General features: G+C 44.3%; 14 protein-coding genes across 23 annotated transcripts; all 14 read right to left on the bottom strand.

Moving 5' to 3' along the window:
• Positions 1-20,747: 20,747 nt before the first annotated feature.
• LOC130536499 (uncharacterized oxidoreductase YjmC-like) lies at positions 20,748-26,899 on the bottom strand. Its single transcript, XM_057052490.1, has 11 exons — positions 26,558-26,899; positions 23,945-24,093; positions 23,673-23,861; positions 23,508-23,569; positions 23,356-23,409; positions 23,174-23,272; positions 22,300-22,435; positions 22,101-22,219; positions 21,673-21,768; positions 21,495-21,605; positions 20,748-21,402 (listed from the first exon to the last, which is right to left on the bottom strand). The coding sequence occupies exons 1-11, from the start codon at positions 26,563-26,565 to the stop codon at positions 21,337-21,339; spliced, it is 1,089 nt and encodes a 362-aa protein (XP_056908470.1). The 5' UTR covers positions 26,566-26,899; the 3' UTR covers positions 20,748-21,336.
• A 2,584-nt stretch (positions 26,900-29,483) lies between these two features.
• LOC130536365 (interferon-induced transmembrane protein 5-like) lies at positions 29,484-31,405 on the bottom strand. The gene is made up of 2 exons (XM_057052251.1): positions 31,020-31,405; positions 29,484-30,465 (listed from the first exon to the last, which is right to left on the bottom strand). The coding sequence occupies exons 1-2, from the start codon at positions 31,224-31,226 to the stop codon at positions 30,232-30,234; spliced, it is 441 nt and encodes a 146-aa protein (XP_056908231.1). The 5' UTR covers positions 31,227-31,405; the 3' UTR covers positions 29,484-30,231.
• A 4,684-nt stretch (positions 31,406-36,089) lies between these two features.
• Positions 36,090-36,820, bottom strand: LOC130536765 (dispanin subfamily A member 2b-like). The gene is made up of 2 exons (XM_057052923.1): positions 36,502-36,820; positions 36,090-36,393 (listed from the first exon to the last, which is right to left on the bottom strand). Exons 1-2 carry the CDS (start codon positions 36,715-36,717, stop codon positions 36,217-36,219), a joined length of 393 nt encoding a protein of 130 aa, XP_056908903.1. The 5' UTR covers positions 36,718-36,820; the 3' UTR covers positions 36,090-36,216.
• A 561-nt stretch (positions 36,821-37,381) lies between these two features.
• Positions 37,382-39,348, bottom strand: LOC130536760 (catalase-like). The gene is made up of 4 exons (XM_057052917.1): positions 39,038-39,348; positions 38,809-38,916; positions 38,425-38,508; positions 37,382-38,174 (listed from the first exon to the last, which is right to left on the bottom strand). Exons 1-4 carry the CDS (start codon positions 39,335-39,337, stop codon positions 38,109-38,111), a joined length of 558 nt encoding a protein of 185 aa, XP_056908897.1. The 5' UTR covers positions 39,338-39,348; the 3' UTR covers positions 37,382-38,108.
• A 628-nt stretch (positions 39,349-39,976) lies between these two features.
• Positions 39,977-42,260, bottom strand: LOC130536759 (eukaryotic translation initiation factor 4 gamma 3-like). 2 transcript variants are annotated; one of them, XM_057052915.1, is made up of 8 exons: positions 41,963-42,260; positions 41,750-41,881; positions 41,317-41,525; positions 41,104-41,208; positions 40,738-41,020; positions 40,576-40,650; positions 40,239-40,376; positions 39,977-40,153 (listed from the first exon to the last, which is right to left on the bottom strand). In XM_057052915.1, the coding sequence occupies exons 3-8, from the start codon at positions 41,443-41,445 to the stop codon at positions 40,017-40,019; spliced, it is 867 nt and encodes a 288-aa protein (XP_056908895.1). In that variant the 5' UTR covers positions 41,446-41,525; positions 41,750-41,881; positions 41,963-42,260; the 3' UTR covers positions 39,977-40,016. The 2 variants fall into 2 exon arrangements, with proteins under 2 accessions (XP_056908895.1, XP_056908896.1); XM_057052916.1 differs by lacking the exon at positions 40,576-40,650.
• A 1,893-nt stretch (positions 42,261-44,153) lies between these two features.
• LOC130536764 (dispanin subfamily A member 2b-like) lies at positions 44,154-45,092 on the bottom strand. The gene is made up of 2 exons (XM_057052922.1): positions 44,741-45,092; positions 44,154-44,632 (listed from the first exon to the last, which is right to left on the bottom strand). Exons 1-2 carry the CDS (start codon positions 44,954-44,956, stop codon positions 44,447-44,449), a joined length of 402 nt encoding a protein of 133 aa, XP_056908902.1. The 5' UTR covers positions 44,957-45,092; the 3' UTR covers positions 44,154-44,446.
• Positions 45,093-45,588: 496 nt separating this feature from the next.
• On the bottom strand, positions 45,589-53,398 carry LOC130536566 (uncharacterized). The gene is made up of 8 exons (XM_057052606.1): positions 53,389-53,398; positions 49,937-50,058; positions 49,679-49,805; positions 48,737-48,955; positions 47,067-47,197; positions 46,837-46,944; positions 46,514-46,597; positions 45,589-46,380 (listed from the first exon to the last, which is right to left on the bottom strand). The coding sequence occupies exons 1-8, from the start codon at positions 53,396-53,398 to the stop codon at positions 46,315-46,317; spliced, it is 867 nt and encodes a 288-aa protein (XP_056908586.1). The 3' UTR covers positions 45,589-46,314.
• Positions 48,302-67,536, bottom strand: LOC130536763 (dispanin subfamily A member 2b-like). 2 transcript variants are annotated; one of them, XM_057052920.1, is made up of 3 exons: positions 67,182-67,536; positions 66,840-67,073; positions 48,302-48,546 (listed from the first exon to the last, which is right to left on the bottom strand). In XM_057052920.1, exons 1-2 carry the CDS (start codon positions 67,395-67,397, stop codon positions 66,888-66,890), a joined length of 402 nt encoding a protein of 133 aa, XP_056908900.1. In that variant the 5' UTR covers positions 67,398-67,536; the 3' UTR covers positions 48,302-48,546; positions 66,840-66,887. The 2 variants fall into 2 exon arrangements, with proteins under 2 accessions (XP_056908900.1, XP_056908899.1); XM_057052919.1 differs by lacking the exon at positions 48,302-48,546 and having other exon boundaries at positions 66,596-67,073.
• On the bottom strand, positions 57,818-58,599 carry LOC130536762 (dispanin subfamily A member 2b-like). The gene is made up of 2 exons (XM_057052918.1): positions 58,247-58,599; positions 57,818-58,133 (listed from the first exon to the last, which is right to left on the bottom strand). The coding sequence occupies exons 1-2, from the start codon at positions 58,460-58,462 to the stop codon at positions 57,939-57,941; spliced, it is 411 nt and encodes a 136-aa protein (XP_056908898.1). The 5' UTR covers positions 58,463-58,599; the 3' UTR covers positions 57,818-57,938.
• LOC130536766 (eukaryotic translation initiation factor 4 gamma 3-like) lies at positions 60,481-62,033 on the bottom strand. Its single transcript, XM_057052924.1, has 6 exons — positions 61,913-62,033; positions 61,547-61,829; positions 61,284-61,459; positions 61,103-61,187; positions 60,766-60,903; positions 60,481-60,634 (listed from the first exon to the last, which is right to left on the bottom strand). The coding sequence occupies exons 4-6, from the start codon at positions 61,134-61,136 to the stop codon at positions 60,486-60,488; spliced, it is 321 nt and encodes a 106-aa protein (XP_056908904.1). The 5' UTR covers positions 61,137-61,187; positions 61,284-61,459; positions 61,547-61,829; positions 61,913-62,033; the 3' UTR covers positions 60,481-60,485.
• Positions 67,537-68,030: 494 nt separating the features above from the next.
• Positions 68,031-73,307, bottom strand: cat (catalase). Its single transcript, XM_057052905.1, has 13 exons — positions 73,141-73,307; positions 71,904-72,075; positions 71,461-71,571; positions 71,201-71,331; positions 71,005-71,109; positions 70,635-70,760; positions 70,365-70,556; positions 70,016-70,168; positions 69,782-69,920; positions 69,555-69,685; positions 69,326-69,433; positions 68,950-69,033; positions 68,031-68,823 (listed from the first exon to the last, which is right to left on the bottom strand). The coding sequence occupies exons 1-13, from the start codon at positions 73,204-73,206 to the stop codon at positions 68,758-68,760; spliced, it is 1,584 nt and encodes a 527-aa protein (XP_056908885.1). The 5' UTR covers positions 73,207-73,307; the 3' UTR covers positions 68,031-68,757.
• Positions 73,308-74,209: 902 nt separating this feature from the next.
• syt12 (synaptotagmin XII) lies at positions 74,210-85,788 on the bottom strand. Of its 2 annotated transcripts, none has more exons than XM_057052907.1 (8): positions 85,402-85,788; positions 79,988-80,096; positions 79,209-79,402; positions 78,725-79,129; positions 76,582-76,797; positions 76,197-76,317; positions 75,897-76,030; positions 74,210-75,781 (listed from the first exon to the last, which is right to left on the bottom strand). In XM_057052907.1, the coding sequence occupies exons 2-8, from the start codon at positions 80,031-80,033 to the stop codon at positions 75,608-75,610; spliced, it is 1,290 nt and encodes a 429-aa protein (XP_056908887.1). In that variant the 5' UTR covers positions 80,034-80,096; positions 85,402-85,788; the 3' UTR covers positions 74,210-75,607. The 2 variants fall into 2 exon arrangements, with proteins under 2 accessions (XP_056908887.1, XP_056908886.1); XM_057052906.1 differs by having other exon boundaries at positions 79,988-80,048.
• Positions 85,789-87,009: 1,221 nt separating this feature from the next.
• peak1 (pseudopodium-enriched atypical kinase 1) lies at positions 87,010-118,664 on the bottom strand. Of its 2 annotated transcripts, none has more exons than XM_057052903.1 (5): positions 118,454-118,664; positions 97,645-101,105; positions 93,637-93,884; positions 91,150-91,940; positions 87,010-90,618 (listed from the first exon to the last, which is right to left on the bottom strand). In XM_057052903.1, the coding sequence occupies exons 2-5, from the start codon at positions 100,977-100,979 to the stop codon at positions 89,302-89,304; spliced, it is 5,691 nt and encodes a 1,896-aa protein (XP_056908883.1). In that variant the 5' UTR covers positions 100,980-101,105; positions 118,454-118,664; the 3' UTR covers positions 87,010-89,301. The 2 variants fall into 2 exon arrangements, with proteins under 2 accessions (XP_056908883.1, XP_056908884.1); XM_057052904.1 differs by lacking the exon at positions 118,454-118,664 and adding an exon at positions 108,549-108,635.
• A 3,329-nt stretch (positions 118,665-121,993) lies between these two features.
• hmg20a (high mobility group 20A) lies at positions 121,994-128,318 on the bottom strand. 6 transcript variants are annotated; one of them, XM_057052912.1, is made up of 10 exons: positions 128,181-128,317; positions 126,428-126,529; positions 126,123-126,332; positions 125,714-125,770; positions 125,183-125,315; positions 124,893-124,930; positions 124,171-124,246; positions 123,723-123,938; positions 122,464-122,596; positions 121,994-122,390 (listed from the first exon to the last, which is right to left on the bottom strand). In XM_057052912.1, exons 2-10 carry the CDS (start codon positions 126,491-126,493, stop codon positions 122,387-122,389), a joined length of 933 nt encoding a protein of 310 aa, XP_056908892.1. In that variant the 5' UTR covers positions 126,494-126,529; positions 128,181-128,317; the 3' UTR covers positions 121,994-122,386. The 6 variants fall into 6 exon arrangements, with proteins under 6 accessions (XP_056908892.1, XP_056908889.1, XP_056908893.1 ...); XM_057052909.1 differs by lacking the exon at positions 125,714-125,770 and having other exon boundaries at positions 125,955-126,332; positions 128,181-128,318; XM_057052913.1 differs by lacking the exon at positions 125,714-125,770 and having other exon boundaries at positions 128,181-128,315.
• Between the last annotated feature and the right edge of the window lie 10,069 nt (positions 128,319-138,387).

The following is a 138,387-nucleotide window of genomic DNA, read 5'->3' as shown; positions in this document are numbered from 1 at the left end:
GACACACGTACACATCCATCACACACCTGCGTGCGCTCACCGTCTGACTTTCTCTGCCCAAATTTCACACATCCCCTGCGGGCCTATACACTGCCCAGTCTGTTCCTTTGGGCGTGGGCTGCTGGGCACTCGGTTAATGTGTACTCAGGTTTGATGCTTCAGGGCTCTAAAAACAGACGGTAGACGCACACTTGGGATACACAATGGCAAAAAATATATACCTTCATGCCCCCTTTAACAGTTCCATCTACCTTATCTCACATGATTGACAGTAATGTCCTTAAAAATGGAACCTAAACTGTCCTTAAACAGTTAAGAGGACAGTGTTAATCTAGACTGGATGTAAATATCACCAACCAGTGTGAGGGCAAACAAACAGAGTCCTGTTGTATCCACACAGCTGGGGAACTGGGAAGTAAAGGAATGAGCTGGATGATCTATAACATTTGATCTCACACACACACACACACACACACACACCTCAACGCACCCACACATACACACTGACCACCTCAGCTGTTGACACTCCTGAGCAAACATCTGAAGAAAGGCGGCCGTGAAAATTAACACTGAAACGTCGCGTTGCAAACAACACGTCGCTCACTGGACGCTGACCGCGACACAGGTGACACAACATGCAACGTCTGACGCACAACGGAGCATGTAATGTCTGTCAAATCTATAAATGTGCGAACATTAATCTTAAGAAAATACAATTGCATACGTTCAAGAGTAGGTGTCCATAATGAGAATAAAACCCACATGAGGTTCTATTCAAAGATTTAAAGTGTTTACAAGCTCCACATCCATCTTATAGTATTTACCCGCCTGCCGACTCTTTACATCGTACTCACCAACCCAGTCGCTCCTTTTGACCTGCCCTCTGACCTTTCCCCTGGGTATTACCTGCCATAAATGCCCAACATTTAAACAAGGCATTCTTACTCAGGGTGAGGCAACAAACTATATTAGGAGGCAACAGCTCCCTCAGGGAGGGCTGGAGCCCTTCTCTATTTTATAGAGCACACATTTAAAATTGTGGGCAACCTGTGTGTGTGTGTGTGTGTGTGTATGTGTGTGTGTTGCGTGTGTGTGTGTGTGTGTGTGTGTGTGTGTGTGTCTATAATTAGGGACTGGAAGTAATGAGTGAAGACCAGTGCTGTGGCTGTGGCAGCTGGCTCCACAACTAGCTAACCATCAACTAGTTATGAGATCCCAGAGACTGACTGAATCAGGAAGACTGACAGGCGGACTCCTCAAACAATAAAATACAGATGGATTTGTTCTGGTTTATAATGATAATGCAATGAATGCAGAATAAAGATAAGGAAGAAAAAGAATAACCAAGAGAAAATATAAAAAGTTATAACGTTGTTGTGTGTTAGAAAGCACAAAGTGAAAAACTTTGATCAGCCTATTATCTCCTTTATTAAACACTAATTTTACATATACAGTATATGTTAGGGAAAATCTTTTAAACTCTGTATGGCCGAAACAGCAGTTTCACAGACAGACCTTTTATTTTAGATAGAAAAATGAAACTGTCAGCAGTTTAAAATTTGAAGCCAGGGGAGATGTTTAATCATTAGAACACAGCACGGCTCTGGAGGAAAAAGTCTCTCAGCAGGGGACAGTTGGAGCAGGAGTCGCAGGAAGACCCACAGTCTTGGATTTGCCCTTTTCAGGACTTACATATATATCCAAAGAACCCATCTTCATTGTGTTCTGTACCAACAGAACTCTACACTGATGCTAGGATTTGATGTACAGGAGCAGTATCTGTAGCACCAAACCCAGCAAGAACTCACCTCTCTTAGAGTCACAGCTACAACAAAGCTGAGACTTTTAACTTCCACACATTACTGGACTAATTTCTGTAAGGAAAAACCCATCAGCATGTCTAAAAACCTGAAGCAGCTGGACGAATGAGAGAAATTCATTTTGTCTTTTGTTGAGTGATTTTGTTCAGATTTGTTTTTGCTAAGCTGTGCTTGGCTCATCTTTCTCGCGGGATACAGGGACTCAACACGTATCGGGATCTTTCCTCTATCCAGTAGCAGGTGGCAGGCGTATATGAACAGATTTGAGGAGGATGCCTTGACATGTCAGTAACCTTAGACAGCAAATCCACGTGCAGACAGGGATACTCTTTCAAGCTATGTGTTGACCCTGGAGAAAAAAAAATCAGAGCTTTTGTGTTTTAAACGGTTGGGTTTGTTGTTTTTCCATCAGCGACCCAACCTGACGCCCAACAGATGCGTTGGCATTGTCTGACAGGCATATCGTTGCACTTAAAAGGCTCCAAGATGAAGCGTATTCTTTTGTCAATGAGCAATCTTTTGTTTGACAGTACTGATCTCCAAATACTGTTCTTGAAGGTGTGAACCCATATGTCCCCTTTATACTGATTGTTGTTATTTGTTTAAATTGATTCCATAGAGAAAATATAATGCAAAATATCTCTGTTAGTGTAAGTAACTGTGAGCAATGCCATTTTTGTTTAAATTTTGGATAGATCCAGAACAAAGGAGGAATGCAACACAAAAGATGAGGTGTAGAGGTCAAATCAGTGTTTGGACGTTGGCATGGATGTAAAAAAGCTGGATTTAATGTTGACATAAAACCCTGGAGTGTGACGGAAAAGACGCCCTCCCCCACAAAAGCAAAGACATAATTATCCCGCTGAAACAGTCGGCACAGGTGCCCTTAGTGGGGTTGAGTTGGCTGCCACACCCACTGAGCTCTGCAAGACAAAGACCATTAAGAGACACAGCCAACCCCGCAATCACAGGAGGTGGTGCCGTCACAGTGGTGTACATTCTGACCCAGAGCTGTCTCATTAATCGCTTCAAAACAGAGGAGTTTCACACAGAAGTCTGTCTCAGGGGTCATGAACAACTCCGGTTAGGAGGTGGCCATCTCACTCTCTGCTTACACAGTCAAAAAAATCTGGCAGTCAGTTGATTCAGGGCTGTAATGACCACAATGAGAAAACACAGTTAACACAGAACGATGGGGAGAATCAAGGTTCATAGAATAAGTTTAAAAAAAAAATGAAAGAGGTGAAACTAGAGCTGAGCCTTTGAAGAGCTTGGAAAACTGAGCACAATCTATCATCATTTAATTAAAAACATATGTGCGTGTCGGGGAGCAGGAAAAAAGATTTTAAAGTGAAAACGTGAGTCACATCTGCGCAAACAATAGCCCACTGCTTTATTCCTCCAGACAATCCTTCCAACCCCCACTGACTTCCTTGTTGCTTTCTTTCTTTCTTTCTTTGTGTGTGTGCATGTGTGTGCGTGTGCACATGTGTGTGTCAATATACGCGCTTACTCTCCCTCCACAGCAGTCATTGGTTAGCCAGATTTGTTGGAGGGGGGAAAAAAAACAGCCAAGGCGAAGCCGGCAGATAGTGCTGACTCTGCACTAAGCCCATTGTTCTTGTCATCTCGTAACCCTACACCTCCCTGCCTCCAGCCAGGCACGCCATTGGCCAGCCACAAGTGCTGGAGCCAGGGGGACTGCGGTGTTAAACAGCACCAAAAATCTTATCTCTGCCTCCATTAGACCCACAATGAGAGAATTCAGCAGCCAGAATCACAATGGCCACAGGCCCATTCTCCTGGTCATATCTCTGCTCCATCTCCACAAGTTTAAATGAGGTGTTTAGGTAGCAATCAGGGCATTTTATATAAATAGTCCTACCTTTTATTTGGTCTGTGTGGCTTTTTTGGAAAATGCACACTTTGTGCCCTGGGCTTCCTGAAACTATAGGTGTGGCATCTCTGTGGGTTTGAGTCCTGCGAGACCTTGGAACTGGTGAAACATAAAGGTTGGAAAAATCAGTTCTTTCATGCTGAAGTGCATAAAACAAAGACATATAGAATTGTACGATTGTAAATGTTTTTTTTAGGAACAAATAAAAATGTGAGGGCAAAGTTCTGGACCAAAAAGAGACTCCTGACTGGTGCGTTGTGTTAGAGCCCTCTAAAACACAGCACATATTGTCACGTAGCTCAGGAGAAATGATATGGGCCAACAGCTTCCTTGGGGAGACGTACTAGGTAACAAATCAACGCTCGATAGGGGAGGAAAGCGAGAGTTGCAGCAGTGCTAGTAATAAGATCCTCGGTTAACTGGGCCATTTAGATCCACAGGGTGATAAAGAGTCTAGAGAGGCCAGAATTTAGAAGGGAGAATTTAGGCATGATTTGTTTTGTTTTTCACATGATTTGAACACTGTGGTATATAGTCCCAATAGTCCCAAGTTCTGCAAACTAAAGTCTTAGAAATTAATAAATTGTAGGTTTGCATGTCAACTAATGAAATCAAACCTGCAATACTATTTGGATATCCCTCCTAATAACTGCACCGATTAACTGATTGTAACTGAGCGTAACAGGGTGAGAATGGCTCACCAGTATGACTGCTGTGGCATTTGAAGCATCTGCACAGGTAAAACATAACACCAGGAAACTTATATTTCTTGTAAATGCTGTGCGTTCAGTTCTCTCAGCCAGTTAATGCATCGGAACCCGTGGGAAGGGTAATGGTTGAAGATGTAGAAATGTACCCCCCCGAAGGCTGTACGAGCCTACACACAAGTTCACACGGATATTTCCACCCTGTCGACATTCTCAACGTCAACATTCGCATGCAGGATAACAACAACAGTTTGCATCCAAGCTCTCATAGCTGGAGCATTGTTTGCCTGTGACGCCCAACAATTAGTCGCTTTTCCCATGTGAGACAATTGATTCCCCTGAGCCTACGTTTATTAGATTCCGCCCTGGTTGTATGAATATGTAGGAGGGCTGAGTCAGGAGGCACAATGCTCTCCCCCTGTCCAACACTGCTCATCAAGCCTATTCATAAATCCAAAATTCTGCCCACGGCCACTCAGTGAGACAACGAGGGTCTTTCAGCGGTACGGCGGCTCAGACTCTGTCTCAACAGCATAAATTTGACGTGATTTGCGTGTACACCTCTCATGGGAGTTACGTTAAAAATGTGATTCCTCTCCAAAAGCATCTAAACCAAATCTGGAAAGTTCATAGCTGCTCGATTTCTTTTTTTTTGTACCATTAATTCCTGACCGTGTTCTTTGATTTTGGATGTGACTTCCATGATCTGTGATGGTTTAGAGGTGGAAAACATACTTGGGCTGACCTTTAACTGATGTTACACAAAGAACAAGAGTAATAATGTCTGACTGACCAACTGCATGAATGTTTAAGTAGTTCTCTCCCCTCTCCCCCCCTCCCTTTTTAGGGTGTACAATCAGCTGTCTGGCCCCTCATTTTATTCCTGTGTTCCTTCAAAGAGTCAAAGTGGGGCCCCTCTGTGGTATTAAATATCTTTATTAAACTACTGCTTTGGGGGGCTCCCCCCTTTGCCCCCCTGCTTCCTCCTTTTCTTCTCCGTACACCCCAACTATCCCCACAAACTTGGCCGCATTGGCTTTTCATCAAAGGATCCTGCAATGCGGCTTCTGCCGGCTACCTGCTGCGCTGCAAGATCCTACACAAAAGCCCCTGCTGGTCCCCGCTGCGTTAAACCAGGCAAGCTCCACCACACTCGGCTGGGCCACATCTGACGGGGGGGGGCTTTGCCCAGGCAGAGTCTACAGGATCTGAAGACAGTAGGGATAAGGGGAATAGGTTTTTCGGGCCAGCTGTGTCATGGTTTAGTGGCTGCTATCAATAGTGCACACAAATGTATACACACACTTTACTTTAACAGATGCTTGCTACAAATTTGCAATCTTGCAAAATGGACCCTCCCCCTCTTTCCACAGCATGAACAAACTCTGGGGTGTTCCTAATTTGAATTATAAAACATTTAACCACATTTCAGGAAATTATAAAGCTGGTATGAATATCAGAATGAACATACAGGAGCCCTTATCCCTTAATACAGAGACCAAAAGATGTGAAATAAATACCCCAAGGTGCACAGAACTGGAAAGAAAAACAAAAATATTCAGGTCAAATTGTCTCATGAATCAATATCGTTGTGTATATTTCACACCAATTACAATACCTGGCTCCCTGTCAAAGGAGCCAGGTATTATCTAATTTACACTTCTCTGCTCTGTTTTTATCTGGGGTGGTGCCGTTAGAGAACAGCCTGCAGAGCAATAAAGAAAAAAACATTCGTTATGTGTTTGCTATCGCTTTAATAATATCAATAAAACAATCCGGTTTCTGCCACCTTATCGTCATTGGAAGCCACCACTCCAGCAGCCACCATAACAACCACTCCATCTTTCTTGCTTCATCCTTCTTTCTCTACAATCCTGCTTCAGGACAAGACCAGCAAAATCGGGCTTTTGTTGGATGACTGGCTGTGTAGGCATTGCAGCCCTGCCCTTTGACCCCGATGACATCATACGACCAACTCTTGTACGTCTTTGCTGAACCGAGGGGGTCAAGATTATTCAGTGGGCTTTCAAGCGGGCAAAGAGTAAGTGTCGAGGAGCGAGAGGCTTCCACAATCATGTGTGTTTGCTCTCAGAGGCTCTGCTCTCTGTCTGTACTGTATGTGTAGCCGCAGTGGCCGACCAATTCTGAGAGCAAATGTATTGAAAAGACAGGAACGTGTGTGTGTGTTTGTGTGTGTGCATGCACACACGTTTTCGTCTTTGAGTCCGACGACCATAAAATCAGTTATTTGTCACGTTCATTCAATCATCCAGTAGAGTTTTGGAGGTGGATTTAGGGGGTAGATAGATAATAATGGTTAACTGGTGACTTATTGAAGTAGCAAAAATGACACAGACGACATATATAAAAAAATGACAAGAGTGAAAAGTGATTGACTCAGTTTATATCACTGTCATGCACTATGTTTCAGTGTTAAACTGTTGTCTTTTACATCCTGTTTTTAAGTCTAAAACAAGAAATTGTCAATATACTGTATGTACTAAATGTCTAACCCATTCATACCAAACTAATGGCAGATCAGTCACTATTTTTGAAACCTTGCAAATATTGGCTGCAAAGCACAGAACATTTTAATAAAATGAATGTTTTGTTAAATAGTTTCTGCTGAAAAGGACCGAAGTTAAGCCTTATCACTAAAATACAACACCAATTGTTTTTACACATGAATAATCGCCGATAAAGCAAGACTATTTGGGATGCAGCTGGATTAAGAGGGCATGAAAAAACAGGTACGGGTATTAGTTGGTGGAACCGAAGAGTTATTATTTGCACGTCGGCATGTTTGGACACAAAAGTCTGATAAGTGATATAACTTCTGAGAGATCACAGTGAATCCCAGTGAAGCTCAGCTCCTGTCTCTTTCTGTTTGTGTTGCATAAGTGAAAACATATATCCTGGACACAAGAGTCCTGACCCAGAAACAGAACCCTCTGTTGTTGGTAGTTATTGTTGTCAACCATGAGATTAGAGTTAAAACACATGACATTTTGCTGTTTGTGTTGGCCTGTCTCTGACGTAATGCTGGATTACTGTTTCAACATTGTTGCTTCATGCTTTTTGTGACGAGCCTTGTTACACCTCTATTCAGCTTCACGGGAGGACCAAGGGTGTAGAATATCATAATATATGTCACCAAATACCAGAGAAATACTGATGTTTACGCAACCTGTCTTTAACTCTGTCCAGTTTTTCCAGTTTATTTTGCATCTGTAACTCCATCTTCTGTGGACATCTTCTTCAGCACACGCTCTCCTAATCCGGTGATCCAGCGGCATATAAGACACAAGGTTGTTTTCACACCACTTCTGTCACTGATTTACCCAATATCATTTCTAAAACAGTTTGTTTACCTTTCATGTTTTTTAAAACAATGAATAATTTGCCAGAAAAAAGTAAGTACTGTCTGGTTGCCTGTCTGGATTTGAATGTAAAACTGTCATTATGGCACTGTAATCACAACCATTTTTGCCTTTATGAGCTCACTATATATATATGCACTTTTTGTGTGTCTGTGTGTCTGTGTGTACACCATTTCTAGAAGCTCTATTTCTGGCCAGAGGCACGAGTAACACCAAGTGACTACTCCTGGCCTCTTGAGTTAGCAGGCCAAAGGTCAGAATTGATTGAATGAAGGGCAAGGAGAGAAAAAGGGGGAAGGTGGTTAGTGGTGGGGGTGGCAGGGGGGTGCGGGATACTGGTGTGAGTGGAGGATTCCAGAGGGGGGTAGAAGAAGATCAAACAAGGAGGGAAAATTTGGCGGGAAAGGGGAGCCGTGGAGTCCCCTCTGGAAAACATACGAGTCAGAGTCTGCCTCAATCAACCAACCACTCTGAATCACACTCACATAAACACCGTTGCAGTAAATCCTTAAACACTTACACACATACAGACACACACACACATTGAAATATACACACCATCCAATTGCCCAGCCTCCCCCCCCACTCCAAATACACACAGACAGAGTTTCAGATGATGTCACCTATCTTCCCCTCTGTGGCATTGCTATACAGCCATGACTCAACGTGTGCATGCGTGTGTGTCAGTAAAGTTGATGAGGTCAAGGTCCATATTTTCAGCCTGATGTCACTTATCATTGACTAATCCTCCATGAACCGTTTGAACAAATAGAACAGCAAAGGGCGGGAAGAGGGAGTCAACGGGAGGTAAAAGACACAGAAAATGGTGTGCATGCATGCGTGTGTGTGTGTGTTTGTGTGTGTGTGCATAAAGCAGAAACTTTGTTCACCGGCCTTCACACTTTTGCTATGTGCACATTACCTCACGTTTTAAGTCTTTAATTAGACACACACACCCAGCACTTACCAAACTACAGAAACACAAACACTCCTTCTGTCTGTCCGAGTAACTCAGAACAACTTTCTCCTCGGCGTGCACGCTCCTCAAATCTGTAAATACTTGTTCATAGGGTCCGCTCACACTCTAAAGTGAGCAGTGTATAAATATGTCACATTCACCTTCACTTCAGTGAAACTATTACAACACAGGGACCAAATTAAACATCCTCTGGACGCCGTCCCAGGGAAATGAACTCATAACCAATAACGTGGCCAAGTAGACACGGAAGCCTACATAGAGCAGCCCATTCAATAACAAGGGGGCAGGGTGGCGCTGGGCACGCACGGACATGCCAGGGGCCCATGCGGCCTGCCAGTCAGTGCAGGTGCACTGAGGAGCCTGATGCGGATGTGAAAAAGAAAGGTTGCATACTTTACACATGAAGAGCACATGTGGTGCACGCTGCTGTGTGCTCTGCAGTCAGGAAGCCATGTAAACAACACAGCCTGTGGTTCAATGTAAGTGAATGTGTGTTTGCACGCGTGCTTTCAGGGTGAGCAATAGGTGAAAGTGAGAGCTGAGGCTGGGTGACATACATTCAAATTCGAGTTTGCTTCTCTAAAGAAAGAAATAACATGGTAGGTAATAGACTACATGGACATTCAGTTAAAAAAACAGACAAAATATAACTAACAGATTTATCGCTGTTGCTCTGGGTCCCCCTAAGTGAGTGCTACAAGGCAATGGCATGTTTTTCCTGTAGCGTAGAACACACACACACAAGCGCACACACACACAGACGTTTAGTGGTTGAAACTTTTTAACGTCACAAAAATTTGAGTATTACAAGTCAAAGGCTACAGATTTAATACAAACATGCAATTCACGTCACGGAAAATGCAAAGGTCCAAAGCTCGTACTAATTCACCATATTGCACGTTCGAGTGTTGCAAATTTGGATTGAATACAAGCTTTAGTCTGTAATTAAGACTGCATTGTGACAGATGTTTAATGTCCCCTGTACAGAACATCACTGCTCCCCAGACATGCTGTGGTTTGAAGACGAGGGCTTTTTACATCCCACACAGACACTATATCATATTAATGAGAGGAGGCATACATTCTCAAAAGTGTTTGATCATAAGGAAACCCAGACTGTGTACATTTTCCGTTTGCTGTTGCTTTGCTCTCTGTTGCATGTGGCCTTGCTTAATCAAACTATATTTAAAAGAGTTGACAAAAAAAAATGTGTTCCTTTATTTTGCCGTCACTAGTTTGTCTCAGTTGTTATCTTGCTCTGGTGGGTGTAGATGATCAGGAATTAAAAATCTTAAGACAAAAATACATTTTTAAAATTTGTGTTTCTAGAACACTGCTGATAATGCATGTAAAATGCCTACAGGTGTATACACTGAGCTTTACATGCAGACAAATCTATGCATTTTACTGTAAAATCACAAAATTGCTGGCAAATCTTCAAGTACAAGTCTAAGCCAAGGCACCAATAAGTTCAGCATGTGGGTTTAAATGAAATCTTTTGTAAAAAAAACCCCAAAACATTGCATTGTTTAAGAAGTTTGAAATAATCTTTGTCGCAAAGATATGACTCATTCTTATACCGACATTTTTGCCGTGAACCTCAGCACCTGCTGGATAAGAGTCTTGGGGGATTGCCTTCGAAGTTACTTTGCAGAGGAAGCGAAAGTAGTGAGTGGAATAAAAATGCTTAATACATGAGAATCTTTCAAGTGGCAACAGTTCTGTTAAATACACCACCCAAGATTTTTTTTCTTTCTATTTTATTTTTGTGAGAAAATCATGTGTATTTTCATCCTTTCCGAGCTGAAATCTTTCACACAGTTTCAAAAAGTGTTTAGATTTTTAAGAAGTCGGGTCAAACATCTATATTACTGCTTTGCCTTTTCCACCAGTATTTCCAGTAAATTGACATGTTTCAAATGTTTGTCCAAGGCTGAAATGCTGCTCATATCTCATAGATGAGTTATCAATTTTGGCCCCAGGTTGAATCTGCACCTGTTCCCTCAACCAGCCTCTGCAGTCCTTAAGCATATTTATCATTCTCTTCAGTAAAGGTGGCCTCAGGCACACTTTCACTCGGTTTTTACTCACTCTTCATTTTGTGACTTTCCCAGATAGATAGATAGATAGAGTCTCAGAGAAAAAAATGTGTAAGAGAAAAAAACTTTAAAATGACATGATGTCATGTAATACAGAATGTCTGCTTGCATCTGTGTGAGAGAAAGAGACGTTAACTTAAATTTATTTTATATGAACGTGTCACGAGGCCTCATATGCCTCTACTGCCCCCTGCTGGTGGCCGAATAATGCAGAACATTCATCGCGCGTGCAGTGATTCCACTTTCCACTGACGCCTGATGTTTAACTTTTTCCAGTTCCATTTCACGCAGCTAATATATAATTTTGTTCGGTCTGCCTCATAATCCCAGCCTGTTGATTTTTAAAGTTAAATTTGTACTTTAAATATGGGTGAAATTAAAGGAACCACTAACCTGAGCAGTATTGACGTCCTAAAAAAGCACTCACACCATGTCACAGAGACTGACCTTTTACTGACACACACACACACACACACACACACACACACACACACACACACGCACACACACACACACACACACACACACAAAGAGCCATTTCTCTCCAGCAGGGTGTGGCTCAGATCTAAACAGTAGGGGAGTTGTGTATGTTGTGTATACATAGAAAACGGCATACATCACTGCTGTGTTCACCACAAATAATAAAACATACAATGTAAAACTATAAAATTATGTCTTATTACATTTAAAGTTTAATTTTGAAAATGTATTCATCATTTTGTGTTGATAAAGACTTCATATCACGGTAAATCCTGACTAGGGCGACAGTGACCCCTGCTGGTGAAAGAATTTATAAAATGTATATTAAACGTGAAATAGCAATTAAAACAATACACTAGAATGTAAATATGCATGCTTCAAAATAGGCAGATTTTATTTTAGAACAACGCACCTTATCCACTGAAGTCAGTATAAAATCAGTACATCGTGCATCAATGCATCCATACTGTATATAATTCATTGTTTTAAAGATTTGCAGTTGCAGTTTTTAAAAAACTTCCCCAAACTTTCTGCCCATCTTATGTGTCTTAAAGAAAAGAGTTTGACACAGTCAAGTCAGCAAGGAACCAGATTATGATTCCGGATCATTTGATGGATTATAGCTTTAACTGTTGTAAGTGGATCATCTGAGATCAGTAACAGATTACTGTAAAAACGCTTGAAAACTTGAAAAGTGCAGAAAGTTTATTTGCTCTCAGGCTGAAGCCCAGTTTCGATCTCAGGCTGTGCCAGGAGAAAACACGCACCTTGTATAATCTCATGAGCACACATCTGTGGGGTTTTCTTGCAGCTCCAGACAGGGCGATAGCCTGTATTTGGCAACAACACAAAGTGACACCAGCGTCACTTTACACTGAGAATAAACAGCAGTCAACAGGCAAGAGCCGACACTTGAACACAGAGGGGAAATACATTAATAAGAGGCATTAAAGTAAACAAGCAAGTGCCACCTCGCTGTCCTACTGAAGGGTCTCATTATTAGAAAATCACAGGACAGACGATAAACAAGAGACATATTGAACATCCCCCTGATCCATATGGATTCATGCAGTGAGTCAAGTTGTGCTTTCTATGATAAAAGTAAACCGAATGAAAACATACATAACTAAACATTAGCCTCTGATTCTTTGTTCTTTTGCAAGGATGACTTCCCAAGAATAACAATAAACTGTTCAATATGTTCCCTCGGCAGTGCAGAATAAATGATGGCTTTGCAGTCTGTCCATCAAGACCTTTAACACAATGCACTCATTAAAATGTACAATACAAATATCAGCAAAGCTTTCCAAAGCCACTCAATGCTGTGTCACTCATCTGTCATCCATTGTTGTCTCCTTAATCCCACCATTGACAGGGAGGTTCATTTCCACCATCGGGGGAAGCAGAATTAATCAGTGGGGCTAAATTAGCCCAGGGCAATTAAAACACCCAGCCAACGGTTAATTAATTGACCTTGGTGGTCATTAGGCAATTCATGGAATCAATCAAGGATCAATGGTCACCAGCAATCTTTAATGCTCCGGACAGATGGGCTGTGACCACTTAGATGAAACCATAGCTGATAACAGCGGCGATGAAGTGATGAAGCTTTATTTACCAGACAGATGGTATACAGATATGTATAGTCCACAAACATCCCCCCATATACCCCCCAAAATTCAGGGTTTTATTTTTTAACCCCAAGGATCAAGGCAAGTACGCCCCTGTTCGCTTTCACCTCTTCTTTTTCCAGGCAAATTAAGTGGGAACAAGACTGTTGAACTAAAGTAGATTGTCTCCTTTGTTTTTGTTTTTAAACTGATGCCGTTTAAAATGATGCTTACTTTTCTAATCAACTACTGACATTTTTTATTTACCCTCTTACAAGTGTTAAGAATCTTTAAATGATGAGAATACAATAGCGATGTAGGACTTTCCTCATATTTACCACTGAATTTCACATTATAGACCTTATCACATATAAATGTGATATAACAATGTTACAGGCTACCAACAATTGAATGCAATACTACTACTACTACTTCTACTACTACTACTAACAACATCATCATCATCATCATCATCATCATCATCATCATCATCATCATCATCATCATCATCATCATCATCATCATCATCAACAACAACAACACAACAACAACAACAATAATAATAATAATGGTTTGTGACCCCTGAAGGCCCAGACTAAGGGACAAAGGAACTCTGCTAATGTTGGAGCTCCTCCCCCACTGCGACTTCTGTGCATTTAAAATCCCCAGACTCCACCCCACCCCCTCACACCAACCTCCCCAAACACACGAAACACCCCCACCCCTGATCTCTGTCCATCCTGGGCTGATTATAGTCAGTCTATTGGTCTCCAGCATCAACGTGCGCCTACAAGGATGTTGAAGCAGCAGAATGCTCAGAACACTCAGACTTGTTACAGAACCAAATACATGCATACAAATATATACATATGTTGCATTTTCTTTGTAATATTCGGGTTCAGTTTTGTAGAAATTCTCTTTGATTTTTCTACGCTTCTACAACAACAATCTACAGGAATCCTTTGTGCACAAAGACTCTTTAATGAAGTTTATTTAATTACTTTAGATTCAAGCACATGTAAGAAAGAAAGTGATAGTGACGCAGCCAACAAAACAACAAGCATGGCATGCAGTAGTGGAATCCCATAAATGGATTAAAAGATGGAAACCATGTTTCGGATCTGATTAATATAATTAACGGTTTACTCCCAGATATCGGATATTTTTGGACACGTAAACGAGCCCAGTGACAAAGACGAGAGGAGGTGCTGACCTGAGAACTGTAGGTCAGTGAGGACGACACAGAACAGAGAACAAGGATGTTGGCATGATCCTGGACGACTAACACTGGAAGGACTAGTTGACTAGTTTACAGAATATTTGGTCCAGTTTTAGGTAAATGTTAAGGTTCAGTCTTTTTATAGCATTAATAGATTGTAAATATTGTGTCTTGGGTGCCACGTTGAGGTTGCCTGTCAGTGGCAGCATGTGTTTAAATGCATCATTGGGGCGTGATGTCATCGCTGGTGCAACCCCCCCCCCAGCCAACTCTTGTAAACACACATTCACCCTCCTCTTCCTGCGGCAGCACCGGCCAGCTGTCTCTCCTCCTGGTCTCAGCTGATGGACTACGACGGGACCGGGGAGGGGCTGGAGGGGCGGGTGGGTCGACAGCTGAGCAGATGCAAAAGCCCCTCCTGGGTTTGCTGAGGACAGACCCTTTCCCAGCCACCCCGCAGCCGTGCAGCTGCCCAGGCACCAGCTGTCCCCGGCGCTCGTAGCGAAGGGCCCCGGACACTTCCTCACTGCGCCGGGTGGTGGAGAACCCCTCGGAGCTGCTGCTGTATAGCCTCACTGTACAAGTCCAGATGACATTCTGTGAACACCCACCAACCCCTGTCGGTACCCCAGACAAAACATGCCTGGAAATGCACTCTTCCCCTTTTGACCTTTGACCCCCGCCTCTCAACACAATGAGCCCAATGATTACACAGCACAAATACAATGGCGGTAACACATTTACATTTATATGGGGACAAATTACTGTACAGATCCACATTAAAGGCTTCTGGATTCTTCAGGCGGGAGTGTTCAGCGTCTCCAAGGCCCTGGATGTGCAGCCTGCACGGGCATCCCATAATGACTCTCACTGAAACCCTGCAACATGCAGCTGCCGCTGACAGACGGACCTACAGGACGTACATACGGCCGCCTTTGATGATGATCTATATACAGCATGGAGAGAACGTGCGCGCCTGATGTGTTATTGCTTGTTTGTTTGTTTTTCAATCACGTGACGGACAAATTCAAGTGAAAATCAATCTGACAATCTGAAGTACATTTCACAATGATGATAAATTCCTTTTAGTTTATAACGTTCAATAAATCTGATCGAAAAGCTCTGCATACATAAAAATAACCCATACAAAATAAGCACAAGGGTTAAAAAACACTACTGTGCAACACATTTTCTCAATCTGGATTTTATGTGCGTAACCTTCCACCATCGCGACCGACTGGACCAACTGAAAACTCCTGTCTGCAAAGGTTGATTCAACCTTTTTAGACCTTAAGTCACCAAATCTGCAAAAAAGACCCATAATCATCAATTCTGTAGTTGTAGACATCCGTTAGAACGCAAAGGCAACAAAAGGCAATGTATTATTAATGTTATAATTGTGTGTGCGGTGCGTGTGCGTGCGTGTGCGTATGTGTGTGTGTGTGTGTGTGTGTGTGTGTGTGGTGTGTGTGTGTGTAAGAGAGAGAAAGAGAGAGAGAGATCATGAAGGGGAGGGAGGTTGGGGCCCCAGATGGATAATGGATGGGAATTTATGCCACTAATGGGACTCTGAGGGTCAGAGCTGTTGACATGTCCGTCCGTCCAGCTGACACCAAATCAAATCACTCCGTAGTTTCACGAGTAATGAAACTTTAAATAAATCACGTCTATTTACATGTAATAAAATTGAACATGCAAACAAGACTGTAATTGCATTTGAGCGGAAGCATCTGAGGCTCTGCAATCAGATCCACAATAAGGTACTTAAACATTCTTGTAGCTTTATTTATTACATAAACAGAAACAGAATCATTAGAACTATCTTAAAGCCCAGCAATGTTCCAGAAAACACGTGCATACCTTCTGCTGTTTTAGCCTCTAAATACAGTAATAATCAAAAGACCAGAGCTGGGGGGTGGGTCAGGTTTGGCCCGTATTAGATCAGTTTCCCCTGGCCAGGAATCATCTCAGCTGTACCCATCCATCACAGGGGCCCCAGGTCCTGGCCCGGGAGCCCTGAAGCAGACCCAGTGAGCCACCAAAGAGAAAGGTGAGCCGGTGTCCCCTCCTCCCTCCATCACCTGTCACCTGTTACTGTCGTCACCACACAACAGCAGCTTTCTGACTCCTGAACCGGGCGCGGCAGCTGGAGCGACTGTATTTGTTCTGTGTGTGTGTGTGTGTGTGTGTGGTGTGTGTGTGTGTGTGTGTGTGTGTGTGTGTGTGTGTGTGTGTTGGGGGTTGCCTCTGGAAGTGTGTTTAGGGTTACTAGCTGGATACTAATCCTCTCTGCTTCAGTGGAAGCCTCCAGTCGCCCAGAGGGGAGAAATAAACCAGACCATAATGTCACGCGCAGCAGCTGCATCTGCAGAGGAGACATGTGTGTCTGCATCAAAGCACGGGTGGAACATGGCCGTCAGCGAGCAGGAAGGGGCGGCCGTGCGCGTCTTTGTTCGCCGTAGTGATCAAAGGATCTCCGTGCTTTGAAGTGATTGGATTGTTCTATTTCCGTCTCTTCTTGTCCTGGAACTTTTCGTGTACTTTCATTTATCGTAGTTAATGTCAGATATCTGCAGATTGCTTTGTTGTCTGCTTAAGAAGAACCAAACTTCAGGTTGATTCTGGGCAGGAATGAAGATACGCCATCATTGGGTTCATTGTTTACATTAAAGGTTATTACCATGTTATTACCCCCCTCATAATCATCCATTATTGACTATGACTGAAGACTACACAGAGCAGTGACAGGATGATTAGTTCTTTTCTTCCTGCTTTATGCGCATGTTATAACAACTCATTTGCTGAGTGATTACCATGAAAGACTTCAGATTATGAGTCTTTGTTACCTTGTGTTATAGATGCCACGTGTTAACGGGACAATCAGAATCCTGCCAGGAGGATTTCCTGGTGGGAATTCCCACTGCAGGGTGACGCGTCTCTTTGAGGATCACTCTGCAGAAGGATGAGGTGGAAGGAGTCGGCGCCAGCAGGCGTCAGGATCGTCACGCCGCTCAGGAGCCGACTGGTCGCAGGAAGTGTGGTGTCGTGAGAGGAGAGTGACCCGACGCGCGGGTGGCGCCGCACAGGTTGAGCTTGTTCAGACCCAGCTGGTTCTGATGCTTCTCAACATTTGTGGCCTTTTTCCTCCCTCGTGTTCATCTTGACGCCTGCAGGAACATCAGAGGAGCTTTCACGGCTCACTTTGACCGTTGGAGGACATCTGAACATCACAGTTCTTAAAGAAAATAAATCTTCTCGAGCAGCTTTCTGAAGTTTGTAGGGAAGCGGTGAAATGTGCACGTGTAACAGCTGTTAATAAAACCTGCGTACAACCCTATTTTTTTTAACAGATGTGCTAATTCAAGCACAACCTGAACGAGCAACAGTTTTGCCACCTTTGCTCTACACAATATTCTGTTTCTGTTCTCATAAATACAAAGAAGATGATTCTTTTATTACATAGTTGTTTTTTCAGACTGTTCCTTTAGCTTTACTACAATTTGAGTCATTTGCCATCTACTGACCATTCCTAAATGGTTTCTATTGTATCCCCATCAATAAAGAAACACAACAAAAGGCCCGATCCTGCAGCTTTTTATTCCCCCATTCATCATCCTCCAAAAACAAACAGGAGGGGACAGTGACAGGAAATGAAGAGAGAGTGGTGGAAATGAAGTGGACCTGGGATTGCAGAGAAAACACGGAGCCAGCTGTTAAAGTGAGATTAGGACCTCACAGACGGACAAAAGACTTCCATCACCTCAACTGGCTGTTGCCGCGCTGGTGTAAGAGTCAAGGGCCCGGGGGGGAGAGGGGGGGATCCATGTCAACCTGAGGTGTTGGGAGAGCCGTCGTTTTTGTTCAGTCTTTGATGCTTTCATTTGGTGCAACGGGACACCCGAATTGGGCCGCGGAGACGACCCCATGATAGTTTTAACTGGCAGAAAAGCAGTTATAACTGTGTCTGTTTTACTGGCAAGGTCCATTTCAAGGTCACCTGTGAGTTTCCTAAGGATATATAAACAAGGATTAATTTTCATTATCAAGTATATTTTGCCATTGATGCAAAAGAGCAAATGCTGTTATATTGAGTGGGCGGGGCTTAAGCAGTAACACTATAATAGAATATGTTGTGTGCGACCATTTCAGTCTTCGTGACATTTTGATGTTTTGCCAGCATAAGTGAATAAAGGAGGGAGCCAGATGGAGGGACGTTTGCATTCCCAAGCAGTTGGAGAGAACGAGACGGCAGATGCTGCGCTTTTATGTTTACGTGTTCGCTCAGTGGGTTTGGAGGTATGGTGGCCCGGGCAGGACAAAGGGCCAAGGCCATATCTTGGCTTTGCAGGGGCAACAGCTGGGAGAAACAAACCAGGAAGTCGCTCCACTTCATTAAAGGCCCAGCAGGAGCTCAGTGGAGAGCTTCACGCTCTCCTCCTACTCCCTCCATCACGCCACTCCTCCCTCCTGTCTGTCATCAGGCAGGCTTGTTAGCATCTTCAGCCGGAAACAGAAGCTAAACCAGTAAAGTAATGATTCTGACTAATAGGAGGATTTATTCTGGTTTTATTCTGGATTATTACTGTCAATTTAACGTTTCCAAGAAGATCTTGTCGTGATCCTTACTGAAAGATGCTTTTTTGACTGTTTTTGTCTGATTCCTGAGTCCCTGGGATGAGCTCTGTTACTTTAATCTTGTTGATCTCCTGTGCGCGAGGGTTTTTGCACTCACCGACCAGCTAATCTCTCTCAGAGTGGCTCCCTGCAGCTTTGCAGCCAAAACAACTGATCACTTTTTCAGCCACTATAAAAAGGGGGGAAATAGACACCCCCGTCTTTGTGAACGATGTTGGACTTCAGTCCCGGTTTAAGATGTTTTTCCCCATTTATCTGAATCGTTCCCTGGATGGACGTCCAGCGTACAATTTAGCGTATAAGAAAAAGCCACACTTGTCAGAGAGAGGCCCGTAGCGTCTGAGCCCAAAACAAACAGTGGCGCAGGAGGACACACAGGCCGTGGCCTTTTGACATCCCTCGCCTCATCAGAGATGCTCACTCACTTCATGATTTGCTCGTTCAGTGAGTGACGGACAGTTTTCCCCTCAGCAGCACAAAAGAAAACACCTGTTTGAGTCTGCCTAATCCCGGCCTGCGGCTCAGCTCTTGGGACTCTTTTGGGCCCCTTCTAATCTGCACAAGGGCACCAGGCCAAGGCCGGGACAGATTAGACCCTAAGAAACCATCCAAGCACACACACACATCTCTAAATTTGCCTATAACAAGTGTTTGAAACGGCCCCTTAATCCTTGGGACTCTTTCCCCCTCAGTCCTAACCTAATCTCCATGCAGCCCCCTCATCCCCGTCTCTAGATCGAAATGCTCTCCCTACGTCTCCCTTTCCCTCCCCCAGTGGGGCTGAAAGCCCATTGATTTGTTGATTTCTGTTCTTTTGTTTGCAGGCGACCGAGTGTTAATGGAACATCCAGGGTCCAGGGTCCAGTGCCAGGACTTTTGGCATGGGAGATTAAGGTCCTGCTCAGGGCATCTGTCTCTGCCCTGTCTCCCCTCTGCATTGTGACACTAACAGGGGCCCGTTTTTTTCCTTAATTACACTTTAGTATTAAATTAGTGCTTTTGCTGGAGAAGAAGCTAAATTTTCTTTTTTGTCAATAACGGTAATGACCAAAAAGAAGAAACACAAAATAAAAAAATACTCTAGAAATACAGCACATAAATATGTTGGATGCAATATTTGTTATTCGCATATGCATAGATTCAGATGTTCATGCATTTTTCAAATATAAGAAATGAATAATAATCTTTTTTTTAAATATAAATTTAGATATTTGCAAGCTTATGCACTAAAAACTGGGCATATGTCCAGAAATCTATCTAATTTATAAATTAAGACCAACATAATAGATATAAATTACTCTTAAATGACAATTGCTTTATTCCAATCCATTTATTTCACACCTATGATCGTCACATCCACAGCCCGTTTCCATGACAATTATAACATGAAACAGAACGCACGCAGTTAGCCAGTCTTTGTCTCCACCTAGTGGTAGCATATTGATGTGCAACCACAGTGCACTCATAAACCAAACGTAGAAAAAGAAAATTATTTAATTAAATTTGATTTAATAAATGAGTGTGTTACTGCAAAAAAGAAAAAAATAATATTCTAAACGTGAAATGTTGAATCTTTGCGTCACTGTGTTTGCAAATATCACCGACATAATCTTTAAATTGGTTTTACTTTCTTGTTTCACTTTACTCCAATATTATCATATTATTATATCATTATTTTGCTCCTATTTTGTGTCCTTGTCCTTTACATTTAATTTTGCTTTTTAATTTAAGGATACATTTGTTTTTATTGTATCAGACGTTGGTAGAATGAAATCTGCTGCCATCTAGTGGTTAAAAGATTAAGTACCAATTTTGGTACATCCAAATAAAGAGGAAAAGCTGGATAGGATAGGATAGGATAAAAACATAATAGGCATCCTCAAAATAGTCTATGATACAAATATAAACACCAGAAAGATACTTTGTGTTCATATGGCTTTTATTGACTGAGGCAAATAGTGATCTTTTGCCATGGCTTTAAAACTGTGTGAACATTCAAGACCATTTAAGAAATGTGAATTAAAAAAAAAAAAACCATTGTACTATATGGTTACAGTACAGGTACATATATACATTGAGATTGTTGGTAAAATTATAATGGCCCAGGTTCCTTTGACTGAACCATCAAGTACAAAGTTCAGGCATGATTGTCAACAGCATAACTCCACCTCTTGATGTTCCAACATCCCAGCTAACTGCTTTGGACAAAAAAACATAGATATTTGGATTCATCTGTCACACAAACACATGAAAATCATTGTGACACAAGACAACATGTGCAATTTCACAGTCATGATGAGAAACTTAGTTCAACAGGTCCAGCCACAATAGAAAATCTGTACAGTTGTCACGTTTTTTCTGTTTTCTTTTTAATGAAAACTTCCAGTAATGTTGAATATGAATATAAGAATGTTAACAGGCATTATGAGTTACAGAAGTTGCATTTCCAATGTGCAACATGAACTTCAACATGAGCCGACATGCCGCGTTCACAGCCTAGAATTGACCTTTTATTCGGAGACGACTTTGTCACATGGCAGAAGTGGACTCACGCCGATTCTCTTTGCACAGTCGTTCTGCAAAAAACAACATAAAACACAGTAAGTCTCATTCCTGACCAGGGTAATCCTGATCCGACCCCACGTCTCTGCTGTCGTGCAGCTCTCACCATGTAGTTGACGACGTTGATGTGATAGGGAATCCCTCCCATCTCGTCACACTTCTTCATGTTGGTCCTCTCTGGATCTCCCGCGGCCAGAACAGGGAAGTCAGGATCCGCCTGACAAACCGCAGCATGTCAGGATTTCATTTGCATGTTTTATTTGCTAGCCAACATGAAGACTCACAGGCTCCATCCCCCTCTGGATGGACATCAGGTCAGACATCCTCTCATTGAACCCGTGAGCAAAGTTGTCCGGGTTGATGGCCACAAAACATTGACCCTGAAAGCACAAACAAGCCGATGACGATGTAAGTGACCCAGTAAAGAGACCTGACACAGTCAGGGATGTTGGCATGCGTTGATTGTGCTGATCTTTAAGATAAGAAAGGTAAGAGTCTATTTCAACATGCAAAAGTTGTGTCTAGGCTCATTTTACCGACCGTATTACTGATCAACCAAACCAAACACGTCTACTGTGTTTTTTCTTAAACCGCTGGGTTAACTTGTCAACATACTTTCACCTGCTACTTTAGTCGCAACATATTGACAAAGAAACCTATAAAGGCAGGATACCACTGAAGTATTTCTGCTACAAACACAGAAATCACGTACCAGGTTAGCTACACGATCCGTTACTTTCCAGGTTCGGATGTTGTTGCTGTACTGGGCGCCGGCCAAGATGCCACAAAACACCTCCACCATCATTCCCAGGCCGTAACCTTTGTACCCTCCTGAGATCAGAAGCAGTCAACGTGTAAAAGAAGAGCTGTGTCACGAAGAGCCAATTGATCCTACAAAAAGAGACTCGGACCCGTGGCCTCGCTGCCTCCGATGGGCACCAGTCCTCCTCCGTTCAGAACCTTCTTGGGGTCTGTGCTCAGCTTCCCATGAGTGTCGCAGCCCCAGCCTTCAGGGATGGAATCTCCACGTCTGTCATGGAGCTCCACCTGTGATAGGAGATAGATATGAGGCACCTTTCCAGATTTACCACCTTCAAACCTGTGACACACTCGGCAGGAAAAACAGAATAGTAACAAACATCGGGGACGTGTTTGCAGGGTGACGTTGAGACTCATCTCAGGACGCTGTCCTCTGTGCTTTGTAAGCATTAAATTCCCAGTTGTTTGTATTGTGGTTGCCCGGTTGCTTTAGTCTGTAGGGGAACACGCTGTCCAGCTGCAATGCTTTTAATTGCCATCAGAGATTAATCCAGCACTGAGGTGTCGCAGAACTCGAACATCCCAGAACAGAACAGGATGTATGAGGCGAACAATGTGCGCAGACACGTCCCAGCGGGGGACATTTCAGAAACACAACATTCTTTCTAAATCTGACCACCTGCTTCCTCCTCTGCAAATAGTTCCCACTTACGGGTAACTGAAATCCAAAAGAGTTTGTGGTGCAACATTAACATGTAATTATTAAAAAACAAGTCTATGCAGCAGTTTTTAAAGACATTTTTGGACTTGCATGAGGAGCTGTCACTAAAAAAAATCCTCTGAAACTACCGACCGAGCACTTTCTGACCCCTTGCAAATGTCAAAGGTTCCCTCATGATCATGCAAGTCGGCCAACAGGAGTTAATGATACCAAGAGCTAATCTGTGAGAGGGGCCCATAACATGGGCGATTGATCGGAGTCAGGCCCGTTCTTATTCCCTCTACGATGGACCAATAAATGCTCACCTTTCCGAGGGCGACCGCCGACGTGGCCATGTCCAGGACGAAGCTGTCGCCGTCTTTGCCGGGAGCCGCCACGCTGATGGGGTTGGTGCCCAACGTGCACTGAAAAGAGCAGGTTCACAACGTTGAAGCGTGAGAGAGATCAGTCCGGACGCAGCACAACCATGCAGGCCGGCAAGATTTACCTGTTTACCACGGGTGGGAACCACCAGTGGGGAGGTGTTGGTGAAGGACATGCCCTGGGGGGGGGCAGGTTATGGCACATGTGATGAGACACAGCTGATCCACCATCGTTACACATTTCAGGACTGGAATAGTAAAAGATCAGCACTCTTACAATCATGTTTTCCTTCAGAGCCAACATTGCATAGTGTCCAGCGATCCCATAATGGTTGGAACCTAAACGGGACAGTTGGGAGACGGTGAGGTTTTCAGTCATGGATTTTGCGTCAGCGTTCGCTGCGATCGTTCGGTGATTTCACCGATGAGTTGAAAAACACACCGCGAGCGACCACCCAGCCGATGCCGGCCTCTTTGGCCTTCTTGATGGCCAGGTCCATGCAGAAGTTGCCAACAACAGGCCCCAGCAGGTTCTTCCCGTCCACCAGCGCCGTGGCTGCACTCTCCTTCTCCACCACCGGCTCACCGTCCTTGGCGCAGATTCCGGACTCAATGTCCTTCACGTACATGTCTGCCAGAGAGACGGATCAAAGTAGAGCGACTCCGCGGTCCTCTTTCAAACGCGCCCTCCCCCATAACGCTGCGTCCACTCACCCATCCTGTTGAGCCCATGGCTGTAGTGCCCCCTGTGGTCTCCCTCCACCAGCACCTCGGCCAGGCTGCGGGCGTGATGCGGCTTCGTGCCCACTGCTACCATACAGCGCTCCACAAAGCTCTGCACCTCCGCCTTCGTGATCAGACATCTGCACAGGAGGAAGGAGGACAGTTTAGGACATTACAGGACAGGAAACGGACCAACAACACAGACAGTTTGGCTGATTATTGTCTATTTCGGCTACAAATAAAGCCAAAGAAGCCCAAAACAACCTCTCCTACAGCTCAGGCGTACTTGCGTGTATGGTATTGCATAGCTTCATGCACGGCAGTGTGCTGACACGTGGTGCTTGAGGGAGAGCAGAGCTCCAAGATAAGGAGGAAGTTCATCGTCGCCGCAGTGACGACATAACCAGGAAAAACTTTTAGGCCACGGCGCTAAACTACGAGGGGGCGTTGAGTTAAACGGAGAAGAAGCAGTCCGCGAACGCATGTTTCTGTGGCGCTGTGTGAATATGGGCTGCAGGACATCACAAACTAGGGGGGAAAATGCCCACAATGAGGCAATTGTGTCAGTTTCTGTCACACTTTGAGTCACATGCATGTGAGAACTTCACAGCACGTTTAGGCTTCAAGTTCCTCTCCAGCAAACAAGGGATTACCCAAAGATAACAGGCGTCACAAGCTCGGCTAAATGAACCACACATGGCGCCTGCACAGGAGAACTTGCGCTGGCGAAGTCAGGAACAGCGGACGAAACTTTATTTACTTGCTGAATTAGCCGGAAAATGAAACGAAACTCAACTCTCCTCTTGACTAACTTGTTTTTCTTCCTACTGTTCTTATTGTTGCCGCCGCCCCTCTCTGTTTCCACTGTCCACAGTTAAATGGAGTCTTTTGGAATGTGCTATAATTTGAAGCAGGCATGCGTTGGGGCCGAGCTGCCCCTGCTCCCTGATTGGCCGACTCCTTGTTTTCTGTACAAACAACTTTGCTCAAAAAGCTGAAAAAAAGGTCATAAAATATCAGTCCCGTGGGCGATGTGGATGCTAGCCAGACAAGGATCCAATAACTGCTTACGGTTCCCACTTTCTGACTGATTTGAACCATTTACGCGACCTTTCCTGCAAAAACTGGGACGAAAACTTTTTTTGTGAAGCTGTTTCTGATGAAGAAACCCGTAAAGTTGCGCAACCCCACACTCCCACTGCGCCCCCATCACTAACAGAAAACAGCCACCTCCTCTTTCGCTGTATAATTTGTGGAAGGAACTTCCTTTGCAGCCTCCACCAGAGCGTGCAAAACTAAACTGTTCATCCAAACATTTGTCCTTTAAACACTTATCAGTCATGAGAAATGGAACAGTCACATTTCTCCCAGGGGTCAGTAACCTCTGGGAGAAAATGACTGTCCCAACAATCAGTTTCACATATCGGTGCTGGAGGGAATGAGATAGAGGCCGATTTAGATTCCTTCGCCCAAAAATCCAACCTCAGCCATGTTCTTATCTTCACAGTCTTTAAACAAACTCATTTCTATGTACATTTAGCAGTGAGAAACCCTGCACTTAAACCAATATGGGGCCACCTCTGACACAGCCGGTGGTCTCAGGTTGGGGGGAAGGTTGCCGAAAAACCCAGGAGTGCATTTAGGATATCGGGAGGAGCCAAGCTGGAACTTATGTAACATGTTATGCAAGAAACCTGAAGACAACCACATGTTCCACTCGTAGTTTGGGGGTTTGATGTCAATCAGATGTGGAGGGTCTGTGAATAAAACACAAAGGAATGCTTTGAGGCAACAACGCGATGGAAACCTGACGACACTTGGGAATCTGGCCCTGTGTAAATGCTCTTTCTCTGAGAGGCCCGAACGTCACTTTTAGGGTCAGATTCTGCATACGAGACACACGTGTGAGATAGATCAGCAGAACATGAAGGAAAATGTCTTGTTGCACCTGACTAATGACCAGAGGTTTGCATCTGGAGCACAAACAGACCTCTTGAATCCCTCCATATAGACACCCCACCCCACCCCACACACTCACATACACACACATACACACTTCTGAGGATTACAGTCAGGGTTATCTCCCCACTATACTTTCACATATGCATCTTTAATACTGGAACAGTTCCAGCAGCAGGCCAGCAAGGTACTCCAGGGTCTAAACTCCAGGCAGTGTAGGTGCGTAATTGTGGGACAAAGTTCAACGATACCAGCCTAAAATCTGCCTGCAGATAGAAAGCTGAACCCTGGACTGACGCAGAAATGTGCAGGTTCGCCCTTTTCCTTTTGTTTTATCTCCTCAACTGTCAAAGTGCCTAAACAGCAAAAACACAGTCGATCCGTTCAGTTTTTGATAGTGCAACTTGGGTATTCAACACCTCAAAGGGAAACGGATCGCTTCCCTGTTGTAGTTAACGCTGCTGCGCAAATACAACTACACACAGACACACACCCTTTTGCATTAAATGCGGGAAGTTCCATGCTGAAAATATATTTCTGCATTGTGCGACTCAAGAGTTTTCGCGGAAGGTCTAGTTCAAGTTCCTCTCTGCTGCTCCATCATCTTCCTCAGTCCGAGCCGACCCGGGCCTTCTGCAGTCCTACCTGCTCATGGTGGTTGTCTTTTCTTGGGCTGCTGCGGCTCGATGTCGGTTCGTTGATCTCGGCCTCGGTGCTGGTGATGCGCTGGCGAGGAAGGAGGACTCGGCGACCGGCGAAGTTGCTCTTCAAGCCCGCGGACGGTTGCACGTCAACGCCCAGTATTATCGAATCTCTCAGGTGGTGTCGGGTGTCTGCTGTGGGCGGGTCAGAGGAGAGGCTGCAGGGCAGGATCGAAGCCCGCCGAGGTCGCTGAGATCCGGGACAAACGCGGCTGTTTACTGTCAGAGGTGCGCTACCTTCATGGGTCACATGCTGCCCCGGCGGGTATCGACCTCTAATCAGGGCGTGTGACCTCTGCACTGCGCACCAATGTCCAGATCTGATTTAATACTTCTTCCCTTGTATTCACAACAGTAAAAAACAGAAAATAAACTGTCGGCTTAAAGGTGGAGTCAGTTACAAGAGAGAACCTTTTAAAAAAGGATTGTTGCTCCCTCTTGTGGTCCAAATCTGTCCCATTCGAAGATCTATATGGGAGTTTCCTGTCTGACAGAAAGACCCACCAGTCATATGAAGAGCTCGGAGCGGATTTCCGCCATATTTGTGGTTGACATTTTTCAGCTCTCCTGACTACAAAACTAGTCACAGTATCAGTCCTTCACTCAGTGCAAACACTAGAATACTATATTGTCTATGTTCGATGTAAATCAGATTTCCTGCAATAATTGAAGGGCAAGGGTGAGACACTTTGGCCTAGTTTACCTAAAGGATCCATCGAAAAGGGTCACAAATCAGCTTGTACTTTAACCTGTTTCATCAGTGGCATGTTCATAGATAAGAAAACGATAGTGTGGAAACAAGTTAATCACCAGGAAGACCAATCAAACAGCATTCAAGTCTTTCAGAGAACACTGTGACTAAAGTTTTTCAAAAGCAGCACATAGAAGTGGGAACGTGTCAGCAAACCCAGAGAGGCAGCGTTATAGCCAACCCACGTGGGTTAGAGCTAAATTAAATCAAATTATACATTAAAGTGTTTCTGTTCCTCTGCCTGCATGTCTACAGTTCCATGTGTGCTTGTTTCTACCTCATTATAGACGTAAAGTCTATTTTTAAAGGATCAGAAAGGCTGCATATAAGCCATGATGCCACCCACAATATTTAATGTGGTCGAGTGAAGCCTGTGACAGATGTTTGTTTACATCAGCGGTGCCTTTTTTTTTGTGTTTAAATGAAGAACCGTGACTATGCAGGGATCCATCCCAGTGTGGTTGAAGATGTTGGACTTTAAAACTCAACAGACCTAAAATGCCCAAAAGAGCTCCCCCCAAAAAACACAGCACACGAGAGCCAAACTCAGGTGGGCACAGACACAGCAGAGACACATCCACCTGGCACCAGCAGCAGTGCTTGGACTTAAATACAGGTCAATCAGATGATCAGACACAGGTGTGCAGACAGGTGTGACACCAGCACAGGGGCCAGAGAGGACGAGACACGAGCAGGAAACAAGACTGAAGTCGTTTCAAAGCCAAAAAGTTACGACATTGTGAAAGAGAACAAATATTAAACACACTAACACAATGAACAACATGGAGTTCTCCTGACATGTTCTGAGGACACGTTCTGCAGCCTGTAGTTAGCGACAAAGTTGCTTCGGCTTCTGTTTTAGGCAGTTAAAAGAAGTTTTACGCATAAATTCCTTTGAGCTGAACTAACATGCCAGATGTTTCCAAACAGCATTAATCCAGCCAGCGTTTTAATCACACCAGAAAAGCATAAACCCACATTTATCATCTTAAAGATAAACCTCGCTTGCACCCGGGGGCTGGTTCACTGGCCTCAATGTTACATGCAGAGTTTATAAGACCACAGTTTCTCATTAAGTTGTCTTTTTTGGACATATTACTACTGTTAATGTGTGTTAGTGACTTTTATTCATGTATCCTGCAGGGACAGTAAAATGTGTCCCGATTTATTAGAGCTGTCTTCTAAAAATCACCCTTGAATGGGATCATTTCGCAATTGTAGGTTATTTTGGATTGTTATTTTGGATTATTTTAGGATATTTTTGAAAACATCAAAATAGTTCTGAGCTTCTGCTGAAGTTCCCCCAATAATGGTGATATTGTGAGTCAGACAGACGGACATTCTTGACACTGATTCACAGTAGCACAATTGTCCATGTGTGTGTCCCCGCCCCCTTGATGTGTGGGGGTTTAACTGCAATGGACAGAAAAAGTCAAACAAAAAGTCAACCGTTTCTCTCTGTTCCTACCCTGTCATTTCACGCATCTCAAACATCTGTAAACATTTCTGCAGCCGCACGCAGGGAAAAAAAATAGAAAGTTGGAAGCTTTAGGTTGTAATTTGGGGCGTTTCTAAATAAAGCTGGGAGATGGAGCCGGGCTGCCCTGGAAGCCCAGAGGGTGGGAGGTCCAGAGGTTTGCAGCGTCCACATCTTCAAAAGCAGGACAGGAGACGGGAGGACAGACTGATCCTCGGAAGGCTGCAGCACCTTTTCATTAGCCTCTGGACTGGAAGGACGTGCACATCAGCGGTGCCTTCAAAGTCTTTATCCCAGAGAACACAGGACGTCAGAACACCATGGACACATTTGACATGATGTCATCTGATTCTTCAGAATGGGACCAGATTGACTGGAATCCTGTCTCATTCCTCCTCAGGCAGGTGGTTTGTGTGGAAGGCCTCACAGCTGAGGGAACATCTGAGCAGTTCAAGGCACATGTTCTGTTTATACTTGCAGGCCCACCGCTGGAGATAAAAAAAGGGCCTCGTCCTTTCATTTAGACCCTCCCAGTCCAACCACATTGGCCAAATTATTAGTTTAAAACCCAGAGCAGGTGCAGAACCTCTTAATCCGCATGAGTTTGAGAAGTATTCAAAATAAGAACCTTTCAAAGCAGAACTGATTTATAATTTTACTGAGCTCAGTCAGCAACAGATAATGTAAAGTCCAACTACTTAACATGGAAAACACTAAAATACAATAATAATACATGTTTGGAAGAATTAAATGAGTCAAACAAATAAAGAAGGAAAAACAACTCAGTATTAATGAGTGGTGAATGTCCCGCGACAGAGAACATGTTTCAATGCAACACCAAAATAACCCAAAGGGATTGAATGCCTCCTGGGAAGCCTGGGAAACTGGCCCGTGACCTTCCCTGTCACAGGAGCATGTGAATAAAGATGCAACACATGTGCGCATGTTCAGAGTCCTTCCATCTGAATACGGATCTCAATCTGAATATGTTGACCATGTGATCAGACCGGCTCAGCAGTCGACTGCTCTCTTTTCCCACATTCCTTAAAGTATAAATACAACAATAAATAACAAGAAAGGTTTGACTCCCCACCCATCTGATGTTTCTGGTTTGTTTCTTCGTTCCCATTAAGGGTTTGGTCTTCTCAAAGGCAGCATGTGTGAGCGGAGCTGTTGCACCTCAGTAATCTTACAAAAGCTCATCAATAACCTCCCTTTTTGATGCCTCTATTTGATATAACTCACAAATTAAGGTTTGTTGTCATAATCAAGAACTGAAAATAATTAAAGAATTCTCTCTTTTAGCTGATGTGTCACCTTCGCTAATGCCTTCACCGAGTGTCGACGGCTCTCCGGAACCCTTATTGGATTTTGGTTTGACAATTCCTGTCTACCAGCTGAACAGTTTCATAAAGTTTTGGAAGCCGTCCTCGCCGAAGAAGTCAAAGGAGCCTGGGGACGAGCCCTGGGAGGTTCCCAGGTGGATGAGGAGCAGCACCAGCAGGACCACGAAGAGCAGCGGGATCAGCAGGTTCCAGCCGGCCGCCAGGATGTTGTACCACTTGGCCTTGTCTGAACACTCCTGGGCGAGCTGCAGGTTTCCCTGCGTCTTCTGATCCCTGGCCTGCACAGATGCAATCAAGCACAGCAGTTGGTGGGATACGCACCTTTCAGGGCTTCGCGGTAACCTGTAGGTTATTCTCTTTCCAAACACTAAAGAAGAAAAATCCCTACAGCTACTTACAGCTTGTGTCCACCTTTTTTTTTTTTTTAAAGGACACGCCTGAGTCTTTCCTGAGTACTCTCTAATTTCCCATGAGCCCAAAAATAAGATGCCAATTACCCTTTTTTCTTTCCTCTAAGAAAAGCAGCCTGTCTATAATTTTGGACCCGTATTGGACCCGTGACTCTCTGCTGCGCCCACTTGTGCAGTGGACCTGAGTAAAAGGTCATCCACGCCCCGCTATGACGACCTTCAGAATCTTTTCTTGTTTTTTGAGGTCACACGGATGGATGACTGCCTCTATACTCAGGCTCGGTCTGTAATATTTCCAGAAAGCTTGAAATTAGAGATAACAGATACGCTCCTTACCACCACCTACAGCTGAAATGAAAAGAGTTTTCACAACTGATCAGGAAATCTCGTAAAGAAGGACAATATGATATGAAGTCTCTCACCTTGATGGAGTAGACCAGAGCCATGAATCCCAGGCAGCAGAAGTTCACGTACAGCGTGTTGCACAGCGACCACACCAGATAGTCCCGTGGAGGGTTCTGATCGACGTGGCCCATGTTGACCATGGTGGACCCGCCTGGTTTACGGGCAGACTTACAGTTAGTCAGCGGGGTGCAGTCGGAGGGGAAGTGGTACGAGTAGTTGTCCATGTTTTGACCCTGACTCGACGAGCCGCCCAGGTTTCCGTGCGCTGTTTCTGTTCGGAAGGTGGCTCCCAGAAGCCTGAGAGGCTTATAAAGGCCGGTGAAATGGGAGGTGAGAGGCAGAGGACCGATGGGCAGGAGCTTTCACGCTATAGCAAGTCTGTCATTATGCGGTCAGGCCCGAAATAGAGATAGGCAGCGAAGGAACGCTGTTTGAGGAGGAAAGACGCCATAAGTCTCCATATCTTCAGCTCTAATGGTGGAGTTTAGTAGCAGAAGAAGAAGAAGAAGACATCATCAAATGTAATGACTTTCAACAAAGTCACATTCCACTGGAGTGTCTCGGAACAATTCCCCCCATTGGCACCTGTTTCCTCTCTCTGGTTTAGATTTATGAAAGAGTCTCATCCCAATTAACAGTAAATCTAAACAACTCAAAAGTCATGGAGTCTGAACACCTTCCTCCTGGTTGTCATGTAAAACTCAGTTACATAAAGTGTCCACAGTTCCAGCTGCAATATAGCTTTGTTTGCCAGATTGGAGAAACTCTGGTAACTCTGCACAGCTTAGCTTTAAACCAGTTCAAGCCTCAGTTCAGTTAGTTCCTCCTGCTCCTGTCATGGCCTTTCCACCAAATGATGCTGAGGTATATGGGTTCCTAACCTAGTCCCTAACCTTGCGCCACAGGCCTCTACCCATACTTGGGCCTTCATTTGGGTCTGAAATTCAGTTAGCATCTTTCCTTTTCAAAAACCTCTACATCACTGTTACTTAGATGTTAGCTAGCCACAATGCTGCTGTCACCCTTACCTGACGCATCCACGCATCCTTAAGTCTCTTGACTCAAATTACAAAGTAATTAGCTACCTGCTGCCACCTACTGATGAGGTGAAGTATTACACAGCGACTCGTCAGCACAGACACTCGACAACGGCACATTAATTAAACTCAATTGAATTTTTAAAAAATATATTTTTAGCCCAATTACATGAAATTAAAGGAAATCGAAGGCACACCAGACAATAACTACACACTGTCTGCCGCGGCACAGTGATTGAAAAGATTGCCTTATGGAGATGTTTGACAGGCTTTTAGACACTTTGCTGCTTCTCTGGACCCAGCATCCCACATCCTGCTCTTTCATTTTATATGAACCACACACACACACACACACACACACACACACACACACACACACACACACACACACACACACACACAAATAAGAGTTGAAACCCTGGATTTGTCCACTTAAGTGAGATGTGAGGAGATGAATCCACCTGCAAAGTTGTAAGAAAAGAGTAAAAGATTTTTTTTTTTAAATACCTGAGTGACATTATCCTCATCTGAACTGTTGTAACGGGCCACATCGGGATACACCTTGAACTTTGACTCCACGCACTGAGGCTGGATCTCTGGGGCGCTGAAGCTGTTGGGATAGTAGTTTGGAGCTCCACCTAGAGGACAGAAGAAGAAAACAGCATCCTACATCGTTGCACACACACACTCACACACTTGTAATTGTATGGATTACAATACACAAACACTATTTTTACGTTTATATTTCTAATTTTATGTATGATCAATGCCACATTGTGGCACGAGTGAAGAAATTGAACACCCCCCCCCCCTTCCATCGCATTATATCAAGTTTGAGTGTAATGTTTTAGTATCACTAAAAGAACAAATATAATAAATACGCTCAAAATACCAGAATCTATTTTACTTTAAATCACACTTTATTTTATCATTAACCACTATAGATGAATAATACTTGTTAGAGATAGTGTTCTTGAGGTAGTTTTAGTATAAATGTTTATAACTGTCTTGAACATTCAACCTCAATAAACCAAAACTCCTTTAGAGAGTAAAACATGATGATCACATCAGGATAAATGGTGCCTAAAACATAAATGATATTCAAGGACTTGTATTTGGAAATAAACTGGATTTTATTCAAAGACAGATGATATTACTGTTAATGAAATAATGCAGATTTTTAAAGAAAAAAAATTTTTTTTTTTTGCTCCCCAAGTTCACTTTATCCGTCTGTTCGCCTCTTGGAGCCAGGTGAAGAAGTTGCAGACGGATACTACAGCTCTGCCTGCCAGTGAAAAACGTAATTATGGACAGACATGCATTCAACACAACCAACCAGAAACAACATGTGTCTGTCCAGTCTTATGTTGCCACGCTGAATGTAATGGCCAAGAAATGTGACTTTGGTGCGCTACATGATGAACTGGTTAGGGATCGTCGGGTCTGCTGCATCCACAATGACGCGGTCCGCGCCCAGCTCTTAAAACAGAAAATGCTGACACCGGACGCGGCCATTGAAATCTGCATGCTGCATGAACGGTCGGAGAGGGCCAACAGAGAAATAAAGAAGGAAGCTGTGGTGTGTGTGGTCCACTTCAACCAGTGTACAACCTGCGGTGGTCAACATGCACCCGAGCGCAGCAAATGTCCTGCTTTTAACAAGCGCTGTAACATCTGCAGAAAACCCAACCACTTTTCGAGATGCTGCAGATCAGGAAAACCACCAAGCACCATCAGACCAGCACAGCCCCTGTCCCCCACTGCACGTAAGGACATGTTTTACTGCAAAAGCATAGACCAACCACAAGATGTGCGTGACCGAGATGAAAGGTTTGCTAAGCTATCTGCATGCAACACGGGCAGGCAGCTACGCGTAAAGATTGACACTGGGGCCAAATGTAACGAAATATCCAGGGCGCTCCTGCAGCACACTGACCCCTCTGCCGGAAATGTCAAGCCCTTGCTGGGTCTCAAAGACAGTGTCAGACTGGGTTTTGTGACTTTTGGTCCGGAAGTGCATGCCCTCACACAGCAGGAATCACCTGAGCTATTGGAATAGAAAGACCTGTTCAACAATGACACCATTGGCAAACTGCCTGTTGTGTACCACATGCGCCTTGATCACTCCGTGCCCCCCACCATATGTGCCCCGAGGTGGGTGCCACTGGCCATCAGGGACAAAATCGTGGCAGAACTGCAGAGAATGACTAACATGGGGGTCATCACACCAATCCAGGAACCCAATGAATGGGTTTCAGCAATGGTGGCCGCGAAGAAAAAAGACTATGCATTGACCCTGTCAACCTTAACAAGGCCCTCCTCAGGCCCCGTCACCCCCTGAAGACTGTGGAGGAGGTGATCGCTGACATGCCAGATGCCAAAATGTTCAGCATTCTGGATGCAAAGTGTGGCTTCTGGCAGGTGCCACTCAGCAAGGAATCCTCAAGACTCACCACCTTCATGACCCCAGTGGGCCGCTACGCCTTCCTATGCATGCCCTATGGCATCACCACAGGCAGTGAGGTCTTCCAGTGTCAGGATTTCTGGGTTGTGTCGGTCGTTGTGCTGCAGGGGGTGGTGTGGGGCACAATTGGTGGCAGCTGGCACTGATGGCAGGTGCACCTGTAGGGAATTTACATCGGGCTGCCTATTTAAGCAGGTTGCGCCTGCCTGTCAGTGTCTGTTTGTGTTGTCTGTTAGTCTTGTCAGTGTGTCTGTTGGTCTCGAGGCTGTCTGTTGGTCTTCCTCGTTGTGTGCTGGTGTTCTGTGTTTCCTGGAGGGCCGCTCCAGCTTCGTGTCTCCTGAAGGGCCGCCCCTGTTCCCGGCGCCCTGGAGGGCCGCCCCTGTTCCCGGCGCCCTGGAGGGCCGCCCCATTTCCCTGCGCCCTGGAGGGCCGCCCCTGTTCCCTGCGCCCTCTGCAGTCCTGGAGGGCTGCCTTCGTGTCCCTCGTGTGCTCCGCAGCCCTGGAGGGCTGCCTTCATGTTCCTCGTGTACTCCGTGTTCCTTGTGTTCTTTGTGTGCTCCCTCCCCCTGTAAATAAAGCTTGTTTGACCATTTTACCACTGTGTCCTGGCCTGCGGTCGGGTCCCAGTCAACCTGTTCGTGACATCCAGAGGTGCATGGAGCAGCTGTTTGAGGCACAGCCATGTGCGATCGTGATTGACGCCATCCTCGTGTGGGGCCGCTCTGGGGAGGAACGTGATCTGCGCCTCTGCCAGGTCTTGGACAGGGTCCGTGCTGTGAACCTGAGACTGAACCCCAAAAATGCAGGTTCAGGGTCACGGAGGTCCCCTACGTCGGCCACCTACTCACCGACCAGGGTGTTAAGCCAGATCCCTCTAAGACAGCTGCTGTTCGCCTGTCCCAAAACACGGCCTCCAGAGGTTCCTGGGCATGACCAACTACCTGGCCAAGTTTCTACCAGGCTACAGTGAGATCACGGCTCCTCTGCGTGAACTGTTGTGGCAGGATGTGTACTGGTGCTGGCTGGAGCCCCACACAGCGGCATTCACTAAACTGAAGGACATCATTGCCAGCCCCCCTGTGCTGAGATACATTGATGTTCACCAACCAGTTGTACTGTCAGCTGATGCCTCGCAGCATGGACAGGGCACTGTCTGCCTCCAAAACGAAACGCCGGTGGCTTTTGCTTCCAGGGTCCTCACAGAGACTGAATCACGCGATGCTCAAATTGAGGAGCTCTTGGCTCTCGTCTATGCCTGCACAAAATTCCATCACTACATTTATGGCCGGGCCGTGACTGTTGAAACTGACCACCAACCTCTCATCACCATACTGAGAAAGCCACTGCACACTGCCTCTGCACGCATACAACGGATGATGCTTCGCCTCCAGCGGTACAACCTCAATGTTATCTACAAGAGGGGCAGAGAGCCCTATGTCGCTGACGCTCTATCCCGTGCACACCTGCCCTCCACTGACCAGTCTGCGGAGTTGGAGGACACCATGTTGCTACACATAAGCGTCTTCAACGGACTAAATGAGAACGAATGTTCATACTTTCAGAGTTTACTGACAAATAGTCCAAGCTGAGTTGAGTTCATCTGCATTTTTATTGGGAAGTTGAGAATGATTTAAAAAAAACCCCACATTTCTGGCTAAACACTGTTTTTTTTTTTCTTTCACATCATTCATGTGCCAATGAGGCCCAAATTCTTCAACCGTAATAATGGTTATGATGCTTGTTTATCTCCACAGCTACAACAATGACTGTGATTAAGACAATGAGGAAAAACACAGCAAGCAGCACAGTGGACACGATGTTGAGGCAGCGGGCGGTGGAGCCATAGTGCTGAGCCCCGTTCATATCCCCCATCATCTTTCTGTCTCTGGCCTGGAATGGAAAAATGGTGAAATCCTCAAGCTAAACCTTCTTTTTAAATCCCAAAAAAGGTGTGACCTGATAATCTGGTGATTCATGACAAAATCCTCAGAAACTCACCTTGACAGAGAAGATGAGAGCTGCCAGTCCCAGGCAAAAGATGTTGGAGTAAGAAAAGCAGATGATGGACCAGATGAAATGGTCCTTGGGTGGCTCGGCGGGGATGTCCACTACTGTGGATGGATATGGAGCTCCAGGAGGCCCTCTGGGGAAGCCTTCGCTGGGCACAAGCATCAAATTTGTTTCCATGGGCTGCATGGCTGGATTCATCGTCATCGGCTCAGAGGTTTTCAGAACGATGCTTTAGAACTCAGATGCAGCAAAGAAGTGTTGAGTTCCAGATACCAGTTCGGATTTACAGAAAAAAAAGGTGTGTGTGTGAGTGTGTGTGTGTGTAGGAGGGGGAAGGGGGAGGGTACAATTGTCAACCAACGACCCAGAAATGAAACAAATAGAAATTTCTGAGAATCACTCCCACAAAGATGAGTGTGTGTGTGTGGGGTGGATGGTGGGAGGAGGGATCTGGATGGTAGGTTTCACTTTGCACAGTAAGCATTAAGGTGTTTACACTTTGGACCCGTTCCACTCAGTTTATAAACTAAACCTGCAGCTAAAATGCAAACAGTCTTGAATCATCCAGCATCTCCAGTTTGGCTGAAGAGAAAGTTCAACAACATTCACGACCATCAATAGGAATAAAATATGAAGGACTCTGAATGGACTGCACTGAAAAATGAACGATCAATATGGAACAATAGTCAGAGCAGACGTCTGCTCAGTAACCCAGTCAAGTGGATTTTGAATAGACTCAGAACATCGTCAGGATGTTTCAAAGGCTACAGTAACAGCAGCTGGTCCCACCGGTGGTTCAAAGGAGAACATGACAGGTCTCAGGTCTGTTCAGGATAATTACAATTATTATCGACACCAAACCAAAAACTTGGGTGTGAGGGTTCAATTTTATTATCAACAACCTGTTAGTAGCTTTTCAAGGTTTGGAAATGACGTTAGCACTTCATTTTTGGAAGCAGATGGTGATTTTGTGGTTTTAAATTGCAGTGAATCTTACAGGAAGTGCTCAGAAATCACTTTCTAGACGTCTGATTCAAAACCATTGAGTTAAAAACAGATTCTGTGCAGATCTACATCTGATCAGCTCCTCAACAACACAAGCACTTATTACAACTTTATTAATGTTACATTTAGATGCACATGAAATGCAGAATAAGTCAAATAACTGCCCCAAGCCAGTGTGGTCAGTCCTTATTAATACAGTTCTACTTAATTTATAAACACAAAGCAAGGAGGGATTCTTGTTTCTTTTGGAAATCAGTTCACAGCTCCTGAAATTCCAATTTTATCGACAAATAAATGAGACTGAAGTGGTTTCTGAAGGCACCGAGGAGTTCTCTGATGTAAACTTCTTGAACAGGCGCAGAGATGCTGGCAAAAACTCACAATCTTCCAAAGCAGGAGAAGAAATTCTGAAAAGTGGCCTTAGAGATGTGTTAATCTCTACATAAATTATTTACAATCATCACTCATGAACGGATTAGGTTTGTTCAGTGAGCAGTAACAGGCTTCCTGTTACTGTTAGTAGCAGTTGGGAATAAGTGCATTTGCGGTTGTTCACTTGCAAGGACGCCATCGGTGGAATTTTAAATCCATCACATCTTGGAGGATGCAGCCACGGCAAATGCTCCTGGACGGGTGTACACGCGCACGTGTGCATTCTGCAAAGGACAAAATTGTGCAGAGGAAGACGAAATGGCTCAGTACGCCATTCATTGTTACCATCACAAACACAACAAGAAAACCCTGAAACACAGAAAGGGCAACAAAGTGCATGACCAGTCTTATGTTGCCACGCTGAATGTAATGGCCAAGAAATGTGACTTTGGTGCGCTACATGATGAACTGGTTAGGGATCGTCGGGTCTGCTGCATCCACGATGACGCGGTGGAACCAGCAAGTGTGTCTGACCTTCTCCGCCTCCTCGTTGTACTTGTCGAGAAGTTTCTGGACCCTGCTGGCGTAGTCTGGATGGATTGCCTTCAAGTTCTCAACCTGCACAAACCAGACAACATTGAAAAATACCTAGAACAAAGAATAAGCATCTAATAATGTCAAGTTAGATTATAATTACTCCAAACACAAATTTACAGTTAGTGCATTGAAAGTGAAAGAAAGAAAAACAAAATTGCAGTTGCAAGGGCACTCTCAAAACCTCAAACCCACAGGAAATAAGCTTGTTTGGGTTTCTTCTAATTTATAAGCATTTGGTTAAAGTGACCACAATAAATTGCACGTGCAGACCGCTGGGAAAATAGCCTGAATCCCTGGGGTACTGATAGTGTTTGGACTCACCATGCGTTGCTGGATGAAGAGCTGAGCCCCCTTCAAGGATCCTGCAAAGTTCTCATAGAGTCGCTGGCGCTCCTCATCATTGAGCACCTCAGTGTAGAAGGTGCGAACCTGAAATTAAGTACACAAATAAGAGTTGAAACCCTGGATTTGTCCACTTAAGTGAGATGTGAGGAGATGAATCCACCTGCAAAATTGTAAGAAAAGGGTAAAAGATTTTTTTAAAAAATACCTGAGTGACATTGTCCTCATCTGAACTGTTGTAACGGGCCACATCGGGATACACCTTGAACTTTGACTCCACGCACTGAGGCTGGATCTCTGGGGCGCTGAAGCTGTTGGGATAGTAGTTTGGAGCTCCACCTAGAGGACAGAAGAAGAAATTATATAATTCTCCAAGGCACACCAGACAATAACTACACACTGTCTGCCGCGGCACAGTGGTTGAAAAAGATTGCCTTATGGAGACGTTTGACAGGCTTTTAGACACTTTGCTGCTTCTCTGGATTCTTCTTGTCTCAGTAAACAGCATCCCACATCCTGCTCTTTCATTTTATATGGATCACACACACACACACACACACACACACACACACACACACACACAACACACACACACACACACACACACCACACACACACACACACACACACACACACACACATTCACACACACATACACATACAAACACTTGTAATTGTATGGATTACAATAAACAAACCCTATTTTTACATGTTTTGAGTTTACATTTCTAATATTATGTATGATCAATGCCACATTGTGGCACAAGTGAAGAAATTGAACCCCCCCCCCATCCCATTATATCAAGTTTGAGTGTAATGTTTTAGTATCACTAAAAGAACTAATATAATAAATACGCTCAAAATATCAGAATCTATTTTACTTTATATAGCACTTTATTTTCTCATTAACCACTATAGACAATTAATACTTGAGATAGTGTTCTTTAGGTAGTTTTAGTATAAATGTTTATAACTGTCTTGAACATTCAACCTCAATAAACCAAAACTCCTTTAGAGAGTAAAACATGATGATCACATCAGGATAAATGGTGCCTAAACATAAATGATATTCAAGGACTTGTATTTGGAAATAAATTGGATTTTATTCAAAGACAGATGATATTACTGTTAATGAAATAATGCAGATTTTAAAAAAATAATGTTTTTTTTTGCTCCCCAAGTTCACTTTATCCGTCCTCTTGGAACCAGGTGAAGAAGTTGCAGACGGATACTACAGAGACTGTGGACGACTTCCATTTAAAGAAGGTCTCGTCCTGGATGACTTCTTCATCCAACAGCACGTCAAAAAACATCCGCAGCAGACCTACACGGACACACACCAGCAAAAATCACAGGAATAAGTCAATAGAAACACACCGCTGGCTCAGGTGGATAGATGGGACACTCACCATCAGGTTGGTCTATGTGGACCACCAGCTGCTGCAGAATGTTCAGGGCCACCAGCTGCTTCTCGTCCTCCTTGATGTACTTCTTTAAGAGCCTCACTCTCTGGAGCAGCTCGTAGGTTCTCAGTGTAGGAACCCCACCTGACAACACAAACACTGTCTTCACTGTAAAGAAACTGAACACATCTAATCATGGACCATAAAGTGTCCCAGGCTGGTGTTGTAGATGTGCTCATATAATGTAAAACAGACATCTATGTGGAGTAAAACTAATGAATCATGTATTTGGACAGAAAGAGGCTTAAATCTCTGCCTCTATATGACATTATAGAACACTTACAGTCAACAATGACTGACTCCAAATAAGAGGGCTCTGATAAATATCCTGCCTGCTTTGGGGGGGTCTTGTGTTCAACTGCAAAGAGCAACAAGTAGTGAAAAACCCCATCCAGATGTCTGCTTTAAAAATGCACCTAATCTTTTGGCTTTTTCAGTTATTTACCTGGAATTTTGCTGACACCACGACATGAGCTGCTGCCCAAATGGCACCACTGCTTCCTTTCTCCATCACAGTCGCGGCTGGAGTCCTGGTTGACCTTCCCAGGAACCTCTTTCACATGAAAGGATTGACCGCGATCTGCCGACCTGCCACCACCTCTCCAGTGCATGGTGGTTTGCCAGTTTTTGAACTGGAGCTGCTCCCTCTCTTCAGCCTCCTTCACCTCTTGGTGAAGCTGCTGAATGGTTTTCGGTTCCTCAACTTTCCTGCAGGGCACCCAATTGTTCTGAAGGCCACACAGGAGATGTGATGAGAATTCAACCCTGACTTGCAGACTATATTCATGATTTAGCCATCAAAGAGTCTCACCTTTCTTAGGGCCACAACGTCCTGCAACATGAATTTTATTCTTGAGGACATCTTCTTCTCCTTCAGTAGGAGGCATATGTGGCCATAGTAGCTATTAAGTTTTGGCTAAAAGGAAGAAAATAAGAGTCCCACTCATTCAGTTTATGTGTGGACAGTGTGTGTGTGTGTGTGTGTGTGTGTGTGTGTGTGTGTGTTGCACACAGCTCTCCTTACCCTCTCAGCTTCAGTGTCCAGGCCGTTCCCCACTATGGACAGTAACTTGCACATACACTCCAGAGAGTCCTCGCACTCATCCTGGAGGAGTTTATCTACGCAGGTGTGTATGATGGGCTCCCAGATCATCTTCAGCTGAAAAAGCTCACCGATGAACCTGACGGTTCCCACCAAACACACGCGGGCCTTGTGTCTGGTTTGCTCAGATCCTTTTAGGGCAGATTTGCATGTATTTAAGTTAGGTGAAACACTGTAAAGCTTACATTTAAGTTTGAGTTCAAAATCTAACTATTCAACCGTTCTTGCCAGTGGAGCAAGCACAATTTTGTAGGGAAAAAAAAAGTTCTCACGAAAGGTGCATTTATGAAGCTGAGCTGCAGTCCAATAATTGCGCTTGCATATTTGGTTCCGCTGCAGGCGTGCCGGTACTCACCTCTTCAACAACAGACACATCATTTTCCTTTTGTCTCAGGAGTCCACGGTTCTGGAACTCCATCTGACATCTCGTGAGCAGAAGTTTATGGAAGAGGACGAATCCATCGCTGCTTGAGGACGAGACCCTCAGCTGATGTGGGAAAGGTTTGGCATATCAGTAACAATAATCTGGTCCAAATTCAACCAATTGTACAAAGAAAGCAGAGTTTACCCCCTTCAGGTGGTGGCACATTTGAGCATAAGTGGAGCTGTAGCTCTGCTCAAACAAAGCTTTGTCCACAAGGAGCTCAACGACCGTGTTCAGCGTCTCCTCATCGTTGATGTTGAGCTCATCCACCTGTCTCATGAGGCTTTCAAAGTTCTCAGGGGTGAGCTTGTTGAGGATGCCCCGAAAAGTTTTGATGACCTTCTCAGTGGCCCCTGCTGTCCGTCCATCTCCCTCGCCACCATGCTGGGAGCTGCTGATGGAGGGATCCTGTCCTACCCGGTAGATGTTAGTGCTCATAGTTGGAGTCTAAAACCACAAGAAAAAACCAAAAAACAAACATTTGTTATAATTTAGAATGACAAGTAAATTTATGCTGTCACATCCGAATACGCCATTTTCTTTGAAGTGTTAAATGTTTTCGACTGAGGGAAAATTTCATCCTAAAGTTTCTATAATGGCCTGTTTTTTTTTGGGTGATTTGAATTAATTGAAGAATATGGGGGTGGCGGTAGCTGTTGGGGACCGGGCTGAGGAGCGAAGGGTTCTTAGTTCAGGCCCCAGTGCAGACAAAGCAAGGGAGATAGTAGGAGAAGGTGTCAGAAGCACCGCCTAGTCAGAGCACTGCCGAGGGACCCTTGAGCAAGGTACCAAACCCACAATAGCTCACATAGGGCCCTGTGATGAACTCAACCAGGGGTATACCCTGCCTTTGCCTACATGTGCGCCCTCCCCATGACCCTGAAACGTATAAAGTGGTCATGAAGATATTAGAATATGAAAACATTTGGTAAAAATGCTAAAGAAAAGAAAAAAGTTCATAGTTTCAAGATGACTAAACGTGCAGCCTTGTAAAAGCTCAGTGGAAGTTATATTAAAACTATCAGAAAGGGGAGAGTTCACTCACTTGCAGTACAGTCAGTATTCGGACCGGAGTTTTGTTGGTTGTTCCTTAAATGTTACGATTAGCATTAACTGTTAATATTTTAGCAGGTGCTTATTGTTGGTTTAAGCTTTCCAAACCTTCAGTGGGATTTAATAATGTAGAAATTTGGTCCTTTATGTTACCTTTAATTCAATTTTTAAAAAAAACTGTTTTTCATGTTGAGACTTTGATCCTTTGACCTTTGATGCGCTCTGTGACTCCGCCTCTCCAAGCAGATCCCCGCCCTCTGTCTTTGTGCGCATGCTTTGGTTCTGACAGTCAATCCTCCATCTACTTTGTTCTTTAGAAGTGATCTCGCTCTCATCAGTTTTATTCCATTAATTAAACCAAAGTCATTTCTACTTTGTCCATAAAGAATTCCACAGGTCTAAAACCAACTCATCTCTGTTAACTTTGAATTGCAGCAGGTGTGAAGCATGTGGCAAACTTGGCAAACACACATGTTTCAAGCTGCTAACATTGGTGTGAATTTGTTTGAAGGTGATTGTAAAATACAATGTAACTTTAAGTGCACTCAGGGTGACATGAGTATAGATTTCTGGGCTTGTCAGTGGTTGACCGGACTGTGACGGCCCCTGAGCTGTGGGGTTGTCTTGCTGTGTGCTGTCTGTGGTTCACAGGTTTCCAGCAGGGTGGAGCTAACCTAACTGGATCACCAGGCCAGCGATCTGCAAGTTATAAAGCTCCACCTGATCCAGCATTTGGTGGGCTTTTTCTCCTACCTCCACCTGATGTCTCCAGCTGCTTTGCCTCTTGGTGAATTATTGGATTTCACACCTACAGCATACTTCACCCCTTCACTCACTTCATCCAGGCACTTGCTCACACCCCTGATTTTCACCCTCACCTGCCGTATTCCTTTGTTGGGTGTTTTCTTTTTGGTTTAAGAAATAAAGGGTTAAACTGGTCAGTGTGTCTTCCTCTTTCTTTGGACCTCACGAGTGGGCCATAACAGCGGCAAAAACTACAGCTTGGACAGCTACATTTCCACTATTTTCGGTATCTTTAATTAAAATTCAATGAGTTTTATCTGTTTTTTTAATTATCTAGTATTTCTATGAAATAATGCCAGTTTTTACTGATTTATTTTAATCTTTTTTTCAAAGGGGAAACATGTGTATCTCTTAGTGTGTTGAGATTGAAGTTGAGGTATTGATCACAATAGGGCAAAGTCTAAGTTCTCTTTTCCAATAAGCGTTCCAGTGTTGTGCAGTCCAAAATTGCCCTGGAAAAAAGGGAATGATGCAACTCTTTGAGGTTCGAGTTGGACCGGTTTATTGAGCAACTCCTCAAATTCCAAGTCCTCTCTGAAGCGGGTACACTTGCCATGTTGCAACACATAAGGTGTGTCTTCAACAGTCTAATCGAGAACGAATGTTCATACTTTCAGAGTTTACTCACAAACAGTCCCAGCTGAGTTGAGTTCATCTGTATTTTTATTAGGAAGTTGAGAATGATTTTTTTTTTTTTTTTTTTTTAAACTTTTCTGGATAAACACTTTTTTTCCTTTCACATCATTCATGTGCCAATGAGGCCCAAATTCTTCAACCATAATAATAGTTATTCTGTCTTGCGAATGTTTGTATCTGGTTCATCCGCACAAATACTGTGATTAAGACAATGAGGAAAAACACAGAAAACAGCACAGTGGACAAGATGTTGAGGCAGCGGGCGGTGGAGGCATAGTGCTGAGCCCCGTTCATATCCCCCATCATCTTTCTGTCTCTGGCCTGCAATGGAAAAATGGTGAAATCCTCAAGCTAAACCTTCTTTTTAAATCCCAAAAAAGGTGTGACCTGATAATCTGGTGATTCATGACAAAATCCTCAGAAACTCACCTTGACAGAGTAGATGAGAGCTGCCAGTCCCAGGCAAAAGATGTTGGAGTGAGAAAAGCAGATGATGGACCAGATGAAATGGTCCTTGGGCGGCTCGGCGGGGATGTTCACTACCGTGGATGGATATGGAGCTCCGGGAGGCCCTCTGGGGAAGTCTTCGCTGGGTCCAAGCATCGAAATTTTTTCCACGGGCTGCATGGCTGGATTCATCGTCATCGGCTCAGAGGTTTTCAGAAAGATGCTTTAGAACTCAGATGCAGCAAAGAAGTGCTGAGTTCCAGATACCAGTGCAGATTTATGGGAGGCAGAGAGAGGCCAACTGTGAACCAACGACCCAGAAGTGAAATAAAAAGAAATCCTTGAGAATCACTCCCACAAAGATGAGTGTGTGTGTGTGTGGGGTGGATGGTGGGAGGGGGATCTGGACGGTAGGTTTCACTTTACACAGTAAGCATGAATGTGTTTACACTTTGGACCCGTTCCACTCAGTTTATAAACTAAACCTGCAGCTAAAATGCAAACAGTCTTGAATCATCCAGCATCTCCAGTTTGGAAAGTTTGGCTGAAGAGAAAGTTCAACAACATTCACGACCATCAATAGGAATAAAATATGAAGGACTCTGAATGGACTGCACTGAAAAATGAACGATCAATATGGAACAATAGTCAGAGCAGACGTCTGCTCAGTAACCCAGTCAAGTGGATTTTGAATAGACTCAGAACATCGTCAGGATGTTTCAAAGGCTACAGTAACAGCAGCTGGTCCCACCGGTGGTTCAAAGGAGAACATGACAGGTCTCAGGTCTGTTCAGGATAATTACAATTATTATCGACACCAAACCAAAATCTTGGGTGTGAGGGTTCAATTTTATTATCAACAACCTGTTAGTAGCTTTTCAAGGTTTGGAAATGACGTTAGCACTTCATTTTTGTAAGCAGATGGTGATTTTGTGGTTTAAAATTGCAGCGAATCTTACAAGAAGTGCTCAGAAATCACTTTCTAGACGTCTGATTCAAAACCATTGAGTTAAAAACAGATTCTGTGCAGATCTACATCTGATCAGCTCCTCAACAACACAAGCACTTATTACAACTTTATTAATGTTACATTTAGATGCACATGAAATGCAGAATAAGTCAAATAACTGCCCCAAGCCAGTGTGGTCAGTCCTTAATAATACAGTTCTACTTAATTTATAAACACAAAGCAAGGAGGGATTCTTGTTTCTTGTGGAAATCAGTTCACAGCTCCTGAAATTCCAATTTTATAGACAAATAAATGAGACTGAAGTGGTTTCTGAAGGCACCGAGGAGTTCTCTGATGTAAACTTCTTGAACAGATGCAGAGATGCTAGCAAAAACTCACAATCTTCCAAAGCAGGAGAAGAAATTCTGAAAGTGGCCTTAGAGATGTGTTCATCTCTACATAAAATATTTACAATCATCACTCATGAAAGGATTAGGTTTGTTCAGTGAGCAGTAACAGGCTTCCTGTTACTGTTATTAGCAGTTGGGAATAAGTGCATTTGCGGTTGTTCACTTGCAAGGACGCCATCGGTGGAATTTTAAATCCATCACATCTTGGAGGATGCAGCCACGGCAGATGCTCCTGGACTGGTGTACACGCGCACGTGTGCATTCTGCCAAGGACAAAATTTCGCAGAGGAAGACGAAATGGCTCAGTACGCCATTCATTGTTACCATCACAAACACAACAAGAAAACCCTGAAACACAGAAAGGGCAACAAAGTGCATGAAAGGTGTGTGTCTGACCTTCTCCGCCTCCTCGTTGTACTTGTCGAGAAGTTTCTGGACCCTGCTGGCGTAGTCTGGATGGATTGCCTTCAAGTTCTCAACCTGCACAAACCAGACAACAATGAAAAATACCTAGAACATAGACTGAGCATCTAATAATGTCAAGTTAGATTATAATTACTCCAAACACAAATTTACAGTTAGTGCATTGAAAGTGAAAGAAAGAAAAATAAAATTGCAGTTGCAAGGGCACTCTCAAAACCTCAAACCCACAGGAAATAAGCTTGTTAGGGTTTCTTCTAATTTATAAGCAGTTGGTTAAAGTTAGTGTGTGGACTCACCATGCGTTTCTGGATGAAGAGCTGAGCCCCCTTCAAGGATCCTGCAAAGTTCTCACAGAGTCGCTGGTGCTCCTCATCATTGAGCACCTGAGTGTAGAAGGTGCGAACCTGAAATTAAGGACACAAATAAGAGTTGAAACCCTGGATTTGTCCACTTAAGTGAGATGTGAGGAGATGAATCCACCTGCAAAGTTGTAAGAAAAGAGTAAAAGATTTTTTTTTTTAAATACCTGAGTGACATTATCCTCATCTGAACTTTTGTAACGGGCCACATCGGGATACACCTTGAACTTTGACTCCACGCACTGAGGCTGGATCTCTGGGGCGCTGAAGCTGTTGGGATAGTAGTTTGGAGCTCCACCTAGAGGACAGAAGAAGAAATTATATAATTCTCCAAGGCACACCAGACAATATCTACACACTGTCTGTCGCGGCACAGTGGTTGAAAAAGATTGCCTTATGGAGACGTTTGACAGGCTTTTAGACATTTTGCTGCTTCTCTGGACTCTTCTTGTCTCAGTAAACAGCATCCCATGTTGGGGTTTCTGGGATTGTGTCGCACTTTGTCCTGCAGGGGGTGGTGTTGAGCACAATTGGGTGCAGCTGGCGCTGCAGGCAGTCGCACCTGTGGGCAGTTTGCATCTCGTTGCCTATTTAAGCAGGTTGTGCCTGGCTGCCAGTGCCAGGGCGTCTGTTCGTGCGGGGAGTGGGTTTGTTTGTCTAGTGTGGGTGTTTGCTCGGGTTCCTTGGTGTTGGTCGGGTGTCTGTTCGTGGTGAAGCTGTTTGGTCGCTTCCCCTGTCGTGTGTTGGTGCTCTGCGTCTCCTGGAGGACCGCTCCTGTTCCTGTTCCTGGTCTCCTGGCGGACCGCTCCTGCTCCCCTTGCAGCCTAGGAGGACTGCCTCTGCCTTCAGGGTCTCGGGGCACGTTCGTGTGGTGAGCGTGTCGCGCCGGACTCCCGAGTTCTCGCCGGTCCTGGGGGACTGCTGCGGGTTGAGGACTCACCGGTGTTCCGAGTTCCCAGCAGTCCAGGAGGACTGTTTCCTGTCGTCAGTGTGTGCTCCCCTTCCCTGTAAATAAAACCGTTTTGACCACTCCACCATGGTGTCCTGGCCTGCGTTCGGGTCCTGGACTACCACGTATCGTAACATCCCACATCCTGCTCTTTCATTTTATATGAAACACACACACACACACACACACTTGCAGAGAAAGAGAAATGAGCAATGACTGCTGTCTGTTTAGAATTGACTTAAACTAGCCAGTTCTGATATTAAACTGGGATTAACTTTAAATGTGCATGGTGTAATATATAATATTATATATATAATTTTTATCTTATAGTGTGTTGAGATTGAAGTTGAAGTATTGATCACAATAGGGCAAAGTCTAAGTTCTCTTTTCCAATAAGCGTTCCAGTGTTGTGCAGTCCAAAATTGCCCTGGAAAAAAGGGAATGATGCAACTCTTTGAGGTTCGAGTTGGACCGGTTTATTGAGCAACTCCTCAAATTCCAAGTCCTCTCTGAAGCGGGTACACTTGCCATGTTGCAACACATAAAGGTGTCTTCAACAGTCTAATCGAGAATGAATGTTCATACTTTCAGAGTTTACTCACAAACAGTCCTAGCTGAGTTGAGTTCATCTGTATTTTTATTAGGAAGTTGAGAATGATTTTTTTTTTAAAAAAAAAACCCACTTTTCTGGATAAACACTTTTTTTTTTTCAGCGGGCGGTGGAGGCATAGTGCTGAGCCCCGTTCATATCCCCCATCATCTTTCTGTCTCTGGCCTGGAAGGGAAAAATGGTGAAATCCTCAAGCTAAACCTTCTTTTTAAATCCCAAGAAAGGTGTGACCTGATAATCTGCAATGGTGATTCACGACAAAATCCTCAGAAACTCACCTTGACAGAGTAGATGAGAGCTGCCAGTCCCAGGCAAAAGATGTTGGGGTAAGCAAAGCAGATGATGGACCAGATGAAATGGTCCTTGGGCGGCTCGGCGGGGATCATCACTCCCGTGTATGGATATGGAGCTCCGGGAGGCCCTCCGGGAAAGTCTTCGCTGGGCCCAAGCATCGAAATTTTTTCCACGGGCTGCATGGCTGGATTTATCTTCATCGGCTCAGAGGTTTTCAGAAAGATGCTTTAGAACTCAGATGCAGCAAAGAAGTGCTGAGTTCCAGATACCAGTGCAGATTTATGGGAGGCGGAGAGAGGCCAACTGTGAACCAACAACACAGAAGTGAAACAAAAATAAATTCCTGAGAATCACTCCCACAGAGATGAGTGTGTGGGGTGGATGGTGGGAGGAGGGATCTGGACGGTAGATTTCAGCTGGTCCCACCGGTGGTTCAAAGGAGAACATGACAGGTCTCAGGTCTGTTCAGGATAATTACAATTATTATCGACACCAAACCAAAAACTTGGGTGTGAGGGTTCAATTTTATTATCAACAACCTGTTAGTAGCTTTTCAAGGTTTGGAAATGACGTTACCACTTCATTTTTGGAAGCAGATGGTGATTTTTGGTTTAAAATTGCAGTGAATCTTACAGGAAGTGCTCAGAAATCACTTCCCAGACGTCTGATTCAAAACCATTGAGTTAAAAACAGATTCTGTGCAGATCTACATCTGATCAGCTCCTCAACAACACAATCACTTATTATAACTTTATTAATGTTACATTTAGATGCACATGAAATGCAGAATAAGTCAAATAACTGCCCCAAGTAAGCCCCAAATAAGCTTGTTTGGGTTTCTTCTAATTTATAAGCATTTGGTTAAAGTGACCACAATAAATTGCACGTGCAGACCGCTGGGAAAATAGCCTGAATCCCAGGGGTACTGATAGTGTTTGGACTCACCATGCGTTTCTGGATGAAGAGCTGAGCCCCCTTCAAGGATCCCGCAAAGTTCTCACAGAGTCGCTGGCGCTCCTCATCATTGAGCACCTCAGTGTAGAAGGTGCGAACCTGAAATTTAGTACACAAATAAGAGTTGAAACCCTGGATTTGTCCACTTAAGTGAGATGTGAGGAGATGAATCCACCTGCAAAGTTGTAAGAAAAGGGTAAAAGATTTTTTTTTTTAAATAACTGAGTGACATTGTCCTCATCTGAACTGTTGTAACGGGCCACATCGGGATACACCTTGAACTTTGACTCCACGCACTGAGGCTGGATCTCTGGGGCGCTGAAGCTGTTGGGATAGTAGTTTGGAGCTCTACCTAGAGGACAGAAGAAGAAAACAGCATCCCACATCCTGCACACACACACACACACACACACACACACACACTTGTAATTGTGTGGATTACAATACACAAACCCTATTTTTACATGTTTTGAGTTTACATTTCTAATATTATGTATGATCAATGCCACATTGTGGCACAAGTGAAGAAATTGAACCCCCCCCATCCCATTATTTCAAGTTTGAGTGTAATGTTTTAGTATCACTAGAAGAACTAATATAATAAATACGCTCAAAATAGCAGAATCTATTTTACTTTATATCGCACTTTATTTTATCATTAACCACTATAGACAATTAATACTTGAGATAGTGTTCTTTAGGTAGTTTTAGTGTAAATGTTTATAACTGTCTTGAACATTCAACCTCAATAAACCAAAACTCCTTTAGAGAGTAAAACATGATGATCACATCAGGATAAATGGTGCCTAAAACATAAATGAGGGACCCTTGAGCAAGGTACCAAACCCACAATAGCTCACATAGGGCCCTGTGATGAACTCAACCAGGGGTATACCCTGCCTTTGCCTACATGTGCGCCTTCCCCATGACCCCAAAAAGGATAAAGCGGTCATGAAGATATTAGAATATGAAAACATTTGGTAAAAATGCTAAAGAAAGAAAAAAATTCATAGTTTCAAGATGACTAAACGTGCAGCCTTGTAAAAGCTCAGTGGAAGTTATCTTAAAACTATCAGAAAGGGGAGAGTTCACTCACTTGAGAGATTTGCTGACCTTGCTGCCAGATTTCAGAAGTTCCAAAGGGTAAAGGATGGCAAAAATGGGAATGTGAGGCCTTCAGGTCAGCTAAGAAAGGTCAGCTAAGAAAATCTTTTTCTGGTTTCTTCTCAATATTTTATCTAGACAGATTAAAATGACAGGTTTATCACAAGGAGGTGCTGGACTAATATACACAGCTCTGGGCAGGCTTTGTGTTCCCAGGGGCAAAGGTCAAGTGAAAAGAACACCTTTTCTCATTTCACACAGCTACTGCACAGTTTTTATTATTTAACTATTTATATATAACATTTTACTTGCACTTGTGTTTTTATTTATCTTTTATTTACTAGTATTTATTACTAACATTAGCACTGTGATATTGTTGCTGCTCTAAGAGATTCAGCCAAATGAAATTTTGTTGTATTTTTCTATGATGACAATATTTCCTCTCAAACATTACTATTATCATCATCACAATAAAATAGAAAATTCATTATGATAATAACAATATTTTAATGTTGATTATTATTACCATCACTGTTGTGAATGATACATCCTCTTTGTATATTCCAAATCCTGTTCTATTTGATTTTATCTTATTTTTCTCTGCATGCTCTTGCTGCTGTTGTTGCACTGTAAATTTCCCCGTGTGGGACAATAAAGGATCTGAATGAATGAATGAATTAATTAATGTAATTGATATTGATAACCATGACAAAAATCCAACATAATCTAATACTGTATAAGGTATTTTGTGAACGCACGCACACACACACGCACGCACAGACAATATCTACACACTGTCTGCCGCGGCACAGTGCTTGAAAAAGATTGCCTTATGGAGATGTTTGACAGGCTTTTAGACATTTTGCTGCTTCTCTGGACTCTTCTGTTCTGGACCGCTCCTGTTCCTAAGCTTCTGGTTTCCCTGGAAGACCGCTCCTGTTCCTGTTCCCCTGGAGGGCCGCTCCTGCTCCCCTTGCAGCCTAGGAGGACTAACGCTAGGCCAATACTAACAATTCATTGACCGCTCCCTTTGATGTAATCAAGAATAATAGAAGTTTAATCATGGTGCCATCTTCTTTAGATGTTCCCGGATCTGTCCAAGCGTTCTCTGTGAATTACCTGCTGGGGTACATTGATTCCAGTGATACCAGAGTTAGGGTTAATGTGTTAGGGTGTTAGTATGTTAGGGTTAACATGTGATGTTCACTCTGCAACTTCAAAGGGACCAGTCCACCTGTGCTCTGACCACTTTCACTTGATGACTCTCAGAAGAACCCACTCAGCTGTGTGTGGAATTCCTGGATCCTCACTGACTGTTGTTACAGAGGTTGCCTGTTGGGAGAAAACTGAGAGAGTCGTTTTTAGTTGAACAAAATAATATTTATATTTCATAAAAGTGCTGGGCTGGCCTATGGATTGTAAATCTTTATTCTTAAAATGAGTTCCATTATCATATCTAATTCGTTTGGGGAAACCATGTGTCGGATTAATCAAAAATTTAATAACACTTTTTGCATCTTCTGCTTTTACGGGAACCGCCTCTGGGCAGCCAGTGTATGCATCCACTGCCACCAAGAGGTATCGGAACCCATTGACTCGGTCTATCATGTCAGTGAAATATAATAATTTCTTGCCCTGCCATGGGGGCAACTGGAAACTTTCCCTCATGTGGTCGAATTGTTGATTTTACATTAAAGTGTGTGCATATTGAACATTCTCTGATATAATTTTCTACAATGGCTGACAAAAATGGATGCCACCAATGTGTTAGATACCGCATCATTTGTGGTTTCCCGCAGTGTGTCAGGCCGTGGGCCTCTTCCAGAACGGCATCTAACAGACCGGGCGGGAGAACAGGTCTTCCGTCTGGGCCCCGCCAAATTCCTTCAACTTTCACAGCCCCCCTTTTCCTTTCAAACTGTTTTTTCATGTGGAGAAGCTTCTTCTTGATCACAACTAAGTCTTTCCCTGTCGTATCTTGGAAGCATTTCATGGACTGTTTTCTCTGCCAACAACAAATTGTAACTTGGTTTATAACCTGCAGCCTTCTTTGCTGCCTGATCTGCAGCCTCATTACCTCTTCCCTCCAGAAAGTTCTCTTTACTATGACCTTTGCATTTTACGACTGCGACCTCCGCTGGTTCCATGAGTGCCTGTGTCAGTTGCCTCTTCTCTGCCTCATGTTTTATAGGAGATCCTGATGCTGTATTAAAACCTGCCCGCAACCATTGACAACGTTCTAACTGGATAGCTCCCACTACATATGCTGAATCTGTATAGATGGTCACTCTCTTTCCCTTTGATATTTCTAATGCTCTAATAACTGCCTTCAATTCTGCAAGTTGTGCTGACTCTTTACCTGTTAGGTTTCCTGTTTCCACTTCTTCAAAATCTTCTTCCGATTTTCTAACTATTGCATAGGCAGCTTTCAGCCCCTCTTGTGGGTGTCTGAAACAACAGCCGTCTGTGAATAGTATTTCATCTGGATCCTTTAACGGCTCCGCCTTGAGGTCTACGCTGATTTTTTCATCTTTCTTCACTTTCTCCTCACATCTGTGTGGTTCGCCCTCTCCCATACCATCTGCCATACTTATCCCTTCATGAGTGTATGTTATGTGTGGTGCCGTTAAAATCTTGTCCATCCTGGTCTGTCTAAGTGAGGTCATGGTGAATGCTGCTGAGCTGACCAGTGATACCACACTATGTGTTGTAAGAACTGTCAGAGCGTAACCCATCACTAAATGTGCTGTTTTTTGCAAAAGTTTTGCTACCCCTGCTATATACCTTACACATGGTGGCTGCCTGTTTTCAATGGGGTCCAGCATTATACTTGCATACATTAATACTTTCCTTTCACCCCCTTTTTTCTGAAAGAGAACACCATTTACTGTATGTTCTCCTTCAGAAACATCCAAAAAGAAAGTATCTTTATATTCCAGAACTGCCAAAACATGCAGATGTTGTGAGTGCCTGTTTAAGAGCAATTAACGCTTTTTCTCCCTCAGTTGTCCATGTTAGCCGGGCTGCCAAATCACGCATTCCCTGTTCATTCACCATTGCACGTAAGGGCGTAGTCTTTTCTGAATATGCAGGAATAAAATGTCTACTATAGCTCGCAAGACCCAGAAATGACAACATTTCCTTTACAGTCTCTCATACCACTCATTCTGTTCAGCAAAGTCGACCTGGGCAGCCACACCTTCAGGCCCAACACACAAACAAGGTGATGTAATCATCCAGAAATCCCTGTAACTTTTCTCTAAACACATCCTGATACACCTCATTATTCCCACGTAAAATAGAGTGACATGATAGGGATCAACTGGCGGGGCAAAAGGACTTAGCATCGACAGCCAGGGCCTCCAGCTCTGAAACAATGCCACAACCCCGACACCAGGTGAAGTCTCAGGCTCAAGTTCTCCCCAATAAATATCCACCCACACCTCCTGTTCTGGAGAGGGTGTCAGACTCATCAGCATTTGTCCCTTCACACCTTGGTGTGAAATACAGCAGTTCAATTTCAGTCCATTAGGAAATTGCACCACAAGACCTTTATCTCCACACAGAATAGCTGCTCCTGTCCTCACCAGGAGATCTCGTCCCAACAGGTTGATAGGGCAATGTGGTGAAATGACAAAGGGGTGCAACACAGTCTGTCCAGCAAAACGAGTCACTAATGGCACAGAAAACGGCAGTCTCTCCGGGCTTCCTGAGAACCCCACAAGCTCGACGGTGTCAGATGAGATCGGCTCCAGTGATAAATTCCATGAGATGGTGGAACACTGCCTGGTACCTCCGGGTAGTTGTGATATGGACAGTCCCTTTGCCAATGACCATACCCTTTGCAGGCGTGACACTGATCTCGGCCTAAGTACCCGCCTATCAAGCCGTATCCCTGCCCGCCGCGTCTCCCACACATGCCTCCCCTTGGACTGACCCAATACGGGTTTATCGGAGCAAAATTTTGCTGCGGACCTAACTGATCTGGCTGCACCTGCCGAGGAAACCGCTGAACCATCTGTTTCTATTCCTTTCGTTTATCATTAAGCTTTTTCAGTGCCTCATCTAACTGTATTTTTAGGAGCTGTTCCTGGGCTGTCATCACCCCCTCTTTCTTTCCCTGTTGTTTAACTTTAAATGTGTTGATGTGGTAAGAGAGATGTCTCTCCCAGACATCCGCCGTACTGCCTGGAAGGTCAGGATTTCCTTCCATGGCTTCTTTCACTAATTGTGGAAGTCCTAAAATTATTGCCTGATGGAACAAAGTGGTGTGTAGATTATCTGAGCCAGGATGGCACCCTGTGGCACACATCCATTCCTCTTTACACCTCGTAAGGAACCCATGTGCCGACTCACTTTACTTCCACTTAAATCTTAAGTTCTGCATTGCTCCTGGAGATATTGGAAATATCTGTCTCATAGCTTCACCAACCCTGGTTGCACAAGGCCCAAAACGTGCAGCATTAGGTCTATCTTTAATACCTGCTGCTACCTCGACCTTATCCAAATCCCAGAGAGACACTTGTCTCCCTAAAATTCCTCTAAAGTCTCCCATCGCCAACTGCATGCTCTGTGTTAAACTAAAAAGGCTGGACATCCACTTGCCGCCTCCCTCTGCGGGTGGGGGCATCTTATTCACTAAACAATTAATGTCTGTGATAGCAAACGGAACATATACTGGTTCCTGTCCTCCTCTTTTCTGTATCAGAGGGCCCGTAGTTGCGGCAGTCCTGAAACGGCCCCTTACTCCTTGTGTGTATTCCTGTTTGACCCGCCTCCTCATTGTTTATGGCCCTTGTCAACGGTTCACCTCTATACTCACACTCACTCTCTTCCCTTGATTCTGATTCATAATTTTCCATACTTGAACCTGGATCTTTTTCATATAATTCGGTCTGAGATTCAACAGGCTCCTGAAGCTCCAATTCCCCAATAAATGTAGCCGGAAGTTTAAGGGTGTCTGTCTTACTCTCGCTCTCCTCTTTATCACTGCCATAAATCAGTCTTGCCTTCTCCTCCCTGTGTTCTGCCCTGGCAAATCCTCCTGAGGGATCAGCTCTTTTCACTTGTTTTGTTTGATTGCTAAGTGTTTTAAAGACGATTTTTGACTGTCCTGTTTTTTAAATGTAGTCTGTTGGGAGATTTTAGGGTAAACCACCTGGGATTCTTCTCTAAATTCAATTTTTCCTAAGTTATCTTCAACCTCTTCCTGTCCCTGTTTGATCATTCTAACCTGTCTCCAAAGTTCCCACACTGTCCCACGTAACTCCTGCAGTTCTTCATCTCTGTCCACATCTAACTGACCACTATTAATAGTCAAAACTGGCAATTGATATGGGGGTGGGGAAGTGATAGTAGGTAATGATGGATAAAGAGTGGTGTTAAATGTCAGTGTCTGGTTTGGATTTCTAATGGAGGCTTCTCTTCATTGGGCACTTCATTGGAGGATTGCCTTCATTGGGCATTGGGTAACCCCCTAGATCTGCAATTGTGCACTGCTGCACATGTCATAGCCACAACATGTATCCTTCGACGCTTCCCTGTTTTTTTCAATAGTACTTCTGGCCTCTAACCGTCTATTTTCCGGACTCGAACTGTAATTCCTGCAGTTGTTTCAATATTTTCTATATTTGTATCTGGAATTTATAACTAGGACACTTCAATTGACAGTGACGACAATTTGGAAATTGCCAATGTGCAGAACTTTTGATTAAACAGGTGTCTGCTTAAATTTTATTAGGGATCCCTTTGTCGTCAGTTGTCCTCCAAAGTGACCGTTGTTGAATTCTTTGCCTCAGATGACTTTTCTGTCTTCATCACATCGGGGTCACCAAATTGTTGGATTGCAATACCTCTCGTGTGTCACTGCCAATCCGCGTCTTCTTTAAATGAAGACTTCAAGTAAACAAATGCCAATTTCAAAATGTATTTAGCAAATAGAATCAATTCAAGATACAAATATACAGAGCTCTGGGCCAGTTCATAACCCTAGCAACAACAGAGTTAATTGTCAGGGCATGAAGTCTGACAACCTAGCTATCCCTTGACCCAGTCTTTTATAGAAAAACATATGTAAATTACTGATGCTAATTCAGTCCAATCCAGTCCTTCTTCTTGGATGACCTAATCTTCTTCTTCCAGCCTCCTTTGGTGTTGGTGCGGTCCTTCTTCTCCATTATCGTCCCCAGATAGCCAGATCAGAGATCTTATTTCTGCCGAGGAACTTATCAACACCAGTAAACTATGCTGTCACATTTTACGATGGGGGTCTACCACTTTCCGTCTGACTGTCTCCTCCTGGCCCCAACCGTCCAAACAACATTCATGTCAAGGAAGGGTCAACTGACTTGCTTATGTTTATTCCTACTAAAGATTATATACTATCCCTAACTTCTAAACTAACTGTAACAGAAAACAAAAACATATAGTATAACACATGCTAACAAGATAAAAGATGCTGACAAGATATAATAATTCTTTTCAAGGGTCTCAAGGGTCTCATATGAAACACACACACACACACACTTGCAGAGAAAGAGAAATGAGCAATGACTGCTGTCTGTTTAGAATTTACTTAAACTAGCCAGTTCTGATATTAAACAGGGATTAACTTTAAATGTGCATGGTGTAATATATAATATTTTATATATATATATATATATTATATATATATATAATATATATATATATATATATATATATATATTTTATCTTATAGTGTGTTGAGATTGAAGTTGAGGTATTGATCACAATAGGGCAAAGTCTAAGTTCTCTTTTCCAATAAGCGTTCCAGTGTTGTGCAATCCAAAATTGCCCAGGAAAAAAGGGAATGATGCAACTCTTTGAGGTTCGAGATGGACCGGTTTATTGAGCAACTCCTCAAATTCCAAGTCCTCTCTGAAGCGGGTACACTTGCCATGTTGCAACACATAAAGGTGTCTTCAACAGTCTAATCTAGAATGAATGTTCATACTTTCAGAGTTTACTGACAAATAGTCCAAGCTGAGTTGAGTTCATCTTCATTTTTATTAGGAAGTTGAGAATGATTTATAAAAAAACCCACACATTTCTGGCTAAACACTTTTTTTTTCTTTCACATCATTCATGTGCCAATGAGGCCCAAATTCTTCAACCATAATAATAGTTATTCTGTCTTGTGAAGGTGTGCATCTGCTTTATCTGCACAACTACAACAATGACTGTGATTAAGCCAATGACGAAAAACACAGAAAACAGCACAGCGGACAAGATGTTGAGGGAGCGGGCGGTGGAGGCATAGTGCTGAGCCCCGTTCATATCCCCCATCATCTTTCTGTCTCTGGCCTGGAATGGAAAAATGGTGAAATCCTCAAGCTAAACCTTCTTTTTAAATCCCAAAAAAGGTGTGACCTGATAATCTGCAATGGTGATTCACGACAAAATCCTCAGAAACTCACCTTGACAGAGTAGATGAGAGCTGCCAGTCCCAGGCAAAAGATGTTGGAGTAAGCAAAGCAGATGATGGACCAGATGAAATGGTCCTTGGGCGGCTCGGCGGGGATGTTCACTACTGTCGATGGATATGGAGCTCCGGGAGGCCCTCCGGGGAAGTCGTCACTGGGCCCAAGCATCGAAATTTTTTCCATGGGCTGCATGGCTGGATTCATTGTCATCGGCTCAGAGGTTTTCAGAAAGATGCTTTAGAACTCAGATGCAGCAAAGAAGTGCTGAGTTCCAGATACCAGTGCAGATTTATGGGAGGCGGAGAGAAGCCAACTGTGAACCAACGACCCAGAAATGAAACAAATAGAAATTTCTGAGAATCACTCCCACAAAGATGAGTGTGTGTGTGTTTGGGGTGGATGGTGGGAGGAGAGATCTGGACGGTAGGTTTCACTTTACACAGTAAGCATTAAGGTGTTTACACTTTGGACCCGTTCCACTCAGTTTATAAACTAAACCTGCAGCTAAAATGCAAACAGTCTTGAATCATCCAGCATCTTCAGTTTGGAAAGTTTGGCTGAAGAGAAAGTTCAACAACATTTACGACCATCAATAGGAATAAAATATGAAGGACTCTGAATGGACTGCACTGAAAAATGAACGATCAATATGGAACAATAGTCAGAGCAGACGTCTGCTCAGTAACCCAGTCAAGTGGATTTTGAATAGACTCAGAACATCGTCAGGATGTTTCAAAGGCTACAGTAACAGCAGCTGGTCCCACCGGTGGTTCAAAGGAGAACATGACAGGTCTCAGGTCTGTTAAGGATAATTACAATTATTATCGACACCAAACCAAAAACTTGGGTGTGAGGGTTCAATTTTATTATCAACAACCTGTTAGTAGCTTTTCAAGGTTTGGAAATGACGTTAGCACTTCATTTTTGGAAGCAGATGGTGATTTTTGGTTTAAAATTGCAGCGAATCTTACAGGAAGTGCTCAGAAATCACTTTCTCGACGTCTGATTCAAAACCATTGAGTTAAAAACAGATTCTGTGCAGATCTACATCTGATCAGCTCCTCAACAACACAAGCACTTATTACAACTTTATTAATGTTACATTTAGATGCACATGAAATGCAGAATAAGTCAAATAACTGCCCCAAGCCAGTGTGGTCAGTCCTTAATAATACAGTTCTACTTAATTTATAAACACAAAGCAAGGAGGGATTCTTTTTTCTTTTGGAAATCAGTTCACAGCTCCTGAAATTCCAATTTTATAGACAAATAAATGAGACTGAAGTGGTTTCTGAAGGCACCGAGGAGTTCTCTGATATAAACTTCTTGAACAGGCGCAGAGATGCTGGCAAAAACTCACAATCTTCCAAAGCAGAAGAAGAAATTCTGAAAGTGGCCTTAGAGATGTGTTCATCTCTACATAAATTATTTACAATCATTACTCATGAAAGGATTAGGTTTTTTTTTTTTTTAAATACCTGAGTGACATTATCCTCATCTGAACTGTTGTAACGGGCCACATCGGGATACACCTTGAACTTTGACTCCACGCACTGAGGCTGGATCTCTGGGGCGCTGAAGCTGTTGGGATAGTAGTTTGGAGCTCCACCTAGAGGACAGAAGAAGAAAACAGCATCCCACATCCTGCACACACACACACACACACACACACACACACACACACACCACACACACACACACACACACTTGTAATTGTGTGGATTACAATACACAAACCCTATTTTTACATGTTTTGAGTTTACATTTCTAATATTATGTATGATCAATGCCACATTGTGGCACAAGTGAAGAAATTGAACCCCCCTCCCACTCCCCCCCATCCCATTATTTCAAGTTTGAGTGTAATGTTTTAGTATCACTAGAAGAACTAATATAATAAATACGCTCAAAATAGCAGAATCTATTTTACTTTATATCGCACTTTATTTTATCATTAACCACTATAGACAATTAATACTTGAGATAGTGTTCTTTAGGTAGTTTTAGTATAAATGTTTATAACTGTCTTGAACATTCAACCTCAATAAACCAAAACTCCTTTAGAGAGTAAAACATGATGATCACATCAGGATAAATGGTGCCTAAAACATAAATGATATTCAAGGACTTGTATTTGGAAATAAATTGGATTTTATTCAAAGACAGATGATATTACTGTTAATGAAATAATGCAGATTTTTAAAAAAAAATAAAAAAATTTTGCTCCCCAAGTTCACTTTATCCGTCTGTTCGCCTCTTGGAGCCAGGTGAAGAAGTTGCAGACGGATACTACAGAGACTGTGGACGACTTCCATTTAAAGAAGGTCTCGTCCTGGATGACTTCTTCATCCAACAGCACGTCAAAAAACATCCGCAGCAGACCTACACGGACACACACCAGCAAAAATCACAGGAATAAGTCAATAGAAACACACCACTGGCTTCTGAATTTAGAGTTCAAAGTTAAAATGAACAAAGCCGTGACCGTCGAGGTGGATAGATGGGACACTCACCATCAGGTTGGTCTATGTGGACCACCAGCTGCTGCAGAATGTTCAGGGCCACCAGCTGCTTCTCGTCCTCCTTGATGTACTTCTTTAAGAGGCTCACTCTCTGGAGCAGCTCGTAGGTTCTCAGTGTAGGAACCCCACCTGACAACACAAACACTGTCTTCACTGTAAAGAAACTGAACACATCTAATCATGGACCATAAAGTGTCCCAGGCTGGTGTTGTGGATGTGCTCACATAATGTAAAACAGACATCTATGTGGAGTAAAACTAATGAATCATGTTTTTGGAAAGAAACAGGCTTAAATTTCTGCCTCTATTTGACATTATAGAACACTTACAATCAACAATGACTGACTGGCAGACTGCTCGCATCAAGGCCCTCACAAACCCGTCTGATGACCTCTGTCTGTTGTTGAGGGTGTTCTGGGAGGGGGGAGAGGAACCTTTGTTAGTTTCATGCCTACAGTCACAATCTCTGTAGAAATATCCAGTTTAAAGGTCATTCTCATCCGGAGTTACCTAGATCCACTCTTCTATTTTATCATTATTGCAGTTCCTCTGCAGGAGTCTTTTTAGTGCTTGGTACACTTGTTCTTCATTGCAGTCCTGCACTTGTGCCTCCTCCTTTGCGATCGACTCCAAATAAGAGGGCTCTGATAAATATCCTGCCTGCTTTGGGGGGGTCTTGTGTTCAACTGCAAAGAGCAACATGTAGTGAAAAACCCCATCCAGATGTCTGCTTTAAAAATGCACCTAATCTTTTGGCTTTTTCAGTTATTTACCTGGAATTTTGCTGACACCACGACATGAGCTGCTGCCCAAATGGCACCGCTGCTTCCTTTCTCCATCACAGTCGCGGCTGGAGTCCTGGTTGACCTTCCCAGGAACCTCTTTCACATGAAAGGATTGGCCGCGATCTGCCGACCTGCCACCACCTCTCCAGTGCATGGTGGTTTGCCAGTTTTTGTACTGGAGCTGCTCCCTCTCTTCAGCCTCCTTCACCTCTTGGTGAAGCTGCTGAATGGTTTTCGGTCCCTCAACTTTCCTGCAGGTCACCCAATTGTTCTGAAGGCCACACAGGAGATGTGATGAGAATTCAACCCTGACTTGCAGACTATATTCATGATTTAACCATCAAGGAGTCTCACCTTTCTTAGGGCCACAACGTCCTGCAACATGAATTTTATTCTTGAGGACATCTTCTTCTCCTTCAGTAGGAGGCATATGTGGCCATAGTAGCTATTAAGTTTTGGCTAAAAGGAAGAAAATAAGAGTCCCACTCATTCAGTTTATGTGTTGACAGTGTGTGTGTGTGTGTGTGTGTGTGTGTGTGTGTGTGTGTGTGTGTGTGTGTGTTGCACACAGCTCTCCTTACCCTCTCAGCTTCAGTGTCCAGGCCGTTCCCCACTATGGACAGTAACTTGAACATACACTCCAGAGAGTCCTCGCACTCATCCTGGAGGAGTTTATCTACGCAGGTGTGTATGATGGGCTCCCAGATCATCTTCAGCTGAAAAAGCTCACCGATGAACCTGACGGTTCCCACCAAACGCACGCGGGCCTTGTGTCTGGTTTGCTCAGATCCTTTGAGGGCAGATTTGCATGTATTTAAGTTAGGTGAAACACTGTAAAGCTTACATTTAAGTTTGAGTTCAAAATCTAACTATTCTACCGTTCTTGCCAGTGGAGCAAGCACATTTTGTAGGGAAAAAAAAAGTTCTCACGAAAGGTGCATTTATGAAGCTGAGCTGCAGTCCAATAATTGCACTTGCATATTTGGTTCCGCTGCAGGCGTGCCGGTACTCACCTCTTCAACAACAGACACATCATTTTCCTTTTGTCTCAGGAGTCCACGGTTCTGGAACTCCATCTGACATCTCGTGAGCAGAAGTTTATGGAGGACGAATCCATCGCTGCTTGAGGACGAGACCCTCAGCTGATGTGGGAAAGGTTTGGCATATCAGTAACAATAATCTGGTCCAAATTCAACCAATTGTACAAAGAAAGCAGAGTTTACCCCCTTCAGGTGGTGGCACATTTGAGCATAAGTGGAGCTGTAGCTCTGCTCAAACAAAGCTTTGTCCACAAGGAGCTCAACGACCGTGTTCAGCGTCTCCTCATCGTTGATGTTGAGCTCATCCACCTGTCTCGTGAGGCTTTCAAAGTTCTCAGGGGTGAGCTTGTTGAGGATGCCACGAAAAGTTTTGATGACCTTCTCAGTGGCCCCTGCTGTCCGTCCATCTCCCTCGCCACCATGCTGGGAGCTGCTGATGGAGGGATCCTGTCCTACCCGGTAGATGTTAGTGCTCATAGTTGGAGTCTGAAACCACAAGAAAAAACAAAAAAACAAACATTTGCTATAATTTAGAATGACAAGTAAATTTATGCTGTCACATACAAATACGCCATTTTCTTTGAAGCGTTAAATGGTTTTGACTGAGGGAAAATTTCACCCTAAAGTTTCATAATGGCCTGGATTTTTTTTGGTGATTTGAATTAATTGAAGAATATGGGGGTGGCGGTAGCTGTTTGGGACCGGGCTGAGGAGCGAAGGGTTCTTAGTTCAGGCCCCAGTGCAGACAAAGCAAGGGAGATAGTAGAAGCATGTGGCAAACGTGGCAAACACTCATGTTTCAAGCTGCTAACATTGGTGTGAATTTGTTTGAAGGTGATTGTAAAATACAATGTAACTTTAAGTGCACTCAGGGTGACATGAGTATAGATTTCTGGGCTTGTCAGTGGTTGACCGGACTGTGACGGCCCCTGAGCTGTGGGGTTGTCTTGCTGTGTGCTGTCTGTGGTTCACAGGTTTCCAGCAGGGTGGAGCTAACCTAACTGGATCACCAGGCCAGCGATCTGCAGGTTATAAAGCTCCACCTGATCCAGCATTTGGTGGGCTTTTTCTCCTACCTCCACCTGATGTCTCCAGCTGCTTTGCCTCTTGGTGAATTATTGGATTTCACACCTACAGCATACTTCACCCCTTCACTCACTTCATCCAGGCACTTGCTCACACCCCTGATTTTCACCCTCACCTGCCGTATTCCTTTGTTGGGTGTTTTCTTTTTGGTTTAAGAAATAAAGGGTTAAACTAGACAGTGTGTCTTCCTCTTTCTTTGGACCTCACGAGTGGGCCATAACAGCGGCAAAAACTACAGCTTGGACAGCTACATTTCCACTATTTTCGGTATCTTTAATTAAAATTCAATGAGTTTTATCTGTTTTTTTAATTATCTAGTATTTCTATGAAATAATGCCAGTTTTTACTGATTTATTTTAATCTTTTTTTCAAAGGGGAAACATGTGTATGTACAGTATATACGTGTAAACATGTGTCAGGGTGTTAACCTATTTAAAAATCACCCATTTCTGCCCAACACTGACTCCGGTGGCTGTAAATTTATTATATTTTTTTTAGTCATCCGGGAAAAGCTCATATTAAATTTCAGCACCTATAACCATTCCTAAGCGCAATCTTGGGCTGAAAGGTGCCCAAGAGGCTTGCAGGCCAGAGCAGGAAAATGCTGTAGATGCTCATCGCGATGGACTGCCAAACCATGTGCAGAGCACCAGTCGTGTCCATCTGTCACAGGTCACGTGTAAAGGTCAAAATTTCCCTTTTCTCACCTTGTGCAGCTTCTGTGCTGTGCAGCCTCCCGTTTCCATATATGTTGTTGAAAACCCCTTTACAAGATAAACTGAGTTGCAATTCACGACACATTTTGGAAAGCCAGTTAGCTTTGCCAGGGTTACACAGTGACGGAACTCATGAAATGCTATCTCTGTTGAACACAGAACCCTACCTGATCTTCAAAGCTAAAATTACAAACCTTAAAAAAAAACAAAAATTCTATTATTATTCCAGGAGGGCCCTCACCTGGATTGAGCACCCCCGATTTGAGGCCCATGCACGCTAAAACGGGCCTCTGTATCGCCCTTTAAAAAGCTGCCTGATTCAAATACAGAAAATGGTGTAAAAATACATATATTTTATTTTGCAGTAAAAACTACAGCCTGGATAGCTACATTTCCACAATCTATTTTCATTGAGACCTCCTCAAACAGCATCCTGACGTTACTCAACTGTAAATGTACTAAGGGAGAAGTCAAGCACAAAGAGGGCTGTGCAGCCATAGGTCAGTCTACAAAATATCCCGTTTTGCTTCATTTGTCCCCCAGATGCTTTTGAGATGAAACTTCAAATTCTATAACTTGTTAGTGCCTGAGAGATTTGCTGACCTTGTTGCCAGATTTCAGCACCCTCAGAAGTTCCAAAGGGTAAAGGATGGCAAAAATGGGGATGTGAGGCCTTCAGGTCAGCTAAGAAAATCTTTTTCTGGTTTCTTCTCAATATATTTTATCTAGACAGATTAAAATGACAGATTTATCACAAGGGGGTGCTGGACTAATATACACAGCTCTGGGCAGGCTTTGTGTTCCCAGGGGCAAAGGTCAAGTGAAAAGAACACCTTTTCTCATTTCACACAGCTACTGCACAGTTTTTATTATTTAACTATTTATATATAACATTTTACTTGCACTTGTGAGGGGGTTACCCTTTTATTTACTAGTATTTATTACTAATATTAGCACTGATATTGTTGCTGCTCTAAGAGATTCGGCCAAATGAAATTTTGTTGTATTTTTCTATGATGACAATATTTCCTCTCAAACATTACTATTATCATCATCACAATAAAATAGAAAATTTGTGATGATAACAACAATATTTTATTGTTGATTATTATTATCATCACTGTTGTGATTGTAATTGATATTGATAACCATGACAAAAATCCAACATAATCTAATATAAGGGATTATGTGAACGCACACGCACACAAACACAAAAACACACACACTTGTATATATATACACACACACATGCACGCACACACAGACAATATCTACACACTGTCTGCCGCGGCACAGTGGTTGAAAAAGATTGCCTTATGGAGATGTTTGACAGGTTTTTAGACACTTTGCTGCTTCTCTGGACTCTTCTTGTCTCAGTAAACAGCATCCCATGTTGGGGTTTCAGGGATTGTGTCGCTCTTTGTCCTACAGGGGGTGGTGTTCAGGTTCCTTGGTGTTGGTCGGGTGTCTGTTCGTGGTGAAGCTGTTTGGTCGCTTCCCCTGTCGTGTGTTGGTGCTCTGCGTCTCCTGGAGGACCGCTCCTGTTCCTGTTCCTGGTCTCCTGGAGGGCCGCGCCTGTTCCTGTGTTCCCGTTGCCCTGGAGGGCCGCTCCTACTCCCTTTGCAGCCTAGGAGGACTGCCTCTGCCTTCAGTGTCTCAGGGCACGTTCGTGTGGTGAGCGTGTCGCGCCAGGAGCCTCGTCAGTCCTGGAAGACTGCTGCGGATTGAGGACTCACCGGTGTTCCGAGTTCCCAGCAGTCCAGGAGGACTGTTTCCTGTCGTCAGTGTGTGCTCCCCTTCCCTGTAAATAAAACCGTTTTGACCACTCCACCATGGTGTCCTGGCCTGCGTTCGGGTCCTGGACTACCACGTATTGTAACATCCCACATCCTGCTCTTTCATTTCATATGAAACACACACACACACACACACTTGCAGAGAAAGAGAAATGAGCAATGACTGCTGTCTGTTTAGAATTGACTTAAACTAGCCAGTTCTGATATTAAACTGGGATTAACTTTAAATGTGCATGGTGTAATATATATTTTTATATATTTTTATATATATCTTAGTGTGTTGAGATTGAAGTCGATGTATTGATCACAATAGGGCAAAGTCTAAGTTCTCTTTTCCAATAAGTGTTCCAGTGTTGCGCAGTCCAAAATTGCCCGGGAAAAAAGGGAATGATGCAACTCTTTGAGGTTTGAGTTGGACCGGTTTATTGAGCAACTCCTCAAATTCCAAGTCCTCTCTGAAGCGGGTACACTTGCCATGTTGCAACACATAAAGGTGTCTTCAACAGTCTAATCGAGAACGAATGTTCATACTTTCAGAGTTTACTGACAAACAGTCCCAGCCGAGTTGAGTTCATCTGCATTTTTATTAGGACGTTGAGAATGATTTTTTTTTTTTTTTTTAAAAACACTTTTCTGGATAAACACTTTTTTTCCTTTCACATCATTCATGCGCCAATGAGGCCCAAATTCTTCAACCATAATAATAGTTATTCTGTCTTGTGAATGTTTGTATCTGGTTCATCCGCACAAATACTGTGATTAAGACAATGAGGAAAAACACAGCAAGCAGCACAGTGGACAAGATGTTGAGGCAGCGGGCGGTGGAGGCATAGTGCTGAGCCCCGTTCATATCCCCCATCATCTTTCTGTCTCTGGCCTGCAATGGAAAAATGGTGAAATCCTCAAGCTAAACCTTCTTTTTAAATCCCAAAAAAGGTGTGACCTGATAATCTGGTGATTCATGACAAAATCCTCAGAAACTCACCTTGACAGAGTAGATGAGAGCTGCCAGTCCCAGGCAAAAGATGTTGGAGTAAGCAAAGCAGATGATGGACCAGATGAAATGGTCCTTGGGCGGCTCGGCGGGGATGTTCACTACCGTGTACGGATATGGAGCTCCGGGAGGCCCTCCGGGGAAGTCTTCGCTGGGTCCAAGCATCGAAAATTTTTCCATGGGCTGCATGGCTGGATTCATCGTCATCGGCTCAGAGGTTTTCAGAAAGATGCTTTAGAACTCAGATGCAGCAAAGAAGTGCTGAGTTCCAGATACCAGTGCAGATTTATGGGAGGCAGAGAGAGGCCAACTGTGAACCAACGACCCAGAAGTGAAACAAAAAGAAATTCTTGAGACTCACTCCCACAAAGGTGAGTGTGTGTGTGTGTGGGGTGGATGGTGGGAGGAGGGATCTGGACGGTAGGTTTCACTTTACACAGAAAGCATGAATGTGTTTACACTTTGGACCCGTTCCACCCAGTTTATAAACTAAACCTGCAGCTAAAATGCAAACAGTCTTGAATCATCCAGCATCTCCAGTTTGGAAAGTTTGGCTGAAGAGAAAGTTCAACAACATTCACGACCATCAATAGGAATAAAATATGAAGGACTCTGAATGGACTGCACTGAAAAATGAACGATCAATATGGAACAATAGTCAGAGCAGACGTCTGCTCAGTAACCCAATCAAGTGGATTTTGAATAGACTCAGAACATCGTCAGGATGTTTCAAAGGCTACAGTAACAGCAGCTGGTCCCACCGGTGGTTCAAAGGAGAACATGACAGGTCTCAGGTCTGTTCAGGATAATTACAATTATTATCGACACCAAACCAAAAACTTGGGTGTGAGGGTTCAATTTTATTATCAACAACCTGTTAGTAGCTTTTCAAGGTTTGGAAATGACGTTAGCACTTCATTTTTGGAAGCAGATGGTGATTTTGTGGTTTTAAATTGCAGTGAATCTTACAGGAAGTGCTCAGAAATCACTTTCTCGACGTCTGATTCAAAACCATTGAGTTAAAAACAGATTCTGTGCAGATCTACATCTGATCAGCTCCTCAACAACACAAGCACTTATTACAATTTTATTAATGTTACATTTAGATGCACATGAAATGCAGAATAAGTCAAATGACTGCCCCAAGCCAGTGTGGTCAGTCCTTATTAATACAGTTCTACTTAATTTATAAACACAAAGCAAGGAGGGATTCTTGTTTCTTGTGGAAATCAGTTCACAGCTCCTGAAATTCCAATTTTATAGACAAATAAATGAGACTGAAGTGGTTTCTGAAGGCACCGAGGAGTTCTCTGATATAAACTTCTTGAACAGGCGCAGAGATGCTGGCAAAAACTCACAATCTTCCAAAGCAGGAGAAGAAATTCTGAAAAGTGGCCTTAGAGATGTGTTCATCTCTACATAAATTATTTACAATCATCACTCATGAACGGATTAGGTTTGTTCAGTGAGCAGTAACAGGCTTCCTGTTACTGTTAGTAGCAGTTGGGAATAAGTGCATTTGCAGTTGTTCACTTGCAAGGACGCCATCGGTGGGATTTTAAATCCATCACATCTTGGAGGATGCAGCCACGGCAGATGCTCCTGGACGGGTGTACACGCGCACGTGTGCATTCTGCCAAGGACAAAATTGTGCAGAGGAAGACGAAATGGCTCAGTACGCCATTCATTGTTACCAACAAAAAGACCTTGATACAAGGGCAGAAAGGGCAACAAAGTGCATGAAAGGTGTGTGTCTGACCTTCTCCGCCTCCTCGTTGTACTTGTCGAGAAATATCTGGACCCTGCTGGCGTAGTCTGGATGGATTGCCTTCAAGTTCTCAACCTGCACAAACCAGAAAACAATGAAAAAAAATAGAACATAGACTGAGCATCTAATAATGTCAAGTTAGATTATAATTACTCCAACACAAATTTACAGTTAGTGCATTGAAAGAAAGAAAAACAAAATTGCAGTTGCAAGGGCACTCTCAAAACCTCAAACCCACAGGAAATAAGCTTGTTTGGGTTTCTTCTAATTTATAAGCATTTGGTTAAAGTGACCACAATAAATTGCACGTGCAGACCGCTGGGAAAATAGCCTGAATCCCAGGGGTACTGATAGTGTTTGGACTCACCATGCGTTTCTGGATGAAGAGCTGAGCCCCCTTCAAGGATCCTGCAAAGTTCTCACAGAGTCGCTGGCGCTCCTCATCATTGAGCACCTCAGTGTAGAAGGTGCGAACCTGAAATTAAGTACACAAATAAGAGTTGAAACCCTGGATTTGTCCACTTAAGTGAGATGTGAGGAGATGAATCCACCTGCAAAGTTGTAAGAAAAGGGTAAAGGATTTTTTTTTTAAATACCTGAGTGACATTATCCTCATCTGAACTGTTGTAACGGGCCACATCGGGATACACCTTGAACTTTGACTCCACGCACTGAGGCTGGATCTCTGGGGCGCTGAAGCTGTTGGGATAGTAGTTTGGAGCTCCACCTAGAGGACAGAAGAAGATAACGCATGTGAGCTGGAACATGCTTTAGCGTAGCTTTGTGTTAAATTATTCCCCAAAAAATCAAAGGTGGCACACACCCTGGTTGTCAGACATGCACATCGGACCATCGCGCTGGTAGTTGGCCACACGGGCTCTGTAGGGGCAGTTGACTGGGATCTGCAGATAGTTGGCCCCCAGTCGGTGTCGATGCGTGTCCGGATAAGAGAAGAGGCGGCCCTAAAGAAAAAGGCTCAACGTTTACACACTACCGCACCAGACAGAGGCACCAAGGCGCCGTGAGAGCGGAGGACTGCAACGGGTTTCCGGATCACCTGCAGCATCTTGTCAGGGCTTGGCTCAATGCCTGGGGGCATGTTGCTGGGGTCATGGGCCATCTGCTCCACTTGTGCAAAGTAGTTGACTGGGTTCCTGTTGAGGACCATTTTACCCACTGGGATCAGAGGGTATTCTTTATGCGACCAAACCTAAAAGACAAAACTTGTAAACACCCACTGGGAAACTACAAACCATCAAGGTTACGCTAAGATAAAAAGAGAGCATCATGAAAGATTTATGTGTGGGGAAGAGAAAGTTATGTGCGGTTTTTAGGCTTTAATAATCACGACACTAAATTAGTTCTTCGTTTCTAAATGACGGCTACATTCGCCAGGGAGGAGATACCTTGGTAAGATCAAAGGGGTTGAAGTGGAATTTCTCCGCCTGTTCAAAAGTCATGACCTGGATGTAGAAGGTCCAGGATGGGTAGTTACCATTGGCAATGGCATTAAAGAGGTCTCCAATGGCATAGTCCGGGTTGGCGGAGGCCAGACGCCCTGCCTCCTCCACGGACAGATTCTTGATTCCTTGATCAGTCTATAAGGCACACAAAAACGTGTTCTAAGAAGAGAATCTACACATTTAAAGAAACCCTGATCGAGACGTCAGACAGACCTTGAAGTGGAACTTGCAGTAGACACATTCCCCTTTGGCATTGACCAGTTTGAAGGTGTGGGAGCCGTAGCCATTCATGTGGCGGTAGCCATCAGGCAATCCTCGATCGCTGAACATGAAAGACACCTGCAAACAGGCAGACGATATTTGTGACACACTTCACAGTCATAGTCACCACTATTTTAAAGAAGCCTGTGTGCCTTTGCATAGGGACACAATTACATTTATGTAAATGTCAGCAGCTTATATGAAGTCATTGACATTTATTACATAAGCTAACGATCGTTTTCATTAAAATCAACATGTCTCGCCTGCGCGCACTTGGCTTATATGCGCGTTCAGCAGCGGGTTCGGGGTGGGCAGCAGATACCTGATGCAGACTCTCCGGCCTCAGGCTCCAGAAGTCCCACATCATGTCAGGGTCTTTCATGTGGGTTTGGGGGTTTCGCTTCTGCGTGTGGATGAAGGACGGGAACTGCACAGTGCATAGGAGCCACACGTGACATGTTTGACATGACCCGTGTGATTATGGCACAAACTGTAACGTTTTTACGCCTCACACTCACCAACAGGGCGTCCCTGATGAAGAAAATGGGGGTGTTGTTGCCAGTCAGGTCCCAGTTGCCCTCTTCAGTGTAAAACTTGACTGCAAAGCCTCGTGGATCTCGCACGGTGTCAGCTGACCCCGATTCGCCACCTGAAAGGAAACATATTCTCCACTATCGCTTGATATTCTTCCAGTGTAAAAAAACCAAACAAGATCTCACCAAAATTTAAGTACTGGAGGTCAGATTCACCCTTTACGCACAGGTGTGGTGCTACTCACCCACGGTGGAGAAGCGGACAGCGATGGGCGTTGTCTTGCCGACATGTTCAAACAATTTGGCCTTGCAATAGTGGGTGATGTCATGAGTCACCTCAAAGTAGCCAAACGCTCCTGGATTATGTAGGAAACAATAAAATAACAGTTTGCTTCACAACATTCAAAACCATGGTGGTCCAGCTAGTTAAATGTTATACAAACGTTATCTGCCCATCGTGTGGCCAAAGTCTGCCCTACAAGATAAACTTATCAGGATAAACATTTGACTGGGATTAATCCTAAATAACAAAGTCTGCAAAATACTACTTTTCAGACGTGTTGCTGTTGGTGCAACATGGAAACAGTGAGACATTATTAGAACCTCAGTCTTGCGCAGGAACTGAAAATGTATTTGATAATTAAAATAACTTCTAAAGAGAAGGTTGAGGCGACTCCTCAACACTCACCTGCCCCTTTGGCGTGCACGACTCTCTCTGGGATTCGCTCACGATCAAAGTGGGCCATCTCGTCTGTGAAGACCACATCTTGGACCAGCAGGGGACCCTTGGGTCCTGCTGTCTGCAGATTCAGTTTGTCCCCAATGGGATGGCCACCCCCCGTGGTCAGGATGTCAGGCCGCTGTTGCAAAACAAAATGCAGACAAGATTTAGGGAGGATTATGCGTCTTAACCAACAAGAATACAATCATTACTTCATAAACCGCGCCCTTGACTAATTTGTTAATTCATTGTTGAACAAGGTTTATTCTGTATTATCTAGAACCCCTGTTATGTAACTCAATTCTCTTAAGTGCATCAATGGCAAGAGAGTCAAAGCCAAACCTGTGCATGTACCAACAATCTAAATCTTTGGTTCCGGTGATATGGATTAATTTCTAATGACTGTTATTTAAATTCTAATGTTGAGAAACTGGTCGTTACATAACTTAATGCTTTACAGATCGGTAAAGACAGACAATATCTGAACATTTAGAAATACCAGAGGATCTAGGCAGACGCTTGTGTGCAATGATGTTTGAAGTGCCAGGACCCAAATATGTGGAAAAATATAAACCTGACTCCACCATATGTGTTGAAACTAACGTGGAGAGCTCAAATGGTCTCTATTGTCCTCTTCACTCCTATGGTCACAACCGTGTTTATTATTCAGGGATGGATTCATGGTCTCATAACTAGTGTAAAAAGGTTTGGAGAAGCCTGAAACCTTCACACAAATAAGGGGAAACTGCCACAAAGGGACAGAGGTCGTGAATTTAAGAGGTTAACTATGCGCTGCGTGTTTGTTATATAATTCGGGGTTGAAGTTCACTAAGTATCTGCACAATGAACCAGTTCCTAATCAAACCGTTTGCATATGCATTGAGATCTTTTCATATTCAAGTCAGGAAACATTGAACATGAAACCAGCACAGGGGTTTGTTTTATGTCTTTTTGCAATCAAACTTAGCAGGTTTGCTACCAACCAGAAAATCGACATTACAACATTATAAGATACAGCAAGCAGGCAACAGTGTTTGGCTGCAAGGGGGGGTTCATGTAAATGATTGTTGGCTACGGCTCGGAAGAAAATTCCGACATTATGGGTGAAAATTTGCGATTTTGAACCTTTCATGACCCCTCACCCAAATATTCCAAGCGAGACAGCGCAGCGCAGCAACAACTCTGAACGTAGATATCCACCCACCTGATAGCCACGACTCTCCTTCCACAGCTTCATCTGATCGGTCGCTTTGTCTCTTTTGTCAGCCATGTCGACGGCTCGGGGAGGCGATGCTTCACAAAGTTGTGGAGAAATGCGTTATTTCTGCAGCCTGGAGTCTTATATTTCTTCCTGGACCTCAGCCGATAGGCCCCGCCTCCTTCGCGCTCCTCTTCTCTGATTGGCTGGTAGGCGGGAATTGACCCATTTTCTCGTCTGGTTGAACGGCGGAAGTGGAGGCGGAATAAAAACATCTACCTGGTGTTTTTACGTAAATTAGTAGGTTAAATAAATTTGACTCTTCCTACTTTCAGGTTTGCAAACAAAACAATGACTTGCGAAGTTTTTTGGTATAACAAATGACTGCCATTAAAGGGCCAGTATATAGCATTCAGCGACATCTAGCGGCGGGGATAGAGATTGCAAGATTTCATAGCTTCCTTTTTTTCTTTACCCTTATCCTGCCCACCCAGCAGTGAGGCACACCCCACTGGCATATCATATTTTTTGCGTCAGACAGATTTTGCCTTGTCAGGATGAGTCTGTTGAAGTCAACATGTATCATGATGAGTATTAAAAATGTATTTTATGTATGAGTGTTGGACCTGACTGCCGGGAAAAAACAGTAACTAGCAAAGTATCACAGCAAAACAACACACATAAAAAGAGAACAAAAAGAAAAAGAAACTAGCAAAAACCCCCCAAATAATAACCACTTCACCCCCCACCATACCAATCCAGGAACAGAATCGCCAATTTGTACCCTTTAAATGCAGGACAGAAGAGAAGAATGTCGTGCACAGAAATTAAAATATGTACATGACAGCTGCATAGTTTAAAATAAAAGGCATTTACTCACAGAAAGCTTTCAGTCGTTGCATCTCCTAAGGTCCCAGGTGTCTGGACAGCACTTTAGTGCACCTTCCATATTAACCTACAATAGCTCAATGACTTTAGGATGTAGTGTTCAATCCTGTTAGTGTCCAGTACCTCACTGGAACAGCTCAATAACGTCTAAAAAACCAAAGAAAACTGCAAGAAATGACCAGCGTGGTGCAGCTGAGTTGCTTTTATTTTAAACAGCATCCACACATTACAACTTATTTGTGAGGCACATTCACATCAGTGCTAAATAACGTCATGCATGGTCGAATGGCGGCTACAGCTTCGATAAAATGCCAGTGCTGATTGGAAATGAAAATATTGCTTCATTATTTGGCACAGGAGGTAATATTGTAGATTAACCACAGATGAATTACACGTTTGATTATAAATCTCATGATGCGTTCGAAGTTTTCATGAGCGTTTACCTCACAAGAGACTTCACACTCGGAAAACACATCATAACAATAACTGGTTTTAAAGTGATTTTTCGGATCAGGAAAACTATTGGTGTTGTACAAACAAAAGCGTACGTTGTAAAAGTGTAATAACACGGATAATAAAATCCTATTTGCACCCGGAATTGAAACGAAAAGGTGCTGATGAACAGGAGTAATACCAAAAGTTACACGATCGATTGATCACATGTTACATTCATGGTAAAAATAGAACAATAATGACATTTATGCTAACTACAATTGGTTTTGCCACCCTGTAACAACTGCTACAAATTACGTTTATTTCACCTGGATAAGAGTACCTGGATGTGTTTTTTTTTGTTTTGTTTCTCCAAAAGCACATTAAATTCAAAGAAAAACTAGTATTTTCCCGCCTTATCGTTACACACAAGCAAATCCAAGAGAGCGAATTCAAGTTAGCTTTAAGAGAGCTACAAAATGGATGGAGTGCGCAAGATCCACGAGTGGCACGAACGACAAAAGAGTTTTGTCCTGAAGGTGGAGAATATCATCCATTCAATCAGTCGGTCTCCATGCAGGGGGGGGTTAGAAGGGGTCAAGAATGAGCTGCTTTTGTTAGTTAAGTCTCACCTAAAATGCAAACTACAACTTTGCAAAGGTGTCTCTCTTCCTGTCGCCATTTCAGATTTGAGTTAAAGTTAAAAATTGTTGTCTTAAAACGCTTTAGGTTACTTTGGGCGACTAATCTGAGATGATCTACAGTGGCACCGAGACGTCCGCAGGCTGCTGAGAATGCAAAACATCACAATTAGACAACAGTGACAAGATTGTTTGCTATAAATTAACGTGAGTACAGAAAGTTGCACGATAACGAGGAGGGAATAAGGACTCCATCTCTTTGTGATTTATTACCTAGGTGAGATCCACGTTCACAATCTAGCCTGCAACAGGCACAAGAATGAAAGCCGAGGGGCGATCCAGTCGCTCCCAGCTTCTGTTTGACACTGGCTTTTTAGATTCCTCCCCCTGGCATGAAGAGATGGCATGAGCCAAAACTTCTGATCTGAGTGAAAGAGCTGCGCCGCAGGGGCAAAGGGGAAAGGAACATGAAGAGCACAGTGTTTTATTTACTCGACTGGGGGAAAGAAGGACTAGATCCTGCGCAGTGGGTGCCACATGGACACAGGCTTCCTCAGAGTGGCCAGCATCTGGTTCCAGTGAGTGATCCCCATCCCACTGGCCTCTGGGCCGATGATCACGTGACCGAGGTTCTCGCCGCGGCCGTCTTCTGTGGTCTCCGCCACTGTTACCCTCAGGGAGAGTTCCTGCAGACACATGGCACGGTTGCTCTGTCGGGATCACTGTCTTTTTCACACGCACGATCCCCCCACTTAAGGAATTATACCAGCTGATGTGATGTCATGTGCAGAACGTTCTTACCTGCAGAACGTTGGATGGGACAGAGAAGATCATGGCTTCGTTGAAAATGGGGTTGGTGTCATCCCTTTTGGTGGACGTCTTCTTCTTGCTGATCTTCTTGCCGTCTTGTAGGAGATACACCTTGACGAAGGGGTCTGGGAGGACGCGCGAGTGACAAAAACGATACGAAAATGTGCACATTTTACACACACAAGGAAAAGAAAACACAATCAAAGTTCCAGTAGTGCAAGCACAGCGTGATCGGACGTTTTTCATAATCAACCAATCAGCACGTTGGTCCCGATTATAGACGTGTCTAACCTGCCGTCGTCTTGCTGTCTGTCCACACCAGGTTCTTGCACTTGGCCACAACCACAGTGAGACGCTCGGCTGTTGGCAGATAGCTGAGAGACAACAAGATTTCTCCAACCGCATCCACGGCCTGCAATCAGACAACCGCCTGGGTGAAGCTCTGACGTTTCCACAAAGTAAATAGCCACCCACACAGGTCTATAAATGTGGACAGGTTTCTTTTTATTGCTCTTTAGTGCAGCTGAAAAGATTTTTTCTTTTTTAATACACATGGGGTGCAGTTCTAAAGAATATCCAGCAGAGGGAGCACAACATTATTGCATGTCATGCAACTAAAATGGAGCATTTTCTTACTTTCTTAAAACGTCAACCGTTGTCACATGGCTGCACTCACTTTGTTAACGTCCTGAAGGTAAAGCCAGGCATTGAAAGGTCTGACGGTCAGATCCAGATCTGACAGCTTGAGATCTGCTATCCCAGCGCTTATATTTCTCTCATCGGCGTCAATGCCAAAAGCAGCAAAACGCAAAGTGTACTCCTCCAGAGCGGACAGGTCCATAGGGATGGTGTAGTGCTCGTCGAAAATCACCGTGAATGCGTTCGTCTGGACCTGTGGGAGGCAGAGCATAAATGTGCAGTGATGCAAAAAGAAAAGAAGTAAAAAATCGCTCTTGCAGGGAGAAAGTCCTCTTGGACCTGATTTTTTACAGGTTTATTCTGGGGATGCACATGTGAAAACTATCAAAATGGAAGAGAGAGAGGGCTAATGGGAGGAAAATTGAAGAGTTTAATTATGCAACTTCACTATAGTGAAATAACACAACAATTCAATATAAATATAATAAACATTCCATCCTTTTAAAGCACCAAAAACTGTTGAAAATCTAGGAATAAACCATCTGCACAAGGAAAGAAATACACTCTACATCCTTCATTGTGAAGTCAAACCACTATTATGTGTCCAAAATGAAACTTTAATGTTGGATTCATGACTTGACCAGTATGAATTCCTGCCTCTCGCCCAGTGACTGGTGGTAAAGGTTCTGGTTCTGAACTGGTCCAGCTTATCAGACACTGTCAGGTTTGATCCAAAAACGATCCTAAAGATCCTAAATTGAAGTCCAAACAACCAATCAGTGCAAAGTGAGCTGCTCCAACATCTCATAGCCAACCATCTCCCCAGCGGCGCCTCCTGAAACGTGCCCAGAGACGTGGGTTCACACCGCAGTTGGAGGTTACCAGGCAACGCAAGTGTGCAAAAACACAATTTAATAACAGCCTTGGTGAGTATTTTACCTAATGAGTCTGGAGTAAAACCGCAGCCTTCCTCCAATAAAAAGACACTGAGAGAGAATAAAAACACATTTTCCGTGCGAGGTCAGCAGGAGTCGTTCAGGGTAAATAGATAAATAACGGTCGCTGAAGGCGAATCCAGACTGAAAGATGTGCAAATCTATTGGTCCAACCTTGACCCGTGTCTCAAACATCATCGCAATCATACAGCATCCACACAGATATGAAGCAGCCCTGCACACCATTTTATCACCTGTGTGTGGTGGTGACAGTGAGGCAATAACAGCTCGGGGGGGGGGGGGGGGGGGGGGAGGTTGTCGGCCACTGGGGATCTGTTTGTGTCTGCCAGCCGGTTCCATCATGGATGGAGAAAAAGAGGATGGAGCGAAGACACGTGATTAAAGGCAAAACAAAGGTGTGAAGCGGTGTCAGGAGAAACAAATGGAGGAGGGGGGGGGGGGGGGGGGGGAGCGATAGAGTGGTAAATAAAGGAGGCAAAAACGGCAGAGAGGAAAATAAACAGCGAGGGAGAGAGAGAGGCAGACCACCGGGGTGGAGCTGATGTCAGCGGTTCTTCTTGCTCAGGAGGCGCCGCCAGAAGCGGCTCCGTCAGCGACGGGCTCGGGCGAGGCGAGCCCGCACCTACAGCATCGAGCCGCAGTGAGCCGATGATTCACAGCCCGGCGGGGAGGAGCGGAGATTCTGGCGGCGTCTCAGTGAGAGCAGAAGGCGGGAGGCAGGTGTAGCAGATGGATGACTGTGGCTCCGCTGTTATACATAAAAAGCAACATCGGTGGCACAATTCTGTCATAAAAGCTCATCCTTTCAACTTCAAAGTGAGCTCCTCGACATAGAATTACGTTTATATTGGAGTATGGATACATCATTAAGTACGCTCCTGAGTCGTCGGTTGGATAAATATTAGATATGACGGGCATGACCCCTCTGACATCAGCTCCTGATAGGGGGGAAAAACCTGGCGCCCAGATCCTCATCGTGGTTCAAAGTGGAACAGTGATGGTTAAACCTCCGAGCAGCTCTTTCACCAAAAATGACAATGATTAATTAAGACATTTCTACATCTGTGGCATCGCCATATTTCCATGTGATCCTAACTACAGCGTGTCTGCTCACGGTTGTGGCTGTTGCCTGCAGCTGGACTTTATCCACCCCCAAAATGAAGGATCAACAACACGATTCCAGATGCATGTTGGGACAACAGGAGAGGAGAGCCGTTTCCTTACCCTCGTGACTCCTATATTGATCTCTTCGGGCCCCAGGGAAACTCTAATGAAGCAGCCGGGAAAGTCTCCCTCCTCCTTTTCCAGCAGGTCTTTGCCCTGGTGCAGAGTCATGTGGAGCAGTCCTGTCCCCTGGTTGGGGTGTCGGGACGGCTCGAACTCCAGGGTGACCTCCAGCTGGCCCACCGTGAAGTCGTGGCCGAAATTGTTGGCGATGGAGGAGATTGAGCTGAGCGAGTCGGTGGAAATAGAGCGGTTAAGCTGAGCCATCCCGGTGGGGTCCAGCTCCCTGCTCATCAGCTCCAGGTGACCCAGGTCCCTGAAAGCGTCCGGAGTGTCGCACAGGGCCAGGCTCGGCTTGCGGCTGGACGTGGCGGAGGTTCGCCGATGGTTGTTGGCAGCGACTCGCTTCGGGAAAGAGGGTCAAAGGTCAACCGTGCCCTCGCCAAGAAATTACAGGAAGAATAAAAACAGCAGCTGCTGATACCTTCTGTCTGACTTCTGAGAAGGAAGTCCCATATTTTTCTTGTAGGTAGCGATAGTCAAAGTTGGGGAATGGGGACGGCGTGGGGAACGTTCCAGATTTCCACAGCTTCCAGATGTTGAGCCCCGCCACGGCCAGCAGCACAAAGAAACCTGCCAGGTAGATGCCGACCTCCCAGCCAGGTGGGTTCCGCACCACTGCAGCGAGCACACATCACACCACTTTCAACAACCGGACAGAGTTTTGGTCTCGTAACTCAATTTTTAGTCATCGATGTCCGAGAGAAACCGGAGTTTTTGCTTTATTTAGAGGCCGGTATGATTTTTGGTTTTACAATCCATAAGCGAGTCAGCCAGCTACTGTACATCGATCAGCAGCCTGCAGCGGAGCGACCGGGAGGCTTCGGGATGCATAAAAACTAGAGGAAATCAGTTTGTAATAAAAATCCACTCAGAGCATCTGATGTTGCACTGCAGAGAGAGACTGAGCCCGTGCCAGAGGTGGTTTACACTTGATGAATACGTTGCGGGGGAAGGTTTTGACAGCCTCCTCCTAACGCAAATAATGCCCCAATTATAGGCCAACTTCAAATGTTCTCTAACCCTGATGGTGTTCAGAGGTGCTCTAAAGCTCGAGCGTTTCCTGAGAAATAGACTCGAGGACACACACACACACACACACACACACACACACACACACACACACACACACACACACACACGTCCTGCTGAATTTAAAAATGTGTTAAAGCAAACTTTAAAGGAGCGTGATGAAGCACTCACCGCTCAGATGGTAGCCCGATATATCCCCACTTTGAGGCGAGGACATGGTGCTGCAGCCAGCCTGCAGACAAACATTCACAGGGTGATCTGTTCAAGTTGGGTCTCCTTTCTGTTGTCAGACATACAAAACACAAAGAAAAAGTGGGAGATAAAACTGTTACCAGACAATATCATTGGTGGAGTGCACGAGATTCGTCCTGCAAATCTCACGCCAGGGCAGCCCGGCCGTGTGACAAGGTCCGAGCAAAGAAAACACGTTAATCACAGGAGGGTTCTGCTGTAAAAACCATCTTACTTCCCCCAAACATGGCAGCTTTATTTTTCTTTTTACCCATAACTGCAGCTCAAACCACAATTCCCCTTCCACATCGGTGCCAAACGAAGCTCTGGCTGTGCCCAGAGACCTGCAGCAGGTTATATAGAAATCTGTCCAGTAATTGGATGACAAACAAACGCGGGTCAGCCAGAGTGTGACCCAAGAGCTGACAGATGCTGCAGCCGCTCCCAAATATAGAGGAAAACAGTTATAACCGTCACATGCTGTTATAACCGTCACATGCTGTTATAACCGCCACATGCTGTTATAACCGTCACATGCTGTTATAACCGTCACATGCTGTTATAACCGCCACATGCTGTTATAACCGTCACATGCTGTTATAACCGTCACATGCTGTTTGATTTAATACCTCCCTGTCGTGAGGTTTCTCAGAACTAAGTGCTTCTACCCTTAGACAACCTTCCTTCATATTTTGCCTTTATTTGCTTTACAGTAAGAAATCTATAGATTGATTTTAAAAACAACAACAACAAAAAGACACCTGAGGCTGTTTCATAAAAGATGGGATTATTTTTCCGTGAACCTCTTCCTCCGCAAACTTCAAAAAGAAAAAGAAAGGATGGGCACTGGTGTGTGACTCATTCCTCCACCTAACTTCCCCTCCTCCCCCGCCTGCTGGAATCTTCCCATATCTCATGGCTCGGAGGAAACGGGAGCATTACACTAATGATATAGAGAAATGCTGCAGGGGGGGTTTGTTGGGGGGGTTGTTCACTCAATTCTGCTGAGCGTTTTTGCAGACCACAGCCATGCGGGCCAATTAAAGCGGCTGACGCAGTGCGGGGCCCACTGACAGCTGCTGATGTTCCATTAGCAAAGCTCGGGGAATCTCTGGGACGGAGCAAACCGGCAGACACGGCCCTCCGGCGCGGCCGGGCCGTGGACGCGATCGGTTTAACCCGGCTGCCGACACGTTGCGCGTGACTGGAGCACCTGAGGGAGGCGAGGGGAGGTTTTAACAAGGGGGGGATAACAATGAGGCAGCGTGGGTGCTGGATGCAGAAGGATGCTCCAAGTACAACCAGGCTGTGAAGCTTTAAATAGATGAAGAAAACAAAGAGGCACAAAAGGAGCTCTGAACGTGTTGTCTGGGGGAGGTGTTTGGGTTCATTCATTAGCATCAATTAAACTCTTCAAGCCTCAAATTATTGTAAAGTAGTGCGCACAAGGGCCACCAAGATTAGATCCACCTCTTTTCCCACACAGGACATTTTTTCCTTGTTTGGAAAAAAAATGGCCCATTTTGACAGCAATTATCAAACTTTCCCTTAAACAGGGTCTATTGGAAGCAGGTCAGACTCCAGGGAATGAAGAACACTGATTGGTGGAACCTGTTGGTTGTCTTTAGCTAGTTTGTACAAGCTTCACTTTGTTTCAGAAAATGGAGGGGGGCTTGGTAAGACTTTATTAAGCCTGCAGTTTAGGCAGTTTAGGGTCACTCTTGCTCACCACCTTCAGAACCTTCAGCTGAAGACCACCTGAATCAGGATGCAGCTCAGTAGTGTTTCGTTATCGGGGCTTCAGCCCGGATGCGTGGTCTCCGTGAGTCAGCGATTCACTTCCCTCCAGATTGAAGACGTTCTTCAGTCTGACAGCTCTTTAACACGTGGCCGTGAAGGGAAAGACAACAAATTTATTCCAGCTTATCTGCTGATGTGATAACTCCATGAATCAGTCATGCTGGGATTCCGTGTCTGGCAACGTTCCTCACCGAGCCTAAAAGGACTGTTTTCCCTCACTGCACAGACGGAAGACATCTTCCCAGATGAGATAAGCATGAAATGAGTTTTGCCACCTCGGCTTGTAGAACCGACTGTGATGATCTTGAATGCTCCTATAAATATTCATGTATTTGAACAGTAGCTTCCAGCCAACTGGAGGAAGTCAGACATGAGCAGCGATGCCTTTTTGGCTTATATTCAATATTAAATTCTCTGGCTTTGGTTGAAGGATGCAAGAATCTTAGCGTTTCTTAACTTCAGGAGCAAACTGGGATTCTGATCTACACACACCGGCAGAGAGAGAGAAATTACAGAGAACAATAGTGAAGCGGTGGAGAGAGTAAGGAGGGAGGGAAAATTCCAAGGTTGCCTTCTTCTGAGAGGGAAAGAAAAAGCCGCTGGGGAAGAAAAAAGGGGGGGAGGGACGGCAAACCTGTCTGCTGTGAGGCTTTCTCACTCGCTCTGCTGATATCTGATCAATCAACTTTACTTTTAATCTGATTAACTGCCTTCTCGCTGCACTCAGTGAAACGCTGTAACCCCGAGCAGCGTTTTTGCCCTTTTACTCACGACACTTCTTCATGCTTTCCCGATTAAACGTCTCTTCTTCTTGCATGAATAAATAAAAGCTGCAGCAAACGGGGCTTTGAAATGTCAGCGTTGCAGCAGAGAGCTCTGACAACACTCTAAACCTGACCTCTACCCACAGGTGGAACAGCCGTCTGTGCGACCGGGCCCATTTAATGATGGACATATGCCCCGCTCAGGGCTGTGGGTTTATCCCAGTACAACCAGAGGGCAGTTAAACAAGGTGTTGACTGGGTCTCTTTTTGGTTCCTCACACTGACAGTTATTCTGCATCGTAAAACATTCGCCAGATCCAACTACATTTTTCATAAAAAGGTTCCCTCGTGAGTGTAAATGCGTGCGGAAGCCAAAATTGAGGCATCGGCAGTTTGAGTCGGGGAATCAGATTTATTGATCAGCCAACGCTGAAGATGTTTTTGGACAGAAACTCACAGCTGATGTGCCACTTTGCAGGCCTGCTTACTGCACTTTCCACAGAAAAATTGCAGAAGTTCAAGATGAAGCTACAGATTTGACTCTTTCTTGAGGGAAGCTATTCCTGTGAGTCAAACACACTTGTAACAGCTGTACAATAATACACCATCAATGCAGATATCTGTAGATAAAAATTAAGCATTATATAAGAACAAAGAGCAGATATTGTCCCTGAATAAAGACCTTAGTGGCATTTCAGGCTTTCTATATGGAATATATAGCAAACTGGGTAAAGTTTAGCTCTCTGGGATGACTTTCATGATCGTTGCCTTATTGTATACTTGAAATACGACAATAACAGCGAAACCTTTCAGGAATCCAAACCCCAAACCATAACAATGAACACAAAGCCCCGAGGCGCCAGAAACATTTATGGCATTTTCAGCCCGTTTCGACTCGTCTGCCGCTGTCATGGTGATCTCTCTGGAGGTGTTGTGCGATGGAAAACTGTTGGATGACTCATCCGTATTCTCATCCGTGTTCCTCCGCGATGTTGGCCCACGTGACCTCTCACCACCCAGCCTGGAAACCATTTTGCATCTTCCGCACTGATTTTAATGGTAACTGTCACGTCTGCGTCTCAGCAGCCCCCAAAACAGCTCTTATCGCCCCCTGGTGGCAGGCTACAATAAAGGCATGAAAATCTGGTAAGGTTTGATTAAACCCATCAGTATTCTTGTGTGGAGAAAATACATTTAAAAAAAAATCTGAATTAAGTTCTAGACAGAACTAGAATTTAGAATTGATAGAAAACCAGGGACACCAGAGACACACGCTGCCTGCTTGAATCTGATGACTTTAAGAGTCCCATTCTCATAAATATGATTAACCTTTATTTTATGAGTACCCCCCCCCCCCCCTTCCCTGCCGCCAGCTGTGTTCTCCTGGAGCTCCGAGCGTGAGCCACATTTGTCAGCCAACTGCTCCGTCTACAGGCATCAGATATAAATCTGGGCCCTCCTGCAGCAGTTGGCCGTCATAATTTCAGGTTTTAGTGGGAATGGGACAGTTCCAACTCTCACTCGGAGGAAGGGCACATTTTTATTAATGTCGCAGTGCTTTTCTTCCTAGAAATTCCAGGGGGACACGGGGAGAGTGAGAGAGAGAGAGAGTGTGTGTGTGTGTGTAGGGGAAGCCCATGACAGCAAGAGGGTGGTGCATGAATGACTGAGGTGATTGCATGTGCTGGTGGAGGAATTCAGTTCTGTGGAGATTGTAATTTCAGTCCAGCGAGGAGAAGACAAGAGTTCCAGTGGCCAACACACACACACACACACACACACACACACACACACACACACACACACACACACACACACACACACACACACACACACACACACACACACACTACTTCACCTCCAGCATCAGTGCACTTGCTGATTCTGAGCATGAGCTCACATTACCAAGATTGAGTTTTTCTTCTCGGTATTTAAGTTTAACACAACCAACCCAAAAACGCTCGTTGCCAGTCAGCTGAACGCTCATCTCGTGGATCTATTTCAGTAATGCAGAAGCTCGCCTCCCACACATCGTCTATATTACAGCTAACTGGCACGAAACGCCTTTTTGGCTAATCACAACTTTTTAAAATGGAATTAAAGACTGATGTGAAACGCATCACAGTGGGAGGCTCCCTGGATAATGGAATAAAGGCAAACTTTAGTTACACTCACTGGAAACACAAAAACATTCCCATAATAATGAACCCCCAGAGTTTTAATCTTCCATATCTTTAGTCAAGCTGTTCAAAACTAACAAGCATCCTGCTGTATCTTTTCCCCTCTTCTATTTCCAGTTCTGCCATCCTTTTTTGGTTTTCCAACAGACATTAAACGCAATTTGTCAGGTATCAGTTGTCACTTTTACAGTGTTGCATCCATGAAAATGATGGAGCAGCAGGACTCTTCATCAGCAGTAGTAAAGTCCATTGTGAGACCACGTTATTACAGCTGCCTCTCAAAGCTGCGCCAAGTGCCACAGATCTCAACTGGAGTTCAGCGGGACTGACAGCGCTTTTTGGAACACCTGAGGTCCCTGAATGCCGCACGGAGCATCAATTCGCTCCCGCAGATATACACCAGCTCCCGGCTACGCCATTCAGCTTCTGGGTCGTCTGAGTGGAAGTAAATACCGCGACATCCCGTCAGCTAATCCATCAGCGGGAAATTAACAGCAGCGGGAGGAAGAAAAGGACGCATGCAACTGGCGTTCTGCGGGATGCGCACCGGGGAAGTGCGGGAGCGCAGCGGCGGATGCGCGAATGGCCCGAGAGAGCACGCATTTCTTACCCCGAGTTTTCTTTTGGTGCAGTAAAGGATAGAGGGAGGAGGAGGAGGGTAGAGAGCAACTCCGCCGCTCTCCCTTCTTCAGGCGCTTCTCTCCATCCAATGGCACCGGTGCCGGTCCGCTGCCTGTGTCCCGGGAGGAGGATGTGGTGCTGGAGGAGGGAGGGGAGCCGCGATCACACTCCTCCCGTTTCAGCGCAACCGACAGCTAGAGGGAGGGTGGAAGAGGATGAAGAGGGCAGGGGGGAGGAAGAGGAGGAGGGTTTCTCACGCTCGGAGACTGCGTTGGGAAAGCTGCGCTAGAGGCGTCTCTGTGTCGGCTACACCGAGCACCAGAGGACGGGAGATGGGAGCCCCCCTCGGAGAAACTTCCACCACCGGTCCCATCACCAATAAGAACCCCCCTCCCCCCAACACACACACACACACACACACACACACACACACACACACACACTGGTGTTACGCAACAGGGCTCACATAAGTGTCTCCACCCATTAGGTCAGGTTGAACCTCCTAAATCAGAATATTCATTTATATCTCATTATATAGAAAACCTCATTATTTAATAGAAGTGAAACTAAGCGAATGTATAAGTTTTAAATAAAAATCCATCGCTCCATCGGCTCTGTGATGAGTCAGTGTGAAATTACACAAGCGTCTGTCCTGGAGGTGGGTGCAAAACGACTGTCCTCTCATCAGGAGAACCAAATTAAAGTCAACGACCCCTGCATGGCTCTGGACATCACACAAAGCCCGATCAATATGATTATTTATTCTTCATGAAACCATGGTAACCACCTCCTCCATCAAGACCGTTTGATTGTTAAAGTAAATATCAATCCCCCCCCCAGGTTTATCTCACAGCTGATATTATTAGGCAGCCGTTGCCTACTCGGGAATACCCTGGAGTAGCTTGACCTCATCCAATTTCCTAATTGATTAAGTAATAACCCATTGAACAGGTAATAAACCTACTGGGGCGTCGTCAGGCCACATCCACAGATGACCACGGACAATTCTCATCATCACTTTGAGGGTGGGCAATTGGGAACAGGCAGACAATAAACTGATTTTAAACCTGATTGTTTTACACTTAATATGCACCAAATACTAAGGTTGGGTTATTAATGAAAACAGATTTGGTGATGAAAATGTACACCAGCTGATCTGATCATAACACTGTGGGGGTTTCCAAGACCTGGTAGAGCAAGAAAATCGAGCTGGAGACGAATATGCACCCTCCAAAACTGTTCATGCCCATTACTTCAACCTTTGGGCACGTCCTAAAAACAGCAGTCATTCATTAAACTATGGAGCAGCTTCAGCTCTACGCATTTCATTTAGGGTGTCTCCCCCTGTTGGAGGAAACGGGTACTGCTGAGTAACTTAAGGTCCACCACGCAAAATTCACAGAACTGCACCTTAAACACACCGTCGGCCGGGACACTTATTGAATTTCATTGGGCATCTCACAGGTCTGATCTTCCAGAGGATCTAAGATTCAACCTCTGCATAAAAAAAGTGTCTTGAACTACTAGTTAATATTAATAACAGTGCGATATTTCCTTTCATGAGCTGTAAAATCATACACACTAACTGAACAACCTGTGTATTTATAAAAACATATATTTATTGTTCTGTTACAGTTGGATAAATTGATCAACAATAAACTGTGGCAGGCCAGGACACATACTGTACACATATTCATATAAAGTAATAGAGGTTTTCCTCACCCCCCCCCCCCCCCTCCCCCCCTCCCCCATTCAGTGGCAGTTAACATTGTGAAAAGCAAAGAGAGAAAATAAACGATATTCACTGTCGGCCACTCAACTGACAGATGTTCTAACCGTGCAGAATCCTGCAGGTTCTTTTCAGAGTGGTTCGTCTCCGGATAAGCTGACCAGGCGGGTAAAAGAAAACAGACGTTGTTCTGTATATTGATGCTTTTTATCATGTGGTTTGAAGAGAACGTGATCTTTAGTCTTGGCCTTGGACAGTGATAAACTACTCACCCCTTTCTCCCCCAAGGACGAAGAACGTCAAGTACAGCTTTAAAAATGAATACATGATGTTTAAAATCTCTCAGAAATACAGGTGCTCTACAGCGGACAAAATAGTGTGCAGATTAAAATAGGTTATATTTCAAATATAGCGTTATACGTATGGAGGTTTCAATCTCTTGACACAATGACAGCCACCAGCGGCGTCGACACACACTCCTCAGTACACAAACCCTTTTTAACGCAGAAACAAACTCACACTTGCTTTATCTCATTTTTTCTCCGTGGCCCATTAAGTCTTGTACTGAACATCTGCACTGAAGCAATCACAGGATCCTGAGCCCCAAAGCGCCCCCCCACAAAGTGACAAGTTGAGTCGCTGCAGTGTTGATTGGAAGAGGAATATTTACTGGAGTGAGATGAGCCAAACTCCTGAAAGCTTTACTGTAGTGTCAGTTTGAAACCGTCGCCCCGGAGGGAAAGATGCAGCCATCAGAGTGCTGCTGGGTTCTCAGCTTCAGATGCTTTTACACTGGTTGGATCAAAAGAAAAGTCCCAAAATAAAGCTTGAAAATGACAGTTTAACAGGGGATTGTTATTGTCAGAGCTCAGTCATGAAAGAAGGTGGAGGGGGGCAGGTTGAGGAGGCACACTTGCATCCCACGCACAAGATCACCAACCAGGCTCCCATTAACCGCAGGACCAGTCAGTCTCCGCCGCGTCTTCTCCACCAGAGTACCAACGCTCAGAACAAATGTGCAAATGCTGTCCGTGCCGCAAAACTGTCCCAAAATGACTTGACGGGAACAACAAAACAGCCAAAGAACTCTGTGGCAGTCCCTGAAACTTCCCAGTTCTCCCATCCATGCCTACGAGTCCGATTCTTAAATAGCAGGAATTAATGTACAAGAATTAGTATATGTGCCACCAAACTCATGAAAACAAACAGGACTTGTATAAGGCTGCGTATCGTAGAAGCTGTAACCTTCCAAAGGAAGTTAGCAAAGATTAGAATTGCACATGCTCCAACAAGAAGTCAAGCCTGGTCAGGGCTGATGGATCCTACCTCATCTTTAAAACTCTTAAAACTACACAGACAAAAGAAGCATAGTGTTCAAACCCCACGTTGAAGCCCTGGGCACAAGTGTTGCATTTGTTCTGACACAACATTTTAAGGTCAAACATCCGTTAATGTGCAAATCTGGGGACTAGAAAGAAGAATCGTTTTGTTAAAATGTTGATCTTTGGTTTAAGTGGAAAAATATTCATACTACTTCAGATCTGGGGTGACTTTCAGGGATACATGAATACAAAAGCTTAATAACTGTATCCCTTTATTTCACTTTGAGTCCCAATTTCAACTTTAAAAGGTTTTGTATCAAATACAATATATGCATGAATGGATAAATGTTAGCCAACTCTTAAAATTTCCTTAGTTAAATAAACCTTAAAGACAGGTTGACCTAATTCCCTCTGCATCTATTCACAATTTGATAAACAAAAAATCCCTCACGGGTTTTGTGTGTTGTAACAGATTCAGAGAACTTCAGTGGCATGACAAAATAGGTGGAAAACCTCACAACGTTTCAGGTTTTCTTAGTTTCTATGAAAAAACACTGAGTAACAATGGCATCCACCCTGACGTAGCTGACCACGTTGGAATCCTGTATCCTGGCTGGGACGACAGCCTGTCACACTGCAGACGGATTTCACCATGAAGAAGAACACACAGCCACTGCACAAACAACAGTTTAGATCGAGGTGAGAACTGTGACTGCAACAACAAAGCTGACAATTAGATCACATCACACATTAGCGCCGGCAGAAGGACCAGACGGAGGAAGTAGGAACTGTTGCCATAGAAACAGCCGAGTGGAGAAAGTCAGAGCGGCTGCGACTGTCAGGTGGAGTGTGCGTGAGTTTGGTGCTGTGCTGCCTGGCTCAGGCTGTGGGGCTGAGGGTGGGGCTGCTGCAGGATGTGCACCACCCGGCTCAGGGTGTCGGTGGTGGCGAACGCCAGATACTGGCAACACAGCCAGTCCTCCAGGCTCACGCCGCAGGCCGTGTCCAGGGAGCGCTCTGCGAACTTGATCATCATCAGCGTCCGCTTCAAGTCCAGCCAGTTCTGGAGGGTGGCCTCGCGGTGGCTGGCGGTGGAGCCTGAGATGGGGCCTGTGCTGCTGCAGCCCAGCGCCTGGAACAGGTCCTCACGAGGGCCCCAGAGCAAGCACTGCAGGCAGGCCCGGGCCTCGGACATGCGGATTCTTTCAGATGGGTTGACTGTGAGGAGCAGTCGGGCCAGCTGCTGCAGCCCTTGTGAGTAGAGTGACCTGACAGGCAACAGCGGCAGGTCTGCCCACGTGTACTCCCTCTCCTTTAACTCTGGTGTCTCTTCAAATGGGTTGAGCCGGTGCAACATTTCGTAGATGAGAATCCCGGTCTGAAACTCATCGCACTTTCGATATTGGGTCGCCGTGACGATTTCAGGTGCAAGTCGGGCCTGGTTGCGTAGTGTTCCGGGGTCGGCAGTCATCAGCGCGCTCTTCTGTTTGGCCTGGGAGAAATTACTGATGATGAGGCGGGCGGGACAGGTGGCGTTAGAGGCAGCAGCGATGAAACTGGCGCAGGTTCCTGCGGAACCAGCTCCACTGCTGTTGTTATTGGGCTCCAGAAGGTCCGGGCTAGAGGGGTTGCTGGGCTGAGAGTGGACCAGCAGCAGGTTCTCCATACGCAAGTCACAGTGCGTCACGTGATAGGGTTTCATGTGCTCCAGGCCAGAACAGAGCTGCAGGAGCAGGAGGCACACCTGGCGCTCATACAGCTCTGGGTTCTGAGCGTGCCGGGCCACACCTTCATGGACAAAGTCAGCCACCGTCTGAAAGGGCACCTCGCGTGTGATGACCACCACTCGGCTCTTTAAATGTCCAGATGTGTTGATGTCACCTGCAGTGGGCGTTTCTTCCAATTTCCTATTGGCTTCAGTCTTTAACTCTTTCCCTTTGAGGCCTTTTACGTTTTCCTCTTCATCTTCTTCCTGGGGTTCTTGCTCCTCTGCCTCCTCCTCTTCTTCTTCTTCCCAAGGAAGCAGGCACGTAGGAACATCAGCCAGAAAGTGCCCACAGTCTTGTTGGATGTTGAAGTGAACGGGAAGACTTTGTCTCACTGCCAGGCTGTGGAAAAACTGCTGCTGGGTCTCTTTGACTTTACTGCGGCAGATCTGAAGAGGGCAGAAATTAGACTAGCTTTAGCTTTAAAGGAAAAATAATAAATGTGGGAGGCAAATTCCTTGTTAATCCCAAAATTGTACACTGTGTGTTCAAAACAACATGTTTTTATACAAAAATCTTAGAAATAATGTGACAGTGGTTACAGATGTAACACTTTTCAGGCCACTAGATGGCGGTAAACAGCCAGTGGGTGACTGAGACAAAAAATGGGAAATGGGGTCACAACACTGGAGAAAGTAATGAGTTCAGGTGAAACATCAGTTAACTTCAACTGTGGAAACTGTCACAGTCTGACAGGGAGCTGCCTGACTTAGCGGTCTCATGTTGCTGCAATATAATTCTTGTACAACACATAAAGTTAAGGGGTTATTAACTGGGTTATTATCTAATTATACTGGTGGTACGATTGCTGGGACAAAAATGACAGCCTCTGTACTTTTCAACACTTTATCGCTGAGCAGTTTATTATTTTAAAATCTGCAGATAAAGATACAATTTTCCATTCAGATCTCGCGTCTTACCTTGATGGCATAGTTGACCAGTGGGTCTTTGGCATACGAGGCAGTGTAGTATACAGCATCTCCTGCCTCACAGCAGGGTTTCCCAGTGGTCAGTCTGAAGTGAGACCAGCTGTCGGTGCCAAATCTCAAGAGACCTTTCTGCCCAGCCATGAAACGGTCTTCGCATTTTGCTGCCAATTTCCGCAGTGTATCTGTGTGGAGCCCCCGGATCCTTCCCACCACTTCATCCCAGCTATCCAACCCCTTATACAGAGCAGGTCTCTGTGTTTTGGAGCCACTGTGTGCTGTCCGACCTCGCCTATTCAAAGATTCTGTACTTGGATAAACTCTCTTCTCTCTGCTACTGGTTGCACTGGGTGCACCAGCGGAAGCCTGGGGACCCAGCGAGGACATGCTGTTAGCCGTTCGACTTTTACTGGCAGCTGTGGCAGGTAAAGGCCTCTCCAGTGAATCACCACTTTCATGGTCGTGAGCGCGATGGTGCTCTGAGCTTAGAGAGGAGCTCTGACTGGCCGTCTCCCAGTTGGAGTCCAGCTCGTAAAGTGGGTTGGCCACGCTCAGGTTGGTGCCACCAGGCTTAGCCTCGGCTCGAGGTCTCAGAACTCCCTGGCCTGGTTCTTTGCCTACGATGCTGGGTTCAGTGCTGGAGCGAGGCACGGCTTTCTTTGGCAAGGGCGGTGGTGGTGTCAGCTTAGCAACAGAATGGTCCAGATCAATGGAGGCCAAGGTGTCGTTAGATGCTTTAAAGTTCCGTGGCTGCTTCAGTGGGATCATGTTGGCCCTCGATTGCCCTGTGAAACAGAAAGTGTACCATTATGAGTACAGTTGTGTGTGTGTATGTGTCGTAACAAGATTTTAAAAATGCAATGTGACAGTACTGCATTCAATTAATTAACCAAAGTAAAGGGGCTACAATAATCTGCAGTGGAATATTTTATGAGGCTACTTTTGCTTAAATGGAGCCTATAGATATTCAGATGTACTGTAGAGAGTAGGCACAAGGATTGGCACAAGGGTCTCTGTTGCTCGGCTAAATCTGCAGGTTCTGTTTGCAGTGTTGCTTAAAGGGACAGTAGAGACACTACAATTCTCAACACTGTGAATTTTACAAATGGATTTCCCCCCCGTAGTCTTTCACATAAAGAACCCGATCGAACCTTTTAACACAGCGTAAATATTAACCAGAGAAAATGATTCCATGAGCATCTCTCTGCCTTTGCTCTCACACTGCCATAATGTCTAGGCAGCAGAAGTCTTAAGAAAGAGCAGTGAGGATAAAGTAAATGAGTCTTGGTAATCCTCTCTAGAACGGGTGTATTTAATGTGCTCAGCAGTCAGCAATAATCCATCCCGGACAACAACCGTCTCCATCTTCCAGTCCAAAGGGGCTTTTTTATTGCAGCAATGTTGCTGTGACCAAATTACATAAGAATAGATCTTTATGAAGGTCACTGCATAGACACATTATTAAAAATCCAAATAAATAAATGATGAATCTGCATATTTTTGATGTAGTCTCACCAGCATATACCAAAAAAAACTTTCTAATTCCATCTGATTCCATCATTCCTGACCTCTCTCTTACAGACAGACATACTGTCAGCAAAACACATAAAAAGCAAATGAAAACAAACAAGCACAGAAAAATATCCTGCAAAAACATTCTTTAGTAAAGACAGATCCCCTTTTTTGGCAATAAGGATGCTTACAAAGGAGAGAAACGTCTGGGAAGGCAGGAACAAGTATGCTCAGCTTTAGAGACCATTACTCTTTGTAATTTGATTTGTAAAGAGGGCAAATGCTCCCTACAGGCCGACACTGTGCAGTTGTATTTTGCATGTATACAACAAAGAAGAAGTGGGTAGAATGAAGAAATGCAGATTGAGATGAAAAAGGACAAAGACCAAGAGTTGAAAAGATGAGAAAGAAATGACAACAAAAAAATACCCAAACCCCAAATAATGCTAAGAGATGAGAAGATTAGAGAAACCTACCTCAGCTTTGCATTAATTTTCTCAGTAAACGCACAACACCAGCTGCAGCAGCGTTAAATATTTCTCGCTGTGACCATCGTGGTGCAGAGCTGCTGGTGCCAACAGGCAGGCTCAGCACTCCAGCACTGAGTTCTGTGAGTGAGACAGAGAGTGCTCTGCCTCCTACTGTTGATGCTCTGATTAACACACAAGAGTGTGCATACAGCACTGAGTGTTTTTGCTGAGGGCATGCGAATTATAACAAAAAGGAGTGAGCACAGTACTAACTGGATGAAAGCAGCCTGTGCTGCAGGAGATGGTATTTCACCTACAAACTGATGCCATGATAAACGTCTCTGTGTGTAGCACCCTGTGTGCACCCTTGTGCCTAATGGAGACTCTCTCATTTTATTTTTATCAGCAACATTTCAGCCATTAACTACAAGTGAAGGCTCCAGCTGACTGCTGGAGATACAGGATGAACTGAACGGGCAGTAACATGAGTCTTTCTTACCCAGGTTGCTGTATGTGGCACTACACTGGCTGGAGGCTGTAGAATGGGAGTGATGGGATGGATTGTCATCTTCCTCTGGATCTCCAAGGCAGACACTGCCCTCACTGGCAGGGGCTTGAGTGGCACCCTGGTTGGCATGATCTACCCCTACCTCCCTGAGCAGCAGGCCCAAATTCACTTTGGCAGACACAGAGGCAGTGCTGGGCAGCTCCCGGTCCCTGGTGTTACTGGCCTTGACTGGTACCTGGCTGGAGATGAGACCAACATAGGGATGAAAATGTGGAACACTTCCTCATAGTCATTTTAATTTAGTTATCTTCTGTTAAAAGTTCTGTCAGAAACATCACATTTTAGAACTGCCTGATAATTCCAGGCTCAACAGAAGTTGATAAAGGCTTCAGTCTGTCTTTGTTCAATATTTCTATTAGTAGGAACTACGTCTGAAATTACAGAACAGGAACAAATCACAAGCTCGCAAATGTTTTGATGTTGTTAAATGACTGTCTGGCACATCAATCATTCACTTCTTTCTTCCTATGATGTAATGACAGAGCAGACACGCCTGCCCCGCGCTGGATTCCGAAGTCTCGTTTCTATCACATACAACCCATTAAGCCTTGCCTGAAGGAAGGCAGAAACAGCAGGCATATAATTTCACAATGTGTGTAGTAGATGCCTCTGTCATAATAGTAAAACATTAAAAGAGCAGCTAGAATGTCATTAGTCTACCACATTAAATTTGGCAAACTTGCTACATGCTTTGTTAGTAAGCACTAAATATCACCCTTGTCTAATTTATGGCAGCTGTCTGTTGGATATTATCTCTCTGTAATAACTCCGCAACCAGTTGACAAATGCAAAATGTTTCTCCTCACAACAGGAAACGGTATGCTTCATAATGTGCTCATACTGGGAATCTGGGCCATATGACTTATAATGGTTGCGTTACCGCCGGTGGGATTACACAATGACTGAAATCAAAGTGCACAGCCCCCTGAGATGTTATGAAGAGTCCTGTCAGACTGTAACTCATCCCTGGAAATGTTTCACTGGTAAACTGCCACATACGTCTGCAGTGAAATTACAACAAGATGTGGCCTATATGCGTCATTAAAACAAATGCCTCTACTGACATGTCATATTTGGTCAAGGATTACTTTGAATTCATAGGAATTATCTCATACTTTCTTAAGTTTTAGCCAGCTACATTTCTTCTACCTTCTGCTTGCACAGGTGGACATACATTTTCACACAGACGTGTCAAGACCTTGGCTGGAGCAATGTTAAATAAAAAAAATAGGTCACCTAAAGTTCAGAAAGCAGCTTTTGGTGGGGTGGGGCTAGTTGGCAGTAATGTGTAAGTCAGTCATTTGCTAATGACTAATATGTAATAACAGGAAAAGTCATCGTCTATAATGAGTAAATCTCCTGCAGTCACACAGGATCGGTCTGAACGTTTGTGGGCCTGAAAAACAACATTTACCATCGTTAAAGAACTCGGCAAACACTAACAATTTATGTGAAAGCAGTGACAATAGTGATGTCTGCAAGGACTGTGGACACAGTTACAATATTTTTACGGTGACAGAAAATACCAAAGTGTCTGCGTTTACCCTGGGGCAAAGTGTGTGAGCAAAGCGTCAGATCCGACATCTTTAGGATCTAGTTCTGCAGACAATAAGCCCTCGGTGTCTCTTTTAAAAAGAGTTGATCAATAAAACCCGAGTTACCATGGTTCCCCCCCTTTTTTTAAGCCACTTGGCAGCAGAAGACAGATTTGAAAGAGCTGTCAGAGCTGTGGGCCAACTAGAAAAGAAAAAGTAAAGTATGACAGAAAAAGTCCATGAGTTACAAGTTAAATTCAAATTTACTGACGCACATCTACATGTTAGCTGCAGCAGTTTCCTCTTTTTCTCCCTATTGTGTCTTGATGTCACTTCATGGGATTTTGTTCCATAAATATTTACGGCAGTTATATTATAGAAAAATACACAGCCTGGCTGGAAACATAAATCAAAGAAGTTTATGGAAGAGCACACACAAAAACCTAAACCTCCAGGGTAGATATACAGCTTGTGAGGCCCTCGACACAATAAATACCTTTAATGGAGTTACAAGATTCAATGTCAAGATCTGACTTGTTCCGGCCGAATGAAACGGCCTTTGTGCATTTCAGTTTCTCACGTCTCTGCCACAGGAAATGAACAATCACAGGTCCAAAACAAAAATACAATAATCCCCAAACACGATCCTCTCTAACTTTCTGTAGCACGTTCACCTAAATCACGTTGGCATTTATTTACAAAAGAAATCATTTTAACAACCCACTTACCCGCTGTTTTGGCTCACACAGCTGCCCATCTGGAAACTTACGAGGCAAAACTGAAATTACATTCTCTATACAGCAGACTGACCATCTGAGACGGGTCAAAAAGTGTCTTCCAGGACTGAAAGCGTCCTCACTATCTGAAACCTCATACCTGTCGAAGGTAACGTGTGCCTGCCAGCACTGCAGAGCACGCCCATGTTGGCCAATAAACATGGATGCTCTCTAAGGAAAAAACAGACCCTACAGGGTTAACCCCTTCAATGCTTAGATTGGGATACTTCTCTAATTTTAAGATTAAAAACCTCTACCGCGCTGCCATAGGGGATAATACAGAGCAATGCTTTACAGCTCACAAGAATCACTCATTTTTTAGAACAAAATTAAACTGAAAACATAAAAACAATCGCTTGCTTATATTCATCTTACAGCTCTACTCAGAATTTCTAACACTTCTAACATGCTCAAGAGCAGCACTGTCAGGCACCTATTTACATTCCGTGTAGACATTCTTCCTGCAAACTCACACATTCTTACATACCACCCAGTGACCTCTATACAGCTGAGTTAGTGTGTGGAGTAACACTGAACCGGCCAGACAAGTGAAATTAAAAGTTAATAACTGACGGATGCACAAGTCATAAACATTTTGTGTCACAAGGTCCTATAAAAGGCAGAAGAATAGACGGCTCATATGTAATGGGCTTCAGCAACATTTGCTTACAAGTTGTTTTATTTGGGAATTATTTCAGTAGAAATTAGGTTAAAGTACATTGTCTACTTAGCCACTGTTGCATTACGGATGTTTTCATAAAGCTTTGTTTGGGAACTATTCATCCTGGCAGTCCAAATCTGTCAATATCTGCATATCAAACTCTTTCAGATCAAATAATTCCTAAATTACATATTAAATCTGATCTATAATTTCCTTTTCTTTAATCTAAAGGAAGAAAAAAAAGGTTTTTTTTGCTATATGATAAAAGAACAAAGAAAAAAGATGTTTTTCTAATGTTCTTTCTATATGATTTAAAATATATCAAGCACATAACAAAGAATACTGCATCCACTTGTCTTCAGAGTTAAAATCCCCTTTAGGGAATTGTTATTGGGAAATGGGCAAATAAGTTACTTTTGTCAACAGTCTTCTTCCAGTTGAAAGGACAGAGGTAAAAACTCGCACAGAGCAAATTCAATGTTCCCAATTTTAGCATCACTTTGTCCAAGACAGATCATATAAGTAGAAATTGATGTAGATCTGTTTAAGAAGGAAAAGGGAATTATTTCTGGAACAAAGGTGACTTAAGCTGGAGCTTTGTGATGAAAGCAACGGCGGGGAAGCTAAAAAGTGACATAATGGGACCAGCCTCATGACAAGTTTGTTAAAAGAAATGGTGAAGAATTGAGATTTTTCACATTTCAGTAATAACAATCAAGACAGTATTAATAACTAAAAGTATTTCAGATACCTTTAATAAGTCAAGCTGGAGGTAAATTAAATGGCCATGATGATAAGAGAGGCTTCTGATATAGGAAGACCATAATAATGTCAGATATCAGTTTGAGATCATAATTCTTTTAAAATAGTTAAAGATACAAGTTAACTCAGACCATAATGATAGCCCTTCTCCCAGCACTTTGCTTCACGCACTGCTACAATAAAGGGAATTTAAAAATGTACATACCCGAATTCCGTTCTGTTGAGCTCAGAGTCAGGAGGTAAAGGAGCTGCTTCTCCTGGACCTGCAGTTTGGGAGCCTTTGGCGTCATCAGCCTGCTGTAGTCCATTATCTCTACATTCTTCTATTCTTAATTCTCCTTCATCTCCAGTGGTGCTTTCTGGTTTGTAGGTGAAAATGATTGTTGGCTTTTGAGTGGGATCCTCTGGTTTGGCCTCAGTGAACCAGTGCTGCTGTTGAATTGGTGGTGGAGGAAGTACATGAATGACCGTCCCATCAATGCCGACCAGCTTGCCTTTCTCCTTCTCTGCCCTCTCTCTCGACTCATCCTCATCTTTCCGTCGACGAAAAAAACTCTTAAAGGAGATCCAGCGTTTGGGTTTGGAGGACTCCGCTGAAAGACGTCTCCCCTCACCGCCCGGACTCACTTCATTGGGTCTCATAGGGGAATTGGAGAAAGAACTCTTGGTCCAGTTCCCAAAATGTCGCTGCAGAATGTTGGCAGCGTGGTAAGGGGAAGATGTAGATCTTGGAGGAGGGAAGGGGGCATTGGGTTCTGATCTGGGGCTAGCGAGTGGGACAGCAGCTGAGGCACTCTGAGATTTAGACAAAACCTTTGAAGGGGTGTCCTTTTTGGGTTTGGAAAGACAACCGTCAGTGGTAGAAAAAAGAGACTTGGGTCGGGGGAGACTGTCCACCACAGCGTCAGGTGGCAGGGCATAGAGCTCCTCAGAATCAAGGGTTTGACTTTTTTCAAAAGGTGACTCCGGAGGAGAATGAGGGGGTTGGATAGAGGCCACAATCTGGAAAAGCACAGCACTTGCCTCCTCCTTATGATTAACCGTTGTCTCGGATGAAATGGTGCACTCTTCTTTACCGCAAGTTGCTTCCACGCTCGTCTCACAAGCATTTGAGGCGGCGCTGGCAGGGGGGGTTGTTTTCTGAAGGTTTGCAGTGATGGCAAGAACAGCAGGGGAACTTGATGACGTGGTAAGGGAGGGTGCCCTGTCTGTGGAGCTGATGACAGTGCTAGTAATTATTCTAGAATCTGTAGTGGTTTTAGTTTGCAAATCTGATGGTTTTGACACCGATTCAGATGGACATTTTGGCTCTTCAATAGAAGTGATCTCTGGTGTGCCTTTACCGGGGACAGTTATCTCCGTGGAGGATGACTGGACACTATCTGAAGATCCAATTTCTTCATAAGTATGACTAGCTACTCTATTACCTACTCCTTTTGGTTGGGGCAGTTCCCCACCGAGGCCCAAAAAACTCTTGTAAACTGCTAGGTTGTCATAAGCACTTGGGTTGATGACAATAGGTACCTTAACAGCATTCTTGGAGCTGCGAGCGTAAGCCGGCTCATCTCGAATAATTATTGGGAAAGGAGGCATTCCGGCATTATTGAAACTGTTGAACTTGATCTCTGATAAATTGGGAGATTTCACAGGTACAGTACGAGAAGAAGACAGCCCAGCAATGGGAGAAGTCGGAGCTGACTTATGGCTGCATTGATGAATAGGGCTGGAGGGGCCAGGGTGACTTCTCAGTCCAAATTCCCCTTTTGGTATCTTTTGGCGGGGACTTGTGCTTGAGGTCCAGACCTCTTGGTACCGTATGTGTCCAGAATTCTTCTGGGAAGTACCTGGTAGACCAACAGATGTTGGTGATCCAGGCATCACAGGAGAAGACAAGGACATGGGGGATATTGGACTGAGGGGGTGTCCAAGAGAAGTACTACAGGATGATGTGGGGCTTGAGGGTATTGACAGATTTACCGTCTTTGGAGTAGAATCTGAAATCGCTTCATCTTTATTGGCCATGGATGCAGACACATCCACTACAGTGTAAGGCTTACAAATAAGAGATGTTTCTAAATTTACCACGCGGTATGGTTTAGCTTGCTCCTCCGTGGGACTGAAACTAATAGTCACTGGTTGACCTGGAAGTGCTTGAGGCAATGGCACACCATCTCTGCCATCCTGATCATCTAATCTAATGGCCAGCACAGCCTTGTGTGTTTCGATTACTTTGGGTGAACTCAGTGCTCTGTGGATTGGCTCTATTTTTGGAGAAGTGCAGGAAACAGGTGCTTTAGAAGCTGTAGGAGATCTAACACCATTCTGAACAATACAGGGGGCACTGCTGCCATTACTAGAAGTTGTTTGGGAGTCTTCTGGTAGCGACGAAGTGGATTCTGGAGAAGTGGTTGACTCAGAATTTGAGAAGAAACCACTGCCTTGTAAATCATGCGGCCCATAGGGTGGAAGGACACCACTGGAGTTAATAGAAGGGTATCCGTTCAAGATTTCGTCATAGCTATCGTCATAGTCTACTGCACAGATCCGCTGAAGTGAGCGGTTGCGGAGTGGCACGGTATTCCACTTTTTACCTGCAGCAAAGGGCACTGGAGACAATGTAGCAGCACGGAAATTTGCAAATCGTGGTTGTCCTCGCATGCGGATCTCCATGGCTAATAACTCCTCATCACTTTCATCCCAGCTTTCGTGTTCATCGTCATCCCTTTCAGTGTCATCATCCTCATCCTCCTCGTCCTCTTCATCTTCACTGGAAAACTCGGGGTAGCAAAAACGACCTCCCTCTGTGCTGATTATTTCACTGCTACCACTAAGGGACACTCGTTTCTGAGCAATGCCGCCACTACTGTTGCTTCCCATGGCTAAGCAGCTCGAGGGTGGAAGGCCTCTTTCCAGAGACCGTCGGTAAGAACAACTGATCCGTCCCCAAAACAAATCCTTAGAACTGGATAGAGGTGTAGGGCTCAGACCAGGGCTTAAACCAGCAATCTCCTTTAAAACATCCGTCAGTCCGCTGTTGTTATTTCCACTTGGTGTTCTCGGGCTAAGCTGCCCAAAACTCTCAATGTGCGCACTGCAAGCGTCTCCTTCATTGTTGTTGCTGGACCCCTCTGACCTCTTTTGGTTCATTCCATTACGATTCCAGGCTGTGAACGGCGATGCTTTGCTCTGTTCTATCACATTTGGCGGGTGCTGTAGGCTGCTATCTGCATCAAGTTCCACCGAAGAGCAGGGTAGCATCATAGTGGGCTTAACAGCAATGGTTGGTTTTTTAGCTACCGGTGGACGGAACTGCCCAGAGCGCGCTGAGCCGCTACCAGCCCTCTGGGAGTTGATGGTGATGCTATGGCCGGGTTTGGCTGCAACCGGAAGTAGATTCTGTTGCTGAACTTTCGGAGGCCTCGGCTCAGGAGGCTTTTTTGCAACACTCTGAGTCAGACAGTGCAGACTCTTGGGTTTAAAGCAGTTCTTACATTCCCCTGGTTTCCAGACATGCTCAGTAAAGGTGCTACAGGCAGACATGGCTGCAGGTCCAGTATTGTAGCCTGCTCAGTCAGTGAACAGGAAAACCCTCCATGTAGCCACACATCACACGTTCCAAGTGATGATGGCAATGATAATGATGTGAAAATGATGCAGACACCGGTCCTAAAAACAAAAGAGAAGAGGTTATAACAATTACTTCATATCACTTTATTTTCACACATTTGGTTTATATTTGCTGACCTGCAGAGCTATGCAAAATCTACAGACTTTGAAAAGCAGTGCCAAGCTGTGTCCATTAGGGGGCAAACTTTCTCTACACAGCAGCCAACCAACCCGGGGGCATCGTTGCGTCTAAAACCCTGACTGGCCAAATAGAAAAAGTAAGGATGGGACAGAAGACGATTAATGCAGTGTTTTGCTTGCTCCTCTATGCTGTTGTCAGCCAATCAGCATAGAAAACACACTATCTGGCTGCAGACCCTGACGTTATGTATATAAATTACCTCTGTGATGATTCTGTACATTTACAAGCAACCTCTCTCTGTATTTCTGAAATACAGTGAAACACTGGAAACGGTAGCTTAAATATTTGAAGTGATGGGTAAATCCATTTTCTCATCCAGGCAGGTCACAAGTATCAGATCCTGTGTGGAAGGATGCTCCCACAATAACACGCAGAACCTACCCAGGACCAGACACAATGAAGCAGGAACTCCTGAATCAAACTTTGCTGACCAGAAATGACAGGCGGGGTAGTTTTTCTGCTGTCATGCACAGGCTGCATCCTCACAGGAAGCAAAAACTGGACTTTATTATTCAAAATTTGTTGACATAGATGCATTATAAATCCTGTGTTGAGAGAAGAGTGTGAGAAAATAATTGCCAAAGTTCCTGAGTACTAACATAAATCCTCTAAAGTTTAGGATCCAGAACTTTCATTTCAGTTTGTTGTCCCTCCTTAAAACTCAGTGCACACCTAAACACACACACACACACACACCGTGTAAGGTAATATGATAATGCTTTCAACAAAAGTCCTTTTAGTTGAAATTTTCATGAACTCAAAGGCGAATGATGCAGTGTTGCTCACAATATCTAATAAGCGGCGTTGCTCTGCCAAATATGTCTTTTGTATTTGCATTTAAACCAGCCAAGAGCTGATTTATGTTAATGATGTGATGGGCTTATCATTTTAATGGAACAGAAGGAGGACAGAGTAACAGACTGAAACCATTTAGATGGACTAAGACGTTTGTGTATGTGTGCATGCATATCTGCAGTGAGTGTTTGGCACACTGGGCTGCAGCAGTTCTTGTGTATTTGTTTTTGGGATGATTAAGCAGTTGCTGAACAACACAAGTGCCAGTGAGAACTAAATATTCACAGCATTCACATGCAGTAAAGTACACAAAGTGATTCTTGGCCTTCCTGATTCCTCAATGATTGCGGTGTCCACGAATGCCTCTAATTGCTTCCTAATGTTGTGCTAATTGCATCGTCCAGCTGCTGGTCATCCTAACTCTCACAAATGCAAAAAAAAAACCCAAACAAACAAACAAAATATGCCAAAAAATGAAGCAAGTTTTGCCATCACATGCATTGCTGACAATCAAATATTTACATCTGACTATAACACTTCATTCCAAAAAATCAAAACCAAAAATCCTGGCCTGAAATTGAATCCATCAGTTTGATGCTGTGACGAGACACTTATTGTTGTTCAGGGTCACGGGAATGTTGGAGCCTCTCCCAGCAACATTGAACCAGAGGCAAAAATAAAGCCTAGAAAGTTAGCAAATGTAACACAGGACACCACTCAGACCTTAGGACAATTATCATTGAACACATTACAATTAGAAAACTTTTAGTCGAACATGATTAATAGGACCGGCTTGCAATTACACCTAATTAGCAGCCATGGTGAGGTGCATACACACTACCAGGCTGAGATATTGTTGGTAACAGACAGTCAATCAGAGTATGACAGAGAGAGAGAGAAAGGAGAGAAAAGGGATAGCATTGTGCAAGCTCTGGGAAAAGTTACAGTCTTTCCTAGGAAAGACCAAGTGCAGGTCTCCAGGGAAACCAACCCAAAGACCTCCAGACAGACACTGGCAAGGAGACACAACCCCATGTGTGGGTGTGTGTATGCAAAAACTACAAAGAAAAGCATTTTCCCGCAAGTATGCATATCAATCATGGGGAAGAAGTGGAGGTGGAGATGTGTGTTAGGGGTGCTCAGTGCTAAGAACGTGCAGTGCCAAACCACAGATAAAAAAAAACGTGGCTTTGTCCTGTTTAGGTTTCAGAAAGTAATCTGTGTAGAGATGCCACAGCTGTCTCTGTCTGATCTCATCCATGCTTAGCATGTATCAGTTTTATTAATGTGTTTCAGATATTTGATTGCTCATTGAGCTATTGTAATAAGGCTATTCCCTGTAGATTTCTCTGGTTGCCTGTATGTAAATGTAAAATTCTGGATCACGAGTCTTAGATAGCGCACAAAGACAGACAAACAAATGAGAATACACACATTTTTTATGGTGTCATATTCTCTCTGGGTCCAGATGAGGGCATGTAATGTCGCTTTAACCAACCTGTGTTTAGCCAAACTGTCCGTAAAGCAGGCAAAGCCATATTTTACCCCTTCTACAGTATAAAAAAGCAACTGTTTGGAGCTCGGCTCTTACTCCCATTGTGCAGCGTGGATGCACCAAACAGCACAATCACTCATCGAAGTGTACAAGCACACCTCAGAACAGGGCGTGAAGCTGAGGTACACTGACGGCTGTACTTTACCGTTCAAATTCATCCTTTTGTGTCTCCACCTGACAGCAGAGAGAATATCTTCTGAACACTGGTGGATGAGGAGGAGAATTGGCAAGGACATGAATATAAAGGTGTAATTAAGGATTTTGAATGGACTAAAACAGCTACATTGTTGGCAGGCCCGTGTGTATTCTGTAAACAATGGGTTCAACATACGGCTGGATGAATGTGCTGGACACGGTTAAGACAATGCTGAAAAATCCAACACACTGGAACGCCACATCTCAATTAATGCAGAATCCTGCTGTAGAGCTATAAATAACAAGAATCTCATCCAGAACTTTCTTTCTCTATCTTTCCACACCAGCCCTCTATCTTTACACACACACGTTCTGTCAGTTTTACCATATGCAAATTTAAACGTGACGCAGTGATTAGCCAGCGGGATTATGATGCTATGGTGAGCTCCTGTGGTCCCCTGACAAAACTATTCTTGATTCCAGCCCTGAGGAGAGACAGAAGAGTCCGAAAACCAGACCAATAATTGTACTCTGACACATTTTATGCAATTACTTGTTGGTTTGCCCTGCGTATTTGCTCATTGTAGTTTAACCCTGATCTATTTACTCATTTAGCTCTTTAAGCTCAATCAGGAACTGAAGCAAACGAGCTTCATTATGGTGCCTATTACAAATACAATGAAATATGCATGAAAGTCCAATAATGCCCACTGTGGAGAATCGTTCACGTCACTTCAAAAGTAAGGATATAATGTCGAAGAGAAGTAGAAAGCAACTGTATTACACTATACACATGTAAAATTCACCCTCGCTTAGCCAACCTCCAATTAGTCTTTTTAATGTACAAGCATAAGAAACAGAATATAGAGGAGAAACAAAAGACAGAAACAGCCCCGAGACAAAACTGAAGCCGCTGCAGAAACTTGTCCTACTTTCTACAGAGAACAAATTCTTGCTCCTGCCACAGTGCTGGAGATGGAGCGAAATGAGAAAGGGGAACAGATTTGATAACAGTTCCCAAGCAGCAGCAATGAAAGAGACAGCATTTCTCTGAGTGGCGTTGTTGGACTGTGTTCTCCCAGCGGAGGGGAGGGGAGCTTAACACACTGATTTCACCGCGCTTTATCAATTCCTCTGCCTGCAAATTTTTCCTTTTTCGTCCAAGCTGAGTCTGGTTCTAATTTAGAGTCCATTCTGCATTAGAAAAGTGGTGTTCATTTATCCTGTGTCAGCTGAAGGACAAATAGAGGTATTAAAAAAAGAGGCCATAAAACCAGAAACTTATTTAATGGTCTGAAAATCAGGTCAGGTGTAAATTTACCGATTATTCTATATAATCTATTAAACTACTGCAGGAAACAGTCATTTTACCCTTTTGAAATGTGAGTAACGGCTTCTCCTACAGGCACTGATCAAAGTGATGGAGGAAACCGCTTCTGGAAAACAATACCTCATCATATAATTACACTAAACAAGAAACTTTCCCCACTCTTGACTGTCAACTGCAAAATAAATCAAAGGCAGGAAAAGATAATATAAACTACCGAAGGCAGAGGCAGGGGGAATGGTAATGCCATCCTACGCTGCTGCAGCCTCAAGGTGAAATGCTGCACGAGGCATCAGACTGAGCTGTCGAGTGGGGGGCAAAACTTCACACATTGTTCGAAATAAACTCCACTGTAGAACACCCCCCCCACACACACACACACACTGTTTTCATGAAAACAGACCCTGCCGAGACACAACAGTAAAGACGGCTGCTTTTCATCCAGCTGGCATATGGAGACAGATTATTACCAGGTTATAGGAGTAAAACAATACGAGCAAGAGTAAATAGCTAAGAAACCCCCCACTGGTGTAAATAACATCATATATTTGTACTTTTCTATCCAAATAATAACGTATTACAGATTATACCTGAGCAAGGGTCTTGCTGGTGATCACGTCTTTCTTTACCCCCCCCCCACAGTGTCAATAAAGCAGCCTGTCAGTCATTGAGAAGTTCTCTTCAGGCAATGTCTTGCAAAGTCTCAGTGTTTTAATTCAATTTAAAGCCAAAATATTAGAATATTGTGAAAAGTGGAACTAGCAGAATAATAAATGGAGCACAAGACGCTAATCACATCAGGACTCTGGTCCATAAAGAGTAACCAGATTATTCCGACATGCAAATATTACCTTCCAGCACAAAAAAGATCCAACTACTGTATAGCAGAAAGCCATTAAGTCAGAACTATAGGCAACATCAATACCAGGGGTAGGCCTTATATGAACTGTGGATGGAAACACAGAAACAAAGATGTAAAGCTGGAAAAAGACACATGCTAGAAAAATAATATTAAAAATAATAATAAATAATATACACAAGATCATAAAATTGACTGTTAGATGATAAATTTGACCTGAAAGACGCCTTTCATAGTGTAAAGCAGTTCAATTTTCTAACAGCTTTACTTGACATTTACCTGATGAAGCTGATGAAGATGATTTGTGTGTGCTTCCCTCTTATCCCGCATAAACATCACCCAGGTGATGGATTTAATGCCGTTATCTATTGAAAGTTTTAATCCTCTTGTTGCTTGTTAGGATGTGTTTAGGCAACTCCAGCACAGTTGTTGAGACCAAGAAAAGAATCTCACACAATGGTGATTTACCTTTTTTTTTAAAAATAAGTAAATAATAAAAAATATAAATGAAGTAATATAAAGATAAAGCAATTAACAGATGATGTGTTAGAACTAATTTAAATAAATAGGTAGACAAATTTACATGGATCTAATTCTCCCTCTGCTATTGGGAAATCGTATTTCTCTCCAGAAGCTGTTATGCATATGTTTGCAAATCTAAGCATGTATAGTTCTGTTTACCACGTGCACGGCCACCTCCTGGTGCTCCTCTGCAACCTACTACCGTGTAAACAACAGCTGGTTCCTTGTAGTCCAGAAATACCTGTAAATTCCAATCTCAAGGACTCACACGTCTGCACGCCATTGGTTAGACTGCACGAACAGTTGAGTGCATGTTGCTACGCCATAATAACAATCTGAGCATGCAGCCAGCGCGCACAAGCTTTACCGAGCGACTGTGGGACTTCTTTCATTTCAACAACATGGTTTCCCAGAAACTACAAAGACAGATAGTCTGCGCCAAAAGCTCCTGAGATTAGGGTTGGCAACCTCGTGAAAAATAAACATGGGACAGCTCACCGGGAGGGCCGACCGACACGATTGTCTCCACTCATGCTGAATTATTATGTTGCCTTATTTGTGTGTGTAATGATTTTCTAAACATTTGACTCCAAACCAAATTTAATTAGATGCATGTTTTGAGTGATGCAAATATACGTGGAAGACAAATTATTCAACAATTTATTTATTTATTGTAAAATAGCAAAAACACCAGATTAGAGCAAATGTGTTTCTAAAAAAATATCTCTCTCTCTCTTCTATTTAGTGCAGTTAGAAAAGTGCAGACTATATTATACGATAATAGGGGACAAATATGCTATGCATGCTGTTTTTCTAAATATGGGACACTTCCATTTTTCTAGGGATGGTTGGCAACCGTACCCGTGAATAAATGCAGGAGATTGTTGTGCCTTCATTTAATTTCCAGTTGATACACTGGTGGGGGGGGAGGGGGGTTTGGCATAACTCCTACACCACCTCCACCTTCTGCTGCCAGATCCTCTGAGCATATTTTGCTGACTCACTGAAACTCACATTGGCTGCAGAGAAGAAGCTGTTAAGTTAAACTGCAGTTATTAAATCATCGGCTGGAAAAGCAGAAACAAAACCTGTTAAAACAAACTGGACATAAAAGAAAAAGAATAACGATGACCAACGTTTAAACGACAGGGAATAATCTATTGATGTGACACCAAGCAGACCAAACCTGCAGCTCAGACTGATACTGTCAACATCTGAACTGCAGCACATCTTTAAATGTGAGGCCTATATTTTTCTAAAATATGGTGTGTCAGTTTGCAATGAGCTTGTGGTTGAGGGCAGAGACACACAGGAAGCCTTTACAGAACAACAGGGTTAATCCAGAGCTTACTCAAACGTTGATGCCAGACAGACAAGGTTGTGACCTATAACACACTACATACACCACAATTACTCAACGCCTCACAGTTTATAGCAGAACAGCAAAAATAAAAAATCTCGGGAATTATCAGGATCTTTCCAATTGTGTGACCCTTTTAAAAATGAATTTGTGCAAAAAAGATTGCTTCAATTGTGGGTTTGACTCATCAAGTAGATATTAGTGAGTAACACCTTGATGAGCATATTAATACCCGAGTTACAGTATGACGGCCTCAGTGTCACAATGACAACGATTCTTCACTTATCATTACTTAAATGTTTTCTAGAAAAAAAAAGATTTAACAACATTTTTAAGACAACCCAAACAAAAAAACCCTCCCAGAAAAAAGTTATTCAAAACATGAACCAAGGTTGTGGAGGAACAAACGGTAGAAAGTGAGTGAGTGAGTGAGTGAACCAAGGTTAGCAGAAGCTAGCCTAGTTCCAGGTTATATACTGGTCCAGTCAAACGTCTTGACTCTTATAATTTGGTAAACATGTACATAATGTTATAAAACGTCCTCACCAGTGTCTCATCTGCACTGGAAGTCAATGGCAATAATGCCTGGACTAGCTCGCCGTTATTCTCTTCTCCTTTGTTCCGCTCATTTATTTAGTCTTATGCAAATGTTTCCCATCTGCAAGCCGCTGCCACACTGACAAGACAGAAGCTGCTAACAAGCAGCAGATAAAGAGGAAAACAAAGTTAGATAAAAAAAAATACTCACAAACTACTATTGTGTCCCCAATCATTGGTGGTGAGTGGCGAAGAAGGCCACATTGCACACGGAGGCCAAATGGAGGTGGTGCGTGAATAAGAGACAAAGAGGAAGGAAGAGAGAAATAGCCTGAGTGCTTCATAAGAGAGAGAGAGAGAGAGAGAAAGGGAGGGAACAAGTATGAAAGTGGCTCATAATTGAGCCAAAACATTATGGAAGAGAGCGAGCGAGGAAAGAACACTGGATGGGAAAAGAGCTCGCAGTAAACGAGTGTAAGAATTTCATAATCTCAGCTTCCTCTACTGAAAGAAAAGAGGGTGAAGAAAACAAAAAGGAAGATGAGAGCAGCACCCTCCTTTTTGCAGCATGGCAGCAAGCAGAGGAATGGAAATGAGGAAAAGGTTTAACTTATTTTGTTCAAGACCCCACGCAAACCGTCTTGTTGCTATAAAAGTGCACCTCCTCATACACCTTAATATGTGTCCACATCAGGATCCTTCTGCTAGAACCTGGGCCTTTTCTCTCCTGTATAACTGATTTGGTCAAGCCTAACTAATAAATGGCACACATGGTTAGATACTAGATTTACAGGCCCAGGTTGGAACTGGGTGGCCCATGTGAGTGACGGTTTTACAACCAAGACAAATCAGAGGCATTTTCCTAAACTTTTACGAATGTATCTCTCTGACATTTGCTATGGTCCACAACATTACTATGCACCTAGTCAGCAGTGCCATGTCCCCCAGTCACAACTACTGGGAAATAGACAGTTTGGCTTCTACACGGAAGAGGCAGGGCTGACATTCAGGATGGAACAGAACGGCCTGCTGGGTGGAATCAGTCCAAGGTCACTGGCTGAAAAGATAATGAGAAGCTAATGCTTCTCATTATCTTGAGTGGGATGAACTTATCAATAAATTCTAAAGTTGAAGTTCAACTTGTCATAATTACGCATCAATATAAAAGGCCAATAAAAGGAGAGCCACTACACAGAATACACACAGATAGTCTCTGACTTTATCACTCAGTTTTAGGGATGAGAAATCAGTGGGTATATTAACACAAAAGACTAAGTCACTAGTGACAAAAAGAAAGAAAGATTGCTGACACAAGCTTCCAGGGAACATGAACCAAAATAACAAATGCCTTTGTAGTTGCTGTAGTTGCTCGTCTTTGTAGATGCTTCTGTATCTCAGGGCGCAGCTTAAATATAGCTGCTTGAAAATATGACTGCTCTACCAACTGGAGATCTATTCACACATGCAGTCTGTGTTACCAGAGTTCCAGGATTTTCCTCAGAGGCAGTAATATATCGATAATGATCTTTATTTAATTGATGCTAATGCTGTTACATATTCAATAGTTAGGGTTCAAGTTTCAAGTATTCTTTGTTAAGACTCCACTGGGAAATATATCATCCCAAGAAAGGGAAAATAAATCATTACTGACTGTGTAAAAAGGAAGAAACAAAAGTAAGACTGAGGATAATGGGAGAAAAAAGGCTGTCAAGTGTCAGCTTAAAGTCTTGCTGCCCTTAATGCATGGCTTTAAAAAAATAAATAAAAAGGTTTGTGGTTGGACAACATGTATGACCAACCTACCATTACGGTCTGCTGCCTTTCATCTGCTTGTATGTGCGATGCTTCTTCCTACATAAATATTGCTGTCAAGCATGCACTTCCACACAAACACCACTGATCTGTCACGCAAACAGCTGTTTTCCATCAGTCGTATCTTGCAGACACTGGCACATTAGCAGTTTCTGTGCATCCAAAAAGACTGAGAACATCCAGAACTCCTCCTAGCTGACAGTGGTGATGTGCACAATAAGCTCAGATGCTGCCTGAGTAGTCGGTTGTCCGTACTTCATATTTATTGAAAATGTCTGAAGGACAACATGGGGTGGTTGGAATTCCCACACTATCAATTGTGCCAAGACTGATCCTCCGTCACTCCCTCATGCCCGCTATCAGTAAATAGCCTTCTGAAGCTTTCAATCTGCCCTCTTTCTTCAGCTGCATGGTAATTATTAATGGGATCAAAGCATATGACAGAGCTTTTTTGCACCAGTGATGTTCAGCCTGAGGAGCTTAGGGTGGGGAATGATAACGGGAACTCTATATGCCCTCTATATGCAGCAAAATAATTTAACTTTAATTAAAGTAAGAAGTGAGAGGTTTAAGGTTGTCATTTTGAAGCTTATCAGAAGCATTTAAATGGTGCAAGATCCTCATTCCCTGGATGAAAAAAAAAAGATGTTAACAATGGAACGACGCATGTAGATGTGATTACATAATTTGGAATTGTTTCTCAGAAAATGCCTCTCTAGGCAGAAGACTTTAGCCCTCATGAGGAATGCTCTTGATGTGACAGGACGCTGGGATCCATCAGTGCTGGTCGCTGGGAAAATGAAGTCATTACAACCCTGAGCGAAGTCAAACCTTGCTGCTTGTTACTGCCTTGTGTAGCTCAGTTCTATTTATAGGTTGATGGGCTTAAAATATCCATATGAAGTGTGATTCATTACCTCAAAATCAAATAATGAAGCAAGGAAATTTTTTAGAAAGCTTCTGAACTGCCTGGGCATCTGCATATTCATGCACACCTCATTGACCCACATCAGGATTTATTAGCTTAACTACAAGTTATGATTATCATGGCTCAGTGGGCAAAAATGGGTCAGCTGTGTACTGATGTAAGACCCATAATAAGCATGTTTGCTTGGCTCCGGCCTGAAATGGTACACTCTGATATTGACATATCTGTGCCATCCTGCTAAGAAGAAAATTCAACTGTGCCAGCCGTACATTCCATCAACAGCTGAGCTTGTGAGAGACATGCACAAACAGGTCACCGCAAAACAGCCAGAACCTTGGATCAGCCAGTCCAGGCTTAAGTGCCGTATCGCATTGCAACCTGATACAATTTAGGGATTCATAACAATGTGCCTCCAGACTGTTGGGAGGAAGTGTCGTGTGACTTGTTGTGGCACAAGATTAACATCATTTGATATATTTGAACATGTAATAAGTGTGTCTTCTTAGAAGCTTAGCATTGCAGCTAGCAAGTCAAGCTAACTGCTCATCATTTCATGTCCTTGAACAAAGTTCCTCTGGGCCAAACAAGGACACCCCCCCCCCCCAAAATAATGAAAAGCAGTTCAGCGGCGAGGTGGTGGGAAAGTTAGTTTCTACCAAATATTGGGAGATAAACAGCTGGGGGGTGTTGGGAGATAACAGCACAATAAAAATACAATTATCTTTTAGATGAAAACTGGATAAAATTCTGCTCCCTTTCGACTGTGTGTCAGTTTTTCTCTCCCAAAATATTCTCTGCCCCCTCCCCGGTAGCCCTGCCAAGCTGTCTAAAAATCTTAATTGTTGCCATTTGGCAAATGTAGACAGAGTTGGCTCTGGAGGCCCTCTGGCAAGATGGAGCCCACAAGTTCCCAAAGAAACAGTGCAGCACATAAATCCACACATGGAAAGTTATCACTGAAATACCGAAGGAAAGAAAATGTTCAGAAATGCTTCATGAAATGCATATTCATAGTTTTAACATTTTCAATGACGTGATTTCATTAAGATTTTGAGTTTTTAAGTGGAGTGTTTGGACATTTGAAAAAGAAGAATTGGACATTTGACACTGACAAGCCAGAATGTGGGTAGTTATCCTGGTGAGGACTCATGTTAGCATGTACGGAGCATGCTTAACAGCATGAATGAATGATTACCTATAAACTCTCCATTTTCAAACTCATCAATAATGTACAGAGTATTGATGCTTTTCCTCCACATTAGCGAGCTCTACGATATGGAGGAACTTCAGTGTAATGGGGGGAGGCAAGCAGCGTGAGCAGATCTATATTCCTCCTGAGGAAAACACATAGAAACCTGTTTTCTTGTCATACAGTCATATATAATCATGCATCTAATTCTGTCAATTTTATGCACAATAATGTATGAATGACACACTGCCAGTATAGGTCAATATAACATCATGTAAATAACATTTAGAAAGCTCATGATATTGGGTCCTGACATGTCATCAGAGGTCCAGTTCAATGAAAGGCATTCTTTCCACCTCCAGAGGGCTGGTGTGTCAACACAGCTGACAAAACACGCAATGAGGGGTGGGAAGAACCAGGTCTCTGGAGCCACAACACAGAAAGATTACACATGAAGGAAAAAACAAATAATGGGCCAATGTGACTACAGGACAGGCATCACAAGGCCAGAAGGCCACCAGATAGGCTCAGTTTGCTCACACACACTTGAATACTTTATCTGAAACCTAAACATTTGAGAAAACATTCCCAGATTTTTGAAAATGATGTAATGATGGACGGGATGGGGCTGCCTGCATGGGAAAGCAGCCTTGACTAAGGAATGGCTGGGACCCACTGAGGGAGAATAGCTAAGTTGGGATAACTATAGCAGACGGCGTGGAGAGGACAAGGGTCATCGCTTGGTGGAATTCTGGGGGCTCTGCCACGCCCCCCGTGGCAAAAGTTCCGGGTAGCCAGCCGAATTCCAACAAAACTATCTCGGGATGAAAATAGTTCATGATATCACACTGAAGGCATCCAATCAGGCAGGTAGGAGGAAAAAGAAATCATTTAGGTTTTGTCTGATTCTGGGATGGATGCCAGGAGGCCGCTTTTAAAGCTCAAGAACTGCAATTTCTGTATTTTTAAAAAGTGGGTTTTATTTATTACAGCGTCAACAAAACGCAAACCGTACGAGTGATATTGTTGTCAGCAATTATCCTACAAGAGAGATGAGCTGGCCCAGATTACTTGATGTTGACACTTCAAGCATCTCTGCCCCCCCCCTCGCTGAGGTGATCTGATGGGAACCTGAACGGCTGCTGTTTTCCACAACCCACTTACTCGGATTTCTATTAGTGACTGACAGCAAAAAGCAGAAGTGTGATGGGCATATACGACCCAGACACCCACTCCTTTATTGATCTCCGATGACCTTGGCCACAGTGACATGATGGACGACAAGGTCAGAACACCGCTTAAAATGTTTTGCCTTTCTCTTTTTATTCCCCCAACTTACATAAATTAACAGGCTCCACTGCATTTTAATGATGTGAACTGGTTTCTAATGGAAGGAGGGCAGTTTTAACGAGCACTGGTCCAAAATCTGGTCCATTTAACGCAGCAATCAACAACAACAACAATGTAAACAGCTTACATAGGTCGGCCGTGTGCAATACGTGCATGTTCTTTGCCAGTCAATACACAATGGTTTAGAGAGGAGATAGAAACAACACTTCCATGAAACTTACATTATTTTTTTTCCCATAATAATAAAATTTTCGGATAAATGTTAAGACAGTGTCTGAGCCAATGAACAGATAACAGTGTCCATCATTCACAAAAGCTTTTTTTATCTTAGCAATTGGATTAAAATAGATTTATCTACAAAAATAAGTGTTCTGGGAGGCAACAGGAGGGGCGGTTAACAGATTGAAATGGTTCATGAAGCGTGTCCTCCAGCAAAGATGCTATTAAACAACCAAAGCTTTTATTTTTTCATAAATCAAAGCTTATTAAAAGGGCTCTAAAAGGAAAAATTCAATTTCCTAAATGATCTAAACTAACTAAATTGCAAATTTGACCAGCAACTTTAGTGCAAGCGGTGCCTGCTGTTCACTCCTGTTTCCTGTCTTTCTCCACTCCTATCTGGACAGTAAACTAGCCTGAGTAGTCCGATTAAATGGGTATAATGTCTGTAAAAGCACAAGCAAGTCAAACAAAACAAATTAGGCTGGGACAGATGCTCTGCAGAGCTGCTATGTGAGGTCATTACTGTGCCTCTTGGACTCAGGGTAATAAAACCATTTGTACGTAGCCAAAAGCCAAGTACTGACACACTCTGCATTCCAATTCGACTTGATAGAAGCAGAGGGCATTTTTGAAATGATAGCTCTCCTCCGATTTCCTCCTCTCTATTTCATTTTTCCTAATCTCATATGGCCGAGCAACTGACTCCAAAGCAGACACCTCTGAGGGTTAAGGGGGGGTAGCAGAGTGCCATGGTGAGCAACATAGATGCCAGTGCAACAATAGAATATCTAAACTACCATGTTCCAAATAAAGCACTGGTCATCCCAACAAGATGTTTTCTCATGCTGGTCACGTTAGCTGACAATAATGGTGAATTAGCACGTGCTGGTAAACATTAAATAATTAATTTTGTTGTTTATTATTCTGTTGGAGGTCTAGAAATGTCATGAACTTGTGTCTTAAATGTAGCATAGACGAGATTGCAGGTCGCTGCCAATCTCTTGGTCACTGGCTACTCTATGGCAACTCTTCAACCCCTATCATCCTTCCATGGTCCAAATGTGGCTGAGAGGACGCTCACCTGCCAACACAATGAAATTAAAAACACACGCAATCTGAGTAAGGACTCCCTACGTGTCGCTTTTCACATCATTCTCAGACAGACACGTCACGCTCTCCTCGCTGCCAAATAACAACCGAGCCATAGCCAGCGTCAGCCCGCTAGTATGACATAGCTTTGGTATTAGCTACGTCTGAGGGAATAGGAGCGTTTGTCTCCTGCCATTTTGATCTCCATCTAATCAAGATCGCGTTACATAGATGGCAGACGACCCCGCTCTTACCCAAATGGACAGAGGCTAATACAGCGGAACTCCGGTCAGCACTGGGAGGAGAATATCTCTACTGGGATAATGGCTGGGATGGCTTCCCCAGGTATGTGTCACATCGGAAAAGATGTCATTTTAAAGAAATCTGACCCGAGCCCTCACTCAGCGGAGCTGGAAACGCCGACCCTCGCAACTCAAATGTGTGCGGCACAGACAAGTTTATTTGTGTCGTGCTGGCAAGATGAGGTGCTCAATATATTTATTTACGAGGCACGCGGTTGTGCATCATCATAAATCTCCACCGCATCCATCACCCGGCTCCTGTTGAGGCGAAGAGGTTTACTGTGACAGAATAACAGTAATGATGGTGTAAAAGGTCACCATAGATTCATAGTTTGTGCTCACCATATTCAGTTTGATGAGAACTTAAAAAGAAGCTTTTTAATGTAGCTCTTTAAGTAATTAAGCCTCAAACCTGAATCTTCTGACCGAGATTACTCAGATTACACAGAGCTGAATTTAAATAGCTGTCGTCTTATTCCTGAACTGCTAAATGTATTTGGTTTAAGACATAACCTGGAGCAACATGGATTATATCCAGACAAAGGAGTTCAAATCAAATTTACTTTGGTTTATTAAGAACACCCGATAACCAAAAGTCAGACTTGTAGAAATCCAAAGTCGAATGTTTGCCATAGGGACCGACTTTGAGCGTAACGCAGCTTTTCAGAACCATCAGCCCAGACTTCCTCTCTCCTGCTTGACCCATGGGTCACACCTGTTACCCAACTCAAACCCTGATATAAAACACGAGGAAGAGGTCAACACTCATCACTTCACATGATACGTCGTTAAAACTCTTCCAGAGAATAAACCTACAGTATATATGATGGCAAATATGTTGCATGATATATAGGGAGGTACAACAATTAGGAGCCCATAATGATGATATTGAGGGGGTCTTTCATTGGATATTATTTTAGCCAATAAAACTAACCAATAACAATGGGTTTCATTAATTTAACAAGGCTACGCATTCCAAAGCTGGAGGTGGCACAATAACGTCCACTGTTCAGCAAAGACACTCAGAATAAGCATCTGTTGTCTGTCGCATAGCTGGTTTTCACATTTTATTTCTGAATAGAAAAACATGTGATGCAAATATTCCGACAGAGAGAATAAAATGAAGTCTTAGTACAAATAATCTTATTAGATACTAGCGGTAAACTGGAGCGTATACCTTCTGAATTCACATTTTTCAACCACAAATAAACAGCAGAAAGGAAAACATTAGTTTTATTCTGAAAATGGGCAGACTGGGATCTGTGCTGGGACTTCCTGTCGGCTGTGAGCACGTCTGTGCAGCTTGACGTGGCTTCCATCAAAAATAGAACTGCTTTCTCAGGAGTTGCAGCACTTCTGGGACGGCCCTGCTGGAATAGCCGGGATCAGCTCTGGCTGCCCCGGTGCAGCCATGACGCAACACCAGTGTACCCATTAGGACCTCGGGGTTCTGAGGACGAGCCCGCCATCGAACTGCCATGTGCTCGGATATGAGATCAACCTTTGGCCTATAACAACTCCTAAAACTAAACTATGCCAACTACGTTGAAACGGTGCTACGATCAGATATGGGGGCTCAGATGGACCGTTGCAGCATGTTCTTATCGGTAAAATGCCAAACTGTCAGATTAGTCACAGACAAAATAAATCACTGAGATAAACAATAATCTAAAACAGACCCAGAGATTCTTCCAAAAGCGTTGTGAATTTTCACATTACAGAAATGTACAGAAGCGTTCCGTGAACTTTTTGTCCCACAGATACTTTGGAAACAAGCCGAGCGAGCGTTTATCCAACACAAATCTGTAATCTCTCCATCTCTCCATCCACTTTAACCTGATGAAGAGTCAGTAACAATGTCCAAAGCCTCTGCTGACAGTACCAACCCAAGATCTCAAAGCATTCTTGCAGCATAATGCATTTAATCAACCTTCATCGATATTGGACATTTCAGCATTTGTGCTAGCATGGATAATGTGGTGTTTTTTTATGTTGCTTACTGAAGTAAACATGATGTTGGCTGCTTTGAATCCGCAGGCTCATGTGTCAATTCATTTAGAATTAAGGTGTAAATCAACGACACCAAGATCCACTAGCACATTGCTGTCCTCAAAATGAGGTCAAATCAGCCCCGGAGCTGCAGGCTAAAACGTTGATCGTAAATCTCGAGACCAAGGGTTCGTCAGTAATCATTTAAATGCTGCATGTCAGTAAAATGGTCTCTAGTGTGTTAAAACTGAAAGTGAAAATCAAACCAACTTTTTAACTTCAAGAAAAATTGGGCTTGTAGATTTCCTGCTGTAGTCTATAAGTTCCATCTCCTTGAAACCAAAACCCTGGCTGCATCACTGGAACACTGGATGAAATGTGTACATCCCAAACATTGTGGGTCTTGTGGGATAATATGGGTGATTTTCTCTTCTTAATGGGTTTGAGCTCTGCCTGAAACCACAGCTTTAAGGGGGGGGGGGGGGGTCTGATAGAAAGGACTGACAGGATAATCCCCTGCACCTGTCTGGGTTTTCTCTCTCTTCTACACCAAAAACTGCCGATATATACATAGAAGCAACACTCACTGTCAACTAAAATTCCAAAATCCAATGACCAATAGACGCAATGAAGGCTCGTTCTGCATCCATTCTATCTAAACCACACCTCCCTGGTGTATAATGCTCTTGATTGTATTTACTTTTCAATAAAACACCTCCACTGGTTCCCAGTAAAAACGATCCCCACCTGGAATCCCATTTGGACATGAGGGCTATTGTCCCATTTTATACGCTGCTACGGTGTGTCCTGGGTTTTGCCTCCAAACAAACACACACTCACACACACACACACACACTCACACTAACTTTTGAGAGCCAATCCGACCTAACGACCATCAGACCGGGGCTTAAACGGGGCCGTGGCCCGTTATACCGGAGGTATGACAGCAGCGGGTTGTTATGTTGCAGCCTTCCGAAGTCAGCGGCCGCTAATTAGCTCACGTTCGGCTCGCTGAGGCGGAACAACGGCTAGCAAACTTCTTCGCCTTCGCATCACTGAACAGACTCCAACCATTCCACATTTAGGCCGAGTAATGCCCCTTAGTTTACCCGGAGAGACTCGACATTCCGCAGGTTAACAAACTGGAACTTACCGAGGGACCTGACCAGACTTGCGCTTTGAGGCACTTTCAATTTAGGAAAAAAGGGAGAACCCCTTTGCTAACTTTTTCTTACCTTCTGGACGCCAAATATCTCCCCGCCCGTGGTAACACTCTCCCCGACAGTAATTCCGCTTCTGACAAGGTCACCAGAGTCGGGAGAAGCGAAATTCCGAGCGTATGTGGCTGACCTCTCGCCGGAGCCAGCGGTTTGGGCTCCCCTCGGCTCCGCTCCCTGCGTGGCTTCGCTACAACAGCCGCCGCAGTTTTCCACAGGCGCGGCGCGGGAGCGAGCGCACGGGGAGGCTGAGCGTGCCGGAAGAACCGCGTGAACGCGCAGTCCCCCCCCTTCCCAAAAAAAGAAAGAAATTAAATCCGTTTCTTCTGTGTTCAATGATCTGGATTCCCGATCTTCGAGCTCATTTTTTGGAATATAATCGCGACTATTTTGTAAATATTTTTCAAACCATTTCTTTTTAAAACCAAGACCAGATTCTTCCCACAATCATAATTGTCTCACTCAAAGAACGGTGTTGGATTTTTTTTTTTAAATTCAAGTAAGATCATATTAAATTAAACTACTATAATTACATGACCTAAATATTCTTCCTTAAATAATCTAATTCTTGGTTTTTTTCCTACTTCTGTTGAAAGTAGAAGTAATACTCAAAGAAAATATTTGGAGTGTATTTATTGTTGTTACAAAGACACTAAAATGACCAAGACCAGAGGAAAAACGGTCTTTTAATAATCCTGTCTGTATTATATTGTCTGTAATCGTTTTCAGTCAATTTGCATTTGTAATATCAGCTATTATATCGAGATAACAAAGAATAATGGTTGACTACATTTTCAGCTGCTTCCGCTCAATTTGAGCAAACATATTTTTGTATCGCTCACTTTCATCTGTCTACTTATATGAAAAGCAGCAAAACAGACACTGGTATTACACTTTGCTTAATGGTTTCTTAATTTTGAGGCATTCTTCTCTTTCATTATTCAGATTTGTTGGCTGTGTTGACATTAGTCACCGCGAAGCTCTTTGAAACATCCAGCGAGATTGAATCCAAAACCATCTCATTTGAAAAGTGTCCTGAATAATAAGAGGAAGCAGTGTGGGTCTCTGTTATTGAAAGGTATTTTTCACCCCCACGAAGCTTCTCATGACAGAGCCTGAGCTGAATTATTCTTTTCTGTTGCTGCATTCGCTGCACCTGGGAATATTCCATTAATGATTAAAAGACACATTCTCATTGAAAGTGAAACCTACCAATTATTTAAATTATCTGATGAAAGATCACATGTTTGGACAGCATAAAAAAGAGGCACAATAAAACAGCTCCTCCTTTAGGAAAAGGAGGAGCTCATTTTGAGTTTGACATGTGGGAATGACTCAAGTTTCTTTTTTTTTTTTACAAATTCCAAGCATTGTTTCCTCCCTCTCTCTGCCCCAGTCCCAGGCACTGGGGCCAAAGTCTTCCCAGTACGGTTGAAGATGGAGTGAATCAACACAGAGGAAGATGAGTCACCCTTTTTGAATTCCAACCCCCCCCCCCTCAAAAAAAACAACAAAAAGCCTTAAAAACAGGGAGCTTTTTAATGACAGAGTGGGAGAGGACTAAACCAGTTTTATTTACTGTCAACAGTTCTGGAAATAAATCACACAAACTTAAAAAAAAAAAAATCAGAAAAAAGACTGGGGGCATCTGGAATTAGGCTGAGCCACATCCTGCTGTGTCATCACTTTGGTAGGAGTTAGGGGTCATCCAGGGCCGACATGGTGACATTTGAACTGACTCACATCAGCAATGCTGAAGTGAGAACATTGACCCTTCCTGATGACTGGACTTTTATCCCCATTTGAGGAAGCAGACGGGCGTGGAGGCAGGAGCGTGACATCATTCTGCATGTCTATTTAGCCCACTTTTCATTTCAAACCTCATTATGTTCTCAAAGATGGTTTAATAAAAGCAGAGGGACATATCGGCCCCCATATTGTGAGGAATTTGGAGGCATCTCCTCTGAAGAGTTTCCATAAACTGAGGTCAACATACAGATGCATGTTTATTCCCTTCACAAGCAAATACGCAGTAACTACAGCTTTGACCATAATAGTGCAAAATGAAGCCGTTTAGGACTCGGCCACCATCCCGCGCCAATTCTGTACGTGATGACTGACTCATCCTCCCGACTGTGAGCCGCTCCATCCCCGCCGAGGTCCAGAATCTGTCCACCCTTTGCTGGAACCGCCGCCTCTCACCGGTGTCGTTCCGCTGGCAGGAAGCCGAGCAGAGGTCCAGACTCGGCCCTGCTGAGGACGGGCTTGTTTTCATTACAGAAGGTGTTTCTTATGTGAAGACAAAAGGCCGCACAGAGGGACGCCGCGTGCACCACCTGGCTCCTTCGAACGCAAGCGTTTCAAAATAGAACGGTGGAGTTTCTCCAGAGGATGCTGGTGCCACAGATCAACTCGAGGGGATGGAAAAGGCGATGACTCCACTGTTTATCACTCATCTTTTCCCTCTTTCATGCAGCATCGCGCCAACATCAAAGCGGAGGCATAAGCAGACGAAGCTAATTACTCAAATGAGCTCCGGGCCCGTCGGCATGAAGGAAGCGGCGAGCGTCGAACAGGGGGCGGAGCTCAAGAACACGTTCTGGGCTCAGGAATATCCTTGTCTATCTTGCTCTACCTCCACTGCCAGGCCCGTGTTTGTGTGGGGGCATTACCCTCAATTCTAGATGCTAAAACTCTCCACTTAAAACACCCAAATGATTGTTAAAGATGATGCCAGAGGTTTGTTTTTAAATGCAAGCATCATATTGCTATTTAAATCAATAAAATGTTGTTTAAGCTTGCACAGAAACATAGATTCTGCCAACATTCAAGCATATACTCACTGTGAGCACAGCCAGGAATTCATGAACTCATCTGACTCGCCAGAAGGAGCAGAAAGCCTGTTGGGCATATTGATCGGACAACACATGACAGGAAGTCTCAGCTGGCAAAGAGGAAGTAGGCATCCGCGACTGGAAACAGGAAGAGCTCGTAATATCGCGAATAAAATAAATACAGCCCCTCTGTTGACAGCATGCTAATGGGTCTCCTTCTGTGCGCACAGCCATTGGGCCTCGTGTGGCTGCGAGTAAAACAATCCTCAAACATGAAACAGTGCTTTTCTCAGCTTTGGAGCAGCTTAGTAGCAGTCAGCGAGCCTCACAGTGTTGGTAAATTACAAACGAGCTGCCAAAATTAACTTCACGAATCCAAATCTTCTCGACTCCAAACTTAGTGTATAAATAAGCTTTCGGTGTTGACCCAGCAAACACGGTGACCAGCAGCAGGTACTAGAGCAGGATGGCCGCAAATCTGGATTAGATGACAAGAGTTTGGTGTGAAAACTGCTGTTAGAGCTAACAGCTCTTCCCATCTGGAGCGAGCGGGACACAGAGCTTGTTCCATGTTTCTTTTGCTAATTTTACAGACGCGGTCAGGAAGGGATCTGTTGCTCACACAAAAGCAGCTGCTGTAAAACCCAGAACAACTTCTCGGCTTTAATGACGACATTTTAAAAGAACGTGGCGACGGCACCCAGCGATAAAAGTCACGAACAAATCCAATCCGGAATATTTATTGGAAACACAAAGAGTTCTTTGACAGAGTGTAAAAAAAACTGCTAACCCATTTAACTCCCTTGACCTCTCTGATCAGAACAAGTTCATGTCCAGATGGAAGTATTGGTGATAAATGGAGACTGAAGGCAGAATAGAAGACACACATGTGATTAGTTCTTTCTTTTTTAACTACAGCTATAAGAACAAAATGTGGATTTTCATGTTATAAAGATGTAAAAAGCAATAAATAAACCTTAAATGTGCTACATGACCTTCACCTGTGTCCCCTTAAGGGTAAGAAAATGTTGTTTGAGATTAACTGAGATTACAGACCAACAGAAGTCAGACAGCAGCATCCACTGAGATGCCCCCCCCCATCACGGCGTTGCTTCAATTATCTGGAGGAAACGGTGGAAAAGACTCGTCAGACAAGACGAAACAACCGACAGGAGAGACAAGTCGAGCTCTCACCTGTCCAGGCGACTGACCACGTCCCTCACAGTATTGATGAGACTCTCGTGCTCCTGCGGGTTACTGATGATGAGGCTGTGGAGCTTCTTCATATAGGAATCAACGGTGTCCAGAGTCGGCGTCTCTCCGCTCCCTGCATGGCAACAGCACAGGATGCAGGTTCAAAACGGTAGAGTTTTAATGTCACACATGCAGGCAGTGGCCAATCACTGGGATGAGAGCAGCCCGGTGTCCCTGGAAACGCCCAAAGTCACGGTGAGAGTTTCGGTTGATGGGAGTCGATCACGTGGCGTCTTGGATTCGAATCGCTCATTCTTTGTGTGACTCAGCTGACAGACAGGGATGATGTGCTGCTGCTGCACAACAGAATCTCATCTTTTCACTGCAACTGTGCCAAGAGATTCAGGAAATAATGACTGCTAAATCGCGCCACTGACGCCCAAAGTGTGTTTTAAACGTGGCGGTTAAATTTAGCCTGCGCTGCTTTTTCAACGCTTCATTCCACGGCGGACTAAATATTTATCGACTTTTCAGGAAAGATCTACCGCCTCCTGGTGAAGAATTGATTTTATCTTTGCTTTTTTCCCCTTATTTGTGTTAATCACTGCTGTTTGTAGCTAGCAAACACCTTGCACTGGCCTGGTGCGTCTGCAAGCTGGACTGAACCAATTCAAGTAAACAGAAGAGGGAAGAGAAGCTGGATGCATTTTTTATTTTCCCCCCAAGCAAGAATAAAATATGGCTACACTGAGAATACCCTGGATCACTTATACGGATTATTCAATCAAAAAAAATAAAAAATAGAACTGCAGTAATATTTTCCAGCTCCCCTGGCTATGCTTTGCTGAAGTCGAGCTGCGCTGCGCAGTCACATTTTATTGGCAGGCTCTTGAGAACGAATTCACGTGTGGCGTTCGCGGCGTCTCTCTCCGTCTCAGAGAGGTGTGGAGAAAAATGCAGTGGGTGTGACGGTCAGGAACGGCTTCTACATGTGCATAAAACAAGTGTGAACAGAAAACGATCATTCCTGCTGCTTCCATAGCGTTCAAATTAAGAGGGCGCCACAGGCTGCCCTGCAAACTCCCGATCAGATTGTGCGTGTTCGCGGCTTTAAAGCGCACTTATGTCCAACCACTTTGACCTCTGATAAGCTAAAGGGCTCTATAGTATTTGCACTGAACGACGACAGCAGGCTGACTGAGATGCATTTATGGAGCTGTGGGAAATCCTGCTACTGACCCACGTGACAGTGTTCTCACCTGGCAGGGGGAGGGAGCAGAAGCTGGAGGTGAGCGCCTGGCGCAGCGTCTCCAGGTGTTGGTGGAGGAGGCTGTTGCGTCCCCTCTCCTGCATCACGTCGCCTTCTAGCCGCTCCACGGCGGCGCGCATGCTCTCCACGTGCTTCTGCAGGGCAGCGTTGCGCTCCTCGTACTCCATGTGGGTCTTGCGCAGCTGCCGCATCTCAGCCTCACGTGCTGGTGAAGCAAAGGAGACACAGAGAAGCTCAGGCGGTGACGCAGCAGAGAGGGGACGGCGGTCGGGGGATCATTACTTTTTTATTTGCTCTGTAAACTCCCTTAAATTGTCAGGCATCACTGATGTTTGAGAGACTATTCTGGGATGTTTGGAGCGGCAGGACTACATTTATACACCCCAAAGGAAGAAGGATGTGTAATACAAAGTGTGGTGGGTGCTTCAGGTCCTCACCTTTGCTGTGGTTGAGAAATTCCTCTGTGAAGATCGGTATGTCAAACACTGTTCGGTCTTTTCCCTCTGTATCTTTCTGTTTAGAGGCAGAGGCACGAAGAGGAAAAAGATCAGACAAACACTGGAAATATTCAGCCACACTTGCATCAAAAAGCAGCCATTTGTCTGTCTGGAGAGTAGAAAGGTCATAGGTCAGAAGGATTTCTACCAGGAATCAATCAATTCTACCAGGAAAATGTATGATAGAGTGAGAAGAGACCCTTTAACTTTTACACTCTGGCTCAAAACATCAACATCCAAACAGAATTTATGAGAGTGTGCGTCCTGTTTCCTTTAAGGAACTGTTGAATCCACCCGGGAAAGTTAATTTCAGTAAAATCGCCTGAGCTAATCAGAAGAATGATGCAGAAAATCCTTTAATCACAGGAAAAACTTCATTAAAAATGTGTTCGGATCACAAACTTGGGCTCAACAGCACTTAGAGCAACAACAACAAACACTTGACATTCCGAGCAGGAACGTGTCACGTGCGACAGATTTAGACTCCTGGGTGAAACCTATCAAATCCCCACTCCAACATTTGAACGGGTGAAGACTGGCACTTTTTAACAATCCTAATAATTGTGCATGGAATTCCTGCCAAAATAATCACATGTGCTGAGTTTGAGGAAATTAAAAAAGTGGATTATCTAGTAAAATGCTGCTTTTTCCTGAGTACTGACCTCGTGAAGCGCCTCATTTGCTACCTGGTGGCCTCCATCTGAAAAAGAAAGAAAGAATAATGGTGGAAGACAGCGGCTGTCTCTAAAGCACCTAATGTGTGGTTATTGATCCCTCTGCCTGTCTGATGCCGCGTGTTTCACCTTCAACCCTAATGGCAGCTGGGGCACGGAGCCAAGCTCGCCAGATTGAGTTAACTCGCTGTTATCAGTTTTTCTGGAAATCGCCACATCCATCGCCGTGAAAAACCCCTTTTGGCCGTGTTTGGAGATGCAGCAGGATCCAGCCTCACCTCCCCTGTTCCGCTTGCCCTTCTGCTTCTCCTGGACCTTCCTCTTGAAATGCTTGTAGGCTTCGGTCTTCTGGTACTTCTCCAGCTCTCGCATGTAGCGCTCCTTGTCCCGCTCCGCCTCGTCCAAGTACCGCTGAGCAGAGAGGAGAGGAGAGGAGGGGGGGTGAGAAGAGCGGCGAGGCGTGAGTCAATGAAGAAACAAACAGGCAGGAAGGTACGATGGATGACTGGTGGGTAAAAGAATCGTTCCCACATGGAGCTCATTCCTTGTGGAGGATGAACTAAAACAGCATTAATAACTTGCGTTGGCTAAAGTCTGGTCATGAACATGCGCCCTTTGGTAGAATTAGGTTGGGACTATAGGGGAAGCAGTGGTAAGAAACAATCTCGCTTAAAGTGCCTAAACTCTCATTTCTGAGTTACTGGTATCACGTACAGGCAATGGAAGCGACTGGAACGATGGCATCATTCACATTAATACGTTGGAATGACAAAAATCTTATGGACATTCGACAGTAACGGTTTTATCACCGAGCAGTTTGATCCACTCAGGTCTCTTTCTGCTATGCTTTCATCACAGGTCAAGTTCTAGAAATACAAGACGACATCAAACTCTGTCAATACATCCTGGAAAAACACGTCAAACACCTGCTGACTGGCTCGGAGTGGCTCGATGTGCGGACGTCCCATCGTAAATCTGGGACCAAATCAGCTTTGATGTGGTGGTGCGATTACAGAAAGCAAAGCGTGACGACAGTTTAGCAGCCATTACTGTGATCGTGTCGCCCCGGGGCCGCCGGGGCCGCTCCGGCCTTTGGTGTGTTTGAATCACCCTGGTTACTTCAACACACGTGGATAAACACATCTGTAAGCTCTCTGCAGGTGACATGTGCAGCACAACTTCTAAATGGCTCGTCCTGTCTGACTCTTCTCCACTGACTTGCTTCTCCTCGGGGGGCAGCTTGCTCCACTCGTTGCCCAGCATCCTGGTTATCTCGGGGAAGGGCACGTCTGGTCGCTCAGCCCGGAGCTGCTCCCGCCTGTCGTTCATAAAGCGGACGTAGCCTGTGAGGGGGGCTTTGGGGGCGTTGCTGTCCTTCATGGGCTTCTTCCTCTTCCTCCCTTTGGTCCAGCTGCCACGTCTGGGCTTCTGTAGTAACGGCAAAACAAAGCTCAGTTATAAAACTTCGAGATGGAATCCAGAAAAATAAAAACGGTGCTCGATGCCAAAGTCCAGACGCTGACCTCCTCTCCATTCCTCTGGCTGTTGTTCTCGGCGTTCCCTCCAGGAGAAGCGGTCTGCTCATCCATGACTCTCACGACAACAGGAGGAACCTGAAAAACTATCTGAGGGACACATGGGAATAACAGACTTTAGGGACATTTGATGATCGATGGGAAAAAAAAAACCTCAGCTAGGAAGACGTTTCTTTCTGTGGTGCTATTGCCTGTTTGGCTTTCGTCTACTCCTCCCATTCTTGGCTCTAAACTCTTCTCTATGGCTGGTTACATTTCCTCTCATAGAAATCCATTAGTGCAACTATGGAGTGAGTCAAGGAAAGCCCCAAAGAGCCTGTTTTCCCTGAGAGGAATCATTGTTATACGATATCGGAATGCGTTTCAAAAAAATGTGTTATTAAATTACTTTTACTGAGCCATTTTAACATTATAAAATAGATAAAGCTATTAAAAATGTATGCGCTTGGAACTTGCAAGGGAAGAGGAAGACAATCATAGCATTTAACCTTTGACCTCATATAATGACTGTGGTAAGTGAGTATCCCGGATGTGGTTTTCGCCCCCGTGCCATTGAACACTATGGGAAAAGTCTCAGAGAAATGAGTTAGTTCCCCACCAAGAGGCAGTTTTCTCAGGAGAATATATTTAGGGGGAATTCCCCATCCAGCAGGGAGTAAAAGTAGGAAGGGGATTTCTTTCAAAGAGCCTTTATAATGCCGCAAATCAGCTTCAAGTGATAAATTCAGCAGACCATCTACTTCAAGTTGGGTGTGTGTTCCATCTGTTCTCTGAAAATGCGCAGATGATACTTAGTCTTTTTTTAAAAAAGGTAGCAAAGAAACAAACCGAACGTGTTTTAAAGACGATTTCGAAAAGGAACGCTGTGCTGCAGCGCCCCCTGCTGGCCACATGTACCGATTACATCAAACTAGACCAAACCGTCATTGCAAAGCAACATTCTCGTTTCACAATGTTATTTAACCTCTAAAACAATAATATGCTTGCATAGGCAGTATGTCACTTTCCCCCAACAGTAATAACACAAATCCGATTAATGAAAGAGAGCTAGCCTTACAAGCTGGGAGTCAAGGCCAAAGCCACCTGGACCTGGGTTATCACTATTAACGGAAATAAAATATCGGTATGTAGTATTATTAAAAATCCAGTCGGATGTTTATACTGTCAAGAGTTTCAGATGCAATTTTAAGTTGTCTGCAGGGCTGCTTATAAGCATTAGACTCCTTTGCTTAAGGTGTCTTCTGATAGGTTTAGCGTCAAGAATAAAATCTAAAAAACTAAAACGAAACAATGTTTTCAAGAATATAAATACGCTCGCTAGTGATTAGTGCTACCTACACTTGACATATGGTTAATATAATCACGGTATGTTTGCTAGAATAGGCACCGTGGCTCAAAGTGTCAGATACAGTATAAAACAAGCTAATGCTAATTTGGACTAAACAACCAAATTAACCCGATTGTATGTGCCACGACTCACTCCTATTCTGCCAGGATGTTACATCCGTCACTCGAGTGAGGAGTGAACTTTAAAAACAAAGATTACAGAAGCATTATCACAATGGCCAGCGCTTATTATGCTTCAGGCTAAGGTTAGCACTTTGCTAAGAGACGGTGAGCTAGCAGATGGAGCAGCAACATTAGATTTTGGTGTAAGTTTGCCAGTCAAGCGATAGTATAAACGCAAATTAAATAAATATGATATATACATACATGGTAAAGTCGTCCAATGAAAACGAACCTTAGATACAGCAATCGGTGCCTGCTTTACAATCTGTAGTCTATATCTGTTCCTAATCAAAACAATGCAGCGGCAACTCTATAGAACCGTAACGAACAGAAGCAATTTGAGCTCATGCTGCGGGCTATTGTAATATTATGGCCGCATGTTGGAAGCTTTTTACATTATTATGTTCTGCATTTGTGTTTGTTGTTGTAGCTGAATTGGTTTCATAGTTTTTCAAGGACACAATCACTTGAAAATACACGAAAACCTGGAATCTCTCTGAACTTAATAACCTTGGACAGAATAAATGATACGAATGAATGGCCTTCAGAAGCCACAGAAACAATGGTGTGATTAAATAGTCGATAGAAAATAAGAGTCAAGTCTGATGATTTTTAATATCTAAAAAGAAAACAATGTCTTGTCCGCTCTAGATAATCTAGCTCTTTGCTCAGCACTCACCTCTTCTTCGCTGAAATGTTTGAATGTCTTTTAGGAAGCGATGGTTCCCCCTGCTGGACAGTTGGGGAACTGCTTGATTTAAAACTTTTGTTCGTTTTTGTTTTGTTGGCGCTCACAATTAAGGAGTATGAGAAGGATAAAGACATTTTGGTTAATGTTCATCTGGGAAAAGGTGATGTACTCCCAAACAGGGCTGGCAGTCATTATGCCTGTGGGGCAACTTAGCTTATTAAGTTAATGTAACTTGTAGTTTTCCAATCAACTTTAATTTCGCTGTCAATTTTCGTGTTTTCAACTGGGACCAAGCTCTGCCAGTTAAACCCACACAAGCACAAACCCCTCATCGATACTTATCCTTCCAACAACCTCAGGGTGTAATTAAATCGTACAACCCTAGATCAGCATGTTGCACCACATTGCGTATCCTCAACCCGCCAATAAAAAAGGTGTATTCATTTGAGAAAAATACTTACTAACAGATCACCGTTGAGTTGCTGTAGGATACACAGGATTAATAGTCCTGCTGGTCTCAACCCAAAAGAAACCCTTAACTTCAGAGGCAGTGTGAGAAGGCTAATTCTAAATGAACAGATCAAATCAACACCCAAGTGAGAGAAACCAAACTGAATCTACTGTTTAATTGAAACGCTGATTGCAATCTAATTGCAATTATCCAGAGTTAATCCAACCCAATTCTCAGGCTCATTACACAACGGTCGGGAACATCCGGAGTTGAGAACATACAGTCACAATCAAAATGAAGCTATTTGGTTTTCTTTTCTCGGGATGATCTAATCAGAATGCAAGAGACACCCCTTCATTTTTCAAGTGTGGCATCTGTTTCAGCATCAGAGTGCTTCGTGACCTCATCCTTTTAATAAAAGTTATTATGTAATTAACATCTTCCCTGGACATTTCATACATATTGGACTGTCTGAACGGCTGCTGCACAATCTGAATTTGTAATCACGTAAGTTAAAAGAACACCAGCTCTCCAGCAGCCTCAGGACATGTGCTACAAGTCCATGATGCATGTGGACCTGCCAGGAAAAAGTAGAGCTCTGCCACCTCTGGGACCAGCTCTGGTAATACAAAGAACACCGCAATTTACAATTTGAACTCCCCCTTTTCGCCCACAGTCATGTTTGTTTGGTCAAACTGACTCGCATTTAGGTCAGATTTTTGGCCAGACGGGAGCAGCTTTACTCCATCCTGCATCTCAGCGAGGACCCTGACGTCTGTCCTCACGGAACATCAGTCCGTCCGGAATATCGGCTCCTGATCAACCCTGACGCCTGGTGCCGGTGTTCTGCCGAGCTTCTGCCGCAAACACGGGCGAAAGTCACTCTTCCACGCAAATCGGCTTTTCCCTCATGCATTCGGAATCATGTTTGTCACTAATTGACTGCTTTGGAAAAGCTTAATGATGCAGGCCGACCGTCCAGCTCCCAGCAGCAGTGGCGGCGGCGGCGCGCCTGGCTGGCTCCCCATTTCAACCCCTCCCCCTCAAGTTCGGCAGCAGTGTGGTCATCACGTGGTGCTCAGCGGCCTGAGCCGCGCCAGTTTGAACTGGACACTCTTCTGATCCCACTTGGCCTGTGGGGCACAGCGTCCAGTTGTCCCTGCACCATCATCCACCTGCCGTGCCTCATCTAATTATCCAGGCCCGGCCAGAGAGGGTGAGAGCGGAGGGAAGCCCTCCAGCAGCCGCCTCTCGTACGTCTTTGCCAGTTAGTCTGTGAGGGGTGAAGAGGGGGCAGCGCTGTCACCCTCGGCGCCTTTGGGTTACCGAGGGTGATCTTGTCAGATGGCGTTATTGGCTCGCCATAAATCAATGGATCAATGGTGCACACACACATGCACAAACACACGCACAAACACACACCAACACACACACACATGCACAAACACACACACACATGCACAAACACACGCACAAACACACATACACACATACACACAAACACACTCCTACATGTCCAAGATGGTAAAAACAAGCCTGTGATTAATAGATATCGGATTTTAAAAAAAGCCAGAATAACAGAGAAGAGTTTGCAGTTTCAAGGACAAACGGCGCCGTTGCTGTTTTGGTGCCGCTGCAAACGCAGGCACAAACTTGAACCGCCTCCAAGTCAAAATGTGTTGGATGAATAAACCATCGGCGCCTTTTATTTACGAGGAACCAGTCTGAATCATGGGCGAGGTCTGCGCTCTGCCAAACACACCGCGGAGGGGTTTGGCCCCTCGAAGACACGCCTGATAGCCCTGGAATATAATATCTGATGCTTGGCTCCAACTCCAGTTGGTTTATTAGCCAGCGAAAGACCAGAGGATCATAAAAAGTCCAAGATTTAACTTGGAAAAGAGGTCTGCGGGGGGAGGAGCTGCAGAAACTCTCATTATTCTCATGTATTTCTTTGCATTATTCAAATGAGGCCTTTTCGCCCGCTGCCGTGAGTTGACAGACTGGTTCTAAATAAAATTCCACAGTGCACAAAAGACTCCAAGCGGAGGGAAGGAAATAAAACACCACATGCATCATCTTCACTCCCAGAGAATAAAAACACAGACGAATGACATTACACACATGCAGGTAATGTAGCCGCCCTGATCCACAAGAATGTCACGGCCGGACAAAGAGGACTCCCACAATGCCTCTCTCACTCTCACCTTTCCCCCCACATTCACGCACCTTCACACAAACAGACAAACAAACAAACAAAGCTGCCTCTCAGAAAACACAGTTTACAACCTTGGTCCATCACGGGCAGCTCAATGATTTTCTCTGGTTCTATTGTGGTCACCATTCATCCCCAGCGGCTTTTTCACGTCATTATTCCACATTCTGATTGAAAATAGAGGCGTCAATGTATGCGTTCATCACCTCATCGCATTATCATCTGAATCTGAATACAGGCACGTATTAGCTCATTTAAATACATTTGCTTCTTATGCTAATGTCACAGAATCTGGGGCTGTTGCTCTTGTTGCTATGCAACGGCTTAATTAGCCTCAGCTACCTGAGGAAGCACATGGACGCGGTGGTGAGAGGACGAGCATAGGTGTGTGGGGACACGGTGTTCCACTTTATTCACAGTGGAAGGACACCGCGCGGAGAGCGTTCTGCCGTCTGAAAGCTGCGGCTGCAGCGTGATGGGCATTCATGTCCCGTCAGGAGCCAATTACACTGGATTTCATAGCAATCAAACAGTGCACATCCCCCAGTGATTTCGCTGATTAGCGCCTCTTCTCGGGCTGAGGCTAATCAGGCAAGCTGAAATATAGGTTGATATGTGCTTTAAGAAAATATCGCGTGTGGTCTCGACCTCGAGGCGCGAAGGCAAAGCACTTCAAAAGGCGCCATTATCATCACTCCCAGAACCTTTCTCATCAGCACCCTTTTGTGTTTTCAGCTCACAAGGCTCAGTTTCCCGAAGCTAAATGCAGGAAGCGGTTGCTTCGACGCCCATTGTTGTGTTCATACTCCACCAAAGCTAAGATGCTTAGAAGTTTCATTTTTTTGTGCAAAGTTTCCTGAGGTCAGAGTCTGGACCAGACAGCCTGGAGTGAGCAGGAAGCAATGTAGACCCCATGAGACTCTAGCATCGCTTTATGCTGTTCCTAATGGGGTGATGAGATGCAGGAGGGGAGGCTGCAGCTCCTCCCGTGCTGCCAGCAGTCCTCTGATCCACTAATGGGAGGCAGGACAGTGTCTTCCCAACAGCAAACACCTGTGATGAGATCTATATTTAACGGTTGGCTAATGTTTATGCCCTGTGTTGCATACACACGGAACGTCTGTCTACATCCTGTTTTCCTTTTAGGGCATTTTATTGACTTCTGCAGATTCGATGTAGTACTGCTGGGAAAACAAGGGGGCAGTGTTGAGCAACATTTCCATCAAATTTAAACAAGATCAGAGAAAGTCCATATAAGTATTTCTATTATTACAGTCTTTACATTGGCTACATGAGGTCACTGGAACGTGCACGGGTCAAACATCAAAGAAAAAAGAGCTGCTGTGAAAACATGCACATCATCAGCATCACATCCTCCCTTGGAAACAGTGGAGCAACTTCAGTGCACCAAACGGAACCTTTGGAGTGAAGCCAGCAGACCTTAAATGAAAGTGGCGAGACGCCCTTTGAGGGGGGGTTAAAGAGGGACGAGCAGCTGATAGTACGTTGAGGTATGAGGTGTCTGCTGTGAGCTTTAAATGTCTTATCTAAATTGCTGCTCAGTGACAGCAAATCCACGAGCACGTCGCCTTTGTCATTTTGGTTGCACTGCTGGCAGATAGTGGAGGGGGAAAAAATCAATATATAAGAAAATCAACCAAATGAGCCGCGAGCTAACGGCAGCAGGAGCTGATGGATGCCGTCTGTTCTGACAGGCTGTGTTTGTAGAGGACGGTCAGGAGCCTAATTCAGAATCTTTGTTTAAGGCTTTTCTGGAAAAGAAATAAGGTGATGGGGGAAGGTCAAACATCATTTTATAAGTCAAATATTTCTTAAAAGGTTTTTGTTTTTCGCTGGAAACCTTCATTTGGTAATAAGAGTGATTTTAAATGCTAATCTGCATTCAAAATCAAGCTAAATATGTCGAAATAACTGCAAGAAATACTGAACCAAAAGAGCACGAATACAGCTAAATTAGGGAAAAAAGGTCAAGAGTAATTTCATTTCGACCGAAATCAAAGGCTGAGTGAAGGTGCGCTCATGTGGAGGGATCCTGGTCCTGTTGCCACAGAAACACGCAGCTGCCACATTCTGGCCTTTTCCTCCGTGTTGGGCTGGAATCCGTCAGGGGACTCTGGCCCGAATGCAACACGCTGTCGTGCAAAAACGTTTAAGTGTTCTCAGGCCCGTTGGCCGCCACGCAGCCCACCCTGGGGGCACGCTGATGGACAAGTGGGGTTCTGGGAGTTCGGCGGTGACACCGGCCATCTATTTTTGCCATATGTGTATCGGCATTCGATGCATCTGCAGCCCCGCGGCACGGGGGCCAAACCGCCGGCGCCTTCGGGGACTGGTTGTACGTGTCCATCATGTCCTCTCATGTGTGCCGCGGCGACTGGTCAACAAGACATGTTCCTCTTTACCGCCTGGTCACATGCCAAACATGTGGAAATACATGCTGTAAAGCCAGAAGGTGCGTTCAGGCCCGTCCTCTCACGCTGTGACATTTTGAAGACACTCAGGAAGCTCTCAGGACTCAGCCCCTGCTTCCTAGGTTATTCCTATTTTATGTATCCTTTCCCCATGTGAACAACTTTCTTTTCATACTGACATCTTTTGCTAATTTCTTTGAAATGTTTGCAATATTACATAATAAAACGTTACACTCTTTGTCCCGGTTTGATAGCAGAAAGATGGCGGCGGTGGTGTTGTGACACCGTCGGTTGTTTTTGTTGTGATAGTGGTGTGAGCTCTTTATTAACCTTAATCTTTGTTAATGTTTGAGATTTGGGGGATAAAGACGGACATAAAACCAACAACTGGCGCGAGCAGCGGTGAGCTGCTGAGGCGTTATAAAACTTGTTGAAAGAAGGTGAAAGTTTGGGAGTTAGTCATCGTTGAAGCAGTTGGCCGTTATTATCTCCAACATCACAGGAACAGACAGTGATTCTTATTGCTGCGTGATTCCCGGCTGGTGGAAAAGGTCAGGCCAGTCTGATGCTTTCCTGAAGTGCTGTTATGTGTTCTTCGGTTGAAATGACAAAACTGAGGAGCGTTCTGTGAAAATAAACAGAACCGGCCTCGTCTCCGTGCCAAGTCACGTCCCCACGAACGCCGATCCCCAGTTCTGGAAACCCAAACTCGTTTTTTTTTTAATGGGCTTTTTGTCTGTTGCTCGGCCGCTCCTGCATTCAATCCTCTTCCTCTGCCGTCTCTTGGCAGACTTTTCCCTCCTTGAATGTTGGCTTTGTGCCGTTGTTGCTGCTACACAGGCTGGCTGAAGTTGCAATTTAATTAGCAAGTCATGCAGTTAATTACCCCAGCAGTTCTCGGGCAGACCACTTCCTGTTTAAGCTCCCGCTGTGCAGACAGCGACGAGCCAGCGCGAGCCGGGTGTGTCGCGCCACGGCCGCCCTCTGCTTCAGACGGATGTAAACGCTCCCCTCTGCAGAGACGAGCTCATTTCCTCCTGTCTTGGTAACAGACAGACCTTTTCTTTTGGGACTTTGGCCGACGACCAAGAACCATGAAAGAGAGAACACAAAGTGACTTCAGCAGCCAGTGAACACGGAAATAGAAAAAATAAAAGGTTCTATTCAGATAGGAGGCGAAACTAGTCCAGGATTCAACTCCCCTCCCCCCCCCCAACCCATCACGCCCTACATATTCAGAATCAAAATCCATCTTTAGTGGAACAGGCTCTTTAAACCATCTGATTTTTGTGTTTCTGGAGCAGCCATGATGACATTTTTCCTATCAATTACAGGAATTTGAATTACATTTCAGGAGTTCTGTGGGCCTTCTCAACCCTCATGTTTGAACACTATAAACGCTCATTCTTTAAGTTCTCCAGAGCAGAGATCTGCCGAATGGAGATTTAATATTTGCTAGAAATCAAAGCGATCAACTTCCAAATGCATGCAGTGGAGTAGCTGGGCAGATGTCTCAGAATATGAACGCTAAAGAGGAGAAATGAGGTGACGTGGAGGCTCCAACTCCTCCGGGTGCTCGTTCAAAAGCTCTCATTTCTGCAGCCAACATTCAGGCCGACGTGACATCATGCATACATGTGATTATTTTGACCAGTGGGTCCAATCCCATCGCCATTAGCCGCGTTTACTTTCATCTGCCCCCCAAAGGGCCGCGCTTTATACGACAACGAGCAATTAATGAGCGGGAGGAACCCAACCAGACACATGTGACGAGCGTGTGATGAAAGAGTGAAGGCACTGTGAGGGCTGGCCTTTGTTGGGCTGACGCAGCGGGCCGAGGGTTGCAGGAGGCGATGGGAAAAATGAGGCAGCCTTTATGAAATAAGTCTGGGTAATCCATCAGATGCCAGGCCTCATTATGACTGCGGCCACGGCATAAAAGAGCGTCTCCTTCTGAGCTTCCTGTTCTTATTAGCAGCACTCAAGCAAAGATATGAGCAGTCACTTCTTCATACCCCGCCCCCACCCACACACACGCACACACACGCACGCACACGCACGCACACGCACGCACACCTCTGTGCTGAGGGAGCACTGCTGACACAGAGCAAAGTCATTCTCTGGCCTGCATTTGCCGGCCAGATCTACGGGCAACGCTTGCCAAGTTGTGAGGATAAGCGCGTCCGCGTGTGTCGCCCGAGCGTCCGCGCACGCGCACGCCCACACTTATCCGATGAAGCTCAGTATTCAGTGTTGGGAACCAGCTGCAGCAAAACCTCCCAGTTATTGACAGCAGCCAGACGGTGGGAGCTATTTTTGAGCTTCTCACTCGCCGAATGGAAACCCTGTAATTAATGCAGGGAGCTCAGACAAACGCAGGCGGCACCACCTGCACAATTCACGTTGGATTATTTGGTTGAGAGTGCATGCAAGAGGTTTAGAGATCTTGAGGGCACACAAGTTGTGCAGTTTTTGTAAATATGCCTGCTTGTTAAGCCTCAGCCGGAAGAAATGCTCAGAATTCACTGGTAAACTGCACTACCAGGCAGCGCCGACAGAGGGTAGTAAGTGACAGCATTGGGAGCCTGACATGTCGGTTCTGTCCAGCTGAAAAAAAGCGGGGGCTGCAGAAAGCATGAGAGGTTCAGCGAATAATACCCTAAAAAGGAAAGGGGGAAAAAATGCTACAAGGGCGTCAAATCATCTCAGCCAGGGAGCAAATGTGCAGAGGCGGTTTGAACTTTTTAATAGTAGAGGAGACCCAGCACGAGGGTCATTAAGAAGAGGGGGAGCGTTTAGCTGAATTAGAGGCAGCAAAAAGAGGTTGACTCCTGGACAATTTGGATCCTGAGGGTTCTTTAGGGGCATGCGGGAAAGGAGAAAACGAGACAGATGCCCCAGTGGATATGCATCAATGTGGAAATCATCCTTTTGATACCTAATTTACTATCTGTTTATCCCCACAGGATCGTGCTCTACTCAGGGTGGGTGCCTAAAGAGCAAAAAATGGACTGGCTGGAGATGAAGGCTCTGCTCTATGCTCTGGACAGCTTTCAATAATAAAGAATTAAGCACTAGCACATCTATTTGCGCTGGGGTGGAACAGTTATGTTCAGAATTATTCACATTATATTTTTTCACCAGTTTGGTCCAATCACCTGAAGGTCAAAGGTCAAACTGAGCTCATTGCTGACAAAGCACAGGAGAGCATGAAGTACATGCACAACCATACAGGCACAGGATTTGTGAAGATTTGTCCACGTGTTTGTCCGTCGTTTGCTTCGAGACTCCGACTTATAAAGTAGATTAATTTTTTTCCCCATTTCCTGGTAGCGGCTCCAGGCCCAGGAAGAGGCTCTACTTCAGTCCATAAGGTGCTCTAGTGCAGCCTGGTGAAATTAACCTTCCCAGAAGGACTCGCGGGACCTCCAGAAATTCTCCCGCAGTCTTGAACTATGTCGGAATTCACCTTTCTGCTTTGCTCTTTAATCACCAGAGTCGATTCTATTCATGCCAGAGTAGTTCCTTCGTCTCCAAATTGCAATATCCCCATCTTTAAATGTTATATTAATTGATGACTCTGCTATCAGAGGTAATGCCCACAGAGCTTGAACACCATTACCACCTCCATGAAGCTTTAAAATCAGTCCAATTGAACTAATTAAACATTATTATCCACAAGTGCATATAAGGCTCATAATCTTTGGGCGCCTAGCCTTCCCGGCTCAGGCAACGACACCCAAGAAGCCTTGAATTTCCATCCCTCCCACTCTCCCCACACTCGCCATTCTTCCCAACACAAAGCTAATATGCGGCGGGCCCGACAGTCACGACCGCGCGAGGAGGCATTTACATAAGCTTGTGTATGCGGCCATTGTGATAATAACAGGCGTGTGATCTCCTGTGTCAGTGAAAGAGAAAAACATTTCATTCAATCCAATAGACGTGTCAGCCAAAGCATTAGCCTCCCCTATAATTGGCCACAGAGGTCACCCCGCCAAAGCCGAGCGGCGGCATTTCGCGCAGGAAAATTTGTTGTGCTCATCCCTCCTCTCTAGCCGGCAGACAAATGCTGCTTGTGCCGGGCTGAAATGCGACGCGCTCGGCGGACCGCCGTGGCCGACCATCCAAGGGGGGGTCGCGCTCCTTTGCGAGATTCCTTAAATGGCTTCCATTAATATCACTTATGTCCGGTGTCCCTGCAGAGACAGACAAGCGCTCTCATTCTGTAAATGTGTTCTTTGTGCACTCTGTGGGAAAAGGCTGTGACAGGCGGTACGGGAGATTACAAACAGGCGCGGAGGGTTGACCTTGCAGGGTGACACCGCCGTTAATCTGTGTGGTTGGCCTTTTTATTTATTTATTTGTTCATATAGTGCCCTCATACATACTGGTGGGTGCAGGATGACAAGACAAAAGAGTAACACACACACACACACACACACACACACACACACACACACACGATTTCAGCAATCATGTAGCAAAATTTTAGAATATTCCCATTTTAGGTCGCTCATTGATTTTCCTTTTACCTTTTTACAAAAGAATTCACCAAGAGCAGCAGAACCGTTTTCAAAAACACCCGTAAACATCTCGTTCTTATGTAATTCCCGGCCTTAGTTGCCCAGCAGCGTGAGGTCCACGCTG

The sequence above is a fragment of the Takifugu flavidus genome, chromosome 13 (assembly GCF_003711565.1).
Source record: "Takifugu flavidus isolate HTHZ2018 chromosome 13, ASM371156v2, whole genome shotgun sequence".
Taxonomy (NCBI): domain Eukaryota; kingdom Metazoa; phylum Chordata; class Actinopteri; order Tetraodontiformes; family Tetraodontidae; genus Takifugu; species Takifugu flavidus.
Note: the sequence above shows the minus strand (reverse complement) of the source record. Positions and strands in the feature narration are given on the sequence as shown.

What these genes read in the sequence shown, in the direction of transcription:
- syt12 (XM_057052907.1), bottom strand. Translation starts at nt 80,033, where the DNA reads ATGTCCTCGCCTCAAAGTGGGGATATATCGGGCTACCATCTGAGCG. An exon ending in ATCGGGCTACCATCTGAGCG is followed by an intron (nt 79,403 to 79,987) that starts GTGAGTGCTTCA and finishes TGCTCGCTGCAG; the next exon opens with TGGTGCGGAACCCACCTGGC. An exon ending in ACCTTCAGGACGTTAACAAA is followed by an intron (nt 76,318 to 76,581) that starts GTGAGTGCAGCC and finishes GTCTGATTGCAG; the next exon opens with GCCGTGGATGCGGTTGGAGA.
- LOC130536766 (XM_057052924.1), bottom strand. Translation starts at nt 61,136, where the DNA reads ATGCGAGCAGTCTGCCAGTCAGTCATTGTTGATT. An exon ending in CCAGTCAGTCATTGTTGATT is followed by an intron (nt 60,904 to 61,102) that starts GTAAGTGTTCTA and finishes TTGTGTTGTCAG; the next exon opens with GTGGGGTTCCTACACTGAGA. An exon ending in CCACATAGACCAACCTGATG is followed by an intron (nt 60,635 to 60,765) that starts GTGAGTGTCCCA and finishes GTGTCCGTGTAG; the next exon opens with GTCTGCTGCGGATGTTTTTT.
- LOC130536760 (XM_057052917.1), bottom strand. Translation starts at nt 39,337, where the DNA reads ATGCTGTTTACTGAGACAAGAAGAATCCAGAGAAGCAGCAAAGTGTCT. An exon ending in ATGAGGACAATGTCACTCAG is followed by an intron (nt 38,917 to 39,037) that starts GTATTTTTTAAA and finishes ACTTAATTTCAG; the next exon opens with GTTCGCACCTTCTACACTGA. An exon ending in ACAACGAGGAGGCGGAGAAG is followed by an intron (nt 38,175 to 38,424) that starts GTCAGACACACT and finishes TGTCCTTTGCAG; the next exon opens with AATGCACACGTGCGCGTGTA.
- hmg20a (XM_057052909.1), bottom strand. Translation starts at nt 126,493, where the DNA reads ATGGATGAGCAGACCGCTTCTCCTGGAGGGAACGCCGAGAACAACAGC. An exon ending in GGGCAAGCGGAACAGGGGAG is followed by an intron (nt 124,931 to 125,182) that starts GTGAGGCTGGAT and finishes TTTCTTTTTCAG; the next exon opens with ATGGAGGCCACCAGGTAGCA. An exon ending in CAAATGAGGCGCTTCACGAG is followed by an intron (nt 124,247 to 124,892) that starts GTCAGTACTCAG and finishes GCCTCTAAACAG; the next exon opens with AAAGATACAGAGGGAAAAGA.
- LOC130536762 (XM_057052918.1), bottom strand. Translation starts at nt 58,462, where the DNA reads ATGACAATGAATCCAGCCATGCAGCCCATGGAAAAAATTTCGATGCTT. An exon ending in CTCTCATCTACTCTGTCAAG is followed by an intron (nt 58,134 to 58,246) that starts GTGAGTTTCTGA and finishes TTTCCATTCCAG; the next exon opens with GCCAGAGACAGAAAGATGAT.
- LOC130536764 (XM_057052922.1), bottom strand. Translation starts at nt 44,956, where the DNA reads ATGACGATGAATCCAGCCATGCAGCCCGTGGAAAAAATTTCGATGCTT. An exon ending in CTCTCATCTACTCTGTCAAG is followed by an intron (nt 44,633 to 44,740) that starts GTGAGTTTCTGA and finishes TTTCCATTGCAG; the next exon opens with GCCAGAGACAGAAAGATGAT.
- LOC130536566 (XM_057052606.1), bottom strand. An exon ending in GGTGAGTCCAAACACTATCA is followed by an intron (nt 48,956 to 49,678) that starts GTACCCCTGGGA and finishes AAAACCTCTGAG; the next exon opens with CCGATGAAGATAAATCCAGC. An exon ending in CTCTCATCTACTCTGTCAAG is followed by an intron (nt 47,198 to 48,736) that starts GTGAGTTTCTGA and finishes TCTGTCCTCTAG; the next exon opens with GTGGAGCTCCAAACTACTAT.
- LOC130536763 (XM_057052920.1), bottom strand. Translation starts at nt 67,397, where the DNA reads ATGACGATGAATCCAGCCATGCAGCCCATGGAAAAATTTTCGATGCTT. An exon ending in CTCTCATCTACTCTGTCAAG is followed by an intron (nt 67,074 to 67,181) that starts GTGAGTTTCTGA and finishes TTTCCATTGCAG; the next exon opens with GCCAGAGACAGAAAGATGAT.
- LOC130536765 (XM_057052923.1), bottom strand. Translation starts at nt 36,717, where the DNA reads ATGACGATGAATCCAGCCATGCAGCCCATGGAAACAAATTTGATGCTT. An exon ending in CTCTCATCTTCTCTGTCAAG is followed by an intron (nt 36,394 to 36,501) that starts GTGAGTTTCTGA and finishes TTTCCATTCCAG; the next exon opens with GCCAGAGACAGAAAGATGAT.
- LOC130536759 (XM_057052915.1), bottom strand. Translation starts at nt 41,445, where the DNA reads ATGATCTGGGAGCCCATCATACACACCTGCGTAGATAAACTCCTCCAG. An exon ending in TGGACACTGAAGCTGAGAGG is followed by an intron (nt 41,209 to 41,316) that starts GTAAGGAGAGCT and finishes TCTTCCTTTTAG; the next exon opens with CCAAAACTTAATAGCTACTA. An exon ending in TGGTGTCAGCAAAATTCCAG is followed by an intron (nt 40,651 to 40,737) that starts GTAAATAACTGA and finishes TGCTCTTTGCAG; the next exon opens with TTGAACACAAGACCCCCCCA.
- cat (XM_057052905.1), bottom strand. Translation starts at nt 73,206, where the DNA reads ATGGCTGACAAAAGAGACAAAGCGACCGATCAGATGAAGCTGTGGAAG. An exon ending in TGTCCGCTTCTCCACCGTGG is followed by an intron (nt 71,332 to 71,460) that starts GTGAGTAGCACC and finishes GTTTCCTTTCAG; the next exon opens with GTGGCGAATCGGGGTCAGCT. An exon ending in ACCCCTTTGATCTTACCAAG is followed by an intron (nt 70,169 to 70,364) that starts GTATCTCCTCCC and finishes TTTGTCTTTTAG; the next exon opens with GTTTGGTCGCATAAAGAATA.
- LOC130536365 (XM_057052251.1), bottom strand. Translation starts at nt 31,226, where the DNA reads ATGGACAACTACTCGTACCACTTCCCCTCCGACTGCACCCCGCTGACT. An exon ending in CTCTGGTCTACTCCATCAAG is followed by an intron (nt 30,466 to 31,019) that starts GTGAGAGACTTC and finishes GCATCTGTGCAG; the next exon opens with GCCAGGGATCAGAAGACGCA.
- LOC130536499 (XM_057052490.1), bottom strand. An exon ending in TTCCCACCCGTGGTAAACAG is followed by an intron (nt 23,273 to 23,355) that starts GTAAATCTTGCC and finishes TGCTCTTTTCAG; the next exon opens with TGCACGTTGGGCACCAACCC. An exon ending in CGGAGGCAGCGAGGCCACGG is followed by an intron (nt 22,220 to 22,299) that starts GTCCGAGTCTCT and finishes TTCTGATCTCAG; the next exon opens with GAGGGTACAAAGGTTACGGC.
- peak1 (XM_057052903.1), bottom strand. Translation starts at nt 100,979, where the DNA reads ATGTCTGCCTGTAGCACCTTTACTGAGCATGTCTGGAAACCAGGGGAA. An exon ending in CTCAACAGAACGGAATTCGG is followed by an intron (nt 93,885 to 97,644) that starts GTATGTACATTT and finishes TCTCATCTCCAG; the next exon opens with CCAGGTACCAGTCAAGGCCA. An exon ending in TGCCACATACAGCAACCTGG is followed by an intron (nt 91,941 to 93,636) that starts GTAAGAAAGACT and finishes TCTGTTTCACAG; the next exon opens with GGCAATCGAGGGCCAACATG.